This window comes from Myotis yumanensis, unplaced genomic scaffold (genome assembly GCF_028538775.1).
Source record: "Myotis yumanensis isolate MYYU_CA2020_CCGP unplaced genomic scaffold, mMyoYum1.0.hap1 SCAF_2, whole genome shotgun sequence".
Taxonomy (NCBI): domain Eukaryota; kingdom Metazoa; phylum Chordata; class Mammalia; order Chiroptera; family Vespertilionidae; genus Myotis; species Myotis yumanensis.
The window spans coordinates 101,715,622-101,859,800 of record NW_027223753.1 but is presented as its reverse complement, the minus strand read 5'-3'; the positions used below and the strand labels follow the sequence as shown (position 1 = coordinate 101,859,800).

Sequence of the window (144,179 nt, the reverse complement as noted above, 5' to 3'; positions counted from 1 at the left end):
TCCTTTCTTTCTTTCTTTCTTTCTTTCTTTCTTTCTTTCTTTCTTTTTTCTTTCTTTCTTTCTTTCTGAAATTTGTCACAACTTTATTGAGGTATAATTGATGTACCATAAATTGCATGATTTAAAGTGTACAATTTTATGAGTTTTAACGTGTGTTTGTGAAACCACCACAGTCAAGATAATGAACATTTCCATCACAGACAGCTTTCCCATTTCAGACTCAAAGAGGGTGAGTGCTCCCAGTTCAAAACTATATGGTTGTACTGGCCCCTGCAGGCCCATCTTTATTCCAATCTCTATTCTCCATTTGACCTCTACATGGCTTTTCCTCCTTTTCAGTTACAGCATTCCTCTTTCTGTTTAAGGCCAACTCCTTTCCTGGTGCTCTGGTTTTCACTCCCTACCCCCTTACCAGGTACTTCCACTATGGAGCACGCATCCCCTTTCCCTGCTGAACCATCCACTTCTTATCTACAGTCTCTCTCTCTCTCTCTCTCTCTCTCTCTCTTTTTCTTTCTCTCATGAGGATATTTTTCCCATTGAATTTTTAAAAATTTTTTTCTTTATTAAGGTATTACATATGTGTCCTTATCGCTGCATTACCTCCTCCCCATCCCCCCACCCCCACCCACTCATGTCATCACCCCCCTGTTGTCTGTGTCCATTGGTTAGGCTTATATGCATGCATACCAGTCCTTTGGTTGATCTCTCCCCCTTACCCCCACCCTCCCTAACACAATTAATAACACAGTCAAGCAACAAGTCTATCACCCACAGAGATTTTAAAGTACTGCTGAACATAAGCGATATTTTGAGATATCTGAAATGTGATGTGAACACAGCTAATGCTACTGTGGTTTGTTGCCTGCATACATAATGAAAGGAAACACTACATTTCCATTAGGGGTTAGTGACAAACAAAAGGTGTCATTTTTGCACCACTGTATTCACAAATCTGATTTCTTTCCAGGTCCTAGGACTTCCCTAGCTGAGCCTAGCACACCACTCCCCTGTCTGTGCCTGTAGGGCTGCCTATAGTTCTGCAAGCTAGGGTCAAGTGGCCCTGACTACATCCGGTGGCCCAGAGGAGCCTCCACAAAACCATACTTCACTTTGACTCTGGGCCAGTTCCATGAGGCTCTAGGGAAGTAGCAGAGTCCTCTGGCCCACCACCTGCAACTCAGTTCTGCACAAGCACCTCCACTCTGCACCTCACAACTTCTGCTGCTCCTCCAACACCTCACAACCGGATGCCTTTGTGCTTGCTGGTTCCTCTGCCTGGAATGCCCTCCCTGCTTCTCTGCCTGGACCTTTAAAGCACTAGAGACAACACCTCCGCCAGGAAGCCTTCCCTAATGCCAGTGTAAGAGCCCTTCAAGTGTCCACAGCCCCCTGAAGTTTCCTCATAATTGTAGTGACAGTTCAAATGGTCATACATGTTTCTGTATCCAATACTCAGCAGGCTGTTAGCTTCTGAAGGCTGTGTAAGGCAATGCAATAAGCCATTTTTTAAAAATATATATTTTATTGATTTTTTACAGAGAGGAAGGGAGAGGGAGAGGGATAGAGAGTTAGAAACATCCATAAGAGAGAAACATCGATCAGCTGCCTCCTGCACACTCCCTACTGGGGATGTGCCCGCAACCAAGGAACATGCCCTTGACTGGAATCAAACCTGGGACCCTTCAGTCCGGAGGCCAACACTCTATCCACTGAGCCAAACCAGTTAGGGCAATAAGCCCTCTTTTAAAAGACTATTTTTCAGAGTAGTATTAGGTTCCCAGCAATATTGCATGGAAAGGGTAGACTTCCCCTATACACCTACCATCACATGCAGTCCCCCCACCATCACATGCAGTCCCCCAGCATCACATGCAGTCCCCCCACCATCACATGCAGTCCCCCCACCATCACATGCAGTCCCCCAGCATCACATGCAGTCCCCCCACCATCACATGCAGTCCCCCCACCATCACATGCAGTCCCCCCACCATCACACATGCAGTCTCCCCACCATCACATGCAGTCTCCCCACCATCACACATGCAGTCCCCCCACCATCACACATGCAGTCCCCCCACCATCACATGCAGTCCCCCCACCATCACACATGCAGTCTCCCTATCATCACATGCAGTCCCCCCACCATCACACATGCAGTCTCCCCACCATCACATGCAGTCCCCCCACCATCACACATGCAGTCTCCCCACCATCACACATGCAGTCCCCCCACCATCACATGCAGTCTCCCCACCATCACACATGCAGTCCCCCCACCATCACACATGCAGTCTCCCCACCATCACACATGCAGTTCCCCCACCATCACATGCAGTCTCCCCACCATCACACATGCAGTCCCCCACCATCACATGCAGTCTCCCCACCATCACACATGCAGTCCCCCACCATCACACATGCAGTCCCCCCACCATCACATGCAGTCTCCCCACCATCACACATGCAGTGCCCCCACCATCACATGCAGTCCCCCCACCATCACATGCAGTCCCCCCACCATCACACATGCAGTCTCCCCACCATCACACATGCAGTCCCCCCACCATCACATGCAGTCTCCCCACCATCACACATGCAGTCCCCCCACCATCACATGCAGTCTCCCCACCATCACACATGCAGTCCCCCCACCATCACATGCAGTCCCCCCACCATCACACATGCAGTCTCCCCACCATCACATGCAGTCCCCCCACCATCACATGCAGTCTCCCCACCATCACACATGCAGTCCCCCACCATCACATGCAGTCCCCCCACCATCACACATGCAGTCCCCCACCATCACACATGCAGTCCCCCCACCATCACATGCAGTCTCCCCACCATCACACATGCAGTCTCCCCACCATCACACATGCAGTCCCCCCACCATCACATGCAGTCTCCCCACCATCACACATGCAGTCCCCCACCATCACATGCAGTCCCCCCACCATCACATGCAGTCTCCCCACCATCACACATGCAGTCCCCCACCATCACATGCAGTCTCCCCACCATCACACATGCAGTCTCCCCACCATCACATGCAGTCCCCCAACCATCACATGCAGTCCCCCCACCATCACACATGCAGTCCCCCCACCATCACATGCAGTCTCCCCAACATCACACATGCAGTCCCCCACCATCACACATGCAGTCCCCCCACCATCACATGCAGTCTCCCCACCATCACACATGCAGTCCCCCACCATCACATGCAGTCCCCCCACCATCACATGCAATCCCCCCACCATCACATGCAGTCTCCCCACCATCACACATGCAGTCTCCCCACCATCACACATGCAGTCCCCCCACCATCACACATGCAGTCCCCCCACCATCACATGCAGTCTCCACACCATCACACATGCAGTCTCCCTATCATCACATGCAGTCTCCCCACCATCACACATGCAGTCCCCCCACCATCACACATGCAGTCTCCCCACCATCACACATGCAGTCTCCCTATCATCACATGCAGTCTCCCCACCATCACACATGCAGTCTCCCCACCATCACACATGCAGTCCTCCCCACCATCACACATGCAGTCCCCCCACCATCACACATGCAGTCCCCCACCATCACATGCAGTCCCCCACCATCACATGCAGTCCCCCCACCATCACATGCAGTCCCCCACCATCACATGCAGTCCCCCCACCATCACATGCAGTCCCCCACCATCACATGCAGTCCCCCCACCATCACATGCAGTCCCCCCACCATCACACATGCAGTCCCCCCACCATCACACATGCAGTCCCCCCACCATCACATGCAGTCTCCACACCATCACACATGCAGTCTCCCTATCATCACATGCAGTCTCCCCACCATCACACATGCAGTCCCCCCACCATCACACATGCAGTCTCCCCACCATCACACATGCAGTCTCCCTATCATCACATGCAGTCTCCCCACCATCACACATGCAGTCCCCCCACCATCACACATGCAGTCTCCCCACCATCACACATGCAGTCCCCCCACCATCACACATGCAGTCCCCCACCATCACATGCAGTCCCCCACCATCACATGCAGTCCCCCCACCATCACATGCAGTCCCCCACCATCACATGCAGTCCCCCCACCATCACATGCAGTCCCCCACCATCACATGCAGTCCCCCCACCATCACATGCAGTCCCCCCACCATCACACATGCAGTCTCCCCACCATCACATGCAGTCCCCCCACCATCACATGCAGTCTCCCCACCATCACATGCAGTCCCCCCACCATCACACATGCAGTCCCCCACCATCACATGCAGTCCCCCCACCATCACATGCAGTCCCCCCACCATCACACATGCAGTCTCCCCACCATCACACATGCAGTCCCCCCACCATCACATGCAGTCTCCCACCATCACACATGCAGTCCCCCCACCATCACACATGCAGTCTCCCCACCATCACACATGCAGTCCCCCCACCATCACATGCAGTCTCCCCACCATCACACATGCAGTCCCCCACCATCACATGCAGTCTCCCCACCATCACACATGCAGTCCCCCACCATCACACATGCAGTCCCCCCACCATCACATGCAGTCTCCCCACCATCACACATGCAGTCCCCCCACCATCACATGCAGTCCCCCCACCATCACATGCAGTCCCCCCACCATCACACATGCAGTCTCCCCACCATCACACATGCAGTCCCCCCACCATCACATGCAGTCTCCCCACCATCACACATGCAGTCCCCCCACCATCACATGCAGTCTCCCCACCATCACATGCAGTCCCCCCACCATCACATGCAGTCTCCCCACCATCACATGCAGTCCCCCCACCATCACATGCAGTCTCCCCACCATCACACATGCAGTCCCCCACCATCACATGCAGTCTCCCCACCATCACACATGCAGTCCCCCACCATCACACATGCAGTCCCCCCACCATCACATGCAGTCTCCCCACCATCACACATGCAGTCTCCCCACCATCACACATGCAGTCCCCCCACCATCACATGCAGTCTCCCCACCATCACACATGCAGTCCCCCACCATCACATGCAGTCCCCCCACCATCACATGCAGTCTCCCCACCATCACACATGCAGTCTCCCCACCATCACATGCAGTCCCCCCACCATCACATGCAGTCCCCCCACCATCACATGCAGTCTCCCCACCATCACACATGCAGTCTCCCCACCATCACACATGCAGTCCCCCACCATCACATGCAGTCCCCCACCATCACATGCAGTCTCCCCACCATCACACATGCAGTCTCCCCACCATCACACATGCAGTCCCCCCACCATCACATGCAGTCTCCCCAACATCACACATGCAGTCCCCCACCATCACACATGCAGTCCCCCCACCATCACATGCAGTCTCCCCACCATCACACATGCAGTCCCCCACCATCACATGCAGTCCCCCCACCATCACATGCAGTCTCCCCACCATCACACATGCAGTCTCCCCACCATCACACATGCAGTCCCCCCACCATCACACATGCAGTCCCCCCACCATCACATGCAGTCTCCACACCATCACACATGCAGTCTCCCTATCATCACATGCAGTCTCCCCACCATCACACATGCAGTCTCCCCACCATCACACATGCAGTCCCCCCACCATCACACATGCAGTCTCCCCATCATCACACATGCAGTCTCCCTACCATCACACATGCAGTCTCCCCACCATCACACATGCAGTCTCCCCACCATCACACATGCAGTCCCCCCACCATCACACATGCAGTCCCCCACCATCACATGCAGTCCCCCCACCATCACATGCAGTCCCCCACCATCACATGCAGTCCCCCCACCATCACATGCAGTCCCCCACCATCACATGCAGTCCCCCCACCATCACATGCAGTCCCCCCACCATCACACATGCAGTCCCCCCACCATCAGACATGCAGTCCCCCCACCATCACATGCAGTCTCCACACCATCACACATGCAGTCTCCCTACCATCACGCATGCAGTCCCCCCACCATCACACATGCAGTCTCCCCACCATCACACATGCAGTCTCCCTATCATCACATGCAGTCTCCCCACCATCACACATGCAGTCTCCTCACCATCACACATGCAGTCCCCCCACCATCACACATGCAGTCCTCCACCATCACATGCAGTCCCCCACCATCACATGCAGTCCCCCCACCATCACATGCAGTCCCCCACCATCACATGCAGTCCCCCCACCATCACATGCAGTCCCCCACCATCACATGCAGTCCTCCCACCATCACATGCAGTCCCCCCACCATCACACATGCAGTCTCCCCACCATCACATGCAGTCCCCCCACCATCACATGCAGTCTCCCCACCATCACATGCAGTCCCCCCACCATCACATGCAGTCTCCCCACCATCACATGCAGTCCCCCCACCATCACATGCAGTCCCCCCACCATCGAGAGTCTACATTAACCTACCATTATCATCCAAAGTCCTTAGTTCACACTGGGCTCACTCTTGGTGTTATACATTCTGTGGGTTTTGAAAATGCATAAAGACATGTCTGTCATTATAGTATGCAGAGCAGTTTCACTCCCCCAAAAACCCTCCGTACTCTGCCTGTTCATCCCGCCCTCTTCCCTAACTCCTGGCAACCACTGATCTTTTTACTGTCTCCATAGTTTTGCTTTTTCCAGTAAGTCTGTAGTTGGGATCAGACAGTATGTAGCCTTTTCAGAGTGGCTCCTTTGACTTAATAATGTGAATTTAAGGTTCTTCCATGTTTTTTCATGACTTAGTAGCTCATTCCTTTTTAGCACTGAATAATGTTCCATTGTCTGAATGAACCAGTTTATTTATCCATCACTGCTGAAGGACATCCTGATTGCTCCCAAGTTTTGGCAATTATGAAGAAAGTTGCTATAAATATCTGTGTGCAGGTTTTTGTGTGGATGTAAGGTTTCCACTCATATAGATAAATACCAAAGAGTGCAATTGCTGGATTGTGAGAGTATGTTTAGTTTTGTAAGAACCTGGAAAACTGTTGCCCATAGTGGCTGTGCCGTCTAGCATTCCCACCAGCAAGAAAGGAGAGGACCTGTTACTCCACATCCTCACCAGCATTTGTTGTCAGTGTTTGAGAGTTTGGCCATTTTAGTAGGCGGTTAGTGATATCTCCTTGTTTTAATTTGCATTTTCCTGCTGACATATGATAAGGAGCATGTTCTCATATGCTTGTCATCTATAAATCTTCTTTAGTGATATGTATCTTAAGGTCATTTGCCCTTTTTAAAAATATATTTTTTATTGATTTTAGAAAGAGAGGAAGGGAGAGGGAGAGGAGAGAGAGAGAGAGAGAGAGAGAGAGAGAGAGAGAGAGACATCAATGTGAGAGAGAAATGCCAATTGGCTGCCTCCTGCATGCACCCCGACCAGGGGTGGAACGGCAATCTGGGTATGTGCCCTGACCAGGAATTGAACTGGGAACCTTTCAGTGCAGGGAACAATACTCAACCAACTGAGCCACAATGGCCAGGGCTCGTTTGCCCATTTTAAAATCAGGTTATTTGTTTTCTTATTGTTGACTTTTCAGAGTTCTCTGTAATTTCTGGATAACTGTCCTTTATCAACTATGTCTTTCACAAATACTTTCTACCAGTTTGTGGCTTATCTTCGCATTCTCTTGAGCAATGAACTTTTGCAGTCAAGCACACCTGGGTTCAAATATCCTTGTAACTTAGGCAAGTCACCTGCTTTCTCTGAGCCTCAGTTTTCACCTCTGTCCCAAATTAGTGACACAGAGCCCCACTCACAGAGGCTGCTGAGCAGAGGTTTGTGGAAGGGTCATCTCAGTTCTCTGGGCGGTGCCCTTTGCCCACAGTTCCATTAAAGCACTTGGCCATTAATGGTGGTCCCATCCATGGCAGGGGAGGTCAGTAAGTTCGTTTGTCAGGAAGATCTTGTGGGTGGGAATTCTTGATCCCACAGGAGCTGACCCTAAAGAGAATACTGCCTTGGGGCAAGGGACACACTTGCTCAAGGGAGAGTTGGCCACTCTGCCAAAGTCAGGACACCACCTAGGCCAGTGGTCAGCAAACCGCGGTTCGCGAGCCACTTGCAGCTCTTTGGCCCCTTGAGTGTGGCTCTTCCACAAAATACCACATGCGGACGTGCACATACAGTGCGATTGGAACTTCATGGCCCATGTGCAGAAGTCGGTTTTCGGCCTGGGCGAGTCTATTTTGAAGAAGTGGCGTTAGAAGAAGTCCGCAACGGGGGGAGACGCGGCGCAGGCGGGCCTCAGGACACGCAGCGCGGGGGAGGCGCTCGCGATTCATGCACGAGTTGAGGATGGGAGAGTTGGGAGGGGTTGACCTCAGCGAATGTACCTCAATCAGATTGAGGACGTTTTTAGCAAAGGCCAGCTTAGGAGTACCCTAATTAAGTTAATAACAATGTACCTACCTATATAGTTTAAGTTTAAAAAATTGGGCTCTCAAAAGAAATTTCAATCGTTGTACTGTTGATATTTGGCTCTGTTGACTAATGAGTTTGCCGACCACTGACCTAGGCCATATCCCCTCAAGAACCAGTCCTCACTCATCATCCACTGCCCTCCCCATCTGGCCTCCCTCAGATCTCCACAGCCTCTGCTTCCGATGCCCCCTTCACTCCACTCATGGGCAGGGCCTCTAGTGTGCACCATGAGATACCGTGACTCTCCTGGCCACCAGAAATACCTTTCCCCCATGCCCAGGGGTCCAAATCCACCCCTTTCCATTGGTAGTGAGCAGAGCCGCTGGGTTGGAGCTGCAGCCACAAGGGGGCACCATTGCCCCACAGATGTTGGAAGGTGCCACCTCCATCCTATGGCTTGCAGAGAAGCAGGAGGGGGAAATGCCTGTCTCACAAAATCAGGAAATCTGAATAAGATGAACTCCAAGGGCCCCATCCTATGTCCAGACTCACCAGGCACAGCTAGTACAGTGACAGGCGCTCCACTTCCAGCCAGGCTGCCTGGCCTGTGGCAGGTCAGCTCTCCCTGTAAGAAAAGGGCTTTGCGATAATCTGAGCCTATTCTGCAGAAGCCATGAGGTTTTAAGAGGCCATGGAGACTATCAAACCCATATATTTTGAGAGAACAGCTTTACTCTGGAAAACCATGAGAAGGAGGAAGTCTGGGATTTCTAGCTCAAAACTTAAATGTTGATGTGAAATTACTCAATGTTTACATGTTGGCTCAAAAAAAAATTCTAAATATTGTGCCAGTCAAGCAATAGAGCATGTGGGTCCTCAGCTCGCCAGAGGGGAGTCTGGTTTGTGGTTGGTGTGGCTCAATGACTTGGATGAAGCAAGCCTCATAGGGGTGCCCGTGTGTGGTGACCAGACACCTACCTGTACTAGGCAGGCAGCACTGTACGCTATCAGCTTGGCCCGTGTCAGGAAGTGAGCTATCAATGGGGACATGGGCTGCAGGAGGTGGACTGGTGCCACCTTTCTGCAGTGCAGACACCTGCTGACCAGCACTTTACTCCTAGTTCTGTGTCCACAGAAGTCCTGAGACAGGCCCCAAGGGAAAGGATGTTCACTGTGGCACAGTCTGAGGGTCGGTATCCGGGGCAGCCTGGATGTCATCACTGGGGCCAGCTGTGGGTCCTGCAGAAGGCTCTGCAGCACAGACCAGATGCACACAGCAATAATAAAAATTTTAAATGGACCCCAACTGGCTTGGCTCAGTGGGTAGAAGCTGGCCTGCAGACTAAAGGGTCCCGGGTTTGATTCCGGTCACGGGCACATGCCCAGGTTGCGGGCTCCGTCCCCAGTGTGGGGCGTGCAGGAGGCAGCCGATCAATGATTTTTCTCTCATCATTGATGTTTCTATCTCTCTATCCCTCTCCCTTCCTCTCTAAAATCAATAAAAATATTTTTAAAAGTTTAAAATGGTGCTGAATGAAGAGCAATTAGGTAACTGAATGATGCCTATACCCCAAGACCATTAAAGAATTAAAATATGTGCATAAAAGGATGTAGGAAAGAAAAAGCCACTTTACATCCAAGAAACCCGTCCAACATGACCTCAGCCAGTTGATCAAGGTCAATATCATAGTGACATGTCCTATGAACTTCATGTTCCCTTGACATGGTGTGGTCTTTCCCCTAAACCCACTATCTCAGTCTAGCCCAGTGATGGCGAACCTATGACACACGTGTTCGAGGTGATGCGCGAACTCATTTTTTGGTTGATTTTTCTTTGTTAAATGGCATTTAAATATATAAAATAAATATAAAAAATATAAATATTTGTTTTACTATGGTTTCAAATATCAAAAAATTTCTATATGTGACACGGCACCAGAGTTAAGTTAGGGTTTTTCAAAATGCTGACATGCCGAGCTCAAAAGGTTCGCCATCACTGCTCTAGCCCCTAGGAAAGCATCAGCCACACCCAGGAGAGGGCGCCTGACAGTCCTCCTAACCAGCCACCTTACCACCAAGGGCTGAGAGCTCGTCTAGCCAGGACAGAAAAGGACATAGGAAATCTGAATAAACTACGGGCTCTAGTTCATAATTATCAATATTGGTTCATTCATTGTGACAAGTGTGTATGATAATGTAATATGCTAATAATTAAATTGGGTGGGTGGCAGTGTGCTGTCTTTGCACTTTTTCTATTAATCTAAATCTCTTCTAAAATAAAAAGGTAATTTAAAAGTTACCTGTACACCAAGCCACAGCACTAATTTTCTAAAGCTCCTTTTAACACAGAGACACAACCAAGATGTTAGAGTGGAGGCCTGAGGAGCAGAATGGGGTATCGATACAGTCCCCAGAGGCAGTTATGTGGGTCTGGAAAACAACACAGCAGAAAGGCCAGCAGCCCCAGGTGCTCCCCACATGGCCCTCTGTGAGGGACACATTGGCCATCCCTCCTGCCATGCTGGTGAGCATCGGCATACTCTCCCCCTGCAGGTGTGCCTGTCTCTAGCTGGTTCCAGGCTGGCTCTGTCCAGAGAGCAAGCAGACTGACAGACTGGGTCCTGGAGGCAGCAGGAGGCCTCAGCAGAGGGGGCCAGCAGGCAGGGTGGGGCCCACTTGAAAGATCCAGGACTGTGTGTGTGTGTGTGTGTGTGTGTGTGTGTGTGTGGTGGGGGGTAGGGGGTGAGGTGCTGTGCTCCACCTGACTCAAGACAATGCACTGTTGCCCCTCCCTGGGGCCTGGAGAACAGAGAGCATGCAGAAAGCATGAACATGAGTACGAATATTGCAGTTCTGATTCAGATGGGTCTAGTCTGATGAGCAAGTCCTTGGCTTGTCCCTGAGATAAGATAGGGGCCTGGACATGAGATAGGGTTGAAGTGATAAGACCAGCATCCAAGGGCCCTAATATCCCCAGAGGGATCAACCTCTTCAGGAACCTGCCCAGTCCCATACTCCATTCTCCAGAGGGCAGCCAGGGGGACATCTGTAAAGTGCAAAACTGACCACCCAACAATGCTTCAGCTCGCTGTCACCCTGAGGATTAGATCAGTGTCCTATCCAAGGTCTAGCACATCCCCTCTGGCCTCGCCCAGATCCCATTCCACCCTCTAATCATGCCAATCGCCTTTCATGAAGCCTGAGGCACACCAGCCTCCCACTTCTCAGAAGCTTTGCACATGATGTGGCCTTGCTTGCCATGCCTCCCTACTTGACACTGTATTATGTTGAACATACCTGCTGCATTTGACAGAACACTCAGTGAAATTAGCTTACACAGAAAAGAAGGTAATGACAGAAAAGTCAAAGGTTTGTGGCCTGGCAGGGCTTGGGGCTCAGGCTCAGGCGCTGCTAGCAGCCAGGACTGTTTATCCAGCTCTCTACTTTGCTTTTAGCAGTGCTGGTTTCTGTTTTACCCTTTACCTGCAGCAATGTGGAGGCAGCAGTTCCAGGCCTGATGGTCCTTAGATTCAAGGTCAAGGGACAAGAATATCACCTCCATCCCAGTATTCCCAGCAAGGGTCTCAGCACCTCATTGCCTCAATGGCATTAGGGCACATTATGCAACCAGTCATAGTAGTCAGGGACACGGCAGCTAGTCCGCTTAGGCCCAACACATACGGATGCCACTGTGCAGGGGGAGAGGGGAGTAGCTCCCCAACAAAGAGTGAGGCACTGAACTCAAAGAAGGGGATTTGATGCTGTGCTGGCAGGTGTTCTCAACCGCCCAGCCGTGGGCCTCCAACACCAGGGGCCCTTCCTCCCACAGTGATCTCTTTCCCACATTCACTCCCTTCAAACCACACCCCCCACCCCAGGTCATCAGCACCCTACTGTCTGTGTCCATGGGTTATGCATATATGCATACAAGGTCTTTGGTTGATTACTTCCCACCTACTCACTGCCCCCCACCCCCTTTCCCTCTGAGATTCCGCACTCTGTTCCATGCTTCCATGAGTCTGGATCCACTCTGTTCATCAGTTTATTTTGTTACTTAGATTCCACATATGAGTGAGATCATGTGATACTTGTCTTTATCTGACTGACTTGCCTCTCTTAGCATGATACTCTCCAGGTCTCTCCATGATGTCTCAAAGGGTAAGAGATCCTTCTTTTTTACTGCTGCATAGCATTCCATGGTATAAATGTACCACAGCTTTTTTATCCACTCATCTACTGATGGGCACTTGGTTTGTTTCCAGATCTTAGCTATTGTAAATTGTGCTGATATGAACATAGGGGTGCATACATTCTTTCTGATTAGTGCTTCTGGTTTCTTAGGATATATTCCTAGAAGTAGGATCACTAGGTCAAATGGCAGTTCCATATTTAATTTTTTGAGGAAACTCCACATTGTTTTCCATAATGGTTGCACCAGTCTGCATTCCCACCAGCAGTGTACTAGGGTTCCCTATTCTCCACATCCTTGCCAGCACTTATGATTTGTTGATGGTAGCCATTCTGACAGATGTGAGGTGTTACCTCATTGTCATTTTAATTTGCACCTCTCTGATGATCAGCGACATTGAGCATTTTTTCATATTCTCTTGGCCTTCTGTATGTTCTCTTTGGAAAAGTGTCTATTTAGGTCCTTTGCCCATTTTTTTAATTGGATTGATTGTCTTCCTTTCCTTTTGTTAAGTTGTATGAGATCCTTATATACTAGTATTTTGGATATTAACCCTTTATCAGATGTATCATTGCCAAATATGTTCTTCCATACAGTGGGCTCCCTTTCCATTTTATTGATGGTTTCTTTTGCTGTGCAGAAGCTTTTTATTTTGATGTAGTCCCATTTTTTTTTATTTTCTCCTTAGTTTCCATTGTCCTAGGAGATGTATCCATAAACATTTTGCTAGGAGAGATGTCTGAGATTTTGCTGCCTATGGCTTCTTCTAGGACTTTTATGGTTTCGTGACTTACATTTAAGTCTTTTATCCATTTGAGTTTATTCTTATGTATGGTGTAAATTGGTGGTCTAGTTTCATTTTTTTTTTTGCATGTATCTGTCCAATTTTCTCAACACCACTTATTAAAGAGACTGTCTTAACTCCATTGTATGTTCTTGCCTCCTTTGCCAAATATTAATTGAGTGTAATGTCTTGGATCGATTTCTGGGATCTCTGTTCTGATCCATTGTTCTATATGCCTGTTCTTGTGCCAGTAAGTACTATGCTGTTTTGATTATGTTGGCTTTGTAGTATAACATGGTATCTGGTATTGTGATTCCTCCAACTTTGTTTTTCTTTCTCAAGATTGCTAAAGCTATTCAGGGTCTTTTTTGATTCCATATAAATTTTTGGAGTATTTGTTCTAGCTCTGTGAGTATGCTATTGGTATTTTAATAAGGATTGCATTGAATCTGTAGATTGGGTTGTGTAGTAAGAAATTTTTATTGATGTTGATTCTACCAATCCATGAACATGGTATATTCTTCCTCTTGTTTATATCTTCTTCTATGTCTTATTTCAATGTCCTGTAGTTTCCCAAGAACAGGTCTTTTGCCTCCTTGGTTAAGTTTATTCCTAAGTATCTTAATTTTTTTGTTGCAATGGTAAATGAGATTTTTTTTTTAGTTTCTCTTTCTGAGAATTCATTATTGGTATATAAAAAAGCCATTGATTTTGGGGTGTTGATTTTGTATCCTGCTACATGCTAAATTCATTTATTAAATCTAGTAATTTTTTGGTGGAGTCTTTAGGGTTTTCTATGTACAAAATCATGTCATCTGCAGCTAATGAGAGTTTTACTTCCTCCTTTCCAATTTGGGTGCCTTTTCTTCTTCTTGTCTGATGACTGTGGCTAGGACTTCCAGTACTGTGTTGAATAAGAGTGGTGAAAGCAGGCATCTCTCTCTTGCTGATGTTCTTAGGGGAAATGGTTTTAGTTTTTGCCCATTGAGTATAATGTTGGCTGTAGTTTTGTCATATATGGCCTTTATCATGTTGAGATATGCTCCTTCTATTCCCACTTTGCTGAGGGTTTTTATTTAAAAAAATGGGTGCTGGATTTTGTAGAATGCTTTTTCTGCATCTATTGATATGATCATGTGATTTTTGTCTTTCAATTTATGTGATGTATCACGTTTATTGGTTTGTGAATATTGTACCAGCCTTGCATCCCTGGAATAAATCCCACTTGGTCATGATGTATGATCTTTTTAATATATTGTTGGATGTGATTAGCTAATATTGTGTTGCAGATTTTAGCATCTATGTTCATCAGAAATATTGGCCTATAATTCTCTTTCATTATAGTGTCTTTATCTGGTTTTGGAATTAAGATAATGCTGCTTTCATAAAAAGAGCTTGGAAGTGTTCCTTCTTTGGGAATTTTTTGTAATAGTTTGAGGAGTATAGGTGTTAGTTCTTCTTTGAATGTTTGGTAAAACTCCTCTGTGAAGCCATTCGGACTGGGGCTTTTGTTTGCTGGGAGTTTTTTTATTACTGCCTCTATTTCATCAGTTGATATTGGCCTATTCAGATTTTCTGCTTCTAACTGATTCAGTTTGGGGAGATTGTGTTTTTCTAGGAATTTGTCCATTTCATCCTCATTGTCCAGCTTGTTGGCATATAGTTGTTCATAGTATTTTCTTATAATCTTTTGTATTTCTTTGGTGTTAGTAGTTACTTCTCCACTTTCGTTTCTGATTTTATTTATTTGGGTCCTCTCTCTTTGTTTCTTTATGAGTCTGGCTAATGGTTCATCAATCTTGTTTATCCTTTCAAAGAATCAGCTCTTGGTTTCATTGATTTTTTTATAGAGTGGGGCCTTGACTTATGAGTTTAATTCGTTCCGTGACGGAGCTCGTAACTCAAATTACTCGTATGTCAAATCAATTTTCACCATTACAATGACATGTGATGCTGGGCTGATGTTGTGGTGTTCACTGTGACGTTCGCTGCGCCAACTAGCGGTGGGGTATCTGAAGCTGGCTCGTAACCCGAATTTTAGCTCGCAACTGAAAGCAAAAAATCGGCCAAGAGACGGCTCGGCTCATATCTCGAAAAACTCGTTAGTCGGGACACTCGTAAGTCAAGGCCCCACTGTATTGTCTTTTTTTTTCTCTATGTCATTTATTTCTGCTCTAATCTTTATTATTTCCTTCCTTTTACTTACTCTGGGCTTTTCTTGTTTTTCTCTTTCTAGTTCAAGTTGTAGGGTTAAATAGTTTATTGTTGATTTTTCTTGTGTTTTGTTGTTGTTTTGTGTTTGAATGTGTGTGTTTTGGTTTTTTGTTGTTTTGTGGGTGGGGGTTTGTTTGTTTGTTTGTTTTGAGGTAGGCATGTAGTGCTATGAACTTCCCTCTCAGGACTGCTTTTGCTGTGTCCCAGAGATCTTGGGTTGTTGTGTGTTCATTTTAATTTGTTTCCAGGAAGTTTTTTATTTCTTTCTTGATCTTGTTGGTAACCCATTCATTGTTTAATAACAGGCTATTTAGCCTCCATGTTTTTGAATGTTTCTGGGTGTTTTTACTGTAGTTGATTTATAATTTCATTCCCCTGTGATCTGAGAAGATGCTTGATATGATTTCAATCTTCTAGAACTTGTAGAGACTTGTTTTGTGTCCTAATATGTGGTCTATCTTTGTGAATGATCCATGTGCACTTGAGAAGAATGTATATTTTGTAGCTTTGGGGTGAAATGTTCTATAAATGTCAATTAAATCCATTTGATCCAGTGTGTCCTTTAGAGTCACAGTTTCTTTGTTAATTTTTTGTCTGGAAAATCTATCCAGTGAAGTCAGCAGGGTGTTAAAGTCCCCTACTTACTGTTTTTTAATCTCTACTCTAAAGTCCTCTAGAAGTTTTTTAATATATTTAGGTGCTCTTATGTTGGGTGCATATATGTTTACCAGGGTTATATCCGCTTGTTGGATTGACCCCTTTAGTATTATGTAGTGACCTTCGTTGTCTCTTGTGATGGCCTTCATTTCAAAGTCTATTTTGTCAGATATGAGTATTGCTACTCCAGTTTTTTTATTTTCCACTTGCATGGAAAAATTTTTTCCAACCCTTCACTGTCATCCTGTGTGTGTCTTTTGTTCTGTGGTGGGTCTTTTGTAGACAGCATATAGTTGTGTCATGTTTTTGTGTCCATTCAGCATCCCTTTGTCTTTTGATTGGAGCATTTAATCCATTTACATTTAAGGTTATTATTGATAGGTATTTGTTTATTAACATTTTAATTCTATATGTCTAGGTTTTTCTCTTGATTTCTTATTCTTATCACAGCAGTCCCTTTAGCATTTCTTGGTGGTGATGTATTCATTTAGCCTTTTTTTTTTTTTTTTTTTGTCCAGGAAACTCTTTGACTGTCTATTTTAATTATAGCCTTGCTGGATATTGTAATCTTGGTTTCAGGTCCTTGCTTTCCATTACCTTGAGTACTTCATGCCATTCCCTCTGGCCTGTAGTGTTTCTGATGAGAAATCAGGTGTTAGCCTTATGGAAACTCCTTTGTAGGTAACAGTGTGCTTTTCTCTTGCTGTTTTTAAGATTCTTTTTCTTTAATTTTTGGCATTTTAATTACGATGTTTCTGGGCATGGGCCTGTTTGGGTTCTTCTTGCTTGGGGTTCTCTGTGCCTCCTGAACTTGTGTGACTTTTTCCTCACCAGCTTAGGGAAGTTTTCTGCCATTATTTCTTCAAACACATTCTCTATCCCTTTTTCCCTTTCTGCCTCTTCTGGAACACCTGTTTGTTGGGAGCCATTATAAATCACATATACATCTCCAGCTTACAACAAGAGGTTTCTGGCTCCTCCAAGCCAACTCCCGGTTTGGCCTGGAGTTAAAAGTTAACCTTGCGATTTAGCCTGGAGTTAAATAACATACCCTCACCCTAAGCACAAAGCAAGCTACATCTCCGCTGATAAGCTGCGACATTCCAAAGCCTGTTTCATCCTTAACGACTTCCTTTGCCCGCCCCATCCTCTAGAAACAATATAAATACCAGCCGCTGTAAAAATAAAACTGAGGCTTGATCAGAACTTTGTCTTGCCTCCATTTCTTCGCGTCTCCTATCCTCTCATTCCTTTGCAGGATTTGGTGCGGTGTATCCACGAAGCGTGCCCTGCAGGTTGGGGCATAACTGGCGCCCAAACGTGATCTCCGCTCTCCAATCCTCCTCAGGAACGTTCACTTTTTATGTCCGGCCGGACATCCCTTTGGCGCCACTGGGATCGCCCTGTGAGTCAGCCTGCTTTTTTCCTGGTCGCCGCTCTGCTTACCCGCTTTGCGAGTCAGACCTGTTGCTTTGGTAAGTGAACGCATTCATTTTGGATAGGCATTCTCTTCCCTCATTGCCTCCCCCCTTGTCTCCTGCCTCTGGTCCACTTTGAGCACTCTCTTGTTGTTTCGGGGAAGAGTGAAAGGTACCCGATTTCGGCAGAGAGAACTCCGAATCATTTAGGCTTGTCCCTTGGTTTCGTTCCACGTGGTTAACTCCTTCCAAAAACCCTGCGTTCACCTTGTCTTAGTGGTCTTTCTGAGAAAATGGGGACTCCAGTTGAGACTCTGAAGTAAGTTTTTTTGCCTACTTTAAAGCTTAAACCGTCCACCCAAAATTAGAAGTAAACCAGTAAGAAGTTGTGTCACTGTTACTCCGGGAAAACTCCTTGCCTACTTACAAACGCAAGCCGTCCACCTTGTGAGCACTCATGGGGTGCCTGACTCCCGACTGGTGAATGCCTGAGGGTCCTAGCAGGTTACCTGCCTCACAAGGGTCCGAGTTGGCGGGTTATACCAACCGGCTGTTTACATAGGAGGAGTGAGCTGCAAAAGCAGCTCCGAGGAAGGCACTTGACAACAGGTTTTGATCTGGGGAGCTCTGATCTAGGGGTCCGAGTTGGCGGATTATACCAACCGGTTGCTTACGTAGGAAAACACACCTGTGGCATAAACAGGACTGAAGTAGTCTCAGCAGAGAATTTCAACATCCAGACCTATGACACATGAACAGGGGCCTCTCCTTTGAGGTAGCGGTTGGCATCTTCCTCGCTGGTTCGTCTCCTTGTCGACTCCTGGGCTGACCTGGTACGGGGTTTATACATCCCGGAGGCTTATGTGGAAGAGGCTAAGACATGGGTCAGGCTTTGAGTTCTCATGACCTGTTTCTTAAAGGACTCAGGGAGTCCCTCAAGGCGCGAAGATTTAGGGTTAAAAAGAAAGATTTAAAAGGCTTCTTACAGGACTCAGGGAGTCCCTCAAGGTGTGAGGATTTAGGGTTAAAAAGATTCAAAAGGCTTCTTAAAGGACTCAGGGAGTCCCTCAGAGCACGAAGATTTAGGGTTAAAAAGAAAGATTTAAAAGGCTTCTTTACTTTAGAACATCTTATGACAACCAAACTTTGGCTAAGATAACCTTGGGTGCTAGCCATGACTTTAGAAAGCGAAATAGGAAAAAATTTAAAAAGTCTTTTTCTATTAAGCATAACTTTGGGAAAAATACACCATCTGAGTCATTTGCTAAAACTTCCCCTAAAACAGGATATGTAGGGGAAAGGAAAAAGGAACACATGGCGATCCTATATGGACGCCTCCTCCCCAGTATTCAAATTTAAAATCTCCTTCTCGTAATTAAAAAAGTTTTACAAAATTTATAAAATGCGTCTGGGATTTCTGTTCACGTGTAAAGAGAAAAACTGGCTTGGAACTAAAAGCGCGCATCATCCGATTTTGGACATTTAGATAGAGTTTTGAGCTAAAAATCTCTTTACAAATGTACAGAATAAAACCCAAGACTGATTATTTCCTAAGAAGAATGGCGAATTTGAGCCAGGGAAGAAATGCAGGTTGGTTCCAGCAATAAGATTGGTATATTTCCATAATAAAGAGTGATTTTTGAAATGTTAATAAAGCCTGTTCCAAAGTTAATCTTAAAAGCCTCAAAGAAATTTAGTAAAATTGTCTGTTATAGAAAAGTTACCAAAATAACTGCCTTAAAATAATAATTTAGATTTGAATCTCAAGAATTATTGATCTATATTAATTATAAAAATCTAAGTAGCCCGGTAAAAAACCAGCCCTTTGTTAATTGAAAAGGCTGGCCAAAACATTTCTAATGAGAAAAGGGGCTAGTTGCTTCCCACATGTAACAAATTCTTAAAGAATGTGGTCAATTTACTCTTCCAGGGAAAACAGCCCCCCGCTTCCTCCCCCAGGCCAATATTGAAACTTCCCACCGACTAGCAAGGGGCAGGAAGCAATGTATCTACAACCTTGTTTGTTGGCCTTCCCCAGAGGAAAAATTATGGTCGTTTTAAAATCAAAGGCTGGGGCCAGGCCTGCCTCGCCAGCCTCAAGTGTGGTTTTCCAAATCTGCTGTGAAATTTAAGACCTTGGAGTTTATACCTAGGTATCTTGAAGTGACATAATACTGAATTAAATAAGATCTAAGTGTACTTCGTACAAAATCTAAAGAACAGAATTAAATCTGTTGGTTGATTATGTCCTGCATCTTTTGAAGTTTATTCCTAAAAATGTTACTGATTGAGAAATGCTAAATATTTGACTTGCCAGCTAAAAAGTTCTAGTTAAATCAAATTGGGAAAAATTATAATTGTGGTAACTAAATGCCTAACGTAGAGAAATTTATTTTTAAGAAAATCTTGTGCTTTCTCTGAAATAATTAGAATTCAAAATATGTTACTCATTGATCTGATTAAAAAAGAGGATAAATTCTGTGATCCCAACAGAAATTTTATATACAAAGATCAGTTTTAATTTAATTGATATCTCTTAATAATTATAAAAGGTATATAATCTTTAAATCATATATATACGTATATATTTGATGGTCTTTCAAGTTGGATTTCAAAACTATAACCAAGGAATGACTTTGGGACATTTCATGGGCCCTGAAATGCTTTCAAAAGTTTATTCTCTCTTCTTAAAGGTTTTTTAATAAAGCCAATTTAATATACTTGAAATCACATAGAAAGCTTTATCAAATATAAATTAATAAATATATTTTAAGTTTTTGCCTCTGAGAAAGGGCAAAACAAGAAATTTTGTTTAATATTTCTTAAAATACAGCAGTGGAATTTTAAGATGTAATTTGAAATAACAAAAGCTCCTCGCCGCTGCATTTTAAATTAGGCTGGAGGTGGGGCAGCATTTGTCCCTTGTGAATCAAAAGTTTACTAAATACTAAATTTACTTGCTTCGCTTTGCCTTTTTAAAATAATCACTTGAAATATATAGCTTTGCGACAGTATTTGTTAAAATCTCAAAAGGCAACCATGTTTCTTACATTTGTTGCTTGTGTGGGAAAGAAAGCTGTCTGGAAGGAAGTAAAAAGGTTTCCTTCAGATGCCTAACTAAAATTAAAAATCAATATATTGGGCCTCAAAAGCTAAATTAAATAATTTGTGTTTTGTCTCCTTAAACAAAGTTTATGTAAATTTACCCAAAAACTAATACCAGAAATTTAATTAAGGTCATTTACTGTCCATAACTTAGGACAAGTAAAATTAAAAGAATAAATGCTATTTCAAACTGACTTAAAATTGGCAAATTGGGTTAAATGGATATTCAGGGGAACTTAGTTGTCACCTATTAAAAGATAAACTTTTACAATTTTTATATAAGACCTCCATCATTATACCAAAAAATACTACGCAGGAACCAATTCCTGGAGCTTTAACTGTTTTTACTGATGGGTCATCAAATAAGAAAGCTGCCTATCATACTATAAATTCTGACAGAGTCAGGGAAGCCCTAGTTCAGAACCAAATTGAAGAATTCATTAGAAACATGTATCCTCCCCTCCACTATCACCCTTTAGCCTTACCTAAATCACGAGGAGTAGATCTAGACACCCAAACCTCTGATATCTTAGAAGCCACACTCCGTGCTTTAAATGCCTCCAATCCATCCCTTGCAGAAAACTGTTGGCTATGCATGACCCTAGGTACACCTATGCCCCTTGTCATTCCAGATGACATCAGTAACATCACTTCTAATAATAATTGTACCCTCAGTTTGCCCTTTAGAACTCAACCTGTTGCATTCAACTTTTCCTCATGTCTACAAAAACTCCCCCAGAATAATAGTTATGATCTAGATGTAGGCTTCGTTAGCTTTGTTAACTGCTCTCCCGTTCACAATCACAGTTCCTCCCTTTGCCCCGCTCCTGGACGAGTGTTTGTATGTGGAGGTAATATGGCCTATACAGCTCTACCTTTAAACTGGACAGGATTATGTGTTCAGGCTAGTATTCTCCCTGACATTGATATTATTCCAGGGGGAGAACCTGTCCCCCTACCCAGCCTTGATTACATTGCTGGACGCAGTAAGCGGACTGTCCAATTTATTCCTTTACTTATAGGACTGGGAGTCTCTGGAGCTGTGGCCACTGGCACAGCTGGATTAGGAACCGCATTACATACCTATAATAAATTATCTAATCAGTTAATTGATGTTCAGGCTCTTTCAGGTACTATCAATGATCTCCAAGACCAAATTGACTCCCTAGCAGAAGTAGTTTTACAAAATAGAAGAGGATTAGATTTACTTATAGCAGAGCAGGGAGGAATATGTTTAGCCCTACAGGAACGCTGCTGTTTTTATGCCAACAAATCTGGAATCATCTGAGACAAGATAAGAAAACTCCAGGAAGACCTGGTGAAAAGGCGAAGAGAGCTGTTCGAAAACCCCCTTTGGAGCGGACTCAATGGCCTACTCCCCTACCTGCTTCCTGCACTTGGCCCCCTTGTCAGCTTACTGTTAATTTTAACCTTTGGTCCACGGGCTTTTAAGAAACTGACAAGTTTTGTCAAACAGCAAATTGATAGCATCCTGGCCAAACCCATTCAGGTTCACTACCACCGTTTAGCTACTATAGACCGAGAACGTGATTGTGATTGCCAGAGCTCCCTCCCCACGGGGACAGCATAAAGCCAGAGGAATGCTTACCTACACTCTATATAGAGGTATGGTATGGGCACCGTCTGGGTGCAGGGCAAAGCACTGCAAGGGAAGGTCAAAACAGAAAATCAAAATTTTCTCGACCGCCTCTGGATTTCTCTGTGAGCACACCTGGTTTGCATAGAGGTTGGTATCCATACATATATAATTGCTGGCTCTGCCTCTCCTCCCCAAAAGATACCAAGAGCCACCAGAGGTGAGATCTGCTGATCTCATGGGAGGAACCAGGTCACTACTCCCCCAGTTGGTTAATGCCCACCCTTAACTAAATGGTAAGGGAGGAATTGTTGGGAGCCATTATAAATCACATATACATCTCCAGCTTACAACAAGAGGTTTCTGGCTCCTCCAAGCCAACTCCCGGTTTGGCCTGGAGTTAAAAGTTAACCTTGCGATTTAGCCTGGAGTTAAAAGATAACATACCCTCACCCTAAGCACAAAGCAAGCTACATCTCCGCTGATAAGCTGCGACATTCCAAAGCCTGTTTCATCCTTAACGACTTCCTTTGCCCGCCCCATCCTCTAGAAACAATATAAATACCAGCCGCTGTAAAAATAAAACTGAGGCTTGATCAGAACTTTGTCTTGCCTCCATTTCTTTGCGTCTCCTATCCTCTCATTCCTTTGCAGGATTTGGTGCGGTGTACCCACGAAGCGTGCCCTGCAGGTCGGGGCACCTGTTATTCTAATATTGTTATGTTTCACATTGTCCCACAGCTCCCTTAAGCTGTCCCGTTTTTTAATTTTTTTTTTCTTTTTGGTTCTCTGATTTTTTTCAATCCTGTCTTCTAATTCACTGATCTGATCCTCAGATTCCCCTAATCTGCTGTGTATTCATTCCAATGTATTTTTTATTTATGCTATATCAATCTTTATTTACAACTGTTTTTCATAATTACTATATCATTTCTCATGTTGTTTAACATCTTTACTATGATTATTCTGAAGTCTGTTTTATATAAGTTTCTTATCTCCATTCATTTATATCTTCTTCTCAATAATTCTCTGGTTCTTTCATTTGTGGGTAGTTTCTTTGTTGCCTCATTTTGGCTGCCTGTTTGGGTTTGTGACTATGTATTAGGTAGATCTGCTATGCCTCCCAATCTCTAGTGCAGGACAGTGTGAAACACTGTTTCTGAACAATTAGCTCAGGCAAGGACTCAAAGGCTCCAGAGACCACCTCTGGCTGAAGACTGATAGGATTCCTCTTGATCAGTGGTTCTCAACCTTGGCTGCACATTAGAATCACCTGGGAATCTTTTTAAAGTCCTGATTTCTAGGCCTCATCCTCCAGAAGTTCTGTTTCTTTGTTATGGGGTGAGGCCACAACATTAGTAACAAAGAAACAGAATTTTGGAGGATGAAGCCCAGAAATCAGGATTTTAAAAAGATTCCCAGGTGATTCTAATGTGCAGCCAAGGTTGAAAACCACTGCTCTTGATCTTCCCTCAGGCAATCATCCACAGATGTGGCAAGAGTTTTTTTCAATAGGGTGGGTTAATTGTTTCTGGAGGCTAATTGTTATTCTCAGTCTCCTAAGGGGCAAAGTATTTTCCAATAGGGTGTGTCAGCTCCCCCCCCCCCCCCCCCCGCCTCCCCCCCCCCCCCCCCCCCGCCTGCATAGTAATTGTCTGCATTAGAAAGATTACCTCTTCAGCCTGAAAAAATGGCTCAGCACAGGAAACTGGGGTGTCTGCCTTCTGAGCTCTAACCCCAGAGCCCTCGATCCTGGCTTCTGCTCACCCAGCTCCAGTCCACTCTGCTGTTCCTCTGTCAAAGCACAAGATGGGTGGCTCCACAGGGAATTTTATGCATTGGCCCTTTAAGAGGGTGCATGAATTTCCAGCCATCTCTCCCTGGCAGACAGCTACCCCACTGCTTTTCACAGCCAGATATTATGTGGGTACCCTTCTCAGTTCTGTTGCTCTCTGCTGGGGGGCCCAGCTTGGGAATTAGACCCCAGAGTTCTCATTGGCAACCCCCAGATATCTCTCTGGGACTTCAGTTGCTGTCTGTGGGGGCCCAGCCAGCCCTTTTGCACCTCTGCCCCTCCTACCAGCCTCTGTGCGGTCTCCACTTTTGGTCCTTGGTTATCAGGGTTCTCTCTAGTGAGTGTTCCATTGATTATTCAGTAAGTTTTCTCACCACAGTGAACTCTTAACAATACACACCTGTGAGAAGCACACAGAGCACAGTGTCTTCCGAGTTGAGGATCTCTGGTGAATGTGAAATGTGGAGGTGGCTCCTGATGGTAAGCCTCCCACCACAAGAAGAGAGAAGAGCCACAATAAACCCCTCATATTTTCATCCTTGGATGCTGTCAGATTGACAGGTTTCAAACTTAGCTTATCTTTTTTCTTACAGGATTGAAAGGACAGCAGAATGAGGTGGCAACGCAATCCACCCTCCTTAGATTTTTCTCCCAAGACACAATAGGCAGACTGACTGCTCTTTGTCACCAGACAAAAAGTTCCTGCCCCACTGTTATAGCTCAGTGATTGAGTTATGACCTATGAACAAGGAGGTAACTGTTAGATTCCCAGTCAGGGCACATGCCTGGGTTGTGGGCTTGATCCCCAGGAGGGGACATGTAGGAGGCAGCCAATCAATGATTTTCATCATTGATGTTTCTATCTCTCCCTCACCCTTCCTCTCTGAAATTAATAAAAATACATTTTAAAAAAGTTATCATTTCTAGGGGAGCTTTCACTTCTGACCACGGTTTGGCCAATCCACAGTTAGGGACTGCCATTCCGAACACCCCACTCCTGGGATCGATCTGCATATGGGCTGTTCAGTGAGAAAAAGCAGCCTCGGTTGGTTTACACAGAAGGCAGGTCATAGACTCCTGGAATCCAACCCCCAAAGGAAAACTAGTCTCTCTCCTGGTCACTGGAACCTTTTTATTTAGATTAGTTTATAACAGAGATGAGGACACAGAGTAAATATCTCTTTAGCATCATTCGCGCGCCTGCGCATGCACACGCGAATTCAGCTCTTTCAAAAAACAGATGCCCAGAGGGGTCTGGGTAAGTATGAGAACAGTCTGATCTGAGGGGAGGGAAGGAACCCTGGGAGGCCATGGCCCTGCCTGCCATCGTCTAAGGAAGGTTCAGCAGCAGTGCCCACAGCCCTCAACCCAGTTAGCCACAGAGGAGTCCGAGTCTGCAGGAAGGACCTGCCTGTGTTTCTGGTTGGCTTGGTCCCTAGCTGGGAACTTCCCATGGAAGCAGGAGCTCACACATGGCAGAGGCTTTCCAAGCTTGGCAGGTGGGACCCATGGTCAGTTACACTCGCGTAGTCGGAGGTCTGCCAGGTGCATTCTTAGGGCATCCTATTTCTCCATGCAGGGTTGGTTGGACCCATCTATATGAGAGAAAAAACTCAGAAAAGAAAGTGAGTGGAGTGAGCCACAGCTCCTGTCACTGCACTGGACCAGAGGCAACCACTGGTACTCATCCTCTCCCTCCCCCACTATCAAAAGTGCCCTTGCCCTTAGTTATCACCTTATCAAGTATTGGGGACTCACCTGACAGTTTAACACAAATCTTCATTCTGAGGGATCTTTGGTAGCTTGATGTTTGACACCTTGACCATGGTGCTGGTCTGGGGCTGTGCACAGATCTGTTTACAGGTACAATGAGGCAAGAACACTTGAGATCATTTCAGTTCTCCTTGTACTCCTCTCTGCTCCCATTGTGTCCAGGCATCCCTGTCCCTCCTGCTGCCCAAGGGCAATTACTCCATCAGTATGGGGATCCATTCCTTACCTACTAGTCCAGAGAATCAGAAGATCTAAGAGCAGCAGCCATTTGTATCAGTTGGACTTTGCCATTTCCCCTAGGAAGATTGTGCCCCTTTAATGATTAGGACCTTCAACCCTGAAGAGTCCAGAATTGCAGAGATAGGAAGAACAAAATCACTCAGTGGCCAGTGGGGTCATGACAAATGGGGCTACTCCTTTCATTCCTTGGATCCTAGTCAGCTTATCCTTCCTTTAGAACATATATGGGGTCTCAGATTTAATGGGGTGCATTGTTTTATAATGATTCCCTCAAGCCCATGTTTCACTCACCTTTAGAAAGCTGTTCACACGTTTTATGAGGCTGGTTGCCTCTGCGTCATGTAGTTTGTGCATGAACAGTAGGTCCCATGGTCATGGGCTAGTCTTTCAGCAGCTTCACTGTGGATCGGACCCAGATTGTACAGGATGCCAGAGGGTCAGACACTCTGTAAACCCTCAGAGAGTGCTTATATCCCAAGATGGAAGGGGGCCAACACAGTAGTTCCCTTGCTGCCAGTGGCCAGTGATGTACTTGGCTCAGTGTTCCTCCACTGCTGAGGCAGCAGCAGCCAGATCTGCTTTGGTAAGTTGGCATCCATGCACTTGGGCCCATGTGTCACCCAAGCACTTGTTTTATGAGATCCCAATGCACTGTGATTCCAAAAGCTTTTTGGTAAAGTCCTAATGGAGCTACAGTTGGGTTGGGAGAATACAGAAATGCAATGGCTGATGGGATTAAGGTGAACATTTAGATGAGCAGTGGGATGTGTGAGCAGACGCCGTGGCTGTCTCCTTGACCAGAGTGCATCCTGAGATAGACATTGTGTCTGACTAGGGACGCTTACCTAGCCAGCTATAAAACAAGCGATTGATGTCTACCTCCAGGCAATAGTGATGGGGACTGGTGGACAAAACATGTTAGAAGACCAGCAACTGGTCAGTTTACTTGGGTTTTGGAGGACACATATCCCACATCTGGGAACACTGCTAGCTCCTATACATAAAACTGATCCAACAAAGCCTTGGAGTCCTCCCGCAGACTCAGGCTTATGGCACAGCCTGCACATGCCACCCAGCAATACAGCTGCTGAAACTTGGGTTCAAAAATTTTCCATTGAGACAACTGGACATAGCCTCGACTGAGACCGCTCTTATGACTAAAAACCATAAACTAGTTTGAAACCTGAAATCCCCATCCTGTTGTGGGTGGTTTCGAGGAGGGCCAGTGAGTGTCAAGAAGAGCTCCGTGATAAAATGGACATGGTTTGTGCAGTAAGATACTACTAGGACAGTGCTGGAAGGTACTCAGCATAATCACAAGCAAAGAGATGTGCCCCCTTCGACTGAGTCTGGAATCACCTGGGTCTGGAATCACCTCCTGCATGCCCCCTACTGGGGATTGAGCCCCAAATCCGGGCACTTGCCCTGACTGGGAATGGAGCTGTGACCTCCTGGTTCATAGGTCAACACTCAACCATTGAGCCACACCATCTGGGCTGAAAGCTCTTGATTAACCAAAAGAGAGCTGCTTGGTTTATGGATGGCAGTTTCAAGGTGTATGGACAACATCCTGTTGGGAGGCTGCCCCTCTGAGGGAAGAAGTAAAACAAGTCAGCAGAATAGGCTGGCTGCATGCCATTTGCCCAGTTTTTTTTTCATTGACTCATGGATAGTGCCAATGGCATGATCAGAAGAGCAATGAAAATGGGTCTATTAAAAGGGTGCCCATGTAGACCAGGTTCTATGGAAATCATTATGGGAATTTAAGGTACATTAAAGTAGGACATGCAGATGCCCATCAGAAGAACTCCCTCCCAGAACCAGAAATAGACTGGAATTGGCAAGCAGGTGTACTAGTGTACACTGAGGTAGCCATCTGAGTTCACAAAACAAGGGAACCTATGGGGCTTCAGCAATGCAGGAACTAGTTAGATACAGACACACTCCTCTTGTCCCTCTAAGGCACAAAAAGTCAACAAGAATTGTCCTGTCAACTAGAGAGACAGAAATTGTAGATAGCTGTGGGGAAGATCCCCTGGGGAAAGTCCAGAGCACTGCTGGAGAATGGATAATTCTGTAAGCCCCCGGACCCTGCAGAGGGATCTTGGCAGGAAGAGGTCTCTGGGCTAGGCCTCACATGGCAGCCATTGGTAGAAGGAAATGCTTGATACACAGTAAGTTACTGGAACAACAGAGGTGCCAGTTTGGACCACCCATTCCCATTTCATCAGCCCAAGGAACATTCGTGACAGCTCAGTGTCCAACAACGAGCAGAAAGATCTTCCTTGGAGTAATGGCTAGATAGAGGACTAAAACCAGTTTTCTAAAACAAGGTGATGGAGATGCAGGCATGAAGGGCTGGCTTACATGCTGTCAGCAGTGTGCTCACACTCACCATGGGGGAGCCAAGGGCGGGTCCCCCTGAATAGACTCCTCTGCTTTTCTAGGTGATCTGGGGGGCCTGTTATGATGACACAATTCTTCCACAGAGGAAGGATGCTGGCATGACTATACTTTTCCCCTGGAACATCATCTCAACTTGATTTGTTCCTATCTGATGCTGTTGTCCCAGGAGCAAGGCTGCAACTATGGGTGCCAGAAGGAGGGAGAATTCCTAAGCAAGAAACGGTGACTAAACTTCTAATCATTGATGTCACAAATCCTAAGGGCCTGACAGGGTGGATACTGCTTTTACACCTACCTGGCAGGATCTAGACCAGCCATGGGCAAACTACGGCCCACGGGCCGGATCCGGCCCATTTGAAATGAATAAAACTAAAAAAAAAAAAAAAAAGACCGTACCCGGCCCTCCGGTCCAGTTTAAGAACCCATTGTGGCCCTCAAGTCAAAAAGTTTGCCCACCCCGATCTAGACGGACAGTGAATGCGGCAGTGTGCCTGCTGGTGGAGCTGGCCCAGAAGGTCTGTATGACCACACCCTACCAGGACAGGAGTGGAGGAGGGAGGCATTTGCTATTGCTGCCTGTAATCGAGACCAACACAGGGGCCAAACCGAAGGCACCGTCCAAGGGTGGAAGAACTGGAGTGCGGGTGGACAGAGCCGAGGGAAAAGGGGCAAATGGGTTATAAATGAGGGAAACCCAGCAGAACATTGGGCCAGTATTATATTATCTCAAGAGATTTGGAGAAAAAGGACACAGCCTCATCTCGATCACACCAGATGCCTGAAAGGCAAAGCCAAGTCCACTCCTGCTTTTGAAACCTGACAAGGTCTAATGGAAGCGGCAAACCTGCGTGGCTCAGGTGGGAGACCTTTTGATGGACTGGCTGAATGGCTGGTGACTGATTGGGCCCAGTCTCACTTTCCAGGTCACTTACCTGCTGCAGTGTGGAACAGCACTGGCATGGCTGGTGAGGTTGTGCTTATCCCACTGGCCACATGCTGGAGCACTGAGTTATGGCTTCCTCAGGATGGGAGATGTCTGGCCTGAGGAAACATTCACTCATTTCTATGCTAAATGGTTCTGCACATATTTATCATAAGGCACATTTAGCAGATCAAGAGAGGTAACAAGTAATACTAGATGTAGATGCCTAAATACCATCGTCCTATAAGAAAACCTACATCAGAGGCTGGAGGGGCTGGCCCTCTCTTCCCTGAAGTCTGGCCTTGGCCCTTGGCTCCTGGGAGGTGAGGTCTAGGCCCTTGGAAAGTCCTGACTGGAGTGTGTTTATCTGGGGTGTTGGGCCCTGGATAGTCTAATGCTGTGGCTTATGATAGGGGCTTTGGGACATGCCATATTAGTCTCACCTCCAGGAGGGACTGGATACTGAAGGCCAGCCACGCTGACAGTATGTGACCAAGCTCCAATGAAAATGCTGGCACCAAAGGCCCCTGGGCTGGCAACACTAGGTGCACTGTCACCCATCCTGTAGTATAGTGACACATCCCGAGGCGAAAGCCTGATATTTGAAAGTGAGGGTGGTATGAGAACCCTCCAGCTTCTGTTTGGCATCTGAAGTGAGGATACCCTTGTAGAGACTTGTTCTCCCAACTGTAGCTTGCCCAGCTCCTCGCAGCCTGGAATCCTGGAATCACCGAACCTTGGAAACTCTCACATCAGGAGAGCCTCAGATGAGCTGGTGCCAAGCTAGACTGTGTGTGCTGATTCCATGGGCACAACATCCCGGAGAGAAAAGTGCGGACTACCTGCTGAGGTAGACAAAACCCTGGGAAGTGATGTCAGTTACCGAGGGCCCATGGGGAGCACTTGTGAGCTGGGAGAAGGCCCGGGACAGTGTGGGAGTCTGTTGCAGGCCTGTGGGGGCCTCTGCCAGGTAGCCAGTTGCTGCCCATCCCTTGCTAGTGTCCCCAGTCTGCCTTTTGAGTGGAAGTCTGTTCCTTCCTGGTGAGTGAGTGTGTCTGACAGATTTGCCAGCTCTGGTCTCTAGAAGCAGAAGGAACGGAGGCGGTCAGCCAGTGAGAACGCGACCCTGGCTTCTGTGCAATGCCTCAGCAAGAGCCAGTGAAGAGCAGGGAGGGTCCAAGGGCACAAGGCGGTGGGCCTTCCATGGCAGGCTCACACCTGCGGTTACAAAGTTTTAATTAATCACATCTTAAAATTGGGAGATTTTACATCAAAATGTACTTAGGGAACTTGCCCTGAAGAATGGGAACATTTGGCTTTCTGGGTCCAGATCTCCAGAAGGCGGCAGTTTCTGAATCTGCAAAGTGCCACCCTCCACATAGGGCATGAGCTCCCAGTTTGCCACAATCCCAATAGGCCACACACAGTAAGAAATAGTTTTACATCACAAGCCCAAGGCGGTGGCATTGGGGGTGTGACACACGCAGACACACGCATTGCCGTTTCCTGACCACGCCTTCTTCACCAGGGAAAGAGTACTGACAGTGTCCCATTCCATTTCTTCAACACCAGCTGCTGTCCACTATGTCCACTACACATAGGCCCACGGAGCCACACACTGCTCACAGCTGGAATCCCTACTTTAGAGAAAGGGCCAAGAGCAGTGGCAAGTGTGCACTTGGGGGCCTCCCAACATGAGGCATCCTCCTTACAGCAGCTCAAAGCCCCAGGTGCACAGTGGAGAAGAAAAAAGAATTCTCTCATCTCTCAGGATCCTGCCCAAGGCCTCTGCCTGAGCTGATGTGTACAGGCCTTAGCGAGAGGGACCAGTACTGGAGTTTCTGGGCAATATCCAATGTGACATACTACCTGAGGGCCACACTTGGGGAAGGAGGAGAAGAAGAGGGGAAAGGAGGGAGGAGAAGCATTGGTGAAAGAAGACAGGACCAGAATGCCAGCATGTTTACACCACAAACTTGTCATCTCAATGGGACTCCTAGTTTGGAGTTATTCCTTTCATCAGACATCAAGGAGGTTCTTAATCAACAGACTGACTCAACACCCAGGCTGGGACCCAGGGCCCTCAGACACACCATCAGATTCAAACACTTGACAGAAGTAAGGGTTTTTCTTTTGTCACTTTTTACTTTATAACCTTTTTGTACTATTTGAAATTTTTTGCAGTGTATGTGCACTACTTTTATAATTAAACAAAAACACGATGGTTTTTTAAAGTGGAGAAGTAATCACAGTGAAACATGAAATAGAATATCAACACTGGGGACAGGCCATCCAGTTGAGTCCAAAGCCCCACGTGGTCTGTTTCCCGCCTTTATTCGTCATGTGGCCTTTAGTCCTCTCACTCCACCCACAGGCACCTGAAGTGCCTTGAGTTGCTTTCGACCTCCTGCTGCCAAGATCCCTCCCAGGAATCTGAGAGGAATCCATTCAGCAAAATTAGGCTATTTTCCAGTTGTAGCAAAAACCACCCTGATAACCAGGCCCCACTCACGCGGTGCTGAGCACCCACAGAAAGAGGTGCACTGGAGGGTGGTGTGGAGGGTGCCACAGGGACCATCAGGGGCACCCCAAGTGCTATGGCCCTGCACAGGCGCTCAGGCAGGCACCTCACAGGGCAAAGGTGGTAAAGAAGACGTGCATCTTGGCCAGGAAGGTGGTGACAGAGCCCTGCCGCCAGAGCTTCATCTCCACGTCCAGGGCGAAGTCCCGGGGCTCACGCACTGACCGCTGCAGGTAGACAACACCGGTGTAGGCATTGAGCCGGCGTGTGCCGAAGTAGCCCTCCTCGTTGCCTCTGGTGATGGTGAGGGCAATGGTGTCCCCTGCAAAGGCGGGCATCGGGCTGATGCGAAAGATGTGAGCCGGCACCAGGAGGCCAGTCTGGAAGTTGAGCTGATAGTACGTGATGTGAGCTGGCGAGCTCTGGCACTCCAAAAAGTCATGGCACGTGGTGCGCTCACATTTCCTGCAGGATGCACGGGGCTTGGTCAGAGGGCCAGGGTTCACGAACAATCATCCCGGGCTCTCCCACCCCTGCTGTCCACCATCCTGGACATGGTGGAGGCAGGCTCAAGGGCCAGCTGGCCCCAGCTCTGCTCTAAGTAGCCTTATAGCATCTGCTAAGTCTCCTTACTATGCGGGTCTCAGCTTCCTCATCTGTAAGATATTTCCTTGGGAGGGTGGAGTGAGTTTATACACATGCAGCACCCACCACAGTGCCTGGCGCAGCTCTCGAGCAGCTCTGGTGCACCCTGTGCTTCCTCCTCCCTGCCTTTTCTTTACTGGCACACTGTCCACTGGAATAGATTCCCAGGCCAGAGTGTTTTTATTATTGCAATCATTTTTCAAATTCCTTTTCTTCTATTAATTGACTGCTTCTGGGCCACTTCCTCCTCTGAGTTGGGATGCCCTGCCATTTTTCAGGTAGAAGCCTCAAGACCAGCACTGCTGGATGAGGGTGGTGAGAAAACCAAACCCTAGGGGGCCAAGGCCTCAATTTTTAAGCATAGCAACAATCTGACCTCATCTTGGCCCTCTGAGCCACTGGCACCTCCATTGTTAAATCAATATAAAAGCTCACTACTTCCAAAATGGGATGCTATTTAGGCACCAGAGCTCAGCAACTCTAGAGATCTGAGCAGAATTCTCCAATTGGCCGCAGCACAAGGCCGGCACAGGAGCAACAGTCAGCAGCACAGACGCGGCATTTACGCCAGGCCATCCACTGTGTGAAACTCGCATCTTCAGTCACCTGATGCTCACACCAGCCCACAGTGCTGCTGTCACTCCCATGCTGCAGATGCGGCAGCCAGGACCCAGAGAAGGGAGGTCACTTGCCCAGAGTCGCCTAGGCATACTCCCTAAATGTCCCAACACACATGCACATGGACATTCCCCATCTATAATAATAAAAGCATAATATGCTAATTAGACCAGACGTCCTTCCAGATGACCTTCCGGACGAAGTGGGGCTTCGAGGGAAGTCCGGGTCCCGGGTGCCTGCCAGTGGCCAGAGGGAAGCCCAGGTCCCAGAGGGAAGCCGGTGCTGGCAGCTGGGGAAAGAAAGGCCTATTCTTGAACGAATTTCGTGCATTGGGCTTCTAGTGTATAATAGTGGAAAATGTGAAACTGCCAGCAGGACAGTGGTAAATGAATTATGAACACGTGCATGCAGGAAACACCATTTGGGGCAGGCTACATGCAGACACAAGAGCTGCAAGGCAGAGAAAGCAAGATGAGAACGGCTGAATGCACCAGGGACAGGGCAGCTGTGTGCACTTTATGTTCAGACCAAAGAGAAGATGGACACACTCCAACCAGTCGGCGACTGTATGATTTGTTAGAGGGGCGGGACAAAAACTTTGGTTGGCACACTTTAATTGTTTGAAAAATTTTTTTGGTTAATCCTCACCCAAGGATATTTTTTCCATTGATTTTTTTTTGTTTTTTTTTAGGGAGAGAGGGAGGGGAAAAGAGAAAGAGAAACCAACATGAGAGAGACACATGGATTGGCTGCCTCCCACAGGCACCCCAACTGGGGCTAGGGATTGAACCTGTAACCCAAGTGCATGCCCTTGACTGGGAATCAAACCCAAAACCCTTTGGTCCATGGGCCAATGCTCTAAACACGGAGCCACACTGGCCAGGGTCTATTATTTGAATGTTTTTATAAGCATGTGTCACTTTTGCAAAATGTCCCTCGCTCTCTCCCTGACCTGTGCTGGGGAAGGCATGTCCATGGACAGGCCCACATGGTGTGGAGCTGAGACCTCCTGCCCAGAGCCATGTGATTGGACAGCGGACTCTGCAGCCCATGAGACCCTGAGCCAGAACCATCCAGCTAAGCTGTTCCTGGATTCCTGCCTTTCCAAAACTGTTTAAAGAATAACTGTTTGTCAGGTTAAGGTGCTAAGTGTTGGGATAACCTGTTACACAGCAATAGATGACGAATGTGGCGTGTATGTGAGTGTGTGAGAAAGACAGGGAGGGAGATTTTCTATGCACCTTCTCTTCATTCTCTAGACTCTGAACTTTCTGCAAGGTGCTTTCATTTGTGCCATTTGTGGTCAATTTGACCACAGACTCAGCAGTGGGGGCAGGTGAAGAGCAGGAGGTGGTTAAGGCAGGGCCCACGGCCACTGGCCTTGCCCCTGGGCAGCGTGGTGTCTGCAGGGTGACTGGGCCCAGGGCAGGGGGAGACACTCACGTTTCAGAGACTCGGATGTAGTTGGGAGGACACGTGAAGAGCAGGCAGCGGAAGCCGCCCTCGATGTTGTGGCAGGTCTCGGCCTCAGAACAGTTGTGGGTGCCCAGTGCACACTCGTCCACGTCTGAGGGGAGGAGAGGAGAGTTATGGGAGGAACTCCCCCACAGCTGGGGACCCTTGTCTGAATCACCCAAGCTGGAGGCCTGGGCCTCAGAGCAGCTCTTCCTGACTGCAAGACCACAGCTTACAGTTCCAGCCTGTGCCACTCACATCCCATCCAGTCCCCACCATGCTCAGCAAGCAGCCAGAGGACCTGGCTTTAAAATGAAAAGTGTCTTTTGTCATGATTGCTGAGGGCTTCCCATGCTCCCAGTATAAACACTCTGGCCCGCCTATTGACACCAAGCCCTACGGTACAACCCCTCTCCTTCCACTCGGGCTACAGTTCTGCTAGACCCCTCTGAGATTCCCCAATGCTCTGACCCTTGTCCCACCTCAGGGCCTTTGCACATGCTGTTCCCACTGCTGCAACACTTTCCCCACATCTTCCCGTGGTTGGTTCCTTCTCATCGTTCAGGTCTCAGCTCAGGCTCATACCCTAAGGATGTTCTCCCTGACTATCCTGCAGTGGTCCTCCTCCCCCATCACCCTCCACTTCAAGCCATTTTATTCTCCTTGTACTGCTTGTCCTGCTCTCAAACACATCTAGTTATTTTGTATGTCTTTTCAGTTTCTACCCTCCCTGTCCTCAGTGTGGGCTCCAGGAGGGCAGGGGGAGAGGGTCTTCCTCAGTCCTGTGGTGCCCCCAGACCAGCAGAGGGCCAGGCACAGAGCATGTACTCTCCATGTATTGTTGGATGGAAGTTCAAGACTCATCACTTGTAAACAGACTTCGAATGCACAGACACAGATCCCCCATAAACTGCAGAGATATGCTCATGCTTCCTGTGCACATGGTTGGGCACACACATGTGCTTAAGCACACCCACACAGATACACACACACCCCTGAAACACACACACACGAACACATGGGTAAATCTCTCTGAGGAATGCTCAGAGAAGCAAGCATGAGGTGTAAGAGTGTGTGTGTGTGTGTGTGTGTGTGTGTGTGTGTGTTCCACAGGCGACCCATGGATCAAGTAAATGGGTTCCAGAGACCTTCCTGTAAAGATCAGCCGCTTAGCTCAGAGAGCACAGCTTCAACAGGCCCAAGGCTGTGCCGGGTGGGGGCATTGGGTGCTGCCAGGCACTTCCCTGGAGGACTGCAGATGTGTTCTCCAGTCCTCCACACTGACCCCGTTTAGGGATTTCTCCTCACCCAATCCTCCTACCAGCCCATTGGGATAAGAGTCACTGGCCTCCCAGAGGAGGAATTGGAAATCCGAGAGGGTATGACCTAGCTCAAGGTCACAAACAGCCAGCATGGCAGTGGGGGCTGAAGCCAGGTCCACCAAATGCCAAAATGTGGGCCCCAATCATGATGCTAAGCTGACTCCTCACAATAGCAGCCACAGCATAAAAGCACTGACAGCAATAGCCAACTGGTACCCCAAGTTTACCACCTGATGTCCATTCAATGCTCAAGGCATGCCACCCTTAGTCACTCCTCTATCCTCAGACCCCATGAGGCAGGTGTGGGATCACCTCCCATGCACACACGTGCCCAGGGTCATACAGCTGCGGCAGGGCAGGGCCATGGCTGGACTCCGGCCTGCTTCACTCTAGGCCAGTGATGGCGAACCTATGACACGCGTGTCAGAGGTGACACGCGAACTCATTTTTTTGGTTGATTTTTCTTTGTTAAATGGCATTTAAATATATAAAATAAATATCAAAAATATAAGTCTTTGTTTTACTATGGTTGCAAATATCAAAAAATTTCTATATGTGACATAGCACCAGAGTTAAGTTAGGGTTTTTCAAAATGCTGACACGCCGAGCTCAAAAGGTTCGCCATCACTGCTCTAGGCCCTGCCAACCATGCTTCACAATGCAGACTAGCTCACACTATTCATCTCACAAAGCCCCACTTTCCTCCTCTGCCAACTATGTCACGATCCCAATCTGGGAGAAAACGTGGCAGGCGGCCAGAGCTGGTGGGGCCAGGATGGGTGTGGCTGCTGCCCTGATGGTTCAATAATTGAATGTACACGTAGGGATGGCCTCCTCCTTTCCTCATTCTATGCTGCTGGCCACCACAGAGGGAGCAGGAGGTGCTGACCCTGAAGCCGGGTGGGGTGGAGCAGGAACAGGGTGGGAGCAGCTTCTTACTGTCTGCCCTGGCCCTACTGACAGATGTGTTCAGAAGGGACTTCCCCAGGACCCCAGGGTCCTTGCCCCTTGGTGCTTCCAAGCCCCTGGCATCTGTGGGGCTTTGACCCTGAAGCCTCTCCTGGAGAGCTGAAGCCAAAGGGAGAGCCAACAGGGCTGGACACACAGCGGCGCCACTGTAGCCCCATCTGGGGTGCTGATGCCACAGCAGACATGCAGAAATGGGGGACAGAGTCAGTGGGGAGACTAACAGCATTGCTAAAAGCTAGCCCACATTGAGAGGAATGCTGGTAAGAGCTTCACATGCACTAAGAAAGCAGGATTCACCCGGGGCACCGGCTCAGCCGCGAGACCGCGCCATCTTGAGTGGCTGTTACCAGCATCCAGAGATCGGCTACTAACCCAGAGGCAACGGCTCTCAAGCAGTGCGACTACATGATCTCAGACAAGCCCTGCTTCTCCCCATGGAAAGGTTAGACTTCCCCCAAAGGTGTGGTTTGCAATTCAGGTTGGAGAGAGGAACGCGCGCGCAGGGGCAAATCTGCACCCCACAAAGTCCGTGGCCACTGGGGCCAGCATGACCTGCAAGTGGGGAAGGGCTCCCGCAGGGCTGCTGGCAGAAGGGAACACTATAAATAAGCCCATAGTTGGACTGGATGCAAAGGGGCAGCCTCAGATTTTGCCAGCCTGCCAGCTACTTGGTGCCAGAGGCCAGAGCGTGCGCAGAGACTCCGCGCAGATCTGGAAGGTGGAGCCCTGCAAGTTCGCACAGCTTCCCAGGCTCTTGTTTACACACTTCCTCTTAAATCTGTGTGTTTGATTGTTCAACTCAGTGCATAGGATTACCCAGTTGGGGTCACTCGCAGAGCCTGTAGGGGAAGGTTGTTTTCGGGGAGCCTGGGAAACAGAGCTGGGAGTGGCGACAGGGGAACCAGCTCTGGGCGGAGCTGGTTCAGGTACAGTAGAGAACTCCTGGTCAGAGAGGACTTATAGCCTTGGAGGTCAATCCAGACACACTGCCACCCAGAGGCAGAGCCACGAACTGACTCTTCTGTAAACACAGATAAAGGCAGTCTGGGGAACCAATACAGCCTGCCTTAAAATCAGGACTGTGGCTTACAACACGAAGGAACAGTGTATCAGAGGGAAATTCAACATTCTCCTGAATACTGGCATGCCAAAAAGAAGAGTAGAAGATCTGAAGCACCTTCATTACTGCACATTTTTATTTTTATTTTTAATTATTTTTTCACCTTTTAACTAAGAAACCAAATTTTTTCTTTTTTTTCATCACCTGATTTTACCCTTTTAATTACTACATTTTTATTTTTAACCAGTATTTTTTTATTTTTTTTTTATTTTTCGCTTAAAGTATTACAAAGGGTATTACATAAGTGTCCTTTTTTCCCCCCCGCCCTTGACAAACCCCTACCCTCCCTTACCCCCCAGTGTCTTATGTCCATTAGTTATGCTTATATGCATGCATACAAGTCCTTCGGTTGATCTCTTACTCCCCTCCCTCCTGCCCCCCAACTCTCTCTGGCCTTCCCACTGCAGTTTGACAATCAGTTTGAGGCAGCTCTGCCTCTGTATCTATTATTGTTCAAAAGTTTGTAATGGTCTTTATTATCCATGAATGAGTGAGATCATGTGGTATTTTTCCTTCATTGACTGGCTTGTTTCACTTAGCATAATGCTCTCCAGTTCCATCCATGATGTTGCAAATGGTAGGAGTTCCTTCTTTTTAACAGCAGCATAGTATTCCATCGTATAGATGTACCACAGTTTTCTAATCCATTCATCTACTGATGGGCACTTAGGCTGTTTCCAGATCTTAGCTATGGTGAATTGTGCTGCTATGAACATCTGGGTGCATATATCCTTTCTGATTATTTTTAACCAGTATTATTACTGCTACCATTTTACCATTTTTTAAAGTGTCATTTTATTTTCTCTTTATTTTATTTTGGGACTAATGTTCTCCATTCTATTTTCATCATTCCTTTATCAACATTTTTCTCTACCTCAATTTTGCCTCTGTGCTAGAACCCTCTTCCTCACTTTTTCCCTTTTGTTGTCCTGTTTCTCTTACCCAACTCCAGCTTTAGATTTTCCCTATTCTTTTTACCCCCTGTCAAAATTTCACCCTACTTATATATCCTATTTCCAATCCCCTACTCTAAATCCTTATACATCTCTCACTTATCTTTCTTCACTATCCAAATTTTTTTCCCTTCTTTTCTCTCTCTATTGTTGTTTGCTTGATTGTTGAGTATATTGGGTTTTTTTTTTTTTTTTTTTTTTTTTTTTAGGATTGTTTGTGAGGTTATTCTGCTTATTCTTTTTATTTCTTTTGTCCCCCCCCCCCCCCCCGCCCCCCGCTGGTTATTTTTGTGCTTCTGTTTTCCCTTGCATCGCTTGATACTATTGGTTGTTTGTAGTTTGTATTCATCTCCAGGGATCTGTTGCTGGAATTTGTTGGGATTAGTGGCGGTTCTATTGGAGTTTTCTCCTCATATAAATAGTCTCTTCCCCTCTTCTACTTCATTCTCTTTTCTCTCTTACATTTTTTTTCTTCTTTTTTCCCCTCCCTTTTTCTAATTTCATTTTTGCACTTCTTTTTTTTTTCTCTTTCTTTTTTCTCTTCTATCTTTTTCTCTTCTTTCTTCCTTATCTCCTAACTCTCTTAGCTCAGGTGGCCACCTTTATTTGGGGTTATTAATATCGTAAATACATTCATGTTCAGTGCCTGGTACGTTGTGCCTTGTTGTGTTGTATTTTGTGCCTTTAAATCAACACAGCAGATCCAAGCAACAGCAGCCTCCTGATCACCACACCCTCTGTCTGAGGAAGAGCAGCTGCATGTGAAGCCTCCCTGCATGTGAAGCCAGAAGAGCCACCACAGCTGTGAACAGCACCCACCAGAGGAGCTGCTGCCAACTGAGGAGCAGCTGCTACCACAACCACCCAATGAGCAACCACAGCGCAAGGAGCCACTGCCACCCAGGGAGCAGCCACTGAACGACTCAACATCTAGATATGTCAGTGAGATCAAACATGGGTAGGCAAAGAAATCCCCAAAGGAAAGAAAAGGAGGACTCGCCAGAAAAGCAGCTAAGTGAGACAGAGGCATGCAACATGACAGAAAAAGAATTCAGAATAAGGGTCCTAGCATGCATAAACCAGATGGAGGAAAAAATCAACAACATATGCAAGAAGCAAGAAGAAACAGATGAAAAAATCAACTACTTAAGCAAGAAGCAAGAAGAAACAGATGAAAAAATCAATAACTTACGAAACACCCAAGAAGAAATGAAGAGCGATATAGCTGCAATAAAAAACACCATTGAAAGCATCAACAGTAGACTAGGAGAAGCGGAGGACCGAATTAGTGAATTAGAAGACAAGGAAGCAAAACACACCCAAACTGTACTGCAATTGGAGAAAAAAATTAAAAGACAGGAGGAGAACCTAAGGGAGCTTTGGGACAACATGAAACGAAACAACATATGAATAATAGGGGTGCCAGAACAACAGAAAGAGAAACAAGGATTAGAAAACCTACTCGAAGAAATAATATCAGAAAACTTCCCTGAGGTGGGGAAGAAAAAAGTCACACAAGCACAGAGAGTCCCAAACAAGGTGAACCCGAAAAGACCCACACCAAGACACATCATAATTACCATGGTAAATGTTCAGGACAAAGAGAGAATCTTACAGGCTGCAAGAGAGAGACGGAAAGTTACATACAAGGGATCTCCCATTAGATTATCAAATGATTGCTCAACAGAAACACATCAGGACAGAGAAGAATGGATGAAAATTTACAAAGTGATGCAAAGCAAAGGACTGAATCCAAGAATACTCTATCCAGCAAGGCTATTATTCAAACTTAAAGGGGAAATAAGAAGCTTCACAGACAAAAAAGGGCTAAGGGAGTTTATCACCACCAAGCCAGCCATGCAAGAAATGCTAAAGGGACTGGTGTAAAAAGAAGAAATATCAAGCTCAGAAAGAAAACAGCCACACACACACAAAAAAAGAAATGGCTACAAACAAGTACCTTTCAATAATAACTTTATATGTAAATGGACTAAATGCTCCAACCAAAAGACATCGAGTGGCTGAATGGATAAAAAAAACATGACCCATACATCTGCTGTCTACAAGAGACCCACCTCATTAGAAGGGACTCACACAGACTGAAAGTGAAGGGATGGAAAAATATCTTTCAGGCAAATGGAAAGGAAAAGAAAGCTGGGGTAGCAATACTTATATCGGACAAAATAAACCTCAAAGTGAAGGCCATAACAAGAGATAAGGAAGGCCACTTCATAATACTAAAGGGATCAATACAACAAGAAGATATAACCCTGGTAAACATATATGCACCCAATGCAGGAGCACCCAAATACATTAAAAAAAAACTCCTGGAAGATATCAAGGGAGAGATCGACAATAATACAATCATAGTAGGGGACTTTAATACACCACTGACATCACTGGATAAGTCCTCTAGACAAACAATCAGCAAAGAAACAGAAATCCTAAATGACTCACTAGATCAGATGGACTTAATTGACATCTTCAGAACACTTCACCCCAAAGCCGCAGAATATACATTCTACTCAAGGGCTCATGGGACAGATTAAAAAATAGACCACATATTGGGTCACAAGCAAAGTCTCCCCAAATTCAAGAAGATTGAAATCATAAAAAGCATCTTCTCAGACCACGATGGCATAATATTAGAAATAAACTACAATAAAAACAACCCAAAATACTCAAAGACTTGGAAGCTGAATAGCATGTCATTAAATATTGACTGGGTTACCAATGAGATCAAAGAAGAAATTAAAAACATCCTGGACACTAATGACAATGAAAACACAACAATCCAAAACCTCTGGGACACAATGAAAGCAGTCCTGAGAGGGAAGTTTATAGCTCTACAGACCTATCTCAAAAAACAAGAAAAAATGGTAGTCAATCATCTAACTCGACAACTCAAAGAATTAGAAAGAGAGCAACAAGAAAACCCCAGAGTTAGCAGAAGAAAGGAGATAATAAAGATTAGAGCAGAAATAAATGACATGACATAGAGACCAAAAAAACAATACAGAAAATCAATGAAACCAAGAGCTGGTTCTTTGAAAGGATAAACAAGATTGACAAACCTCTAGCCAGGCTCACCAAGAAGCAAAGAGAGAGGACCCAAATAAACAAAATCAGAAACGATAGAGGCGAAATAACAACAGACCCCACAGAAATACAAATGATTGTTAAAAAATACTATGGACAACTCTGCTCCAACAAAGTAGAGAACCTGGAGGAAATGGACAAATTCCTAGAAAAATACAACATTCCAAAACTCAATCAGGAAGAATCTAAAAATCTCAATAGGCCAATAACTATCGAAGAAATGGAAGCAGTCATCAAAAAGCTTCCAGCAAACAAAAGCCCAGGACCAGACGGCTTCACAGGGGACTTTTACCAAACATTCAAGGAAGAACTAAAACCTATCCTCCTCAGACTACTACAAAAAATTCAAGAGGAAGGAACACTTCCAAGTTCATTCTATGAAGCCAGCATCACCCTAATACCAAAACCAGGTAAAGACAACACAATGAAAGAGAATTACAGGCCAATATCCCTCATGAACATAGATGCCAAAATCCTCAACAAAATCCTAGCAAATCGGATCCAGCAGTACATCAGAAAGATCATACACCATGACCAAGTAGGATTTATCCCAGGGATGCAAGGATGGTACAATATCCGTAAATCAATAAACGTGATACATCACATAAACTAATTGAAAGAAAAAAACCACATGATGATATCAATTGATGCAGAAAAAGCAGTTGACAAAATCCAACACCCATTTTTGATAAAAACTTTCAGCAAGGTGGGAATAGAAGGATCATACCTCAACATAATAAAAGCCATATATGACAGGCCCACAGCCAACATCATACTCAATGGACAAAAACTAACACCATTTCCCCTAAGAATAGGAACAAGACAAGGATGCCCACTCTCACCACTCCTGTTCAACATAGTCCTGGAAGTATTAGCCATTGCAATTGGACAAGAAGAAGAAATGAAAGGCATCCAAATTGGAAAAGAGGAAGTAAAACTGTCCTTATTTGCAGATGACATGATATTATACATACAAAACCCTAGAGACTCCATCAAAAAACTATTAGACTTAATACATGAATTTGGCAAAGTAGCAGGATACAAAATTAATGCCAAGAAATCTGAGGCATTTCTATACACCAATAGTGAATTTTCAGAAAGAGAGATTATAAAAACAATCCCATTTACCATCGCACCAAAAAAATTAAGCTACCTAGGAATAAACTTAACTAAAGAGGTAAAAGACCTCTACTCAGAAAACTACAGGACGTTGAAAAAAGAGATAGAGGAAGACATAAACAGATGGAAGAACATACCGTGTTCATGGATTGGTAGAATCAACATCATTAAAATGTCCATACTACCCAAAGCAATCTATAAATTCAACGCACTTCCCATTAAAATACCAACGGCATACTTCACAGATCTAGAACGAACTCTCCAAAAATTCATCTGGAATAAAAAAGAACCCGAATAGCTGCAGTGATCCTAAGAAAGAACAAAGTAGGTGGGATCTCAATACCAGATATCAAGCTGTATTACAAAGCCACTGTTCTCAAAACTGCCTGGTACTGGCACAAGAACAGACATATAGATCAATGGAATAGAATAGAGAGCCCAGAAATCAGCCCGAACCAATATGCTCAATTAATATTTGACAAAGGAGGCAAAAACATACAATGGAGTCAACATAGTCTCTTCAATAAATGGTGTTGGGAAAATTGGACAGATATATGCAAGAAAATGAAACTAGACCACCAACTTACACCATACACAAGAATAAACTCAAAATGGATAAAGGACTTAAATGTACAACAGGAAACCATAAAAATTCTAGAAGAATCCAAAGGCAACAAAATCTCAGACATATGCCGAAGCAATTTCTTCACTGATACAGCTCCTAGGGCACTTGAAACTAAAGAGAAAATGAACAAATGGGACTACATCAAAATAAAAAGCTTCTGCACAGAAAAAGAAACCATCAAAACAACAAGAAAACCCACTGCGTGGGAAAACATATTTGCCAATGTCATATCTGATAAGGGCCTAATCTCCAAACTTTATAGGGAACTCATATAACTTAACAAAAGGAAGATAAACAATCCAATCAAAAACTGGGCAAAGGATCTAAACACTTGGATTGCGCGAAACGAGTTAAGTCGGCTCGCGTGAATTGCGTGTACTCCGCGGGAGCCGTCTTAACTCGGTTCATATAGATTTGCGGTGGAGTGCGGGAAACGTGTAAACTCGGGCCGATTGTAACTGCGTATTACCAAATATTTGTTTGTTTGCCGTTCACAAAGATACCTACCTGCGTATGCGAACCGTTTCATACCCATTGGGGTAATAGGTATCATAAAAATCCCTTGTAAGTAGAGAACACTTTATGGCGCTGGTCGAGTACAATACCGTTAGGGTACCAATGTATTCTTTTCTCATTTTATAACCGATATCCCTGGATATCTCACCATGCAAAGAGAATAGTTATTGAGAAATACTTCTTGTGTCCGGACGTCTTTAGTTTTGAGTTTTGTGAATATTATTACGTGTTTAAACTAACTCTGATTTTGCGCGGGAAACCTAAATAATTGCTCGCGCCATCTTATATTTTGGCGGGAAATTCACCTGACACCGTAGTGTAAATAGACACATTTCAAAAGAGGACATTCAGAAAGCCAAGAGACATGAAAACATGCTCAAAGTCACTAATCATCCAAGAGATGCAAATCAAAACAACAATGAGGTACCATCTCACACCTGTCAGAACGGCTATCATCAACAAATCAATAAACAACAAGTGCTGGAGAGGATGTGGAGAAAAAGGAACACTCGTGCACTGCTGGTGGGAATGCAGACTGGTGCAGCCACTATGGAAGACAGTATGGAGTTTCCTCAAAAAACAAAAAATGGAACTCCCATTTGACCCTGTGATCCCACTTCTAGGAATATATCCCAAGAAACCAGAAACACCAATCAGAAAGGATATGTGCATCCATATGTTTATAGCAGCACAATTCACCATAGCTAAGATCTGGAAACAGCCTAAGTGCCCATCAGTAGATGAATGGATTAGAAAACAGTGGTACATCTACATGATGGAATACTATGCTGCTGTAAAAAAGAAGGAACTCTTACCATTTGCAACGGCATGGATGGAGCTGGAGAGCATTATGCTAAGTGAAATAAGCCAGTCAATGAAGGAAAAATACCACATGATCTCACTCATTCATAGATAATAAAGACCATTATAAACTTTGAACAATAATAGATACAGAGGCAGAGCTGCCTCAAACTGATTGTCAAACTGCAGCAGGGAGGCCAGGGAGGGTTGGGGGGCAGGAGGGAGGGGGGTAAGAGATCAACCGAAGGACTTGTATGCATGCATATAAGCATAACCAATGGACATAAGACACTGGGGGTTAGGGGGGTCCAGGGAATTGTCAAGGGCGGGGAAGAAAAAAAAAGGACACATATGTAATATCCTTTGTAATACTTTAAGCAATAAAAAAAAAAGAAAGCAGGATTCCAGATTATTTTCCCCATGATTTTAGCTAATATTATATTCTGTGTATACAGGGTGGGGCAAAAAGTAGGTCTACAGTTGTGAGTAAACAAAACAGAGTTTACTCTTGCATTATTATTAATTATTGTATTATTTTCCACAAAATAACTGCAAACCTACTTTTGCTCTACCCTGTATATATGTGTGTGTGTATATATGTGTGTGTGTGTGTGTGTGTGTGTGTGTGTGTATTGGCAGAAAGAGAGACTGGAAGGAAAAACATCCAAATATCGGCAATAGTTGCCTCTCAGCTCAGTCGCATGGTGGAACGTTCAATGAGCACCTATCATGTGCTAGGCACCACTCCACATGCTAGCGAATACGGTCAAGGCCCTTCCCTCAGCACATGTTCCAGGGACGGGCCGAGTCTCATGCCCTAACCTCTTTCTTTCCAGTTTCTTATTCTGGAGAAGGACAGGTGCTGACATGGGACACTGGCCAGCACACACTGCCCCAGGCCTTGCCCCACTGGAGCCCTAAGACTCAGTGCCTGGTCCAAGTCAGAACAGGACCAGGGAGCACAAAGGAGCATCTGCTCAGCTCGGAGGTCAGTGGCTGCAGACAGGGGCATCACATGGACATGACTCGGGAAGCAGACATGACCAGGCAGAACCAGCATTCGAGCTCTGCCTTGTCCACCTGTGACACAGACTCTTCCAACAAAACAGTTTGGACAGAAAATAAAAGTGGCATGTGTGGAGGACCTCCTGATGGTGGCTGACGATGCAGTTTGGACTACAGAGGAGACCTGCACCTCACCAGCTCTTCTGCATCTCAAAGAAGTGGGCCACTGGTTAGGTTGTGAGGGGACAAAAGGGCAAGACCAGCGCTGCGATCAGACACGCCTATGGCCAGCAGAGCCTGGGCCCAGGGAGCCCTCTGGTATAGCACAGGCACCTTGGACATCTGGGCACTCCTCTGACCCTGGCTAGCGTGGGCCAGGGAGGAGGGGCCAGGGAGAGACAGTCTTGAATGTGACCAGGTTTTCAACCTGAAGTGCCATCAAGAGCAAAAGTCACTCGGTTCTGACAGCCTTCTTAGAAGTGACCACACTGTTCTTCCGTCAGGGATAGAGCCTCGATCTCAAGAATGAAGTCATATTCGGGGAACATAAAGTATTTCCCACACAGCTCAGTTTATGGTGGGTAAAATCCCTATCTTTTATGAAGTCTATACCAATTATTTTTTAAAAATTAAAAAGCAGCCGAAACTGGTTTGGCTCAGTGGATAGAGCGTCGGCCTGCGGACTGAAGGGTCCCCGGTTCGATTCCGGTCAAGGGCATGTACCTTAGTTGCAGGCACATCCCCAGTAGGAGATGTGCAGGAGGCAGCTGAGCGATGTTTCTCTCTCATCGATGTTTCTAACTCTCTATCTCTCTCCCTTCCTCTCTGTAAAAAATCAATAAAATATATTAAAAAAAAAAAAAAAAAAAAAAAAGCAAAGTGGTTTGCAGCTAGGGAGACCCAGGTCAGCTTCTGTGAGTGAGCCCAGCAGGCCTCCAAGTCCAAATTTACCTGTTTTCTCTCAGAACCTTTTAATTTATTATTATTAATTTACATCAACCTACAGTAAGGAATCCTTTTGCATTGGAACTAAGGGCACACATGTGAACTGAAACAAGCCTTATGGGCACAATGCACTCTGACCTACATCATGTCTATTTCACCCTACCTGATCCTATATCCTATTCTACATTAAACACACACACACACACATGGTTGGCTGAGACCTATGAATTTGATCTCAGGATTCACTTATAGGCAGCAACAATTGGTCTAGCTCTGTACCCTTCCAAGCCTCAACCCTGACCCTTGGCCCCCCAGAAGCACAAGGAGACCAAAGCTGCAACCCAGGGGCCTTGAGGCTCTCAGCTCCACCGCCTGAAAAGACTTGGTCATGCATGCCAGGAGGCACAGGTGGCCATGCTCTGAGGAGCTGAGTGGTTGGTTTTCCCAGGGGGTTGCTGGTGCTGCTGCTATAACCTGCCCCAGGTGGATTCCAGACCATTCCACCTTTCGCTGGTCACTTGCCAGAATTTTATGGCCTCAGTATATTCCGATGGAACTAAAGATTATAGCTCTCCAACTTAGAAGATTAAATGTCACAGAACCTGGTTCCCACTCCAGGGAAGTAGTCCCTCGATTGCACATTTAACAGGCGACTGCCCAGATCCTCTCTGCATGTCTCCAGTGCCAGGGAGCCCACTTTCTCCTCTGTATCCCTTCCCAGCCCTGCACGCCTCTGACTGGGGAGTCTTTTCAGTATGTGGTTCTGAGATAAGCCTCTCTGTGATCCCTTTGCCGACACTTGGGGGACCCACCTCACCCTCTGGGCCCAAAGACTAGGCTGGCCTGGTCTCTAGATAGCATCTGGAACACTTGGGGACAGAGACTGGGACCCCTAAGGCTGTTCTTCTGCAGACTTCTCACTAGACAGGTCTCTTGTGTCTTTTAGAACCACCCACAGGATCTCTGCCCTGCTCCTAGGGCAAGGCCCAGAGCTGAGTCCAAGTCTGGAAAATTCTAAGCTGGGTCAAGAAGCAGAAAGACTGTCACCTTTCCCATCCCAGCCACAGATCACCAGAGGCACTGGCCATTCTGTACTTAAGCCCTTGGTGTCAGACTTCCAAGTGCACAGAATGCTGTTTGAGGCTTTTCAAGTCTGCTAGGGTCCTGGCTGAGGCTCTGGTGGGCAGGGACCCCTTGCTTACCCTTGCAGGACCTGCCGTTGGCCATCATGGTATAGCCCCACTCTGGGCATGCACACTGGTAGCTCCCTGGCACGTTGATACAGCGGAAGGCACAAAGGATGCCGGCACCCTGAGCACACTCGTCGATGTCTGCCAGAGAGAGGTTCACTCTGTGACACTGCCCAATGGCAGGGCCCAGCCACTCACAGCCATGTGAGCTCGGGGGTCCATTTTACAGAGGACAATAGGGCTCAGAGAGCGGAAGAGACTTGCCCAAGGCCACACAGCAAAAACAGGACTCCCATTCTAGTGCTTGCTCCCTGGGGCTGCTCCACAAATACTACCAGCTAAGGAACAATCAGGTACCAAACACAGGTCTGGATGCATTCAACTGAACCCTTCATCCCACTCAGGTCAGGACCAGGTCTCCACTTTGCAGGGGAGGGGCCTAAGGTTAGACTCAGGAAGCATCTGCCCAAGGTCACACAGCCAGAGGTCACAGCGATGGGACTCCAACTCTGATTTGATGCTAAAGCCTCTGAGTGTCCTCTGTATCCCCGGCCAAGCAAAGACTCTCTGGGAGCCAGGTGTTCAGGGAAAGGGTGCCTCTCAGGAAGGGGCCCTGGGCAGAGCTGAGGTACCTGTACAGGTGTGCCCATCCTCGGCCAACTGGTAACCTTGGCGACAGTAGCATTGGTAGGAGCCATAGATGTTGGCGCACTCCTGGCTGCAGCGCTGGGTCTCACACTCATTCACATCTGCAGGGAGACCAGTGGTGGTCACAGTGGAATCCCCTAACCCAGAAATGAAAACCAGACTCCAGGCTCACCTGGGGTGTCTCTTGTGAGAACATTAGCTCCAGCCTCCCCTCGAGCAAATGAGGAATCAGAGGCCCAGATAACGACAAGTGGCACACCTGGGGCAGGCAGCTGAGGCAGGGGTAGGGCTGGACTTACTATGGAGTCCTGGCCTGGCCTGCTGCCTGAAAGAAGCAGCCACAGGTTGGACTCAGATCTCTGGTCAGGAACTAGATGCTTCCCTACTGAGGGTCCTCAGCACATGGCACACATGGCTCTCTAAGTGCCACCCAGGTGCTAACAAGGAACCCCGCAGGCCTCTAACATCAGCCACTGCATGGGGGAGGGGAGGCACAAGTGCTGGTGTGCAGGACAATGTGAGCGGAACAATGAGTGTGTGACTGAATGAAGGGTCGCCTCCTGGCTTAGATGGAACATGGACTGGACTCTGTGGGTAAGATGGGTCTTTCATTCACCCAGCTAAGAACTGCTGGCACTGGGCATGTCACCGTGAACAAAAGGGTTAAAATCCCACTGATGTGTGTTGCAGAGGAATGGAGGAGAGATGGAGCTAATTAAATGAGTCGGATAACCAGTGTGTCAAAAGGTAGCAAGTGCAATGGAGAAAGAGCAGAGAAGGAGGCAGGCACTGTGTCTGGGAGGGTTGCAATTTCGAAGCCACGTGGGCATCGAGGGAAGCATTCCAGGCAGAAGAAGGTACAAGAGCAAAGACCCTGAGATGGCGCATGGCACTTGGCGCATGCGTGGTGCCCTCAAGGAACAGAGCGGAGGTGGGTGTGGTCAGAACAGAGTGATTAGGAGTGGGAGGAGGGAAATCAGATTGGGCAGGGCCTCCCAGGTCACTGATTCCCATCTAGATCCTCAGGACCTCACAACACACAGAATGAATGAATGAATGATCTCTGCCAGGCTCTGAGCTTCTAGGCCCAGAGGCCACACTGGTTTCATCTCTGTAGAGCCTAACCTGGGAAGACATCAGCCAGTAGAGCAGTAGACAAAGGGCATTAGGTAGGGATGGGGTGTGTGAAGGCTTAAGGGCCAGAAAGTGAATGAATGACCACAGCAATGCCTTGGAGGAAGAGGCCGCATCCCTACAACACTGTGCTGCCAGCCAGGCACAAGGAGGTGCTCACATGGGATTATAATACAAATGAATGAATGAGTGAGAATGAGGTCAGGTTTGGAAGTACATTCAAATGCTGTCTGATGCAGCTGGGCCTGGTCACACTCCTCTGTCCTGGCCAGGTCCTGACCCAGGGCAGGGCCAGCTCCTTTGCCAGGCCCAGTGGTCAGGGAGAGGTGCACAGCTTCCCCAAGGGTCTCAGCAGATCCTCCTTCCCAGGAGGAGAGTGAGGAGGGCTGGGGAAGAGTGCCGAGTTCGGTACCTTTGCAGTGCTTGCCATCAGCAGCCAGCTGGAAGCCGGAGGCGCAGGAACAGCGGTAGGAGCCAAGCGTGTTCTCGCACGTGTGCTGGCACAGGCGGCCAGGGGAGGTCCAGCATTCATTCACATCTGTGGGCAGGCCACGAAGGCGGGTGGGCAACTCCCGGAAGTTGGCTCCCTCCACCCCCAGTATAAGAGGGGGCTGGAAGGGGGATCCAGGGACCCAGAAGAGAGAGGGAGAGAGCCAGACAGAGAGGGGGGAGCAAAAAGACTGAGGACAGGGGAGAAAGGCAGTGAGAGTGTTGGAGGGAGACTGGAGGCAGACAGAGGGACAGATAGACACAGCAAGGGGCAAGAGAAGAGGGCAACAGGGACGAGGCTGAGAAGAGCAGAGGGAGCAGAGCCACGGCTAGACAAGAGGCAGGAGAGCAGTCAAGCACAGAGAGGTCAGAGTGAGGTAGGAGCTTGCAGAAAGGAGACGGCGGCCAGAAGGCTGGCCTGGGGCAGGTGGGCACCGCTCAGGGGAGCTGGATAGGGATCTTGGCAACCAGCCTCCACCTACCTACACAGGCCCGACCAAAGGCATCCTGCTGAAAGCCGGCTTTGCAGTCGCAGCGGTAGGAGCCAGGGAGGTTGTGGCACACCTGGCCCTCCTTGCAGTGGTGCATGCCCGCCTCACACTCATTCACATCTGCCAGGGGAAGGTAAGAAAGACACCCTGAGGCCCAAGCTCGCCCCCTACAGGGAACTCCCACAGGCCAGGAACCCAGGAAGGCCAAGGCTGGCTGGGGGTGTGGGGGCAGAGAGCTGTCTGGCCTTACCCACACATTTGGTCCCATCCTGGCTGGCGTGGTAGCCACGTCTGCAGAGCAGTGGGTTCCTCTGGCATGTGTAGGATCCCACGGTGTTAATGCAGCTGAAGCCAGGGCGGCATGGCTCAGACAGTGATGTACACTCGTTGATGTCTGCAGAGGTGGGTGTGGGTGACAGGGAGCCTGGCACAGGCCCTCCCCAGCCCCAGCATCTGGATCCAGGGCTACACTGGGAGGAGGCTGGTCCTAGGCTCCAGATCAGCCCAGGTTAGGACTATGGGGTCAGATTATTCCATGGCACAAAAGGCTCCAATTTTCAGAACCCCCGCACCTGCCCGTTGCTTTCTAACGGAGCAGCTAAAGCCAGGGAGTGGGGGGAATCAAGGCTGACTTCTAGGACAACTGTGGCAAGTCATACCCATCTCTGGCCTCTCCAAACCTGCCAGCTTGTCAAATTCACCCTCTATTGCTATTGTACACTGTACCCAGCCCACTGGCCTCCTTCTCATCCCACCAGGCCTGGGCACAGCACCACGCAGGGCCTTTGAACAGCCTGTCACCCCTCCTCTGGCACACACTACCCCCTACTATTTTCATGGTTGGCTCCCTTATTTCCTCAGGCCCTGCCCCGATGTCACCTCCTCAGGGATGCCCTGCCTGACCATTGTATCCCTACTTGTTTTATTACTGAGAAAAGCACCCTTGAATAGCTGCCACTTGTATAAATGTGTTTGCTTATTTAATCTCTCCCCTCTAAGATGTCTTGTTCCACCCAGACATCTAGCAGTGGCAAAGGAAATGTCAGAGAGTGAATCACTGAGGAATGCTTGCGGTCGGGCAGACCCTGCCCCACCTTGCCTGGACCCTGGCTGGGTGTCCCAGGGCAGACCACAGCAACCTTCTCATGTCCATAGCTTGTAGTGTCCTGAGGGGTTGCCCGTGTCCTGTGACAATGTTGAGACACAGTTGTTAAGGGGGTGCCTCAGGAAGTGCTCCACATCCCAGACTGGCTAGAGGGATCCCCGAAGAGTCTTAAGGAAGCTTTCCGATAAAATGTCCACTCTGTAAGATGGGGACACTCATCCCACAAGCTGTTGAGGGGGCATGTGACAGAGCTGTACTCTAACAGATCCATTTCTGTCTGCACCAGTGGCTGGCCCACACAGGGCCTGCCTCTCCACCTCCCTCTGTCTTTCATCCCTCCCTAGGTGAGCGTGGCCTTGATGGTGCCGGTCCTCTGGGATACTGGTGCTCTGCCTCCAGGTCTCATGGTCAGCAGCCTTGGGTGGATGGAGCCTCCTGGCTGCAGACCACGGGCTCTTTGGAAGCCGTGGAAGAGAGATGGGAAGAGCATGAGACTTCATCAGATCCACATGGGGACAACGAGGCCAGTATCTGTCAAACTGCAGGTCTCAACCCATGAGTACACATGCAATCAGCCTCCAGGTCCCATTACTGTACCACATGAAGTAATGTTTTGTGAGGTTTGTGTTCCAGTTGTGTGTGTGTGTGTGTGTGTGTGTGTGTGCGCGCGCGCGCGCCATGTCAAGATATAAAATATATCCTTCCTATTAACTGGGTTGAAAGAAACTGGGTACACATTCATCCAGTCCAACCCCACAGATGGGTAAACTGAGGACAAGAGAAGTAACTCAGCCAAGGTTCAACAGCTCAGGAAAAGAGCTTCTGATCTGCAGGTGACACCTGGGGCTGGGCGAGAGTAAGAGCAGCAAGCCAGATCTCCTTGATCTCTAAACCCTCAGAGTCTCTGGCCCACGGCCCTTTCGTAAGACACCCGGGACAGGGCACTCTCCACCCTACTCACCCACACAGTTGCCCTCGGGGTCCTGGAGAAAGCCCTCCATACAGCGCCGCGCCTGGCAGTAGAAGGAACCCTTGGTGTTCTGGCACGTGAAGCCCGCCTGGCAGTTGTGCGTGCCCAGCTCACACTCGTCCACATCTGGCACAGAGGCAGGGAGTCAGGGGCTGGCAGGCTTGTGGGCCCTTGCCCACATATCCAACCATGAACTTAGTTACTAAGGTATTCTGCATCACGGGAATCGGGCAGAGTACTGTCGCTGCCAGCCCACATCCAATAACAATGAAATAATGGCATCGCCATATTTACTGAGCTCTTCCATGGTACCAGGCACTGTCCCCAGCACGCAGATGTATTTATCTACTTAATGCTCACAACAACCCTAGAAAGTAGGGGCTATGGCAAGCCCCTTTTTACACAGGGGGAGCCGACGCACAGACATGGTTCCATAGCTAGGGGGTGCTGGTTGGGCCTGCACCCTTAACCACTGCCCCAAGCTTCCCTGGGTAGGCAAAAATGGGGACCTGAGCTCAGATCCCTAAGGGCAAGTGCCCAGGCTTCTCTGGAAGTGGCGTTGGCAGCAGCAAGGCTAATGGTTTCTGAGGGTGGAGCTGCCAGACCTGGATGGAGTTGCTGCCCCTACCTACTATGGCACTGAGCAGGTGAATAGGGCCCCACCTCTACACAGTGCTCCTTGGCTTACCCGGCACTGGCCCTCTGCTTTCCCGCACTTCCTGCACAGCGGGCAATCAGGCCGCTCTTTACAGACCAGGAAACAGGCAGAGCAGAAAGGTGACACAGAATTAAGGGCAGGCTGAAACTCACTAGGCTTCACTGACAGCCAGACCAAGGCCCATGAGTCTGTATGTCCTCTGTCCATCCATCCCCTCTCTGGTTTCCAAAGCTTCCACCACTTTCCCACAGTAGCCCAGTCTCTGGGGGGCCCTGTACTGGGTTCCAGGCAGCTGGACATGAACGTGCACAGCCCCTTCTGATTACCACCTGGTGCTTGAGAGGCAGCCTCTCCACACTCCAAGGAGCCCAGCACCCTGTGCTGAGAGGGTCAGGGGATACTGGGGCATGTCCAGGGAGGTGGCACCCCTCCCCAGGCGTCTGGCTTCTTCGAGAGGGGCTGGCCCTGGATTTGCGTCTGCCCTTGTGGGTGGTCATGTGTGTGCACTCAGATAGGCAGAGGGGGCTGGGCTCATTTCTCCTCCTAGCTCATCCAACCTCCAACTCCGCAATCAGCTTAGAGCCAGACAGGACTGTACTAGTCTTAATCCACCTCCCTGAGCTCACACCCAACCTCAGGGCTCCTTCTCATCATCCTTGGGGACTTGTAACAAACAAGCGTTTCAGGAGGTCTTCCCTCCCTGGTGATGTTCTTCTGGACATTTTCAGTTAAAAACAAAATGCTTCATATCACATGTTAAACAGACTCCAAGCTCCTTTCCTAACAGGGTCTGCAGACCCTGTGCCCTCCTTCCAAGCTGTCGGTATGCTTGCTCCAACCCTCGAAATTCTCTTTCTGTTCTTTGTGCCAAGATCTCTCTCCTCTCAAAAGACCTCACACTTGCTGTTCCCCTGCCTAGAACACCCTTCCCAGGAGCTTCTCATTATGTAGGTCTCACTCCGACTTCACCTCCACAGGGGCCCCCTCTGAATCCCCACCTAATAGAGCACCCAGCCAAGACTGCTCTGCCATCTTCTTGTTTGCCTGTGTGGCCTCATGTCCCTCATCAGGAGATCAGGAACAAGGACACCATGCCTACCACATGTCCCTGCCACCCAGAACCCTATAGGCACAGGAAGAGGTTCAGTGAAACTTCTCCCTCTTTCTAGGAAGCTAGAATTTTCCAGTTAAAGGGATAGAAGTGATCCATGGAGCTCCACCCCAACATACAAATGGGAACTGAGGCATGGCGAGGGAATATGTGGCACCAGACACCAGCCACGGTAGCAAAGCCAGGAGCACACCCTAGCCTAGCGCATCAGCCTCAGACACCCCCTCTACCTCAAACATCATCATTTGTGGGGTCTTCCCAGAGGCATAAAACCTAACTGCTGGGAGCACGTGACTCTGGGCAGGTCAGGGAGGGTCTGAAGGGGCGGGAGGGTGGAGACAGCAGGTCAGGCGACAGATCTGGGGTAAGGCCTGCAGACCTGTCCTCACCTGCGCACTCGCCTTCCTCAAGAGTGTAGCCCGGCTGGCAGGTGAGAGCCTTGTAGCAGCGGAAGGAGCCTACTGTGTTCACGCAGTGCTCGCCCCGGCTGCACGTGTGCAAGTCCGTCACACACTCGTTGATGTCTGCAGGGAGAGTGATACCATCAGAGGCTGCAAACAGGGTGCTTCCTAGGTGGTGGCTGAGCGCAGCCAGCACTGCCCTCAGGGTGCTCACTACCCAGAGTAGTACAGTGCTGACATCCACCTGTCTAGGCATCCATTCATTGGACAGAGATATACTGAGTACCTGCCATGTGCCAACAAGCACTGTTCTTGGCACCAGGGGTTCATTTCATGGTGAACAAGACAGACGAACTGGCCATCCTGGGGACACTCAAAAAGTGGAGGCCCAATGGCTGAGTAAGCAGACGTGTAATAGGAAGGGCAGTCATGAGCACTGTGGGTGAAGGAGAGGAGGAGTGCTGAGGGCGGGTGGGCACACACCACATTAAGTAGGAGGTCAGGGGAAGGTCCTCAAAGAAGAGGATATTAGAGCAAGCATTTGAAGAAATGACAGAATGAGGCCAGCAAATATTCTAGGTAGAGAGGACAGCCAATGCCAGGGCCCTGAAGAGGCCTGCTAGGCAGGCCCAAGGGCCAGCCAGGAGGGGTGTCCTGCAGGGTAGAGAACAGTGTTAGGGGATGTGGAAGGGAGTAGGAGCTGGCTGGATGTGAATACTCCAAGGACGAAAATGGAAGCTGTTAGGAGATGCTGGACTGCCATCCATGGAGGCAAGGAAAAGCAGTCGGTTCTGAAAAATATAGTGAAGATGGGACCGACAAGATCCACCAGTACCTGAGATAAGGTGAGAGAAAAAGAGGAGCCAAGAGGTCTGAAAAGCTTCCTGGTCAAGCAGGTGACAGGTGAACAGTAGCAGCTGGGACAGGGTGGCAGGAGAAGCAGGCTCACGGGGGAAGGTGGGGAGCCCTGTGGCCACAGTGAATTTGAGTCAAGAGGCAGCTGGAGACACACCTCTGAGTTCACTGAAGGGGTCTACATAAAGGCACTAATCAGAGCAGGCAGCTGCTGGGCTCATCTGGGGGACAGGGCACAGAAGGAAGAGGCCAAGGACTGACTCCCAGATGAGCAGTGGGGAAGGGAGAGAGAAGCAGCAGCAACGAGGGCGAGGGCGAGGGCGAGGGCCTGTGGAGAGTTCCCAACTCTGGCATCACTGCAGGTCTGGTGTGAGGACACACGGACACATGGCAGTGCCGGGCTGCAAGCTGTGCCTGGTGGGGGCAGTCACTCACTGATTGTCATTCCTGGACACACATTCACTAGGGCCTGTTCTGCAATGCTAGGTCCAGGTGGTCAAGTGGGAGTGTCACCACAGCCCCTGCCTTCAAGGAACTGTCAGCCTGGCAGGGCAGACAGGAAAGGCAGGGTGGTGACTCGGGAGGAAAGCTGTCTCCAGACCCAGGACAGAGCACCATCTACTCGGGGCCAAACTGTAAGTCTCTGCTCAGGAGGAGCAACATCTGAGCTGAGTCCACAAGGATGATGGGACCAGGTGGAGAGGAGGAGGCAGGGCTGTGGGCAAAGAGACTCTCCCAAACTCACAGGTGAAACAAATGGTTAAGGCCAGGCCAACCCTGGTTTGGATGGGGGATGGGGTAGGAAAAGAGAGAGTTCTGGGTCAGTGGCTTCCAAGGAAGGCTTGGTTGGCAAAATAAGAGCTTCTGATTTGCAGGCTGGATTAACAAAGGGAGACATATTCCCAGGACCCTAGAGACACCGGAGCCCAGGAGCCAAGATCCTGGGAGGAATCATGGTGTGAACAGCAGCAGACACCACTGACTGAGGCTTGCCGGCATCAGGCAGTGCACAGGAGCTGCCATTCTGCCACAGGTCTCCCAGAGGGGGTGTGGCTGGACCAAAGCCACACAGCCTGCACGGGCAGCGGGCAGTGGGCAGCGGCAAGAACAGATCCCTGAGGGCCCAGCCCAGAACTGTGCCCTTTCTCCTGCTGTGGGCTAGGCCCCAGAGCTGGCGACTGCTCCCCTCCCATCTTCTCAAAGCCCAGCCCACCTTGGACACTTTCCCCAGGAGTCCAGACCGTTCTTAAAGGGCAAGGCACAAAAGGCAAACAGCAAGGCACAGGGGAGTGCTCACAGAGGTCACATGTCCATTAGAGGGCCTCTGGACTTGGCACCACCCAACACTGTCCTACTTTACCTCTGGTGATGGAAAACTCACTACCTGAGCAGGCTGCCTCAGTATAACACAGGTGCTGAATCACAATAATGACATCAAACACTTGTAAATTCTATACATTTAATCTCCCAGTGACCCTTTGAGGTGGGTGCTATTACTATCTCATTTCATGGGTGAGAAAACTGAGGCTCAGAGAGGTTAAATGACATGTCTAAGGTCTTATAACTGGAAAGTGGCAGAGCCAGGGTTTGAACCCAGGCAGTCTGGCTGCAGCAGACACACTTCATCTGGGCACCAGTTTCCCATCTCCCAGCTTGGGCTAACAAACATGCCTGGAGCTAACAAGTGAACTGCAGAAGGTACAAGTACACATTTGTGGATGAAGAATGATGGAAAGAATGATTGTAACAGATAAGATGAGCATGTGAGTGGATGAGGAGGACAAAGAAGAGACCCTGAAAAGTCTGTGCAGGATGAGTAAGGAGAGAAGAGATGAGTGAAAATGTGCACTCATAAACTTGATAAATGAAATGAACCTTTGCTCCTTTAATCCCAGAGCCTGCTTTCTGGCTGCCCAGGAACTCTTTCAGCACATGGTCTCTTCTCCAGGCCACCAGTGGAGCTGTACCCCTTGCCATGGCAAGCAGGCAGGCATCCTGGGAGGGGTGCTGGCAGGCTTGGGACCCGCCTTCCCAGACACACACACACACACACACACACACACACACACACAGCCCAGACAGGAAGAACTGCCCCACCGCTGGCAAGCACATGGAGGGCACATGTTGTGCCAATGGCTGGAGGCCAGGGCAAACATGTCTGCAGTGGCTGCACAGCCCAGCACCACGGCCTATCAGTCCAGCAGCAGAGGTGCGAGGGAACAGACATGTTCAGCCTGGACATGGTCCCAAAACACACAGACGACGGACTGGGCTCTGGACATGTGCCCTGATCACACCTGCACTGTTCCTACCACCACACCTTTGTGTGAGTTGTTCCTTCCACCAGCAAGTCCTAGCCATCCTTGGAGGCAGGTACAAACAGGAGGCATGTGCAGACCCACAGCTAGGATGGCCTCTCCCTTGGCCTGTCTCTTCCATAGCACATCCCAGTCTGTCCCGGTCCCTGTGACTTCGGGTCTACGACGTTTCCTCCAGATACAGGTCAGCATCAAGTCCACCCACCTCACTGGCCACAGAGTACACTGGGAGCCCCAGCGCTCAGCTACACAGGCACTGCGAGGCAGGTAGGACAGGCTGTTACCAAGCACCATGTGCAGACCAGGAATGGGGCACCAGCCCTGCCCAGTCCTCCAAGCTCTGAGGTTAGAGGGAAGGAAACAGTCTCCGAGGAGAGCCCCACAGCTCATGGTAACACAGCAAAGGAACACTAAGCTGGGGTGCAAAGCTGGTCTTTCAGATCCAGCTTCATCCATTCACCTCTGGAGGGGAGTCTGGATACATCTAAGGGCAATCTCAGCAGCTGCCATCATGTGGTCACTATGCCCAGCCTCCGCTGCACCACACACACAGGTAATATAACCTCTGAGGAGGATCGGGGCCCTCAGTGCCTTCTTTTTAGAGATGAACCAAGTGAGGCTTGGAAAATGGAAGTCATTTATCCAAGGCCAGAGGGATACCAGAGGGTCCTGCTTCACACCCAGGCCTCTGCCTCCAGGCTTCACACACTCTCTCCTGCTGCCCACAGGTCTGACCTCCTTGTTCCAGTGATCCAGCCAAGTCATACATCAATTAGAGTTTTCTGACTCTCAGGCAGGTCCTTAAGGAAAGCACCCTCCCAGGGGCATCGGTGGAGAAACAGGACAGGACACCAGGACACGCAGGACATGACATGGGGAGCCAGCTGTGCTGAGAGCTCAAGTGCAGAGGGCAGGCCCTGGAGCGTGTGATGGGCTTGGTGGCGCAGAGCGGCAGCAGGGGCTCTCGCTTACCCACGCACTTCCTGTGCACGTTGAGGATAAAGCCCTGGGCACAGAGCACTGTGTGGTTGACACAGTAGAAGGATCCCAGGGTGTTCACACAGAACTGTCGCCGGCTACAATCGTGAGCACCCAGCAGGCACTCGTCTCGGTCTAGTGACAGCCGCAGAAGGAAAAACAGAAGGGCCATTAGAGGGCATAGCCTGTCACGGAGCATCTAGTCACAGACGGGGAAACTGAGGCCTAGAGAGGGGCGGCACAGCTGGGGACCTCCCAGCCCATCAGTGGTACCTCTGGGCCAGTGGTCGGCAAACTCATTAGTCAACAGAGCCAAATATCAACAGTACAACGATTGAAATTTCTTTTGAGAGCCAAATTTTTTAAACTTAAACTATATAGGTAGGTACATTGCTCTTAACTTAATTAGGGTACTCCTAAGGCTTAGGAAGAGCCACACTCAAGGGGCCAAAGAGCTGCATGTGGCTCGCAAGCCGCAGTTTGCCGACCACGGCTCTGGGCTTTGGGCCCAAGTCTGAGTTTGTACAGTCAAAGCTGGAATCCCAGTAAGGACAGGTGGCAAGGTCAGGGTCAGAGAGGGTAAGCAGCCTGCCTGCGAACTGTCGAAGTGGGCAGATGCAGTTTGTCTGCCCCCACATCCTGGAGGTGCTCACCTCCACAGGCAGCCTGGGGGCCACACAAGCAGGGGCTGCAAACTCAAGTGCTCGGAGGTCAGGCTGGCAACATAATGGGAGGAGGAGCCAGAGGAGGCTCTGCAGGCACTGCAGGGACTGTGCTCTTTTCAGAGGGACCGAGCTGTGGGCCCCTAGTAGGTAGTTTTTACAAAGTTTCAAGAGAAAACAGAAATCTGGACATTTTAAAAAATTCTTGAGGTTTTCATGGTTGGGAACTCATTTGATTATTTTAAATAGGATAGAGCCCAGCAGGACTCCCCTGCTGGCTAAAGCTGCACCCTCAGAATGCCTGTCTGCAACCTCTGGCCTGGAACCCACAGCCTTTATTGCCAGGGACTCTGCAGAGGAGGGAGATCTGGAGAGACGCAGACACTGGCCTGCAGCCTGGCCAGACCCAAGGGAATCCTAGCCCAGGAGAGATACATCCTGGCTTCAAGACCCCAAGAGATGGGGAACAAAGCCCAGAGGGCACCTGAGATCTGACCCTACCACCTGAGATCAAGGCTTGCCAGTCATCACCATGCTGTGTGCCCTGGGCATGTCTCCTGTCCTCTCTGAGCACTGGATGGTTTTCATACACATCAGAAAACTGTCTCAGCCGAGGGCCTAGATATGGGTTTCCACTTCTGGCAGGGATGTGGGCATTTTCCTGGACAGACTTAATCCTGGTACCCCCCGAAACCCACCCCGACACCTCTCCTGAACTTGAACCTGAACTGAAGTGTATGTTAGACCATGTGCCTGCTCCATGTCTGTCCTGACTCCAGACATGAAGAGGTGCAGTCTTGAGGCCTCTCAGGTTGTTCCCAAGGCACCATTCATGGTGGAAACCACCCAGCAGGTGTTGGGCCCAATGCCCCATCTCACAGGAGGAGGGCCGGCCGACAGAGGCCCCACTGAGACAAGATCCAGACCAGCATGGTCAAAGGCATGAAACAGACATGCTTTTGGAACCTCTTCAACCCCTTTGTTCATGGCAGAGGTAGCTAACTGTCACCAACATCCACTGTCCCTCCTTGCTTTCAGTAACAGAACTGAGTACGCGCCATCCATTTGGGACTCTTACTCCCTAGTCTTGCCCCCTATCAGAGGCAAATGGGAGGGGTGAATACCACTTCCAGGTCCTGTCCTACAGTAATTGGATGTGCACTCGCTCTCTCCACCCATGGCTGAAACAGGGGCAATGTGGTCAGAATAGACTTTGGTCATGCAGACAGGCAACCTTCAAGGATAGGGCAGTTGGAGTGTGGTCCAGGGACCTGGTGATAAATACAAATTCTCAGGCCCCACTCCAGACCTACTGGGTGAAGCTCTTGGGGATTCTACAGAACTCTCGGGATCCATCTGTCGCCAGGCTTCCAGCTGGCTCAAGGGTGGGAAGCACTGCTCTAGAGAGCAGCAGACATGACAAAAGAGGTGTGGGGTCCTGGCCAATCTGTGTGTCCACCCCAGCCTGCACGAACACCTGTGCGTGGCGACATGAGAGGAATCTCTGGGTAAGCTATTTGGGGCTCTTCATCAACGCAGCCAAACCTGTTCCCTCACTAACCTTCCAAGTTTTAGATCCGGACCACCTCCCTCATTCTGTTTGTCCGATCTCCACCCTGGGGCCCTGACCACAGGAAACTCAGGTTGCATGGTACTCACCTTCACAGGACACACCATCTGCCATGATGGCATAGCCGGGAAAGCAGGAGCACATGGCTGTGTCTCCAATAATGCTGCATACCTGCTTGCAAGGCCCATTGTCTGAGAGAAAATGCACAGAAATCAGAGCAGGCTCATCACTTCTGACTCTAACCTACAGGTGTAGGGACTGGGAGCCAAGGAGCCTCACTCCTGCCCCCTTTTCCAAGTTCACTGTTAAATTGGCTCATACCTCAGCTTGTGTCTGAGATAATGGACTAGATGTCCTGCCACCACCACCATCACTCAGACACCAAAGCTTCCCTCAATAAACAGGGATGGGATTGAGGAGGAGACAGAAAGAGAATACAGAGCAGATGCAGAGAGCAGGACCAAGAAAGAGAGGAGCAGAAAAAAGAGCTTTTACACATTATTATCTGTACAACAGGTCCACAAGCAAGAACATATCCTCTCAATTTCACAGCAACTAAGACCAAAAAAGTAGCTAAATGACTTGCTTGGGGTCACTTATAATCGCCCAGGCTGTCCTCTATTTCCATATCCTCTCACTCCGGCTGACCCTCCCCACAACTCTCACCTTCTCAACTACACTGAGTTCTGATAGGCAAGACCAACCAACCCCCCAAGCAGAAGCACCCCATCTTGCACATGGCCAGACCCACCCCCAGACACAATTTACCTTTGCAGGTGTTGGGTTGTGGCCGTGGTAGCAGGATGGTGTTGGGGGCCGCTTGAGAGGGTTCTGACCTCAGTGCAGACTCCTCTGCAGCTGCTGGCTGTGAGGGGCCATTGTCTGTCCCAGGCAGAGCAGATAGGAGGGAAGGTCTGTCTCACATCTTCAGCCTGGACACAGGCTCTAACAGGCCCCATGCCAGCACTTGACAGGAATTGCCTCATTTAAATCCTCCCCCACCCATTTCACAGGAGAGAAAACTGAGGCTCAAGGAGCAATGTACATTAGGTAGCAATCTCACTTTAGGTATGATATTTAGGACAGAGGAGGCAAGGAAGAAGAGGAGTGCATTTCTAGACTGACAAATCTATCCCTGGAAGCTGGCAGAGAGAAAGTCCTCCCAGACCGGGGCGGTGGCAACCTCCTGGGCTGCCTATTGGGGCTTAACCACCATGGGCCCCACAATGGGGACACAGATTAGGTTGATGGGAGTCTCTGTGGCTTGGGTCCTAGCTCTGCACCCGAACCCAGAGCAGGGCACTGGGGTGTACCCTGCAGACAGTTCTGCAGAGGAGCCTATCTGCCTGGCCTCACAAATCCCACTGCCAGAGGCCCCCAGATCCTGCAGGTTCCAATGTGTGGGGTGGCGGGAGAAGTACCCCGTGGTCCCCACTGCTGGAATGCCACAATGCCTGGCAAGACCAGCCCTGGCCCTGGCCCCGGACTATCCAGGTACTTACCTGGGCGGCAGGTACGGCCGTCATCCTGCAGTGAAAAGCCGGGAAAGCAGGCACAGTGGTAAGAGCCCACAGTGTTGATGCAGAGGTGCTGGCAAAGCTCCCCCGGGAGGAGAAGGCACTCATCCTGGTCATCACCGGGCAGGCTATTGGGCAGCTCAGTCTCCATGCCCAGTGACAGGGCCTCCCGGCTCCCCAACTGCACCTCTGAAACTGGGCAGGAGTCAGTGCTCATGATGGGAGCTGGGTTGGCCCCAGCAGGAAGCTGAGACTTCAGGCCCCCCGAAAATCAGCGCAGGTCCTCATCAGAACTCTGCGTGCCCAGTTGAGGCAACGTGCATGGATGAAAGATGGGTGGATGGATGGATGAAGGATGGGTGGGTGGACAAACCTCAGCAATAAGAGTGAACCCATCAGAGCCAGGTCCACAAAAGCCCTCAGGAAGCTTTGGCTAAAGTGATAAACGGGATTCAGACCTCTGACCTCAGGGACATCAGGGAGGACAACACCTAGCAACAGAAAAGGCCCCAAACCTGGATTCCATCAGATTAAGATCTGAACCATCACTCGGGCTTTCCCAGCTGTGTCACGTTGAATAGCACTAGGTCTCTCCATGCCTTCCATGCTGCGTTGGGGAGCCGGTGAGAGTGGGAGGGAAGGTTTCTAGAGCTGCCTTAGAAAGCTCTTGATATACAGTCATGGAAAAGGGAGAGGCCAGAAACCCCTCCATGCTCCATGTCAGCCTGGGGCCCCAACTCTGTCTGCCAGCACCAGGCCACCAAGCCCCTCAAGGGAGCAACTGCATATGCTCACATCTGAAGAACATGTTTCATATTGAAGGCATTTACATTAAGCTCCAGCCCAATCAGGCCAGGCCTGGCACCTACAGGCGGGTCGTGATGGCTGATTTTCCAGCCCTATGACCCTGTGCCCAGCTCTGCTGGGCAAGCTGTTGGCCATGCTTCAGGGTTCATGCTCAGCCTGCTTCCTCAGCACATTTCTCACAATAATCCTCCCAGCAGCGGTGATGCTGAAGCTTGGAGGTGCATACTGATTTCCACAAGGTCACCTGAGCAGGACTGGCAACCAGGTTGATCTGACCTGCCAGTTGTGTCCTCTGAGGCCCAGGTTACCCACCAGTTAGTCACTGAAGGAGAGAAACACGAACCTCTGGCTCTGGACCCTTCTTGGCCCCGTGTCTACCCTCTGACCCCTGAAGCTGGACTTCCTCCCAAATTTTACCTTGAATCAGACTTATGGTTGCTACCCTGGCCTTTACACCCATGCTCAAGCAGCCCCTAGATCTAACCTCATCATGTGGCACTTCCTTGGACTGGCCAGCCTTTGTGCCCATGCTGGCTGGTGAGGCTGGCCAGTCCTTCTGTCCTGTCAGCTTCGCCTGGCCTGGTCCATCCTCTATATGCTTGCCACTGCCCCGCCCTGCTGGGAGACCCAGGTTTCTGTTGGGCCCACCATCACATCCAGCAAACTTTGTACCCACAGGATACAAGGTCTTCTCCCAGGAACCCCTGACTTTGGACAGCAGGCATCTAATTCCCCATGCCCAGATTTCCACTGTCTTGCATTATCAAGACAGAGACCCAGGGATGACTGGGTCTGGTCAAATCCAGTACACCAGAGTCCAGGTCAAAAACAGGAGTCTACTGATAGTCCCAACTATGCCAAGGACCTGATTTGCACAAGGGCGAAGTGAGGCTTCCTCATCTGGACTATGAAAACATGGTGACAGTAACAGGGTAAGGAACCACAAGCCCTTGATGAGCATCCTGCCATCCCTCCCCACAGGGAGTGAGGTGGAGAGCAGAATCTGTGTCTGACAAAGTTTCCAAGAAGGCCCATGACTTGCTGAGGAGAACAGTGGAGCTGGGATTCCAACCAGTCTTCTGGACTCCAAGGGCCACACGTTAACCTTGATGCTAGGGCCACCTCTGGGATTTTCATTCCCAATCCTTGAAGTGCCCAGGACGGACCCACAGGTGCCCCAGATGGTCCACACAGCTGCAGAAAAGGCTAGGCCAGTGCTTCTGGAACTTTCCTGGGCACCTGGTCCCTGGCTGGTCAAGGCAGAATGTATGAACATCTGCAGAAGTGGCCACCCAGGGCTGCAGGCCCAGCTCCACAAAGAACACTTGCTGATTCACTGGCACACCTTGATTGGGCTCCTGCTGTCCCAGAGGCACAAAGAAGGCTAATGGCCCTGAGTCTAGGAGATAATCTTAGATAGGGTGACAGAGGCTGAACCTGGCAGCTGAAACAATGATCACAGCACATGGAGGGCACATGAGGGAGGAGACCCCAAGGACGCTGAGGACTGGAAGCTCTATGACCTGGGTCTTGACTCTCAGGCAGGAGCAAACGCAGGCTCCAGGGCCCACATTGATACCTAGAGCTCCCTCCTCCCCCCCACACACACACTGGTCCCCCTATGGCTTCTGGGGACCAGTGCCAGGTAAGGATAGAGAGGGTAAGGGCACAGGTCTGATCAGCCCTCAGAGAACTCATGGTCTGGTGGTGAAGGGGGGGCTGCCAAAAAAACCCATCATTCATTTAGTCATTTGCTAGTGACTCTTCTGGGACAAGCACAGGGCCAGGCACTGAGAATATAGACATAAAAGATAGTGCTAGCCTGAAGGGGCTGACCAGGCAGGTGGGGCAACATTTATAAATGCATTCTCCATACCAATTATACCCTGTTCCCTGAGGACACAAGAATGGCATAGGTGAGAGGAATGGAGGATGGATGAACAAAGGTAAGTGAATGATGGATACGTGAAAGATTTGGGGGTGGTGAATACATGAGCAGATGGACGGACAGACAGACAATAAGACAGATGGAAAGACCCATGGACAGACAGACGGATGGGTGGATGGACAGACAGATGGGTAGGTGAACAGGTGGATAAGTAAATGAATTGTGAGTGCATGGGTAGACAAACAGGTAAGCAGATGGGTGGGGGAGATGAATGGATGGATGAGTGGATGTGAGAATGGATAGATGAGGGATGGTAGAGGAATGGTATAGTGGGTGGAGATATGGATGGTGAAATAGACCAGAGAATGGGTGGGAGATAGGTGAGATGATGGATGGATAAAAGCGTGGATGAGAATGGAAGGTGATAGGTAGTAGGTAGTTGGTAGTTCAGTGGGTGAAGTGATTGGTACTTGGAAAACTGAATGAAATCACCATCTTGGAAATGACAGGCCTCAGTCCATTCTTAGCAGCCACTGAGGAACTATGTGGTGCAGAACTTGTGCCCCACGCTACAATGGCCGTGGACCCAGAGTCTCCATAGAAGGCCAGGGTCACCCAGCCTTGGCTAGAAGCCCCAAAAGCTCTCTCCCCCTCACCCAACCATCCTATAGACCCTGGCTCAGGGTGAGGCAATACCCACCTCTCTGTGGTGCAGACTCAGGCTCCGGAGCCTGGCGGACCTCAGGCACGATAAGGGGGTCTTCACCCTCACAGCAGGAAAGCATGACGTGGTTGCAGGGGTAGCCCAGGTTGGGGTTGGACTCACATGACTGGCCCTCAGCCCGCACACGGAGCCCCAGGCCACAGCAGTCACAGCATTGCTGGAGGGAGACATGCAGTTACTGCTACAGCCTGGACCCCAGAGCCCACCTGCCTTCCCCTGGGTCTCTGAGCCCCTATGAGGCTCACTGAGAGCCCCATGGAAGCATCCTGGGTCAGGCTCAGCAGAGGAGCTAATAAATGAGAGTGAACTAAGCTTGTCTTGTTTCTTCGGTCCACTATGTGCTCTCCATTCCCCATGTCTGGCTCAGAGTAGGGCTAATGCAAGTCTTGAAATAATCAATCAATGGCCTCTATGAAAAGAACTGCAAATTAGCCCGTCACATCCACTCCTCACACCCTGTTTTTGCTAGCAACTGATTCTAGGAGACCACTGGGTAGCGCTTTCAGGAAAGCTTGAACTGGGGCTGACTCAACTTGAAAGCCCATCCTTTTCACATGCCCCTTCCTCCTTTTTGGAACAAATATGGTGGCTGGAGTTCTAACAACCATCTTGGGACATGAAGTGACTGTCGAGATGGAAGGGAAAGCTAAAGATGACTGAGTAGAAAAACAGAATCCAGAGTTCCTGAAGACACTGTGTAGCTACACCCCTGTCCGGGACTGCTCACCTCTCAAAAAATCTTCAATTGTTTAAACTACTGTGGTTGACTGATAGTCCCAATCATGTCCTCTTCCCTGTGTCCATTGTCTTGCAATGATAGTGCAGTTCCTCCGATCAAAAGGGAGACTATTTTCTAACCTCTTGGTTGCACCTCACGACTTGCTTTGGCCAATACGATGAGATAGAAGTGACAATATACCAGTTTTGAGCTTCTGCCTCAAAAGGCCTTGCACACTTCTATTCCCTGTGTTGGAACCCTGGCCGCCACTAACTGAACAAGCCAAGGCTAGTCTGCTACAAGTTGTGAGACCACATAGAGTAGGGAAAAGTCATCCCAGCTGCAGCCATCCTAAATCATAAAGTGCCAGTAGAGCCATCAGCTGGCAGCAGACACATAAGTGAGCTCAGCTAAGATCAGCTGACCATGGCCCAGGTCAGCAAAACTACCTCATGAGATGAGCCAATCATGAATCACTTGGTTCAGGATTGTTTGTTACACAGCAATAGCTTGTACTCCAGACCTGCATCACCCAATAGTGGCCACTTCCACTTAGTCAAGACCCACCATGTACTTAATAAATACTCAGTATGTCTTACCTCTGATGCTCACAACCACCCCATAAGACATACATTATTATCCCCATTTTGTAGATGGACAAGCTGAGGCTCAAAAAAGGCTGGTTCAGGGTCAAACATACAGACAAAAATGGGATTCAAAACTTTCCTGTCACCAAAGTCCTTTCCCTAATATCAATTGTTTTTAGGAAAAATCAACCCACCATCATAAAAATTAAAGTCCAAATCAATTCCCAAATGTCACCCTCCTCCAAATGTCCCTATTATTCATCCAAGCATGTGACCCCTCTTCAACTCCTTACACTCTCTCCTAAACATCCCTTTTGGTGACGCTCCTGACACTGTCCACTGCCCTAGTCTGCCCCGTCCTCTGCTGCACAACCAGCCAGGTGTTGGCCCCCAGTGTCTGCTTTCCCTTTTTCCCAATTTTCAGTGGAGCATGCGACCTCTCCAGAATAAAGACTACATTTCTTAGCCACCCTTCAGCTAGGTGTGACCACTGGCCTAAGTTCTAGCTAATGTGCTGTTAGTGGAAGTACTGTCTGTCCTCAAAGGAGGGGCTCTTCTCACACCTGTGTCCACAGCAGCATTGGTCACACAGCCAAGAGGTAGAAACAACCCAATGTCCATCAAAAGATGAATGGATGAACAAAATGTGCTCTATACATGTAATGGAATAGTATTCAACTCCAAAAGAAAAGACATCCTGACACCTGCAACACCATAAGTGAACCTGGAGGACACTGTGCTCAGTGAAATAAGCCAATCACACAGGACAAAGACTGTGATTCCATACATATGAGGTCCCTAGAGTAGTCAGTCATAGAGACAGAAAGTAGAAGCGTGGTTGCAGGGGCTGGAGGGAAAGGGTACGGGGGTGAGTGTTACACAGGACAGGGTTTCAGTTTGGGAATATGAAAGAATTCTGGAGATGGATGGTGGTGATGGTTGTACAACACTGTGAGTGTATTTAATGCCACTGAACTATACACCAAAAAGTAATTAAGATGGTCAATTTTACATTCTGTATATTTGGCACAATGAAAAATAATTTAAAGAGGGGCTCTTTCCCCATCCTTCCAGCCTGCTGCCTGGAGCTCAAGCAGCCATTCTGGACCAGGAGGCAGCATATTCCAGTTGGCTGGACAACAAGACCGAACAAACCTGTGTCCCTGAAGACCACAGAGCCACTCATTCTGTTAGTTTTGGCCTGGCTGCCTGCAACCACCAGCATATGACAGAATAAGCAATGTTTAGGGAGGTTTCCATTACTTGCAGCCAAACTGATGTCTCGTCCCTAAACCTGCCACCTGAGGCCAACGTGAGCCCTAGCACACTAATTGGTCTTCTGTAAATCCCTCTCAGGGCCCTGCATACCTTCAGCCTGGAGCCCAAAATATCTCACAACAGTAGTTACTGTCCTTCATGTAAGAGTCAGAGGACTCCTGGTAGCCCCCGCCCCCCCGCCCCGCTCCTGTACCTCTTTGCCACAGGCTCTTGCCTCTGCACCTTGGCTTACACTGTTCCCTCTTCTAGAAGTGCCCTCCTCTTCTCTCTGCTCCATGACTGCCTGGAGAGGTTTGATTCCATCCTGATCACACTGTCCATGGAGAAGAACCCCCTCAGTCCCCACAACTGCAGAAGGGACCCAGATAATGTCCTTCGAAACTCTCCGTGTCTCCCACCTCACTGAGAGCAAACCACCATCCTTATAATGCTGGACAGGGTCTGCCCCATCACTTCTCTGGCCTCAGCTCCTACTACTCCCTCCTCACTCACTGCACTCCAGCCACACAGGCCTCTTTGCTGCTCCTCACACATGCCAAGCATATACTTGCCTCAGGACTTTTGCACTTGCAGTTCCTTCTGCCTAGAATAGGAGTGGGGAACCTTTTTTTTCTGCCAAGGGACATCAGATATTTATAACATCATTTGAAAGCCATACAAAATTATCAACTTAAAAATTAGCCTGCTATATTTGGTCAAAACATTTAATTAACTCATCCCTAATGCCTTGGCAGGGCCAGACCAAAAGATTTTTGTGGGCCTTATACGGTCCCCGGGCCAGATGTTCTGCACCCCAGGCCTAGAAGATACTTCCCATATAGAAGTCCACACAGCTCACCCCTCTCCTCCTGCAGGGTTTTGCTCAAACATCCCCTTCTCAGTGCGGCCATCTCCAGAACCAATGAAACTCCAGAACCTCCCAATCTCTGACATAGCTTGTCCCTATCCTCTCTTCAGTTTTTCCTCCCTGGCACCATCACCTTCTAATATACTGAACATTAACATACTCACCTTGATCTCCATCTGTCTCCCTGACTAGAAGGAAAACCCAGAGAGAGCAAGGATCTTTGTGTTACTCGTTTCTGCATCCCTCATGCCTAAAATAGGGCCTGGCATACACTGGTGTTCAGTAAATATTTTGTGAATTAGTAGGTCAATATAATAACTGCTGATGTTCTCTATGCAGATGAAGAGACCCTTGACCCATGTGAGAGGGTCACCCTCACTGTGGAGTCCCACAGGGGAACCCAAACCCCAGTCCTCAAAGACTCTCAGGCCACGAAGGCTGCAGTCGGACTTGCCTTATACAAGGAGATGCCACAGGTGTCACTGTCCTCAAGCCCACAGGCCTCGCCCTCCTTGGCCCCCACAACACCGGCCATGCAGCTCTTCTCCTTCAGGTAGGATGCACAGCAGTGCTTCTGAGCTGTCCTGCAATAGAAGTGCCCTCAGCCCGACCTGAGCACCCACCCCATCCTCCCAGGGAAAGAAATTGAGGCTCAGAGAAGGGAAGCTCATATGAGCAGGGCAGTGCTGATGGCAGATGCATTGGCAAGGCCAGCACATCCCCCTCAGAGTCACATGGGTTTGTTTCTCCTTAACCAAGAAGACTTTAGCCTGGGCCCCACCGGTGTCCTGACCAATGAGAAAGGGGAATTAGCACTCCAAACTCCACATGGGGCCGAGAAAGACAGGAAGACCCAATCCTGGTTGGCATGGAGGAGCGTAGCCTACAGGGTTCCTGGTCAAGCCTCCCAATCTCAGTAGGGCTGCCCTGGGACAGAGGCAGCTGATGAGCCAGCAGCATGAGGGCAGAGCCAGGACACAGAGGCAGGGGTTGTGGGAAAGCAGGGTTCAGCTCCGCTTGAGGAAGAGCATGTCCCAGGGAGGGCTATCCAGTGATAACCAGCTGGCCATGAAGCAGTGAGTTTCCCATCACAATAGGAATGTAAGCATGCACTATTTATAAGGGCCACTCAGCTCAAAACTCCAGGACTGTGACTGGCGCATGCTCTAACTCCTAAATAGCCCCAAATTGGTGGGACAACAGAGGAAAAGGAAAGGGACATGGTTAGCATTTAAATGTTTCTAAAGGAGGTATGGTGAGCTGGACATTAGGAAACAGGAGGTCTACTCCTGGCCCTGCTCCCAATGAGTTGTATGGCTTTGGGTGAATCACATTACTTCTCTAAACCTTGTCTTCCTTTGTCTGGAAAAATGAGTAGGTTGGAAAAGATGGTGTCTCTAGAAAAAAGAAATAGTGAGTGGCTGATCAACACGTCTTCCAGGCCTGGCACAAGGCTGGCCTGGGTGTAAATGATGCCTTTGCTGAGATACCAGAGACAGAAGAAACAATCAGCACAGGCAGTAGAAGAGGATGGTGAAAGGCCACCCTTTTAGAGACTCCAGGGTAGCAAAGCGGGGAGAGAAAGAGGACTGAGCTCCCCAGCTCAAAGCTGAGCGAGTATAACCTGTGTGGGTGGAGCCCTGCCCAGCAGTTAGAGAAGCACACAATTACTCCTGGGTGCCAATGGTCCTTTAATACTTGTTCCAAACGGTACACTCCTGATTATGTGCATCAGGCCCACTGTGAATTTATGTGGCTAGTTTACTTTGGGGTCCAGTCTTGGGCTCTCTGCACCTGCAGAAAGCCTCACCAACTGGGCCACAGCTGCCGTATCCAATCACCCGTGAGCACCTGGAAGGAGGTGAATCATGTGCTCACCTTGCACTGTCAGGGCCCACAGTCCAAGGCAAGCAGGGATCTGGAGAAGGTGAATGGGCAACTCTGCCTGCCCCAGGTTACCCGCCCTACCTGCAGACATCACCCTCAGCGCCACTCTCAGGGACTTCCAGGCACTCGTCATTGTCGATGGCCCACTGCTGTCCAGCTGCGCAGCAAGTCTCGATCAGGTCCTTTGTGGAGACTGTGGGTGGCAACACGGGCAGAGTCACCACCCTACTGGAGGCATATAATTCCAAAGTATCTAGGGTCAACCAATATAGCAGATGCTGCCGGTACCTGTCCACACCCCCTTTACTGGGTAGGTAACTCACCCTCTGCATGTTGGCTGTCAGCACACAACTGCAAGCTCCTCTGGAGAAATGCCTGGGAGGTTAAGTTGGCCCCACAGAAGTGGGGACTGGGAGGAGACCAGCCAGTCAGTGAGTATCATGGGAGCACAAAGGCAACAGCCCTGTGGGGCCACTCACACTTGAGCTCCCTGTGGGATCAGGAGCACTGTCCAGCTCCTTCCCTGAACCTCCCCGAACCAGCACGTGCACAAGGACCCCAACTCAGGCTCTGCTTCTAAGGAGCCTGACCTAAGTCACCAATCCAGGACAAGGCATAAGAAAGCAACAGCAGCAGCAAGGAAAGTTTACAACTCAGCTAAGAAGTTAACAGAGAGAATCCCAGTGACTGGGGGGGATGGGAGGAGTCGAGGGCAGGGAGAATGTCTTAACTCAAAAGCACAGACCATACACTAATGGATGAATCTGACCACCTCAAAACTAAAATTCTCCATATAACAAACCTCCATGAACAAATATAATAGATTGCTGACAACTTAGGAGACATTTTTGGAATGTCTACAACTGACAAAGAACTGCTACTGAAAAAATATAATAACATTGTGAAAATTAACAAGAAAAAACAACCCCAACATAAAATATCTTTTAAACTGAAAAAAATCAGAACAAGTAGTCAATGTGCACTGAGGTGGCAGTGGGCACTGGCAGCCAGTCTGGATGGAGACCTGGACGACTCTCACAATGAAATGTGCACATCACCTAGGGCCTGGTGGCTCCACCCTGGGTGTGCACTCCAGGGGGTCCTCGCCAGGCCCAGCATGCAGCCAGCACAAGGCTGTGCACTGCAGTGTCTCTGTGGACGGGACTTGGAAGAAGTCTGAAGTTCGCACTGGAGGAGTGGGGGAAGAGAACTAGAGACATCTCCGTGTAGGACTCTACCTATCAGATACAACAGATTAGATGCCCACGTGACAATGTGCAGGTAAATGCATGCACGCACAGCAATATGGAGCAGTAGGGAACAGAACACTGAGGGGAACAGGAAATACCAAGTGAGATTCATTACACAGATTTAAAATATTGCACAAAAATAACAATACATGTTTCACAGGAACACATAAAAGAAAAAAAACTCACAAATTAAACAGAAGAGAACTGATGGGGCGGAAGGATGGCAATAGGAAAAGGGAATAAAATCTAATCTAATAAAAGAGAAACATGGTAATTAGCGTACGACCACTACCCTTCCCATTGGCTAATCAGGGCAATATGCAAATTAACTGCCAGCCAAGATGGCGGCCGGCAGCCAGGCAGCTGGAAACGAACATGAGGCTTGCTTGCTTCAGTGACAGAGGACTCCAACGTTGCCTGCCTGCCTTGCTGGCCTCTGAGCTTGCAGTTTGAAACATTGTAACAAATATAGAAGCTAAACAAAACCCCAGAAACCAGCTTTCAGCTGGCCGGGATCTCAGAGCTAGAGTTATACATTGTTTCGACTATAGAATGCAAACAAACCAGATACCTGCTTTCAGCAGCGGAAGCCTCAGAGCTAGAGCCAGAGCTAAAGCTGGCCCAGAATAAAAAAAAAAAAAGAAAAAAAGGAGCGGTTGGGAGCTTCAGTCAACCACCAGCCTGAAAGCAGCCCTCAGCCCCTCACCCAGACTGGCCAGGCACCCCAGTGGGGACCCCCACCCTGAAGGGTGTGTGACCAGCTGCAAACAGCCATCATCCCCTCATCCAGGCTGGCCAGGCACCCCAATGGGGACCCCCACCCTGATCCAGGACACCCTTCAGGGCAAACCAGCCAGCCCCCAGGCCTCTATCCTATATAGTAAAAGGGTAATATGCTTCCCAGCACTGGGATCAGCGGAGCCACGAGGCCTCCTGGCACCGGATCAGCATGACAGGGGGCAGCGCCCAAACCCCCTGATCGCCCTGCGGCTCTGTGTGTGACAGGGGGCGGGGCCACAACCTCCCTATCCGCCCTGCTCTGTTCGTGACAGGGGAAGGCGCCCCAACCCCCTGATCAGCCCTGCTCTGTGTGTGACAGGGTGTGGCGCCCCAACCCCCCCCCCCCCCCACACACACACAGGCCCTGCTCTGTGTGTGACAAGGTAGAGCCATAACCTCCCCATCGGCCCTGCCCTGAGTCTGAGAGTGGCGGCGCCCCAACCCCCTGATTGGCCCTACTCTGTGCGTGATAGGGGGTAGCGCCGCAACCTCCCCATCGACCCTGCCTTGAGTGTGACAGGGGGCAGTGCCCCAACCCCCCAATTGGCCCTACCCTGAGCGTGACTGAGGGTGGCATCCCAACCTCCCGATCCGCCCTGCTCTGTGCATGACAGGGGGCGGCGCCCAACTCCCCAATTGGCCCTGCTCTGAGCCCGACCAGGGGCTGCACCTAGGGATTGGGTGTGCCCTCTGCCACCTGGGAGCAGGCCTAAGCCAGCAGGTCGTTATCTCCCGAGGGGTCCCAGACTGCGAGAGGGCACAGGCCGGGCTGAGGGACCGCCCCCCCCCCCCCCCGAGTGCATAAATTTTTGTGCACCGGGCCTCTAGTACATAATAAAGCAAGAAAGAATCTTACAAAGGTGATAAGGTATAAGGTGCTAGAAAATGAGGAATACAACTGACCCAACTATTTCCCTCTGAGATCTGAAAATAAATGACATTCAAAAATGAAGCTCATCTAGAATAGCTACATATATCTGCAGGGACAGCAGAGTATAATGGAATAACTTTGAGCCTGGATCCGCATCTTAGTGCTACCGTGTATAGCTGTTCCTCCTCCCTAAAGACTCAGTGTCCTTCTCTTAGCGAGGACCTGATGGCTGAACAGCTGCTGAAACCTACAAGGCCCTCTAAATATCCTGGAGCAACTCCAGAACCTGGCAAGGCAAAGGAACAAATGCACCCAGGGTTGCTAGCAGTCTACACAGTTCTAGGAGCAGAGTGAGAGCTCACTAGAATCATCAGCTCTATCTGCTAAATGGGCATTTCAAGTCCTTGAACTTTTCTGAGTTTCCATTATCTCTGTAACACAGAAAATAAACTTCAGCAACACCTTGAGAGCACCAGAAGGAATGAGAAGAATTTGGATCACTGGTATCTACCAGAAACAAGTCATAAGCATCACAGTCAGCACACACTGAAGTAAAAAATGTGACAAAAATGCCTACTGACACTGCTACTATTTACCAGTTTCCTAGAAATGCTAGCAAATGCAATAAAACAAGACTTTAATAAAGAGGCAGTAAAAATATTAGAAAGAGATGACAATCATTAGATGTAGATGCTATGAGTTCACCTTCCTAGAAAATCCAAGTGAATCAAAATTAACACAATATGAAAATGAATACTAATTTTTCATCATTATTATTACTATTATGTGACCAAAAATAAAATCAACATATTCAAATGAGTAGCTTTCCTACACACCAGCAGCAATTAAATAGAAAAGATAGTAGAGGAGACTTGACTTGGGGTGGTGAATACACAATATAATATGCATATGATGTATTATAGAATTGTACACCTGAAACCTATATTATATAATTTTAATAAACAATGTCACCCCAATAAACTCAATTTTAAAAAGTGAATATGAAATAATCCCATTCAAAACAGAAACAATGCTAGAAATAAATCTATAGCAAACATGCTACATCTACATGAAGAAAAAAGTTGTCTAATAGGTATAACAGTATATATTATTAAAAACATATATTGCCGTAGCCAGTTTCGCTCAGTGGATGGAGCGCCGGCCTGCGGACTGGGGGGTCCCAGGTTCGATTCCGGTCAAGGGCATGTACCTTGGTTGCGGGCACATCCCCAGTAGGAGGTGTGCAGGAGGCAGCTGATCGATGTTTCTCTCTCATCACTGTTTCTAACTCTCTATCTCTCTCCCTTCCTCTCTGTAGAAAACCAGTAAAATATATTTAAATATATATATATATATTATGTTCTGGATGAGAGGATTCAATACCTTAAAATTCTCCTCCATTTATATTTTCAATGCAATCCAAAGTCCCAACATTATTTTGTCATAAAATTTGTCAAGCTGATCCTAAAATTCATCCAAAAAAGAAAAATTCTCAACTGGTTTGCCCAAGACCCCCTGAGAGCTAAGCCTCGCCCCCCAGCGCAGCCCTGTCTCCTCTCCACAAGGAGATGAAAGAAACTATCCTGAATCAGGAGAAGCTCGCCAAACCACAGGCACAAGTGCGCGATGATGGTAAAGGAACACTCCTAGGAAGAAGGCAGTTCACAGAACAGCTACAGCAGACATAAAAGCTTCAGTTCTCCTTAAAGAAGTTAGGGGTAAACAATATCTCTGGTATTGAAGAGGTTAATATGTTCAAAAACCGGAACAATGTTCCCTTTAACAGCCCTAAAGTTCAGGCATCTCAGCCACAACCACTTTCACTGTTACTGGCTGTGTGGAGACAAGGCAGCTGACAGGTGCTAGGACCCAGCATCTCAGACCAGCATGGGACAAGTCTAACTAGTTTAAGGAGACTGGTGAAGCTCTGCCCAAATAATCTGTGGGTGGAAAAGCACCACTTGCTACCGGAGAGGATGGTGATGATGACGATGAAGTTCAAGATCTTGAGGAGATTTTTGATGAGGCTGCTAAGAATAAAGCAAACTGAATACAGTCAACTTCTGAAGAAGATTACCTTGAAGAAGTTACTGGGAGCTGCTATTTTATATTGACTGCTTGTTCACATTTTGCATATGGATCTGATAAAATCTAGATCTCTAATATTTTTAAGCCCCTTAGATACTGCAGCTCTTTTCAGTTTTGCTTATACACAAATCACTCTGTAGCTAATTAAGCTGAAGAAGCCTGGGAATAGAGATTGAAACAAAGGTTAAAAAAAAACACCCAAAAAAGTTTCTGAACAGAAGGATATACTTTAAAATTCTAATAATTAAAACAAAAAGTGCTCAAAAGTAACTAATCATCAGAGAGACGCAAATTAAAACAACGAGTTATCATCTCACACTTGTCAGAATGGCTACCATCAATAAATCAACATACAAGTGCTGGCAAGAATGTGGAGAAAAGGAAACCCTAGTACACTGCTGGTGGGAATGCAGATTGGTGCAGCCATTATGAAAAACAGTATGGAGTTTCCTCAAAAAAATTAAAAATGGAACTGACATTGGACCCAGTGACTTCACTTCTAGGAATATATCCTAAGAAACCTGAAATACCAATCAGAAAGAATGTATGCACCCTTATGCTCATAGCAGCACAATTTACAATAGCTAAGATCAGTAGATGAGTGGATCATGTAGGGACCTGGAGAGTACTATGCTAAGCGAAACAAGCTAGTCAGAAAAAGACAAGTATCACATGATCTCACTCATATGTGGAATCTAAAGAAATAAGCTGATAAGCAAAATAGATCCAGAGACATAGAAACATGGAACACAATGATGAATCAAAGAGGGAAGGTGAGGGTGGGTGGTGGGTGAGAAGAGATTAACCAAAAAACATGTGTGCATGTATGCATAACCCATGGACACAGACAATAGTGCAGTGAAGGCCTGAGGGGGGGGGGGGGCGTGGAGTTGGGCTAGAGGGGGGTCAATGGGGAAAAAAGGGTACCTCTGTATTACTTTCAATAATAAAGATAAATTTTAAAAATAAAAACAAATAGAGACAAGAGGAACAGAATAGAGTTGGAAATAGAACTGTGCATAAGGGAATTTAGTGTGCAATAAAGGTGGCATTCAAACCTTGTGGTAAAAGGATTCAACAGGTGATGCTGGGACCTACCTCACACTATACAAGAAAATAAATTCCAATTCTATAAAGGCAGTATTAGAAGAAAACCTAAAAAAATAATTTTAGGATAAAGAGAGTCTTCTTCCAAAATAAGTCCCCAGAAGAATGAAATTGGACCATTATCTCACATCATATACAAAAATTAACTCACAACAAATTAAATATATAAGTATAAGGCCTAAAACCATACAATTTGTAGAAGAAAACATAGGGGGAAAGCTCCTTGACAATGATTGGTCTTAGTAACAATTTTTTGGTAATGACACCAAAAGCACAAACAACTAAGAAAGAAAAACAATAAGGGGGACTACATCAAACTACAAACATCTTTCTGCACAGCAAAGGGAACCATCAACAAAATGAAAAGGCAACCTAGAGGATGGGAGATAAGATTTAGAAATCATATATCTGGTAAGGGGTTAATATCCAAAATATGTAAGAACTCAATAGCAAAAAAGCAAAACAAAAAACAAGTACATGTATTTAAAAATGGGTAAAAGACCTAATAGACATTTTTATATAGAAGACATACAGATGGCCAACAAATACATGAAAAGGTCCTCAACAATACTGATCATCAAGGAAATGCAGAGGAGAAACTAAGATGGCGGCATAGGTAAACACCGGAGTTTGCTGCCTCAAACAACCACTTTAAAAATACAACTAAAAGACTGAACGGACATCACCCAGAACCACAGGAAGGCTGGCTGAGGAGAGACTCTTCAACTAGAAGGAAAAACAACAGCATTACGAGGCCCAGAGGAGGCGCAGTGTGGAAAATTTAAAGGTACGGTGGTGCGGCGGTGCGCGCGCAAAGCGGGCTGGTGGCTGAGGGCGAGGTTGTCGTTTTCAATCAGGAGTGAGTCTCAGACTCTGGGCTACAGATCCGGGCGAGTCTCTAGGGACCCAGACTCAAACAGGAGAACCGGGACTGTCTGGCTACGGTCCCTCCGAAGTTTGCAGCGGTTGCGGGGACAGAGAGGCAGAGCCCCTGGAGACGGACTGAGAGCAGCCATAGCTGCTCCCTCCCCCCACCCTGTTGAGCCCGCCCCGGCCAGGCCCTGCGCAGAGCCATTTGCCGATCGCCTCAGGCAAAGGCTGGACTAGCGCCTCCCCAGAGGACTGAAGTTTTCCACGCAGCTGATTCCAACAGCCAGTCGGCCTGGTGGTCAAATCCCTCTAGTGTTAACTACAACAATTAAGGCTTGGCTAGAACAAGACTGCGCACAAAGACCACAAGGGGGTGCACCAAGAAAGCATAAAAGATGCGGAGACAAAAAAACATGACAGAAATGGAGGATATGGAGCTAAGAATCGCAATTTTGAGGGCTTGCTATAAACTTGTGCAGAGCCTCACGAAAACTAATGAGACCCTCGATGCTACGATAAAGAAATTAGAAAGTAAGCATACACGGACTGAAATAAAGAATATTATACCCAATAGCAGACCAGAGGAGCACAAGAATCAAACCAAAGATTTGACAAAAAACACCCAACTGGAAAAGCAAAATGAAAAAAGAATCCGAAAGTGTGAAGATAGTGTAAGGAGCCTCTGGGACAGTTTCAAGCGTACCAACATCAGAATAATAGGGGTGCCAGAAGATGAAAGACAGCAAGATATTGAAAACCTATTTCAAGAAATAATGGCAGAAAACTTCCCCCACCTGGTGAAAGAAATGGACTTACAGGTCCAAGAAGTGCAGAGAACCCCAAACAAAAGGAGTCCAAAGAGGACCACACCAAGACACATCATCATTAAAATGCCAAGAGCAAAAGACAAAGAGAGAATCTTAAAAGCAGCAAGAGAAAGAGACTCAATTACCTACAAGGGAATACCCATACGACTGTCAGCTGATTTCTCAACAGAAACTTTGCAGGCCAGAAGGGAATGGCAAGAAATATTCAAAGTGCTGAATACCAAGAACCTACAACCAAGATTACTTTATCCAGCAAAGCTATCATTCAGAACTGAAGGTCAGATAAAGAGCTTCACAGACAAGGAAAAGCTAAAGGAGTTCATCACCACTAAACCAGTATTATACGAAATACTGAAAGGTATCCTTTAAGAAGAGGAAGAAGAAAAAGGTAAAGATACAAATTGTGAACAACAAACATGCATCTATCAACAAGTGAATCTAAGAATCAAGTGAATAAATAATCTGATGTACAGAATGAACTGGTGATTATAATGAATCAGGGACATAGAAAGGGAATGGACTGACTATTCTTGGGGGGGTAAGGGGAATGGGAGATTCGGGAAGAGACTGGACAAAAATCGTGCACCTATGGATGAGGACAGTGGGTGGGGAGTGAGGGCGGAGGGTGGGGCGGGAACTGGAAGGAGGGGAGTTATCGGGGGGGGGGGGGGAAGAGGAACAAATGTAATCTGAACAATAAAAATTTAATAAAAAAAATAAAATAAAATAAAAAATTAAAAAAAAAAAGGAAATGCAAATCAAAACCACAATGAGATATCAACTCAAACCTGTTAGGATGGTTATCATAAAAAAAAGACAAGATATAATAAGTGGTAGTAAAGATGTGGAGAAGAGGGAATCCTTGTGCACAGCTGGTGGGAACGTAAACTGGTACAGCCACTATGGAAAATAGTATGGAAGTTCCTCAAAAAATTAAAAATAGAACTATCGCCAATTCCAATTCTGAGTATGCATCCAAAGGCAATAAAAACACTATCATGAAAATACATCTGCACCTCCCACGCTCATTGCATTAGTATTTACAACAGCCAAGACATGGAAACCATCAAGAGTCCATCAATAGATGAGTGAATGAAGATAATGTGGCACATATATACAAAAGAAGGAAAACCTGTCACTTGCAACAAAATGGATAGACCTAGAGGGCATTATGCTAAGTGAAATAAGCCAGACAGAGAAAGACAAATACTACTAAGTGAAATCTAAAATTGCTGGACTGTTGGAAGCAGTGAGTAGACTGGTGATTACCAGGAGATGGCAGGGGATGAGGTGGGGAGGGGGGTTTGAAAGGGTATTGGTCAAAGAGAACAAACTTCCAGTTATAAGATAAACAAGTTCCTGGGATTTATAGTTAACAATACTATGTTATATACTGGAAAGTTGATAAGAGAATAGATCTTAAGTGTTCTCACCACAAGGAAAAAAATGGTAACTATGTGAGGTGATGAAGGTGCTAACTAGCCTTATTAATTACACACACACACACACACACACACACACTCTAGAGGCCCAGTGCACGAAATTTGTGCACGGGGGGGGGGGGGTCCCTCAGTCCAGCCTACAACGACGCCAGCATTCCTCACCCCGGCCTCTGGCCAGAGGCCCCTCTCCTCCCTCCGCGCAGCTGAGGAGCCGACGCTGGACTCGCGTTGTCAGGGCGACGCCGCCAGCGTCCCGCCCTGGCGGCTATGGGTGCCACCATCTTTGAGGCGGAGTGATGGTTAATTTGCATATTACTCTTTTATTAGATAGGATACACACACGCGCACACACACACACACACACACAGGAGGCCTGATGCATGAAATTCGTGCATGAGTAGGCCTTCCTTCCCCCAGCTGCCAACACCAGCTTCCTTCTGGCACCCGGGACCCGGGCTTCCCTCCAGCCACCAGCAGGCACCCAGGACCCAGGCTTCCCTCTGGCCACTGGCAGGCACCCGGGACCAGACTTCCCTCACAGCCCTGGCTTTGTCCGGCAAGTCATCCAGAAGAACGTCTGAAAGGACGTCCGGTCTAATTAGCATATTATGCTTCTATTGTTATAGATATGCATATATATATATATATATCCTATATAATAAAAAGGCCAAAGGCATCACAACCAAAACGACCAGAGACCAGACCACCACGGCTCCTAGTGGGCTGGCCCTGCCCTCAAGCAAGCGGTTAGGGGCAATCAGGCTGTCAGGCAGAGTGGTTAGGGGAGATCAGGTAGGCAGACCAGCAGTTAGGAGCGATCAGGCAGGCAGAGTGGTTAGGGGCAAACAGGCAGGCAGGTGAGTAGTTAGGGGTGATCAGGCATGCAGGCGAGCAGTTAGGGGCATCAGGCAGGCAGGCAGAGTGGTTAGGGTTGATCAGGTAGGCAGGCAAGTGGTTAGGGGTGATCAGGCAGGCAGGCAGAGGGGTTAGAGGCGATCAGGCAGGCAGGCAGGCAGGCCAGCGGTTAGGAGCCAGCGGTCCTGGATTGCGAGAGGGATGTCCGACTGCCCCGGAGGGATCCCAGATTGTGAGAGGGTGCAGGCTGGGCTAAGGGACACCCCCCACTGCACAAATTTTGTGCACTGGGCCTCTAGTAGCTCAATAAAGCTGGAGAAATAACGAAATAAAATCCACACAGGAGCCCTGGCTGTTGTTACTCAGGGGTTAGAAGATCAGAAGACACACTGATGGATTGAGGGTTTGATTCCGTCAAGGGCACGTACCTGGATTGCGGGTTCAATCCCTGGCCCAAGTCGGTCAGGCACGTGCAGAAGGTAACCGATTGATGTGTCTCTCTCACATTGATATTTCTCTCTCTCTCTCTCTCTCTCTCTCTCTCTCTCTCTCCCCCCCCCCTCCCTCCCTCTCTCCCTTCCACCCTGTCTAAAAGGCAATGTAAAAAGTATCCTACAAACAACAACAAAACCCACACATGAAAAATGAAAACCTTAATACAACTGACTACATTAAAGTGTAAAATACCCAGACAACAAAAGACAGCTTGTCCAGCCAGCCCTGTTACTCTCTGTCACACCTCTGACTTTTAAACTCCCTCTGCATTTGTCACTATGTGATAAACAAGCGCTCTCTTTCCATTGTCAGTTTCCTCTGCAGTCTCTGCTCCAAATCTCAGGTGGTATTTGGGTCATATTTCTCTCACAGGCACCTGGTAGAGTGCAGATTCAACAAATGCATCAGTAACACACTGGGCAACTGAGAACCTGTTTCAGATGGCAGGACTGGGGCTCACCCTGGGAAGTTAACAGCACAGACACCTGGCCCAGGACTGCTGCCAGAGTCAGGACTTGAGTTTCTGTGGCCACTGAGAGTGACATCACCATTCCATGCCTAATCCTGTCTAGTCACACTCTGGGCACATGGAGTCTCACCTTTGTTTAAATACTTCTGGGGAGGAAGGGCTCACTCCACACAGGCAGCTTGTCTCTTTTCTGCATAGCTCAGACTCACGCCTTTCTTTTACTGGACTAAACTCTCCCTCAGCCTTCTCCAAGATTGCCTTACAAAGAGATTAGGAGATTGCAATAGATCCCTGGGTCCTAGCCAGGCAACATGGGGTGCCCTATCTGGATGACAGTACCAGCTGAAATGAACTGAGCCAGGCACAGGCCCAAGCACTCTGATTCTCACTTAGCATGAGTGAGTGCTGTTATTATGCCTACTTGGCAGATCGGTAGGGGGTGAGTAGCCCCCAGCCTCAGCTGCCCCACCTCTGTGGTGCGGTGGGTTGACATAGTTGATCCCGAAGGTCCCCTCTGTGAAACTGACCATCGCCAGCCTGAAAGGTGGTTCTGCTTCCTGTGGATTAAATGGTATGTGTTCCTGCCCCTCCTTGATCAGACGCCAAGTTTCCTCCTGTGCTTGGCAGACTGCCCACCATTCTCTCCTGGCCTTTCCCATCCTGGCTCCCCTCCTTTTCAAAGGAACTCGGGGGCTGAGGCCCCTTATGTTGGGAGGACCACCCACTTGGAGCAGGAGAGAATTAGTTATAGGGGCCAAGACGGCACTGCCTGGTACCATCCAGCATATAGGAAGCAGGGCCAGGCAAAGCCCAACACGATGTGTACCCATCATGTCCTCATCCAGAAGACCCACCCCTTCCCAGCCCAATGCTTCAAGGCTCAGCCAGAGGTCCTCTCCTCCAGGTCTCCTTCTCTGGCCATCCTTCTGAGGATCCCCAGCACGCATTCATATTCTCTCTCCTCTCTCCTCTCTCTCTCTCTCTCTCTCTCTCTCTCTCTCTCTCTCTCTCTCGTCTCTCTCTCTCCTCTCTCTCTCTCTCCTTTTTAAGTTTCTGGGCATCAGCCTTTCAGAATTTCAGTCCTGGGCTTCCTTTGTTCTCCATCTACACCCTGGCCCTAGTTGACCCCATCCAGTCTCTGAGCTTCAGTGCCTTCCCTTCACCCTCCTGCACATCCAGCACAGCTGGTTAAGGAACTACCACATCTCCCTGGTGTTTCCATGGCCAGAATCTGTTCAGCAACTGATTTTTGCCAAACCAACTCTCTGAGTTTCCATTTCCTTGCGTGTAAAGTGGGTAAATGACCTCTCTTCACAAGGTGAGGAGGTGAGGAGATTCAGTGTCTGGCAAACAGCAGTTGCTCAGCAAACAGTATACTCTGCCCGAAAGCACACAGAAGGGGTTTGGTGACTACTCTCCAGTTAGCGAACTAAAAACAAAGGAAGAGACTAATAAATGCACAGATAAGACAGTCATCCCTTTAAGTAGAAGAAGCTGGTAGAACTTTCAGCACTCCCTATCTTTTCTGCTTTCCTCTGGGTTTTTGTGGACTCCATTTCTGTCTACTTTCCACCTTGTCTGAGCTCAGGCCGATGGGGAGCATGCCCCCCCTCACCTGTCAGTTATTCACAGCACTGTACTCTTGGGTAGAAGCCCTCTCTTGCTCTGACCGCTGCAGTCCTGGCCCGCCAGGCTCACTCTGGCCTCCTAGGATTAACAGTGACATGGCTGGCATCCTCCCGGCTTCAGGATGAGCAGCCACATCTGCCTCATAGAATCAGAGCTTCAGGCCCTGCCAGCATGAGCATGACGACCTTGACTCTGGCAGGAGCCCTGCCTCTGACATCCTTGCACAGCAGAGGGAGAATGGATCCCCTTCAGAAAACAATTTACCATCATCAGGTAATGCAGAAGATACACAAAGCCAATAACGCAGCAATTGTATTCCCAGGTACACGTCCAGGAGAATCAGGTGCCCGTGGTCTCCACTGGAGACCCACAAACAGTAGCCCAAACTAGAAATAGCTCAGTACCCATCAACCAGAGAAAGGGTGACAAACCGTGGCATGAACACATAGTGTGAAGGAATGCACTCCAACCACATGACCCAGTGCAGGTGAAGTACACAGACATGACTCTGGGGGAGGAAGCAAATCACAGAAGAGGAATGCATCCTGCCTTGTAGATGAAGTTCAAAAACAGGAAAAAAGCGAACTACTATTTAAGTGGTAAACTCTAAAGAAAAGGAAGGAACTCCTGCTCACGGAAGTCAGGACAGTAGTAACTGTGGAGTGGGGAAGGGTTCAGGGCAGGCCAATCGCGGCTTCTGTCCCCACTGACTTGTGCCTTCCTGAGTGCCCACTTTTCTCTCCCATTTTCTCAGTCTTTATTTAATAAACCCTGTTTCAATTTCACTTTTGAAGAAGTTTTTGTTTTGTTAATCCTCATCTCAGGCTATTCCTCCATTGATTGATTTCTTTCTTTCTTTCTTTTTTTTTTTTTTTTTGAGAGAGAGAGAGAGCGTGGAAGGGAGGAGAGAGACAAAGAAACATCAATGTGAGAGAGACACATGGATTGGTTGCCTCCCACACACACCCCAATTGGGGCTGGGGATCTAGCCTGCAACCAAGGTATGTGCACTGGACCAGAATCAAACCTGCGACCCTTCAGTCTGCGGTCCAACGCTCTATCCACTGAGCCAAACCAACAAGGGCCCTGGTGCCCACTTTAAATGCTTCTTTAACTGTTCGCATAAGTTCACACACTCTTCTATTCACAAATACTTCACAACAAAAAGATTATTTAAAAAGGTAGTATGATTAGAAAATTCTAAGACTAAAGAATAAGTCTTTAAAATGTGTTCCAAAAAGTGTCATAAGCCAGATACAAAAGGACAAATATTATATATTCTACCTAAAAAAGGCAAATTCATAACCATAGAAAGTAGAATAGAGGTTTCCCAGGGGCTGGGGGTGGGAATAGGAATGGGGTGTTAGTATTTAATGGGTACAGAATGTCAGTTTGAGAAGATGAAGTTCTATGGATGGATAGTGGTGATGGCTGCACAACAGTTACATTTTAGCCCTAGCCAGTGTGGCTCAGTTGGTTGGGTGTCATCCTGTGCACCAAAAGGTTGATGGTTTGATTCCCAGTCAGGGCACATGGCTGGGTTGTGGCTCAATTCCCAGTAGGGGCTGTGCAGGAGAGAAGGCAGCCAATCGATGTTGTATTCTCACATCTATGTTCCTCTCTCTCTCTCTCTCTCTCTCTCTCTCCTCTCTCTCTCCTCTCTCTCTCTCTCCTTCCCTCCCTCCCTCTCTAAAAATCAATAAAAATATTTTTAGATGGCTACATTTTAACACAATAAAAATAAAATAATGCATTGCAGTGTTTAAAAAAGTGACTCAGCATTTCCCCTTCTAGACATCTAATCTGCTTTCAGACACCCACTAGACACAACCAGGCTCAGGGATGTTTACCGGAGCTGAATTTGTGAGAGCAAAGGTCCATAAACAACCAAAATCCGATCAGTAGGGCAGTAATTAAACAACTGAAATTATATCCATCCAACTGTATGCAGGTATTAAAAAGAATGTTAGATCTTCATACACTTACATAGAACAATTTCTGAATACTATGAAGAATTAAGAAGGAAAGGCTCAATGCTGAATAGCATGTATAATAAGCCACCATTTATCTTTTTAAAGGGATGCATGGATATACATGGAGTGTTTCTGGAAGAAGACCAAAGAAACTGGTCAAAGTAGTTGTCACTGGGGAGGGAGGAAGCAAACTGGCATTTCACTGTTTTCCCCTTTTGTATTTTTGTGTGTTGCTTATCCTATGCAGCTACTGTCCATTCAAGAAGCCTTGGCTATAAAAAGATTCCGAGACTCAGAAGGTGCTAGCTTCCTTTGCTCACAGGTCAATAGGTGTCCTAAACAATCCAGCCCAAAGGTTGCAACCCCTCCAGACAGTCCCCTCTCCTGGACATCAGGATATTAAAGCCCTTAAGAACTGTGAGATTAAAAAATACAAATTGCAGGTATAAAATGGCCATGAGGATGTAAAGTCAATATTGACTATAGGAAATATAATCAATAATATTGTAATACCTGTGTATGGTGCCAGGTGCATACTAGAATTATTGGGGTGATCACTTCGTAAGGTAAATAAATGTCTAATTACTGTTATATAACTAAAATTAATATAATAGTGTACATCCTATCTAATAAAGAGGTAATATGCAAATTGACCATCACTCCAACACAAAGATGGCCGCCCCCATGTGGTCAAAGATGGCCAGCAGGGGAGGGCATTTAGGGGCGACTGGGCCTACATGGGAGGGAGGGCAATTTGGGGGTGACCAGGCCTGCATGGGATGGAGGGCAATTGGGGGTAACCAGGCCTGCAGGGGAGGGAGGGCAGCTGGGGGTGACCAGGCCTGCAGGGGAGGGCAGCTGGGGATGACCAGGCCTGCAGGGGAGGGCAGTTGGGAAGGAACAGGACTGCAGGGGAGGGCAGTTGGGAAGGAACAGGCCTGCAGGGGAGGGCAGTTGGAGGCGACTAGGCCTGCAGGGGAGGGCAGTTGGGGGCGATTGGGCCAGCAGGGGAGCAATTAGCGTTGATCAGGCTGGCAGGGGAGTGGTTAGGGGGTGATCAGGCTGGCAGGCAGGCGAGTGGTTGGAAGCCAGCAGTCCTGGATTGTGAGAGGGATGTCCCAGATTGGAGAGGGTTCAGGCTGGGCTGAGGGACACCCCCCCGCTTCCAGTGCACAAATTTCGTGCACTGGGCCTCTACTCAATTATAATTGAATAATAAATTTTTAAAAAGAGAGAACTGTGGATTTTAAAATGCTTCAGAAAAATGTCTGTCCCTGGCAGGAGGGTGATGAGCAGGCTGTTTCTACCAAGCACCCCTTGGGACAATGTCTGTGGACCTGAGCAAACAGCCTAGAGGTGCTGCATCCCCGATGTCCCCAGCAGCCTGGGTTTCTGGGAGAGGGGGGGGGGGGGGTGAGCACCTGGAGTCCTTTACAAAGAGAGCAGAGCGAACAAACAAGGATTACTGAGCCTTGTCCTCCTGCCCCAAGATCACAGACACAGATGGCCGGCTGAGAAACAGCAGGAGTTGCTGGACGAGCCTACCCACCAGGGCCCACCCAATTCACTCCAGCCAATTCAGCCCCTTAGAGATGCTTTCCTCAACTGGCTCCTCCTCCCCCATAGGGCAGCCCCAGCCTCCACTAACTTTGCAGCACCTGCTCATCACCTTGTTTCCTAGTATCTGCCTACCACTACCCAAGTCAGCACCTGGCCCACCTGCTCACCACCCCAGCCTAAGGAGATACTCTGCCACTCTTGCTGACTGGCTGGATCTCTGCCCTGGCTGGGCTGCCCGCCAGGCCCCAGCTTGCACCCACTGCATCTTCCCTTCAGCTCCAGAGCATCCTCTCCCCACCCACATTTTACAGATGAGTAGGCAGCAGCCCAGAGAGGAGGCACAACTTGCTCCAGACCACACACCCGAGTCAGGGACAGCGCAGGGTCTACACCAGGCTATGTGCTCCACAGTGCCTGCTCCTGAGCAGAGCTGCGAAGGAAGCAAAGAAAGAGATAGAGGGAGAAGGGGGAAGAAAGGGGAAGCTCAAGTCTCTCACTCTGCACCAGTCAAGGATAACTGGCCCACCACTCCTCAGAATCCTTCCCAAGCCCACGTCCATAGCAGGTTCAGCAGTGCCCACTGCCCCTCCACCACGCACAGGGCTGGGAGTCAGGGGGTGGAGGGAGGACACGACAGGCTCTGGTGTCACTCTGCCTCCCCTACACCTGGAATCAAGCCTGACCTTAAGCTCTGTAGCCCAAGCAACAGTGGTTTCCTGCAGGAAACCAGTCAGAGGGCTGGGCCTCCCCTTCCACTGGAGCCTGCAGAGCTCCTTAACAAGGCTCCCATGGGGACTTTCCAAACCTCGAAAGTTAGGGGTCGATATCTTCCTCTTAAAGGTTGAGGGAAGGGACAGAACCAAGATTGAAACTCATCTCTGCTTGTCCCAAAGCACAGGCTGTTACTTTCTGAAACCATCTTGAAAATATTTCCATGTGCTCTTTATCATGTGGGCATTCAAGGTTACTTTAGCCCATACCTGGCTAGTTAACATGTGAAGGACTTTAATGAGAAATCAACACCCGGGGGCGGCTGGCGAACTTAGTATAAATTCTGCCATCCCACTGTGAAGACTGCAAAAATAGCCACCATTCTTTGCAGAGGTGGCACTACTCCATTCCCTGAATATGGGCTGCCTCATGACTGCATTGCATATAACAAAAGTGAAACCTGAAGAGGCCTTGCAGCTCTGTTCTCTTTTTGGGGACCCTGCCATGAACACATTAAGGCTAACCCACTAGAGGATGAGACCACATGGGGCTGAGACAAGACTAAGCCTGGCTCAGGTCGGCAGAGCCAAGCCCAACTGTTGGCCCACAGTGGTTACAAAACTAACATTAGCCACAAGTAATTAGCTAGGAATAGATCTAATTAAAGACATGGCTGACTTATAGTCTCAAAATCATAAAAACACTGCTGAAAGAAATAAGAATCTGAATAAATGGAGGGATATACCATGCTCATGGATTAGAAACTTAATATTAAGATGACAATTCTCCCAAAATTGATACACAGAGTCAACATAATATCAATCAAAAATCCTAGCAGGCTTCTTAAATGTAGAAATTGGAAATGCAAATGCCTAGAATAGCCAAAATGATCTTTTAAAAGAACAAAACTGAAAAATTCCCACTACCAGATATCAAAAATTATTATAAAGCCCAGCCGGTGTGGCTCAGTGGTTGAGTGTCCATCCAGAAACCAAGAGGTCATGGCTGTATTCCTAGTCAGGGCACATGCCCAGGTTGCAGGCTCGATCCCCAGTAGGGGGGCGTGCAGGAGGCAGCAGATAGATGTGTCTTTCTCATCAATGTTTCTAGCTCTCTATCTCTCTCCCTTCCTCACTCTTTAAAAAAAATCAAGTAAAATTTTTAAATTTACTATAGAGCTACAGTAAATCAAGACAGTATGCAAAGATAGTCAGCTTGACAGAGTAGAACAGAAGAGGCCAGAAATAGACTTCTTCCTATATTCCTGACAAAGGTGACAATGCAGGGAGGAAAGACATCCTTTCAATAGCTGGTGCTGAGTCAACTGAACATGCGTTTGAAACAAGAATGAATTTTGACTCCTATTCACACCACTCAAAGAAATAAATATAAATATGATCTAATGTGAAAAGTGAAACAAGTTAAAATGTTTGGAACATAGGAAAACATCTTCATGACTCTTGGGTAGACAAAGGTTTCTTTAAAGAAGATAAAATGTACTAACATAGAAGATCAATAAATTGTGTTTCATTAAAATTAGAAATTTGTGTTTCTCAGGAGACTGTGTTTGCATATACCAGTGGTCGGCAAACTCATTAGTCAACAGAGCCAAATATCAACAGTACAATGATTGAAATTTCTTTTGAGAGCCAAATTTTTTAAACTTAAACTATATAGGTAGGTACATTGTTATTAACTTAATTAGGGTACTCCTAAGGCTTAGGAAGAGCCACACTCAAGGGGCCAAAGAGCCGCATGTGGCTCATGAGCCGCAGTTTGCCAACCACTGGCATATACTATCAGAAAATATCACTAAGAGAGTGGAAAGAAAAGTCACAGAATGAGATAAAATACTTGTGATCCAAAAAAAGACACATAATCAGAATACATAAAGAACTCCTATGAATCAGCAAGACAAAGAAACCCAATTTTAAAATGGCAAATAACAACAAAGTTGCCAATGGTAATATGAAAATGTGCTCAGCATCATAAATTATGAGGGGATGCAAATTAAAAAACCATAATGAGACATTACACATCCACCAGATTGGCTAAAATGAAAAAATAATGACAACATCCTGTGTTGGCAAAGATGTGGAGCATCTGGCACTCTCACTAACCGCTAGTGGAGATATAAAATGGTAACAGACTGGAAAACTGGTGGTATCTGCTAAAGCTAACCACATCCTTTGATGCAGCAATTCCACTTGTAGGTGTATATCCAGCAAAAGCCTTCCAGAGACTCCCACTTCTGAGTGTTCACAGTAACAGTATTCATCGTGGCCAAACACGGAAAACAGCCCAAATGCTCATCCACACTAGAATAGACTATAATTTACTCCTACAATAGAATAAAGAGCAATTTAAAAAAACGAACTACTGCTACATGCAACAAGAATGAATCTCGAACATATTATCCTGTATTATTTTGCAAAATACAAACAAAATCATACTGTATGGTTCCCAACTCACAAAATAAATTCATAAATAGGTAAGAATAACTGATGGTGAAGGTCAGCACTGTGGTTCCCAAGGGATAGGGAGGCTAGAACTGACTGAGAAGGGGTACTAGGAAAACTCTGAGCACCTGAAATGTTTTATATTGTGACTGGGATGGAGATGCCCAATTATACCTACACTAGAGGCCGGTGCATGAAATTCGTACACTGCGGGGGGGGGGGGGGGGGGGGAGGGTGTCCCTCAGCCCAGCCTGCACCCTCTCCAATCTGGGACCCCTCGGGGATGTCTGACTACTGGTTGTGGGATCGGGCCTAAACCGGGAGTCAGACATCCCTCTCACAATCCGGGACTGCTGGCTCCCAACTGCTCGCCTGCCTGCCTGCCTGATCGCCCCTAACTGCACCCCTGCCAGCCTGGTCCCCCCCAACTGCCCTCCTCTTCCAGCCATCTTGTGGCAGCCATCTTGTGACCACATGGGGGCGGCCATCTTGTGCGAGGGTGTGATGGTCAATTTGCATATTAGCTCTTTATTATATAGGATGAAAATCCACTGAGCTGCTCTAGGAAGACATGTGCGTTTTACTATCTATATGTTACACTTTATAAAAAAAAACAGAATAAAAATGTAAAAACAAAAAGGTTTATGGGGAATGCTGTTATATTAATCTAGATCAAACAATACTCAAGAATATCTATACTATACTTCCATACAAACTTTTAGAAAGAAAAAAACTCAGGAGATATAACAAGCAAACATTGATTAGATATGACTTTACAAAACGAGCAATATTTAATACACTTTGGGGACAAGTAGAAGAAAACAAACCTGACCTGAGCACTAGATGGCAGCAGAGACTGGGTATGTGGAAATGTAGGAGAGTTTATTTTTAGACTCGCAAAATAAATGTCAAGATTGAAATGTTTCCATCACACATGCACATGTACACACACACACTACACCTCAAACAAGAGAGAAAGAAGGGCCTGAGCCGTCTTCTCTGAGCCCCTCACCCAGAGCGGCCTCACTGAGGGCCTGGTGTGTGGGGAGGTTCCAGCTGGAACCCCCAGATGCTGGTGGCTGTGGCTGGGGAGCCACGGCTCCGCGGTGGGTTGTGTGGGCTTTGGCCACGTGTGGAGGCTCAGAGGCCTGCCATGCTGGGCTCAGACCGGGCCTCGGGGAGTTTGGGGAGGTGGTGGCTGCGTGGCCGACGGCCCAGAGACAGGCTCCCACGGCCCCCGGTGGGGGTGGTGAAGAACATCTGCCATCAGTGTGGCTACTTCTGTTCAGACTTTTGCAACTGATGAGAAGCTGATTCTGTGCAAAAAGAGAACAGCAGCTTGCATAAAATGGCAGCCCTCGACAAGCTTAGCTCTGTTCAAAAGGAATGTGTGGACCTGGCATCACCGTAGAGGGTGCCACCGGCATGTAACCTGGCCCGTCTTTCAGGCACACTCTGAAAAGCTAGACGGAATTCCTAGACTCCTGGCACCTGCTACACACGGCCTAGGCCAGTGATGGCGAACCTTTTGAGCTCGGCGTGTCAGCATTTTGAAAAACCCTAACTTAACTCTGGTGCAACCATAGTAAAACAAAGATTTATATTTTTGATATTTATTTTATATATTTAAATGCCATTTAACAAAGAAAAGTCAACCAAAAAAATGACTTCGCGTGTCATAGGTTCACCATCACTGGCCTATACACATGCCATGAATGAGTGAGTGGGCAGGTGAGAGGGTGGGGACTGGAAGTGAGAGACACTTCATTCACATACTGGAATCTGTCACCCTCTCCCCCGCCTCCCAGGCTCTGGGAGCTCTCGGTGCCCAGCACAGAGTCAGTACTTGGCCAACATCTGTTTCATTGCCCTCAGTGACCTTGGGCAATTCACTTAACCTCCCAGTGCTTGTTACCGTGTCTCAAAAATGGGTATAATGACAAGTCTTCCTCTCACAGGGGTGTCATAAGGCTTAATGCACCAATACATGCCCAGTGCTAAGCACAGAGCCCGCCACATAATGAAGGCTCCCCATGGAGGGCACTCCTACGAGGGTGGGCCATGGAGAGCACTCTCCTCCAGTTTTGGGGGTTTCAGCCTCACAGCCAGGCAGTGCTGCTGAGGAAAGAGCTCAGGACTAGAGCATCTGCTGACTCAGTTGGCTGAAGCAAAAGCCAGGAGGAACACTGTGCTACACAACTGGAGGCAGCTGGAGTGACGCATACGGGGAGCAGGGAGTGCACCAATGAACATCCCCACCCAACCCCCCAAGGCCTGGCTCCTTTGCTTTCTCACCAGAGGGAACAACTCCTGGCCGCCAGAAAAGACACACATCTGTTCACTTAAATAAAAACACAAATCCATCCCCCCACCTTCCAGAGTGCAGTGGCCCAATGGCAGGGCACAACGGAGCGCACAGTGTGCAGAGGACCTCTGTCCTGACTGCCATGCTCTCACCTACTCTTCTCAGTAATCCTGGGGGTGGGAGGGGAGAGGTTACTCTTCCATTTCTGAGCAGAAACTCAGGCTCAGAGAAGGTGAGTCGATTGTCTGAGGTCCCACCACCAGCAGAGGCAGTATTCACACCCAAGGATACACTCTCTGAGGGCCAACTGGGCTCATTCCCCAGTGTGACTCAGCCTCTAGCCCGCTTTCCCAGTGTGGAGACCCTGCAGTAGACAAGGAGGTCCCAGCAAATCCTCAACCCACAAAATGCTGACCTCAGCCAGCCGTCTTTAAGCTCCCCTTAAAGCCTCAGACACTACAGGACAAAGGAGCCCATGGCCACATAATCGTGGCCCAGCTTGAAGGATGTGCCAGCAGGCACATAGGCTGCCACTGCCCCAGGAGAGCCCGAAGCAGACCTCTGAGCTCCAGTTCACCGAAGCACCCAGGATTCTGGACGGCTCAAGGTGCAGTGATTCTGGACGACTTGGTCACCCTTGGTTCACAGGCCACACCTGCTGCCTCAGGCTTGGCATGTGAACAGGAAACAGCCCAAGCTCAGAAGCCACTGCTCTCCCAGCAGAGCCCCCACGGCTGAAATCATAGCACCCAGGACACCAGCTATGAATAGAGAACGGCTGTACCAGCACCTGGTGCCCAACGCCAGCTTTCTCCCAAATGAGAACACAGCTCTGGGAGAGAGCTCTCAGTAAGCCCATCCTACAGTGAGAAACCTGAGGCCCGGGGCAGGGGCACAGTATGCCTAAGTCTCACAACTAGTGAAGGACAGAGCCAGACTCAAACCTGGGGAGCCTTGTGCCCGGCCTTCCTAAGCAGGAAATCCAGGGATACCTTTAGCATAGGCAGACCTGGGTTCAGGGCTGGGCCCACCACTTATCTGCTGCTGGGCCCTGGGCCAGGTACATGTTTCCCCAGCCCACCCCCATAGGAAAGGACTAGTAAGGTCATTTGGGGACTAAGTGAGATGAGATACATGGAGCACCCAGCCCAGAGCCTAGGGTACATTCACTGCACTGACTGCCCCAATTCTCCTCCCTTCTTTTATCCACACCCTTGACAATGCAACTTCACAGTGGTTCCCATTAACAAGAGCCCCGGAACCAGGGCTGGCCCCCAACTGGCTGGCAATAGGGTGTGGTAAAATCAACAGTTCTGCTAGTTCCCAACCCAGGCTCATGAACCCTGTGTACTCCTAACGTTTCACCTGGGGCCTGCTTCCTGGAGGAGGGCAAGCAGGGCTAAGCCACTGAAATACGAGAGCACCAGGAGTAGAGAGGAGCCCTACCAGTGAGGCCATCCCAGCCAGCCCACCCCAGGAGCTTCCCACTGACCAAAGACACGCACCAATGGGAGCCCAGCTGACATCAGCCATGCCAGGCCTCTTGACTTGGAACCAACACTAAATGTCTATTGTGTGTGCTACAGAGGTTCTGGGGTGGTCTGCCACTCGCATTCTTGAGACAATAAATAGATGGGTCATATCGTGACCAAGGTGTGTCCCCAGCAGAAAGGACCGGCACCAGTTTGGTGAGAGTAGCAAAAAGACCCCCACAGCCTCACACAGTATTCGTGGGAGTGAAGCCAGGCTTGCTGAAGAGCCCTTGATTAAGGCAGGGGGAGAGACTGCACACGTGCAAACTAAAATCACTGCAGGACACCAATTCTACCTCCCAGATCACCATGTGGGGAAGTTTTATGGCACCCTGCTTACTTCTCTCCTCAGTTTACATAGCCAGTTGATTGACTCTGCATCCCCGACACAGAGTGGAAGCTGCATGAGGGGTAGGAAGTTCATCTGCTTTCATCACTGCTGTACTCCAGCACCTGTATGGTAGGCACTCAATACATATTTGCTGAATAAAGAAATTGGGGAAACAAGCATTCTCCTACATTGTAACTATAAATGAAAATGGAACACCATCAGAGAGGACAAGTCAACAACATCTATCAGATTTAAACTTGCATTCTGTGTCTTCTATACTGAGCACGTGCCAGCCAACACCTCCCAAAAGAAATGCATGTGGCTGCCCGGCCCAAGTGGCCCATGGTTGAACATTATCCTGTGCACCAAAAGGGCATCAGTTCAATTCCCATGCCTACCTGGGTTGCGTGCAGAAGGCAACACATTGATGTTTCTCTTTCTCTCTCCTCTCTCTCTCTCTCTCTCCCCTCCCTTCCCCCGCCACCCCCTTGGGTGATGATTAAAAAAAATGTGTGTGACTGACCATCTGAGCAAATATACAAGGCAACACTCTCCCTCATGACACCAGGCTGGAATCAACCCAGGGCCCCTTGACAGGAGAATGAGCAGCCAACCTGGGCCATACGATGGAGCACTTCTCAGCAATAAAAAGGACCAACTAGCCCTAACTGGTTTGGCTCAGTGGATAGAGCATCGGCCTATGAACTGAAAGGTCCCGGTTCGAATTTGGTCAAGGGCATGTACCTTGGTTGCGGGCACATCCCCAGTGGGGAGGGAGGGGGGGTGCAGGAGGCAGCTGATCGATGTTTCTCATCGATGTTTCTAACTCTCTATCCCTCTCACCTCCTCTCTGTAAAAAAATCAATAAAATATATATTTTTTTAAAAAGGACCAACAAGGAGATGGGCAATCGATGAACCTTAGAAATGCTGTGTGAGTGAAAGTCAGACACCAAAGAGAACCGCCTGTGTGGCTCCCTTTATAACAATCTGACAGCTACACTGCTAAGAAGTAGGACAGCAGTCCCATGGGAGGGCACTGAGAGGCAACCTGGGCTGTCTCATGATGGTTCATGACCTAAGTGATGGCTACATAGGTGTGGTCATTTGTAAAAATGTATGATTGGGTATTATAAAATAAAAATAAAGAAATACACACACTGACTCTGTGATTCCACAGTGTGGTGTGGCATAGAGATGTTCAGGAAGCTCGCTATTTTTTTCCTATTAAATCTTTATTGAAGTATTACATATGTCCCCCTTTCCCCTCCAATAACCCCTTCTAGCCCACCCCCACCCCTGCCCCAGGCCTTCATCATTCTATTGTCTGTACCCATATGTATGCATATGTATATATGCATACAAGTTCTTTGGTTGATCTCGTCCCACCCACTCACCCTCTCCCACCTTCCCTCAGAGATTCCAAAGTCTGTTTTATCTTCTATGTCTCTGGATCTATTTTGTTCATCAGTTTATTTTGTTCTTTAGACTCCACATGAGTGAGATCATGTGATACTTGTCTTTCTCTGACTGGCTTATTTCATTTAACATAATACTCTTCAGGCCCCTCCATATTTTCTCAAAGGGTAAGAGTTCCTTCTTTTTCACTGCTGCATAGTATTGTATTCCATAGTATAAATGTACCACAGCTTTTTTACCTACTCGTCTACTTGATGGGCACTTGGGCTGTTTCCAGATCTTAGCTATTATAAATTGTGCTACTATGAACACATTCTTTCTGATTGGTGTTTCAGGGTTCTTAGGATAGATTACAAGTGGGATCACTAGGTCAAATGGCAGTTCCATATTTAATTTTTTGAGGAAACTCCATAATGTTTTCCATAATGGCTGCACCAGTCTGCATTTCCACCAGCAGTGTACTAGGGTTCCCTTTTCTCCACATCTTCACCAGCACTTGTCATTTGTTGATTTGTTGATGGTACTCATTCTGACTACCTCATTGCCGTCTAAATTTGCATCTCTCTCATGATCAGTGACTTTGAGCATTTTTTCATATGTCTCTTGGCCATCTGTATACCCTCTTTGGAGAAGTGTTTATTTAGGTTCTCTGCCCATTTTTTAATTGGATTGTTTGTCTTCCTTTTGTTGAAGCTGTATGAGTACTTTATATGTTTTGGATATTAAACTTTATCAGATATATCATTGCCAAATATGTTCTCCCATACAGTGGGCTCCCTTTTTGTTTTGTTGACGGTTTCTTTTGCTGTGCTGAAGCTTTTTATTTTGATACTAGAGGCCCAGTGCACGAATTCGTGCATGGGTGGGGTATGGTCGACCCACCCCAATGGGGGCCCATCAGGCCAGGCCGGTGGGGGGTGGAGGTGGGGGAGGGGCCATGGGCGGTTGGCCAGCCAGCCCCGCCCCCGATGAGGGTGTTGGGGGTGGATTGGGGACCAGGTCGGTTGGGGAGTGCTGATCGGGGCCCGGATCAGGCTGGTTGACTGGCATAGTGCGTATCATAGCCACTGGTTGTTCTGGTCATTCTGCCGTTCCGATCGCTGGGCTTTTATATATATAGACTAGAGGCCCGGTGCACAAAAATTTGTGCACTCAGGGGGGAAGGGGGGTCCCCCAGCCCGGCCTGTGCCCTCTCGCAGTCTGGGACCCCTCCGGAGATAACGACCTGCTGGCTTAGGCCTGCTCCCAGGTGGCAGAGGGCACGCCCAATCCCTAGGTGCAGCCCCTGGTCAGGCTCAGAGCAGGGCCAATTGGGGAGTTGGGGCGCCGCCCCCTGTCATGCACAGAGCAGGGCGGATCGGGAGGTTGCGATGCCACCCTCAGTCACGCTCAGTGTAGGGCCAATTGGGGGGTTGGGGCACCGCCCCCTGTCACGCTCAAGGCAGGGTCAATGGGGAGGTTGCGGCGCCACCCACTGTCATGCACAGAGCAGGGCCAATCAGGGGGTTGGGGCGCTGCCCCCGTCACTCACAGAGCAGGGCCGATCAGGGGGTTGGGGCTCCTTACCCTGTCACTCACAGAGCAGGGCCCATCAGGGGGGTTGGGGCTCCGTACCCTGTCACACACAGAGCAGGGTCGATCAGGGGGTTGGGGAGCTCCCCCCTGTCACGCACAGGGCAGGGCCGATCAGGTGGTTGAGGAGCTCCCCCCTGTCACTCACAGAGCAGGGCCGATAGGGGAGTTGGGGCACTGCCCCCTGTCACACACAGAGCAGGGCGGATCAGGGGGTTGGGGCGCTGCACCCTGTCACACTCAGGGCAGGGCCAATGGGGAGGTTATGGCTCTACCCCGTTACACACAGAGCAAGGCCCGTGGAGGAGGGTTGGGGCGCCACCCTCTATCACCCACAGAGCAGGGCCGATCAGGGGTTTGGGCGCCACCACTGTCACACTCAGGGCAGGGCCGATGGAGAGGTTATGGCTCTACCCTGTCACACACAGAGCAGGGCCCATGGGGAGAGGGGGTTGGGGCGCCGCATCCTGTCACACACAGAGCCGCAGGGCAATCAGGGGATTGGGGAGCTCCCCCTATCAGGCACAGAGCAGGGCTGATCAGGGGGTTGGGGCGCCTTCCCCTGTCACGAACTGAGCAGGGCGGATAGGGAGGTTGTGGCCCCGCCCCCTGTCACTCACAGAGCTGCAGAGCGATCAGGGGGTTTGGGCGCTGCCCCGTCACGCTGATCCCGGTGCCGGGAGCCTCGCTGCTCCGCTGATCCCAGTACCAGGAGGCGTATTACCCTTTTACTATATAGAATAGAGGCCTGGTGCATGGGTGGGGGCCAGCTAGTTTGCCCTGAAGGGTGTCCTGGATCAGGGTGGGGGTCCCCACTGGGGTGCCTGGCCAGTCTGGCTGAGGGGCTGAGGGCCGTTTTCAGGCTGGCGGGTGACTGAAGCTCCCAAGTGCTCCTTTGTTTCTTTTTTCTTTTTCTATTTTGGGCCAGCTTTAGCTCTGAGGCCTCGCTGCTGAAAGCAGGTTTCTGGCCTTTACCTTCTGTATTTGATACAATGTTGCGGTCCGGCTGGCTGAAGCCCGGCTGACTGAAAGCCAGTTTCTGTGGTTTTGTTTAGCTTCTATATTTGCAACATAGTTGCTTAGAGTTGCAGCTGAGAGGCCGGCAAGTCAGGTGGGGAACGTAGGAGTCCACAGTCACTGGAGCAAGCAAGCCTCCCTGTTCGCTTCAGCGCATGGCTGCCGGCCGCCATCTTGGCTGACAGTTAATTTACATAAGGATATGCTGATTAGCCAATGGGAAGGGTAGCGGTCGTATGCTAATTACCATGTTTCTCTTTTATTAGTGTAGACTAGAGGTCTGGTGCATGAAATTCGTGCACTTGGCAGGGTGTCCCTCAGCCCAGCCTATGCACTCTCGCAGTCTGGGAGCCCTCGGGGGATATCCGACTGCTGTGGAGGCAGGAGAGGCTCCCGCCACCACCGCTACACTCGCCAGCCATGAGCCCAGCTTCTGGCTGAGTAGTGCTCCCCCTGTAGGAGCGCACTGACCACCAGAGGGCAGCTCCTGCACTGAGCATCTGCCCCCTGGTGGTCAGTGCACATCATAGTGACCGGTCATTCCGCCATTCGGTCAATTTGCATATTACCCTTTTATTATATAGGATAGTCCCATTTATTTTCTTCTTAGTTTCCTTTGCCCTGGGAGATGTATCTGTAAACATATTGCTACTAGAGATGTCTGAGATTTTGCTGCCTATAGTTTCTTCTAGGATTTTTATGGTTACACAACTTACATTTAAGTCTTTTATCCATTTTGAGTTTATTCTTATGTATGGTGTAAGTTGGTGGTCTAGTTTCATTTTTTTGTCCAATTTTCCCAACACCATTTATTGAAGAAACTGTTTTGATTCCACTGTATATTCTTGCTTCTTTGTCAAATATTAATTGAGCATAATGGCTTGAGTAAATTTCTGGTGTCTCTGTTCTATTCCATTGATCTATATGCCTATTTGTGTGCCAGTATCAGGCTGTTTTGAGTTTGCAATATAACTTGATATCCAGTATTGTGATCCCTCCAACTTTGTGCTTCTTTCTCAAGATTGCTGTGGTTATTTGGGGTCTTTTCTGGTTCCATATAAATTTTTTGAGTATTTGTTCTAGATCTGTGAAATATGCTGTTGGTATTTTAATAGGTATTGCATTGAATCCTTAGATTGCTTTAGGCAATATGAACCATTTTGTTTGGAATATGAACATAATGATGTTGATTCTACCAATCCATGAACACAGTATATCCTTCCACTTATTTATATCTTCCTCTATATCTTTTTTCAACATTCTGTAGTTTTCTGAGTACAAGTCTTTTACTTCCTCGGTTAAGTTTATTACTAAGTATCTTAATTTTTGTTGCAATGGTCAATGGGATTGTTTGATTAGTTTCTCTTTCTGAGAATTCATTATTGGTGTATAAAAATGCCATAGATTTCTGGGTGTTAATTTTGTATCCTGCTACATTGCCAAATTTATTTATTAAATCTAGTAGTTTTTTTGGTGGAGTCATTAGGGTTTTCTATGTACAATATCATGTCATCTGTGAATAATGAGAGTTTTACTTCCTCCTTTCCAATTTGGATGCCTTTTCTTTCGTCTTCTTGACTGATCACTGTGGCTAGGACTTCCAGTATTATCTATACACATAAAAGGCTAATATGAAAATTGTCACCATGGGAGTTCGACCAGGAGACTGGAGTTCAATCGCTCACTATGACATGCACTGACCAGGGGACAGCACGGAACAAAGGAAAGCCCTGGCTGGCAGCTGGCAGCTGGGGAAGGGAGGCCCTGGCCAGCAGCCGGCAGCTGGGGAAGGGAGGCCCCGAGCGGGTCCAGCAGCCAGGGAAGGGAGGCCCTGGGTGGCAGCTGGCAGCCAGCAGCCAGGGAAGGGAGGGCCCCAGGCAGTGGCTGGCAGCTGTGGAAGGGAGTCTCTGGCCGGCAGCTGGCAGCTGGGGAATAGCAGCCAGCAGCCAGGGAAGGGAGGTCCTGGCCAGCAGCAGGAAGGCCCTGATCGGCCCTGATCACCATCCAGGCCTAGGGACCCTACCTGTGCACGAATTTCATGCACCAGGCCTCTAGTGTTGAATAAGAGTGGTGAAAGCGGACATTCCTGTCTTCTTCCTGTCCTTAGGGGAAATGGTTTTAGTTTTTGCCCTCTGAGTGTGATGCTCGCTGTAGGTCTGTCATGTATGGCGTTTATTATGCTGAGATATGATCCCTCTATTCCCACTTTGCTGAGAGATTTTATCAAAAAAAGGTGTTATATTTTGTTGAATGCTTCTTCTGCATCTATTGATATGATCATGTGATTTTTGTCTTTCAATTTGTTTATGTGATGTATCACGTTTATTGATTAGCGAATTTTGTATTCCAGTAGGCCCTGGAATAAATCCTACTTGGTCATGGTGTATGATCTTTTTAATATATTGGTAGATCCAATTTGCTAATATTTTGTTGAGGATTTTAGCATCTATATTCATTGCTTTTTAATGATAAAAGACTGGAAACAGCCTGAGGGCCCATCACTAGAGACTGGTAAACAAAAGATAAAGGGAGCCCACAGTGGAGCACCAGCTGGTAAGGGAACTCTCTACATACTGCACCAAGATATGTATCTGTGAAAAATAGGTGCACACCCTACACTACTGTAGTCATACTGACCAGTGGTTACCTGGAGGATCCCTGAGGCCTTTTTATGGAGCCATGAGCTCAACATGACTTTCACAACAACACTATTTAGTTGCCTTCTTCATGCTGTTACTCTCAGGAATATACAGAAGAGTTCCCCAGAAACTACTTGACAATGTGATAATGTCATCACTTTGATGGCTAATGGAATGTGTGCTTATATATTTTGTGTTTTCTAGAATTTTCTAAAGCGAGCTCATGAAAAGATAATCAACATCAATAGTCATCAGGGAAATGCAAATCAAATCCACAGTGAGACACTACCTCACACCCACTAGAATGGCTACACTAAAAAAAGACAGACAATAACAAGTGTTGACAAGGATGTAGATAACTTGGACCCTCATGCATTATTAGTGGGAAAGCAGAATGGTGCAGCTGCTGCAGAAAAACAGTTTGGCAGATTATCTGGTAGTTAAACAGAGTTACCATACGATCCAGCAATTCTACTCATAGGTATACTCTCAAGGAAAATGAAAACACACATCTATGAAAAAATATGGACATATTCACAATAGCTAAAAGGTAGAAACACAATATCCATCAATGGATGAGTGGATAAACAGAATGTAGTCTATCCATAAATGGAATGTTATTCATCCAGAAAAAGGGGTAAGTACTAACAGCTGCTACTACATGGATGGACCATGAAAGCACTCTGCTAAGTGACAGAAGACAGTCACAAAAGACCACATATTATATAATTCATGTCCAGGAATGTCCAGAATATGCAAACCCACAGAGACAGACAGTAGATTGATGGTTGCTGGGGGCTCAGAGAAGGAAGAAATGGGAAGTGGTAGTACAGGGTGCAGGGTTTCTTTTTTGGGATAAAAATGTTCTAAAATTAGAATTCTGGTGATATTTGCACAACTGTGCTAAAAACTACTGAGCTGTACACTTAAATAGGAGGATGTTATGGTACAAGAATAATATCTCAATAAAGCTGTTTTGAAAGAAATAAAGAAAACATAGTTTTAGGAGTTAAAATGAAGAAACCTACCTGTTAGGTCTGATCAAACAATCACATTTATATCTCCTCCCCTGGAAAACTGACCTTTAGATCATTTTGCAACTGACCACATTCCCTTTTGCCTTAGACCACATTCCATTTGCTAAGACCAGTAACTTTCCCCTCCGGATTTGCCCAGGATCGGACCTGTCCAAAGAATTCCCCACAAAAAAGCTCTCCTAGTGTCCTTTAAGATCTCTGACTCCCTGGGTGCTGGTGCCATTTGGGGGCTCAGTCCATCTGGTTCCAGATGATCTAATAAATTTATAATTCTTTACCACTTTTGGCCTCGTATGTTCCTCCTTCTGCGACCCTAACACTACTGAAGGCCTAGCCTTGGCCCCAGACATTCACAGCTGTGCAGTGAGCCTGTTTGCCCAGGTGCCTGGCACAAGTCATGCTCTGGGAGGCAAATGCAGGGAGAGGTTGGCTATAGGCAACATGGACCCACTGCTGCTCCCACACCTCCCATGGAGGCCATGAACCCACCCCCTCTACTGGGACACTGGGGCCCCCTGCCTAGCCATACTGTGACCTCCAGAAAAGCCCATTCCCCTCTTGGAATGCCAATTTCTCTTCCATAAAATAGAAGGACCACACAGATTCTCTCAAGGCTGCCACAGGGTGAAACTCTAAGCTCTGGCAGGTGTCCCAGCAGAGGACCCAACCCAGCTGCCAACCAGGGCTGGGCAGGCAATAAAGTTGATGCAGGCTGGCCCAGCAAAGTGCAAAGCACCCGCCCAGTCTAAATGGAGCCTCTTCTCAGCTTCCCTGATGGCCAGCCTATGGCTATGGGCCTAGTGTGCCCACAATTACCAATTTTCAACAAAAGCCACAAAGCTGAAATGTATGTGAAGTTTTCCAATTTGTAAATATTGTAACACAATTCTAATACTTACAAACACTCTTTGCAGAAAGAAACTAACGGGGACAGATGAGAGGTATTTGCACCCTTTTAGGAGGGCAGGCAGGCCAAGATGGGGCGAACGCTGGCTTCTCCCCTCCCATCCATTTTACCAATAAGGAAACGAGGATTCAGAGGGATGATGTCCCAGACCCCAGGTCACACGATGACTGGGGACTCACTGTGGACCTGCAGGGGCTGGTGGGAAGCCCAGGTTTCTTGTCTGTCCGCCCTGGTTCAGGTTGCTCCCAGAAGACCCCAACAGAGTCAGACTCCCATTTCAAGACCCACGGGCTGGGGGTGATGAGGGGCAGGACCGGCTGGGCCCAACTGTAAGCTCTCCTCCCAGTATTCTGCTGCTGATCAGAGCAGTGCTCCCCACAGGGTGGCCCTGCCCCAGCCTGCCTCAGGAACCTTGAGTTCTTGCAGAAGGTAGTTCTGTTGTGTCGGACTCAAGTTCAGGTGTCTGGAATCACACCCTGGCTCCTGCAAGTCCCCAGGCTGTGCTCATGGGCTCCTCAGATCTCACACAGGCCAATACTAGAGGGGAGAGGGCAGGGTCTACAGGATCCTCTGGGAAACAGAGTCTAGGTGAACCCCCCTCTCCTACTCCCAGGGAGCCTAGGAGAACCACAGACCTTGGGAAGGCCCAGGGCTAGCTCCTGGGGCTGCACGGTGAGGGAGGGAAAACCCTGCTCCTGTAGCCTCCTCCCTGCACCCAGAAGGGTGCTGCGCAGCACAGATAAGATAATACCATCTCCGGTCTGGCACCTAGTGGTCCCCGACACAACTAAGTCTTCATCCCAACAGCCTTACCCCTGCCCCTCCCAGCCGCTTCCAGCACCAGCCACACAGCCTCCTTTTAATCCAATGAATTCCCTCAGGTGCAGGGCCTTTACACATGCTGTGTCCTCTGCCTGGAACACTCTCTTCTCTCTGCTTCCATCCCATCACCCATTAACAACTCCTCCTGCTCAAACATAATTTTCCCTACGGAGCCTTCCCTGATCTCCAGGAGGAATCTGGCTCCCCCCTCCCTTCCCCCCAACCTCCACCCCCCGACCCCCACCCACCACACACACACACACAAGCTCACAGGGCACAGAAACTCCACACCCAGTGACTAGTGGGTTCTTTACTTCCCCCATAAGCCATAAGCTTCCAGAGGGCAAAGACAATGTAGATTTTGTTCAACATTATGCTTTCTTCATCTGTCACAGCCTGTGGACACCCTGGCACTCAGGAATGACTGTCAGGGATAAAGACATGAAGGCATGCAAAGGAACCTAGACCCACCACTTCCTACACATGTGTCCATGGGCAAGTGGCCTGCATCCTCTCTATAAACTAAGGGAGTGAATATGAGGATTAAAGAGTTAATAATCACACAGAGCTTACAAAAGTGCCTGGCACAGGCCTAAGCACTATATGGTGTCTGTGATTAGCATAAAGTTATTTGAGTTTAAATAGCTTCTCTGCTAACCAGACCGTCAAAGCACTCAGAGATCCCTGCCCTGCAGAATCTGATTAACTGAGGCCCTGAGGAAGGGGCCTCTTTCCTGCTGCGGCCCTGGGACCCTGCAGAGGTGGTGCTGGAGTCTTTTTCAGGAGGGGGGCTGCCTCCGGATGCTCTGAGAGTCTCCACTTCCTGAGGGTCACCCTGTCCCAGGGTTCCCACCCTGTGGCCCAGGAGGGCAGCAGATGTTAGGGTGGTGTGCTTGCCAACCCCCTTCATCATGCCAACCCCCTTCATCATGCCAGCCCAGCAATAGAAGCCCCCCTCACAAAGCCCCCTGAATGACAACAGCCGTCACACCCCTCTGCCGGGCCCACAGAGCAGGCATGTGGCTTCCATTAGGCCACATCTGGACATGCTCAGAGGCAGCCTGGATCCCTGGCAGGGTTCCGGCTCAAAGACAGGAACACCCCCCCCACCCCGCCCCAACCCCTGTTTTCCCCTACCTCTGCCCCAGCCAGGCCTCGGGCAATGGCTGGAAACCTCCTTCTCTGGGACCCAGGGCTACCATGGCAACAGGGCTGGGGGTCATTTCCGACCCCATGTCCTACCTCTCAGCAGGCCCCCAGGCAAACAGGACAAAGCCACCTCCCCAGCTTCTCCTCACAGAGGGCCCTTCCATCACTGGGGACCCCCCAAGTCCTCCCCCACAACAACAGTCAGAGGCCTCTAAGGCCCCCCACTTCTCCCAAGATGCTCAACTGGACACCTGACCCAGCCCCTATCAGGCCTCCTACCAACTCCCCCTGCACATGGTTGTGACCATGGATGAATCTGTGTGCCTATCAGTTCAACGCCTCCTCCCCAGCGAGACCTCAGTGGGGAGGCTGCGCCTGCCTTTCTCACTACACAGCCCTTGGCACAGACAGAGTGCTCCCTAAACATCTGCTGAAGAGATGCGCGAACTGAAGAAGGATAGTGAGTAATAATGGCTAATGTTGTAACTACTCTGCAAGTACTAAGTTCCCTGCCAAGCACTGGACATGAAAAGGACACGTACATGGGCGTGTGTAGGAGGCAACTAATCAATGTGTCTCTCTCACATCTCTCTTTGTCTCTCTCTCTCACCTCTCTCTCTCTCCTCCTCCTCCTCCTCCCTCCCTCCCTCCCTTCCACTCTCTCTAAAAAAAAAAAAAAATGGAAAAAAATATCCTCAGATGAGGATTAAAAAAACAACAGCCCCATGAAGCAGGGACTTCTCTGCTGCTTAAAGATGAGGAAACTGAGGCAAGAAAAGATAAGCCATTTACCTAAGTTACACAGGTGACAGGTGGATACTGGGTAGGTAGGAGGACAAAATATATTTGGGGGTGGTGGATGGTAGGCCAGTCTTTGTGTATCTGACCAGGGCCAACCTACTAGGTCCCATTTAAAGCCACCCCCTTCCCCCACCCCCATATCAGCCTCCCATTCCTTCCTTCCCCACGCACCAAAAGCTGCAGCAGCCTGTCCATCCTCATGCTCTGATCATTCTCTGTGCATGTGTGGGGCCTCTGCCAGGACAGCCTTCATAGGCAGTAAGGGACACTCAGTCAGAGACCCCTATCCACAAGCAGCCTCATCAAAGGCCAGACTCCAAAATCCACTGAGAAAGCCCAGGGCAGAAAGGAAAAGGAAAAACCAGGGATCCTGAGAACAAAGCAATTCTCCAGGATTCCAAAGCCCAGAAGCACAGAGGCCTCTGGAGGCAAGAGGTAGGTAGAGGGCAGGGCTGAGTCTATTTTGGAAACCCTAGGGCAGCGGTTCTCAACCTGTGGGTTGCGACCCCTCTGGGGGTCGAACGACCCTTTCACAGGGTCGCCTAAGACCATCGGAAAACACATATATAATTACATATTGTTTTTGTGATCAATCACTATGCTTTAATTATGTTCAATTTGTAACAATGAAATTGGGGGTCACCACAACATGAACTGTATTAAAGGGTCGTGGCATTAGTAAGGTTGAGAACCACTGCCCTAGGGGCTGCATGCTCTGGAACCAGGCCCCCAAGCCCTCTCATTACAGCCCCACCTCAGCCCACACATACTCCTCACTCCCCACAGGCTCTGGGTGTGGTGGGAAGGAGGCCCCTGAAGCACAAGGATCAGGTCCCAGTCCACCACTCCCATTCTGTGACCTGGAGCCACTAGAAACACCTCTCTGACCTTGAAATGAGAAGAAACGTACCTCCCTGGCTTGGGGGGAACATCAAGTCACAGAAACAGGGCCTGGAGTACCAATAGGTGCTCTGTGAGGATGAACTGCGTGCCTACCCACTGTAAGCAGGCTGGGTGCAGAGCCCTCTGGGCTTTTGGACCACCTGGCCTACAGGTCAGAGAAACCTGCATGTGCACAGGCTTTGCACACAGCTGCTGCCCAGCAAGGCCTATAGCACTTGACAGATGGGAAAAGGGGCCCAGGCCAGTTAAGAGACTTGCCCAAGGCCACACAGCTGTGGGCATCAGGATGGGTCAATGGGAATACTGCAGAAATCCCAGAGTCCCCTCATGCCCCATCCTCCAAGAAGCCTTCCCAGATACCTCCCAGGCATCTCCCCGTCACAGCCCCCCACCATAGTGGTTCATTCCTGCCTCCCCAGGGCCCACCAAGACCTGCTCATTATTTATACCTAATAAAGGTTTGTAGAGTTATTGATATGAGACTGAACAAGACACAGACCCCTAGCTGTGGAGAGAGATCACTAGACAATGAGGTAAGTCCCCAGAACACCCTCAGTGGGGAGAAAGAAAATGAAGCTGAGGGGAGGGTCAACAAGACCCAAAGATTCAAGGAAGGCTCTCCTAAAGGAGGTGCACCTGTGCTCGTTGAAAACAGTGAACACGTGTGTGGAACAGAGGGGGAGACAATGCTGCAGGGTTCATGGGACGGCAGGGGAATTAGGGAGAAGAGGGATGACTGCTAGAGGGGTGGCCACAGAGCTTGCATTGATTCACTCATTCATTCACCCAGGCCCTGCTGGAGGCTCCTGTACACAGCAGAAAGATGACAGATGTGGTCCCTCTGCCCATGGCACTAACATTCTACTAGGAAAAATTACAGCAAGGTAAGAGGAAGGTATGGTGTTCTTGTAGTTTGGTGCCCAAGGAAAGCCTCTCTGGGGAGGGGACTTGAACAGAGAGCAAAATGGAGTACAGGAGTGAACCAAATGGACACCTGGAAGAGCATTTCAGGAAGAGCAAGTGGCAAGTGCAAAGGCCCTGGAGCTGCTATGGTATCTAGACCAGGGGTCCTCAAACTTTTTAAACAGGGGGCCAGTTCACTGTCCCTCAGACCGTTGGAGGGCCGGACTATAGTTTAAAAAAAAAAACTATGAACAAATTCCTATGCACACAGCGGCAGCAAAAACACCCGGCAGGCCAGATAAAAGCTTTCGGTGGGCCGCATGTGGCCTGCGGGCCATAGTTTGAGGACCCCTGATCTAGACAGATCAGTGGGGCTGAGCACAGTGGGTAAGAGGAAGGGTTGCTAGGAACTGAATATTTATCCCCCCACCCCCATACCTGTGTTAAAACCCTAATCCTCAATGGGACAGTATTGGAGATGAAGCTTTTAGGACGTGATTAGATGATGAAGGTGGGGTCCTCATGATGGAATCAGTGTCCTTCTAAAAAGAAACAAGCAAGAGTTTGCTCCTCCTGTAATGTTATCTCAGATGAGATGTATCCTCGCCTGCTCTGCCATGTGAGGACACAATGAGAGCCTGGCCATCTGCAAACCAGGAAGTAGGCCCTCAACCCAGCCTTCACCTTGGATTCCCAGCCCACAGAACTATGAGAAATAAGTGTTTGTCATTTCAGTCACCCAATCTGTGGTATTTTTTGTTACAGCAGACCAGACACACTAAGACAAGGGTGATGGAGATGAGATGCAAGAGGTCGCAGGCAGGCTGTGCAGGGCCTGTGGCCCGAGAGGGCTGTGGATTCTACACTGAGTAGGTGGAAGCCACGGCAGGTGCAGAGCAGAGGAATGAGAACAACTTGTGTGTTAACAGAACCAACTGGAAGATGTGCCGGACATAGCCCTTGACTCTCAGAAAGAGCTCTCATATGAGACTGCATGCCCTAGGCTGTCTCCTCAGAGACCAAGGTCACAGCCATGCCTGGAAGGATGTGAAACTCATCACCTCCTGCTGGGGTTCTGTGGACACTCCAGGCCCCACCTGCACTTAAGCAGGACCCTCCTCAGGACCCCCAACCCTGTGAGGGTGCCTATTGGGCCTTTGACCACAGCCATACCACGCATGTAGCCCAGCACTGACTTCAACAGGGATCTCACCTGCACCCACCCACTCCATTCCCAGGAGCTAAGCCAGGGAGAAAGTGGTATCTAAGCTCATGCCCTAAAGTGTGGGGCACTCAGACCCAGCTTCCCCTGCCCCAGGCAGCTGTACAGAGACCTAGGCAGTTACAGAGCCCAGGGCTGCCTTCCCTGGACTGAGTGCTAGGGAGAAACTTGAAAGACGCTTACCTTCAGGGTCACCTCTGGGGACAGAATGGACAGAGTTGGGGTCAGTGTCCTCCTCTGGCCGAAGATGGGGCAGAGCTGGTGGCTGCTTGGGCACTTCCTGGATAGGTGGGACCTGGGTGGCCTCATGGGGAGGTGTGGTCAGGATGGTGTGGCTGCTGGGCTTTGTTGGGTTTCCGGGAGAACTCGATGTGGCCTGAGACTGGAGGACACTGGCCGTGCTTGACCCCAGCATGGGGCTGGCTCCCTCCTGTCCAGTACTTTGTGGGGTGGCCTGGGCATCTGGGATAAGGTTATCTTCGGGCCTTGCCCTGGCATCTGCCTTCTCCTCTTGCAAAGGGAGACTGGGCTCGGCTGGGCCTGCACCGGGAGGCCCATCGAGCCCCCTAAGGCCACCTGCTGCCAGTGGCTCCCTGACAGCGATGTCCTCCCTCTCCTCCTCCCCTGCCCCCTGGCTGTCCTCCATCACTCTCCTGGCTTTGGCTTGAACAGGAGCTGGCGGACCCAGGGCAGCAGCCGCTGTTGGCCTGAGGAGAACGGCCAGCCAGGGGGTGGCCTGGATGGCAGACAGTGGCTGACTTCCACCTCCCAGGGTGGCTGGGGCCCCTGTGCTTGTTTGAAGCTCGCCTGCCAAAGCCGCTGCGGCTTCTGCTTCAGCCACCTCCTGGTCATAACTGTAGGGGTCTTCATAGTGTCGCTCAGGTTCATTCTCCTCAGCATCTGAGAAGTTCCCACTGGTGGCAGTGGGCATGGCCTTGGCATCTCCATGGCAACTGGGGACCTGGTAGCAGATGAGCTCACCACCAGTGTCAGGACAGTGGCAGGCCTGGCACGGTGGCAGGTGGACTGTGTGACCAGCAGCATACTTGCGGCCAGCATGCACGCAGCCCACCTGGCCGCACTGCGGGCAGCTGTCAGCTGCCACCACAGTCTCGATGCAATTGGGTGGGAGCTCGGGGCACAGCATGAACTGGCAGCTGATCTTGCCGCCACCTGGTGGGCAGGAACACTCAGTGCTGCCAAAGTCCACAAAGTAGGACTGGCCTGCGGGTACACGGCCACGCACGAAGCCACCCTGCAGACAGTCATAGTACTGGTAGCCCTCGCAGGCACAGCCCTGCTGCACGCACGTGGCACAGCAGGCACCCGGCTCCAGCGCCTCCTCGATGCAGTTCTCCAGCGGTGGGCACTCGACACCCGTGCAGTCCTGCCGTGGGGCTGCTGCACCTATGCTGGCACCCAGGGCCAGGGCCAGGGCCAACCAGGCTCCTACAGGCTCCCAGAACATCACCATGGTCCCACCGCCAGCCCAGGTGCAGCCCAGGTGCCACCTCGAGCCAAAAGGTCCCCTCTCCTGCGAGGCCCTAAGGGAATCAGAAAGGACACCTGTCAGCACCATATGGGGCCTACACATGAAAACACATGCACCGCCCAGGCACACACACACCTGCACATGGCTGGATGAAGCCTCAGGCTCTTTCACTCACACACATGCCCTTATCCCAATGTCCCCATGTCCCCAAGCATAGTGTCTGGTGGGGCAATGACAGAACAATGGCCACTTAGTGTCCGGCACAGCCAGGAAAGGAGATCTGCCTCTGCTAGCCACTCAGCCAGCACCAACCGAGCAGATCCTCTGTGCACGAATCCTTCTAGAACTTGGGGTTTATTCGCAAACTAGAGGCCTGGTGCATGAAATTTGTGCACTTGGGAGGGGGATCCCTCAGCCCAGCCTGCACCCTCTCGCAGTCTGGAAGCCCTCAGGGGAGCGGGCCTAAGCCAGCAGTTGGACATCCTTAGCACTGCCACAGAGGTAGGAGAGGCTCCCGCCACCGATGCTGTGCTTGCCAGCCGGGAGCCTGGCTTCTGGCTGAGTGGCGCTCCCCCTGCGGGAGCGCACTGACCACCAGTGGGCAGTTCCTGCATTGAGCGTCTGCCTCCTGGTGGTCAGTGCACATCATAGTGGCCGGTTGTTCTGCTGTTCAGTTGATTTGCATATTAACCTTTGATTATATAGGATAAGACAGGCTTCATGGCCATTCTGCTAGCACTGACTCTCTGATGTAGGGAGGGAGATCATAAACCCACAGCAATTCAGTGGGTTTCTGAATGTGATAAGTACAATGAAGAAATAAATGAATAAGAGCAGGGAAACGGAACAGGGAGTGCCGGAAGCTGGTTCACCCTTGCGGCTTGACACAGTTGCTGCAGGGAAGAAACATCTGCACAGCTTATCTTTCAAGGGACCTGGCGTATATGGCATATGTTTGCTCCCCCTCTTAATGCTATGTGTTTTAAACAGGACCACCTCCCCTAGAAAGGTTGTTTCCCCAGGTGAGGATTTTTCCCTGAAGTTAGAGAGGGAATAAAACCCCTTAACTAAGTGCCAGGTGGGTAGTTAATCACTTTAACTACAAACAATCACGCTTAAGCTACATAATCTTTACTCCCTGGAATGGAGATAAGAAATGCCCTAACCTTTGGAATAGAAATTGATAGGATTAAAATCAACTGGTATAAAGACAGATATAACAAGACAATAAAACACAGAACCTGGCTGGAGATCCGGGCTAGATCCTGGCTGGAGAACCTCGCTATGCTGATGAACTGAACCCTGTCTTCGTGTCCTTCCTTCTTCGCCAACTCCGTCCGCAACTTTGGGAACCCCTGGACCTGCTGGGGTTAGACCCCAACAAGGGAGTAACCAGGATGGTGTAGCTGCTGGCTTTGGGTGTGAAAGAGCTGATTTTAGCCAGGGTGGTCAAGCAAGGCTTCTCTAAGGAAGTGGCATTTGAGCTGAGATCTGAGTGAATCAATGGAGACAACCACCTGAATGTCTGTAGGCAAAGTATGTCAGGCGACAAGAATAGTAGGTACAAAGGACCTGGGGCAGGACCAGAAGGAGGGAGATGAGAAATGGTAGAACACCATCACTGCTGAGCAAATTGAGCAAGGGTGAATGTGATGGCAGCCAGATCATGCGAGATTCTGATTACTGTGCGGGCTGCTGGAAGCTGTGGCCTGGAATGACTTGATGGGCTCTGTTAGGGCTGCTTTGTTGAAAACATGGGAGCCGGGCCAGAGCCGAGAAGCCAGTCATAGGAGGCGGGAGAGGACAGTGGACAGGGGAATTTTGAAGTAGAGTTGACAGGATTTGCTGCTAGACTGCATGGGTGTAACAGGAGAGGAGTCCATGATGAGCCCAGGTTTTGGCCGAAGCACCTAGAAGGATGGAGCTGCCGCTTCCTGAGGCAGGAAAGGCTGTGGAAGGAGGGCCATGGACCCACAGGGGAGACATGCAGTTCAGTTTGGCAGTACTGAGTTTGAGAAGCCCAGGGATCATCCAAGTGAAGATGGTAAGAATGCTACCAGGGACAGGAGTCTATGCCCAGGCCAGGGGGCCAGGGAGGTTGCTGGACTCCAAGAGGTAACATGCACATCCCCCAAGCTGAGAAGCCACTCCAGGAAGGGGGAGGGCTCCATACACCCAGGTTGATTCGGAATCCGTCTCAGGGAGAACCAGGCCTGATGTCCCCATAACAAAGTCAGCGACTCTCCATGGAAGTAGAGTGGACAGCACAAAGGCCTTGAGTCAATGCTCAAGTGTCATTTAAGAAAAGAAACATTTGCAGACCTAAATCCTCCTCCCACCCTCCATCTGCCTTTCCATTCATCACACACTCACATGAACAACACATCCTAAGAGGGAAATATTCCCACCAGAGGTTGGCAGGCTCCTCCCAGAGGACCTTTGTTGCTACCCAGGCCCGCTATACCCCACCCACCCCACCGTACATTCTCCTACAAGTCAGTCCATTAGTTCTGCTCACCCTCTTGGCCCCCACAGTGACCTGGCCCTAGGACCCTATCCCCCAGCATCATGCTCTGCCCGCACTCAAGTGATTCTATATCTTGGATTCACCCCTGCCCCAGGCCCAGAGTGATGATGAGGAACATTAGAGCCTGACTTGTGTTTTCCTCATTCACTGTGCAAATCTAAGCAAGGCCCTTGCCCTCTCTGAATCTCGGCTCTGCATCTGTGTACAGTGAAGAGGTTCTACTACACCTTTGGTTCTGGCCAGGAGGCCACAGGTACTATCTAGCCCAGTGATGGTGAACCTTTTGAGCTCGGCGTATCAGCATTTTGAAAAACCCTAACTTAACTCTGGTGTCGTGTCACATATAGAAATTTTTTGATATTTGCAACCATAGTAAAACAAAGATTTATATTTTTGACATTTATTTTATATATTTAAATGCCATTTAACAAAGAAAAATCAACCAAAAGAATGAGTTCGCGTGTCACCTCTGGCACGCGTGTCATAGGTTCACCATCACTGATCTAGCCCATGACTGCACTTGTTTATCCCACATGGTGGGTTTTTAGTTTTAAATTAGTTACCAATTGGAAATGTTCACATGAAAATTCAACTCCTCTTGAAAACCACTGAACCCTGGTCACCCTAAGATGTCACCCAGGACATGGGGCTCTCAGTCCCACAAAGGCCACATGACCTCTCCACTCATGGTGGCAGGGTCTGTTTGAGATCAGAGTTTCCCCAGGCTCACCTCTGAACTGGGAACCCATGGTCATTCCCACTGTGGCCTCCAGCTGGGAGAGCGGAGGTCTGGGCCCTGCATGCTGCTCAGAGTCCCTGGTACTATCTAAAGATTGCGTGCCCATCCATGAGGGGGATGGGGCCAGCTGAGATGTATCTGGAGGAGGTGGACCAGTAAGGAAGGGGGGAGTTAGCCTCAAGAGGCCCTGGTACATCTCTACAACTGCTCTGAATGTTTCATGGGCCCATGGGTGTGTATGTGGTTGGTGGGGGGTAGGGGACAGGCACACTCCCAAGATGGGAGCTCACCAGGCCCAGGAAGAGGCAAAGCAAAACCCACACAGTCTCTGCCCTATTCCTGCCAACTAAAAAGCTGGATAATGCATGCACATTAATAATAATATGATTACTCAATTACCAGCCAAGGGCATGTACCTAGGTTGCAGGTTCAATTCCTGGCTCCGGTTGAGGCATGTGCAAGAGGCAACTAATCAAGGTGTCTCTGTCACATCAATGTTTCTCTCTCTCTCTCTCTCTCTCTCTCTTCCTCCCTCCCCTCCACTCTGTAAAAATCAATGGAAAAAAATATCCTCCAGTGAGGATTAACAATAATAATAATACTATTTAAGACTAGAGGCCCGGTGCATGAAAATTCATGCACTGGAGGGGGGGGTCCCTCAGCCCGGCCTGGCCCCTCTCACAGTCCAGGAGCCCTCAGGGGCGGGAGGCAACCCGGCAATCAGGGGAAGGTGACGCCCCATCACACCTCTGCTGCTGCCACTGCCGGCAGCACAAGCCTCGGCCAGGCCTGGTTACCTGAGCCTTGGGCAGCCCTGGGTGGCTGGGCAGCCTCCATCAGAGGCTTGCCTGCACCTCAGGCCAGCCCTGGGCGGCTGGGCAGCCAACATCTGAGGCTTGCCTGCGCCTCAGGCCGGCCCTGGGTGGCTCAGAGGCTGAGGGAACTGGGCACCATCTTGTGGCTGTGGGCGCCACCATCTTTGAGGGCGTGGCAGTCAATTAGCATACTCCCTCCTTAATGGCTGTGGGCACCACCATATTTGTGATGGCATGAGGGTCAATTAGCATATTCCCTCTTTATTAGATAGGACTAGAGCAGTGATGGTGAACCTATGACATGCGTGTCAGAGGTGACATGTAAACTAATTTTTTTGGTTGATTTTTCTTTGTTAAATGGCATTTAAATATATAAAATAAATATCAAAAATATAAATCTTTGTTTTACTATGGTTGCAAATATCAAAAAATTTCTATATGTGACACGGCACCAGAGTTAAGTTAGGGTTTTTCAAAATGCTGACACACCAAGCTCAAAAGGTTCGCCATCACTGGACTAGAGGCCTGGTGCACAAAATGTGTGCACTGGGGGGAGGGTGTCACTCAGTCCAGCCTGCACCCTCTCCAATCTGGGACCCCTCGGGGTATGTCTGACTGCCAGTTTAGGCCCGATCCCACAGGACATCCCTCTCACAATCCAGGACTGCTGGCTCCCAACTGCTTGCCTGCTTGCCTGCCTGCCTGATTACCCCTAACCGCTTCTGCCTGCCAGCCCGATCGCCCCCAACTGCCCTCCCCTGCCGGCCTGGTCACCCCCAACTGCCCTCCCCTGCTGGCCTGATCGCCCACAACTGCCCTCCCCTGCAAGCCATCTTGTGGCTGTGGGCGCTGCCATCTTTAAGGGCGGGGCAGTCAATTAGCATATTCCCTCCTTATTGGCTGTGGGCACTGCCATCTTTGAGGGTGGGGCAGTCAATTAGTATATTCCCTCTTTATTAGATAGGGTGATGATGATTATAATGCCAGCTGACCTAAGTGACCACTGGGCAGACACTCTGAACAGCAACATATATGCAATTAAGCCTATCTGAGCAGTGTATGACGCTGAGTTCTCGTGCCCAGTGAGGTACCTAAAGACATCGCTCCAGGTCCACACATCCATGGTGGTCCTTGGGAATTTGTCTGGTGGTAGGAGGAAACAAGGCAGAGGTAGGCCACCATGCCAGTACCTGTCCCAGATCCACCCTGCTCTCCACTGAGGATGCTAACCTGGTCAGAATGTGTCCCCAGGTTCCAGCATCCTCCAATGGCAGCCTCCAACAGAACATCACAGGATGGGAGAGAAAGGTTGGGCTGTTCATTTACCACCCCTTTCTCCTTCCCTCCCAGGCAAGGGGTTGGTGGTGGCTGTCCCTGCTCCCCCAAGGCCATAGCTCCTGGAGGGTGACCCTGCTGGGTTCTAAAACCTGCCTCTCCCCCTCCCATGCAGGCCCAGGGTGCTAAGGACACCCACCCATCCACCCACCATTGCTACTCCAAGAGCTGGTTCATCCCCTGTAAGTTCCCCCAACCCTGCTCCCACCTGTTCTAAGTCTCTTCATTAACTACTCTTCCCATAAACCCGGTATGGACCCTGAGAAAGAAGATATCTACCAAGAAGGGTTCCTGGTAGTTTGACTGACCTCGAATTTTAAAACAGAGCCAAGCAGCCATTTCTGCACAAGGGCCTCTCACACAAAATGCACTTCAGGGAGAGGCCTGCACTGAACTACCTGCCTGCACTGTGTTCCTGCCAGCTAACCAGGCTCCTTATCAAGGAGTTCCTAGAATTGTATTTCAACCAATTGGATTGAGGCTTTCCCAGTCCAGTCCCAGCTATGCACCTATATCCCCCATCAGCATTTTTACCAGCCAATACCATTCAAACTGCAAGGACTCGGAGTCTTCATTTGCATGAAGATGAACCAATCGGAAACCAGGCAGGGACTTCTGTCTATATAAGCCAGTAGCCCTCTGGCTCTGAGAGAGCCCTTTCCCTTTCCATCAAAGACTGAAGACTGCATTCCAGGCTGAAATGTCAAATGCCTTGCTCCAGCTTAGCTGAACAGGGGCCTTGCCCCTGGGCCACCTCACCCAGGGCTTCTTCACAGCATATTCCACAGCCATGCAGTCTCCTAATTGAGCTGTAACACTATTGAGCTGGTTTCACAGCCCTGCTATATCACAATTGAGCTGTTTGCACTGAATAAAGTTTCCTTCTTCACTGAACCCCAAATTGGGAATTTCTGTTGGTGCTGAAATGGCACCAAAGACCATCAGCTGACACCCATGCTGGGACCCTGACAGTCACACGCCTGTGAGGACCCCACAGAACTAGAAGCCAACGATTCAGTGTGCACAATGCAACAAGGATGGACCTTAAAAATAGAGCACTAAGCGGAAAAGGTAAGAAATAGAACGAGATAGAGAGCCAAACACTACTCATGTCACATAAAGGTAAAAAAATAAATAAATACCACTTGCAAAACATGGGCACATAAACAGATTCACACAGAACAGAACTGGAGGTCTGCCTATAGTGAGGAAGGGAATGGATTAGGAGCAGAGATTGTAGATAAACGAACCAATAAAATACAAGCAGTACCTTGCAGAGAGCAAGATAATAGTGTGTTATTAGTTAAGGAGTGTATTAACTCAATTCTTAGCTGGGGTCTAGCTGAGAAAACCAAAAAGATTCCATACTGGGCCCCTGTCTAAGCCAGAACCCCAGCTTGGCAGGCAGGGGGCTGCATTCAGCTGAGGTGGCCAAGAAGGTGTGACCACTTCCAGCCAATACATAGACCTCATCTGTCACTTAGCTGGGATTGGCTGAGGGATGGGTCCGGAACCACGCCTAACCAATGAGACTCAGAGCTATGACTACTCCTACCAAACCCCTCCAGGAGGCCTGCAGCCTTTACCTGTATGTCTAAAAGCACTGAACCACCTGGGAAGATGTGGGGCCACCCTACTGGAGAGACCTGATCACTGCACTGGGCTTGAGCAGGAGCCCATTTGGGAGACCTTCTCTGCGAGGAGGCAGGTATACCACCATTGTCCCCAGCTAATGCCACATCAAGCTAATAAAGGAGCCTGGCCTTGCCCTAAGCAAATTACATGACTATTGCTACTTTCAGCCTCCAAGGGTAGCTGGTTATGCAGCAATGTCTCACCTGAACCACTGGTATCTAAATCAACAATTATAAGCAGACTAGAGGCCCTGTGCACGAAATTCATGCATGGGAGGGGGGGTCCCTCAGCCCGGCCTGCAGGATCCCTGTAGGATAGGGCCTAAACCGGCAGTCAGACATCCCTCTCACAATCCAGGACCACTGGCTCCTAACCACTCACCTGCTTGCCTGCCTGATCACCCCTAACCACTCTGCCTGCCTGCCTGATCGCCCCTAACCGCCTCTGCCTCGCCCCTGCCACCATGGCTTTGTCTGGAAGGATGTCCAGAAGATGTCCAATTTATCCAGTCTAATTAGCATATTACACTTTTATTAGTATAGATAACCCAGCAGGGAGGCATTTCTATAGGACAAACACCCACCTCCTCAGCACACAGGAAAAACAGGGAGAAGCTGCTCTGGACTAAAACAGGCCTGGGATATAACCACCAGAGCATGTGGGATTCCTAATGGGACTCAGCATGAAGAAGCCTATTGAAAGACATGGGGACTAAGTGAGGGACCCCAAGGACAGACTGAGGACCAAATGACAGCAAGGAGCAGCAATCATTCTGTGAGGTGTGATGTCTGGCAAATGCTGGCATTTAAAAAAAAAGTTAACATTTTTAAATATAATCATCATGTCTATGACATACTATAACATATTTCATCATGAAAAATAGCCAAAGGCAATATTATGCCAAAAAAGTTAACAACTCTTGGGGGGAAAGGGGGGGACATCTGTAATAGTGTCAGCAATTTAAAAAATGCTAACAATTGTGAAATCCAGATGATGGATATCTGGGTGTCCTTTCTTGGCTTCTCTATTTTTTTGTTTTGTTTTGGGTGTGTGTTTTTGCCACTCTCCACAATAAAGGTGAGGTTCAGGTGGGAAAGAAAGACAGGGAGCCATCACCATGCAGAGTCTAGGAGTGTGTCCAGCCCTGTACAGGTCTGTGACTCCCAAGCTGAAGATCCAAAGTGAATTCAAGGCAGAAGCAGAGGGCAGGTTGAGGTCATAGTCTGGGCTGTTGCAGCTTTGGTCTTCATTGATCAGATCCCTGCTGTGGGTGGGGGCAAAGCTGGAAGGGAGGTCTGTGGCATATCAGTGTCAGAGGTGCCTCAGGGTGCTGCTCAAACATCAGCTACCTTCACTCACCCTGGCTACAAGTTCCTCTCCCTGCTGTTCCCCCTCCAAACACACACACACACACACACACACACACACACACACACACACCTACAGTATGGTAACACCACCTCCTTTGACAAATTAACCTCGCACCCATCCATAGCAGGCCCAGATGAAAACTCTCTGGGCTGGCAAGGCCACCTTGGTGCCTCCTAGAGGACCCCAGGGGACATAAATCCATCACCAGAACCACCATTACTAAGAGTAGGGTCTGGCCTCACATAACTTCAAATCACAAGGTAAGGAAATTCTGCCTTTTTCCACTTATCAGATCCTTAGGATACTGACAAGAATATGCTTGCCAGAGCTAGCAAATAAAAATACAAAGCATACAGCTATACTGGAATTTCAGATAAATACTGTGTAATTGTGTAGTATAAATTGTCCCATGCAACACTTGGGACCTACTTATTCATCGTTTATCTGAAATTTCAATCCAGCTGGGAACCTACATTTTCACCAGGCAACCCTGGATAAAAGCAGCATCAGGGTGGTGCTGGCAACGCTTGAAAATGCCTTGAATACTTGCAGGGGGTCTCTCTTTTAAATAAGACACTGGGACTTCCACACAGTCAGGGGTGACAGAAGGGAAATCAACATACAGGATACCTGTTGACAAACCAATTACAAACACAGGCGTATCAGGAGCACCTGGCCTCCCACAGTCTCCTCTAAAGGCAGCACTTCAGCTCCTACACAGCAGCCCTTTCCCAAGTCCAACCAGGAGAGCAATCACCAACCAGCTGCCAGGCCATCCATCCACAGACCATGTTCAGGGCCCACATGGTACTTTTGAAATTAGTTGCAAACATTATAATATTGCAATGTTATTGATTTAGGTTTTAATATTTAAAATCAGAACATCTTGCCCAGGCCAGGTAGCACAGTTGACTAAAGCATCCTCCCAATACTCTAAGGTTGCGGTTCGATCTCTGGCTAAGGCACGTATAAGAATTAACCAAGGAGTCCTGGCCAGGTGGCCCAGTTGATCAGAGCGTTGTCCAAGAGGTTGCAGGGTTGATGCCCAATTGGGGTGCATTTGGGAAGCAATCGATCCATGTTTCTCTCTCATATCAATGTTTCTCTCTCTTTCTCTCTCTAAAAATTAATAAAAAACATATTTTTGGGTGAGGATTTTTTTTAAAAGGAATTCATCAATGAATGCATAAATAAGTGGAACAACAAATCAATGTTTCTCTTGCTTTCTCTCTGAAAATCAATCAATAAATAGATGATTTTTTTAATAAATAAACCCTGGCCAGTGTGGCTCAATTGGTTGGGTGTCATCCCATGTCCATGCACCACAAGGTAGCCAGTTCGATTCCCAGTCAGGGCACATGCCCTGGTTGTGGGCTTCTTATCTGGTAGGGGGCATGCAGGAGTCAGCTGATCAATGTTTTACTCTCATCTCTCTCTTCTCTCTTCTCTCTTCTCTCTTCTCTCTTCTCTCTTCTCTCTTCTCTCTTATCTCTTCTCTTCTCTTCTCTTCTCTCTCTCTCTCTCTCTCTCTCTCTCCCTCCCTCTCCCCCTTCCATCCTTCCTTCTTCTCTAAAAATCAATTTTAAATATCTTTAATAAATAAATAAGTAAATAAAATCAGAACATTTTACAATGAAGCTGAATTTCTAACTTCTCTAGGAAATCAGAAGGTGGGGCCTGACAGCAGAAAATCACTGGTCCACGTGATCCACACCAATTCTCCACTGCCATCACTAGGCTCAGTGCCGTCTCTCTGTCCTCCTGGAACCTCCTGGGCTCTGGGCTCCTCTTGTCCACACCCAAAGGAAAGAGGCCCAGAGGAGGTGGGAGTTCCAGTTCCCTCTAGCCCAAGGTCACCTGAATGTCCAGGTTTCCTGGGTTAAGACTGCCTCTTCTCTAAGTGATGGACAGTGGACATTTTGTCCCTAAGGAGCCTACTCCTACATAGATGGCCAAGTAGACCTTGATATGTCAGTCACAGAGGAATCCGGTGGCATTCTCCCAGCCATACAACACACACAACTGTAGGAGGGAATACAGGACTCACAGTCTTAGCCCGGGACCTCTAGAAGCAAAGCTGAGATGGATTCTTGTGTTTGTGGTTTACTGGGGGGGCGGGGGAGGGAGGGTGTGACAGATGCTCACAAGAAGGAGAAAAGGGGAAGCAGGATAAAGGAAAGGATGAAGCTGGGCAAAGATGTGGCCTCAGCTGGAGCCTGGCACCAGCCTGGTCGCATGGGAGCCCTGCAGTGTGACTGGCACTCCAGGGCTCATCCTACTCACAGAGGCATTACTCAGTCACTGTCATGGACCCAGGTAAGGAGAAAAAGGGAAAGTTATCTCCCAGGCATGTGGGGGAGGCAACTCCTGTGGACCCAGGGAAAGCATTCCAAACCTGTGGCCATTAGCAGCCCAAACCTGGGGCAGCTGGGAAAAGAGTACACCTTCAAGAGATGGGGAGCCACACAGGACACCAGCAGTGGCCAGAGCGTGTACCACACGGACACATACACACACCCGGGCAGATGCTGGTAGGACAGTTTGGTCCTAGAAACTGTCCAAAAAAAAATACCTTTAGTTTATAATTCAGCCTGTCCTCACCTCAGCCTCAGAGAGGTAAGAAAGTAATGTACTAAAATAGTGTTTGCACACCCTAGTCATAGCAGCATTATTCACAATAGCCAAGTGGTGGGAGTAACCCAGTGCCCATCAACAAGTAAACAGATAAGACAAAATGTGGAATATTTTTCAGCCCTAAGAAGGAAGGATATCCTGACACCTGCTACACCATAAGTGAACTCAGAGGACATTGTGCTCAGTGAAATAAGCCAGTCAGTCACACAGGACAAAGACTGATTCCATGCATATGAGGTCCCCAGAGACAGCAGGGGCTGGGGGAGGAGTAATGGGGAGTTAATGTTTAATGGGTACAGAGTTACAGTTTTGCAAGAAGAAAAAGTTTTAGAAATGGATGGTGGTGATGGATCCACAAAATGTGAATGTACTTAATGCCAATGAAGTGGACACTTAAACATGGTTAGCCTTGGCCAGGTGGTTCAGTTGGTTGGAACATCATTCCGTACAACCAAAAGGTTGTATGGGTTCAATCCCCGGTCAGGGCGAGTATGGGAGGCAGCTGATCAATGTTTCCCTCTCACATTGATGTCTCTCGCTCTCTCTAAAAATCAATATAACATGTCCTCAAGTGAATATTAAAAAAAAAAACAATTTTTAAATGGTTAAATTGTTCACTTTTGTGTTATATATATTTTACCATAATAATAAAAAAAAAAAACAGTAACACATGTGTACTATGGAGCTAAAAGCAAGTAATCAAAGAGCAGAGACAGAAAAGGGAAAAAACCACACTGAAGACCCAACAGGAAACAAAAGGCTGTTCCTGAGACCGCCCCGTAGTAGTAAGCTTCCTGGCAGCCAGGACCAAAAGGAAATTAGAAGATAACCCCACACTCCTTGTCTGATAAGAGGAAGTCATCTAGTTCACTGGGGAAAATAAACTTGTTTTGGCACAAAATGTTAGGAGGAATTATAACTGGTGATAGGTTCATATTTATAACCATCACTTCCTCAGTGCTGACACAATGCCAAACACTGGACTGAGAGTTTCCAGGAATGTTTAATTGCTTAGCCATGCTCTACAGATAAGGAAACTCAGGCCCAGACAGGGTAAATGATCTGTCCAAGTAAACGGTGCTTCGCTCTCCCTCACTTAGATCCCAGGTCTGTCTGGCAAGGCAATATGTATGGCCAGCGTCCTTCAGTATGTAGATATTAATCAGGCACCTGCTACCTGCCAGCCCCTATTACAGGTACTGGGATGTGGTAGTAAACAAGACCAACAAAATTCCTACCCTCATATGCCCAACATTCTGGTAGAAGGAAGAAACAAGGAACAAATAAATAACAAGATGATGTCAGGGTTGTGAAGAAGAGGGACCAGAGTATTCCTTTGGCAAGAGTGGTCAGAGCAGGCCTCACCTAGGAGGCAACAGTTCAGCTGAAACTTGCCTGTCAAAAATGTGGTGCCATGCAAAGATCTAGGGCCGTGGTTGGCAAACCGCGGCTCGTGAGACACATGCGTCTCTTTGGCCCCTTGAGTGTGGCTCTTCCACAAAATACCACATGCGGGTGCACACATACAGTGGGATTGAAACTCTGTGGCCCATGTGCAGAAGTTGGTATTTTGTGGAAGAGCCGGTATTTTGTGGAAGAGCCACACTCAAGAGGCCAAAGAGCCGCATGTGACTCACGAGCCGCATTTGCTGACCACTGATCTAGGGGAATGGAATCCTAGGCAGAGGTAACAGCATGTGCAAAGGCCCTGAGGTAAGAACCAGCTGGACACATTGTAGTTGGCATGCACAGAACAAAGGAGAGAGTGGGAGTGCGACAGGACAGAAAGAAGTTAGGGAAAGCTCCCAAGGAGTGGACAGACGTCACAGGCAGAGAAGCCACTGGGTGCTCTCACCAGAGCCCCTACCTGTGCACTTGATCACAGGGAAGCAGTTAGTGGCAGGAACTCCTGCCGTGGTGGCAGAAGCCAACAACAGCAGAAACTCCTAAAACCAGGTCAGTGCAAGATGGAGGGAAACTTAACCAGAGAGGGCCCCAAGCTCATTATGGTGAAAACTGATACCACAAGTACAAGGGAAAAAAACCAAACTTGGAACAAGGCCCTTCCCAACCAGGAGGCCGGCCGAGACAGAATTTAGTGCCACAAAATTCAAAAACTGGAAACATATAAAGTCCCAAGAACTAACTGACAAGCACACAACGTGGACATGCACTTTGGCCCCTTTCACAGCCACACCGTTGCCCGGCCCTCCCTTATCTCTACCTGGAGGAAACTTGTTTCGCTCTCCCTCACTTGGACTGGCACTCAGACTCGCTCTTGAAATCTTTCCTGCAATGAGTCAAGAACCTAAAGGTCCTGGACCTGCCGGGGGCAGGGCTAGACACCAGCACAGAACCAGCTGGGTGACAGGAGGAAATGAGGTAAGCAGCAGAGGAGAAAAAGTGAGTGAGTGGACGTGAAAATCAAGAAAGGAGAGCCCTGGCCGGCGTGGCTCAGTGGTTGGAGCGTGGGCCCCACGCATCTAAGGGTCTCGGGTTCAATTCCCAGTCTAGGACATGTACCTGGATTGCAAGTTAGATCCCCAGCCCTGGTCGGGATGTGTGCAGGAGGCAACCAATTGAGGTGTCTCTCTCTCCTTCTATATCTGTCTCTCCCCCTTCCTCCTTCCTTTCCACTCTCTCTAAAAATCAATGGAAAAAATATCCTGGAGTGAGGATTTTAAAAAAAGAAGAAAGAAGAAAGAAGGAAGAAGGAACAAGGAAGAAGGAACAAGGAAGAAGGAACAAGGAAGAAGGAAGAAGAAAGAAGAAAGAAGAAAGAAGAAAAAGAAGAAGAAAGGAGAGAAGCTCAAAAGAGAAAAAAGGTCAGTCACCCACATCTAGCACTCCAGGAACTCCACAAAGCATCCAGTACATTTAGTGGAAGTTGTTCCGATGGAGTGGTAGGGGCCATCACATTAGGTCACAGCACACTGGAAACTCAATAAGGAACTGAAGACACCCGTTTCAAGAAGTCTGAGGAAGACTCCAGTCATATAAAATACAAATTAAACCTAAACATCATTTAAGGCACACAAATGTACAAGGCAGCCCCAGAAAGCCAGCCAAGCCAAGCAGTCTCCATAAAAGTTTGGTGGTGGGTAGCTAGGTGGAGAGAGGCAGATCCAGGAGGTTCTCAGAAGCTTGTGGGGGTGGGTGGTGTCCTTCTGGTGATTACTCCAGGGTTTGTTCAACTGCTTTTATGTGCCTTTTGTATGTGCGCTTTTTTACAATAAAAGAGACTTTTTAAAGAAAAAAAAAAGAGCCAATAATAGTAGTCTATAAAAAGCTAACAAAGGCCAGACAGGGTTTTAACACAAGATATGGAGAAGAGGGGAGGGAGGTGAAAAATAGTCACAAATTATCAAAAGAAAAGTGATCAAATTTGGCTTCTGTCTTTAAAGTCATATTTCCCTTCATTTCCTTGTGGGCGAAAGTCTGACTAATTGATGGCTTTGTTTGCAAAAAGACAAGTCAGGCTGTGAAAGGTAGGGTACAGGGCAGGGGCCTGGGAAAGGCCTGGGTCCTTGCAGGTGGGAGAGCTGGAGCAGGCCAGGCCAGGAGACCACCAAGGAGGAGGCAGGAGTATGTCTGGGGTGCAGGGGGACACTGGGTTCTGAGGAAACACTAGGTGTAAAGTGCTGAAGAGAAGAGGGACCCCAGGTGGCAGGCAGAGAAGGTGTCAGGAGCTCCGAGTCCTCCCACGCCCACTGGTCCCTGTGGACCTCCAACGGGTGAGCTCATGAAATCACCAGGGAAATTCACCCTTCAAGAGGAATAGCCAGGTTTTTTCTCCCGAATAAAAAGCTTCTTATACCCTGTGTGAGAGCTGGCCCTGCATATGCAATAACTACCTCATTACCAACATAAGCAAGTAAGAAATTACAAGATGAATGTCCAGGATTTACAATCAACCTTTGAGAAGAGAAACTATGTTGCTCTCACAGCGCAGGGAGCTGAAGCCTCCTCCCCGTGAGGCAGGATGCTGGGAAGAAGAAACGCCCAGGCGGGTGAGGAAAAACAGCCCCAGTGGCAGCCAAGGCTGAGCTCACTGCTCTCCCCACCTGGCATGCCCACACCCTCCACGCAGCCCCAGATGGACAGGCGACTTCGCACCCTGACCTCCCCCTCTCCTGGTGGTCCTGTCACTGGGGACTTCTCATCTGTTCTCCCACCTTTACTCAAAATCCTGAATGGGCCCTGGCCAGGTGGCTCAGTTGGTTAGAGTATCGTCCCGATACACCAGGGTTGTGGGTTCAATCCCAGGTCAGGGCACATACAAGAATTAACCAATGAATGCATAAATCAGTGGAACAACAAATAGATGCTTCTTTCTCTCTCCCTCTCTCTCTAAAATACATAAATAAATAAAATTGTAAATTATATCTTTTTAAAAATGCAAGGGTAGTTCAATATTAAAACATCAATGCAACCCACTAAAAGAAAAATTCTATATGATCATCTCACTAGATCCTGGAAATAAGTACAGTATTCAATAAAATTCAACATTTTGTGATTAAAAACTCTGATAAAAGTAAATTTCTCGTGATAAAGAGGACCATTCTATGGGAATGACCCCTCCCTAGCAAGCACTAAGAATGAGTTCACCCGTCTCCCCTCCCAGAGAATAAACTGGCCTTTAAGGGTTAAATGCCTCCCTTCGGGAGCACAAAGGTGGGATTTTAGGGGCTTTGCCAGGCCAGTGGGAGATAAACTTTGGGGTCCACCCCTCCTCAGTAGCCTCTCAAACCTTGACTCAGCCCCTTTCACACTTTCCAGTCCCTAAGTTGAGTTCAGGAGTCTAATACAAGCCCGCCTGTGCTGAGAAACCCAGCAAAGGCTGAACTGCTGCGAGGAGGTGAGCAGTTCCCCAGGAAGGGCCTGAACCAGGTTGTACCCTGACTCTGGGCTCAAGCAGATACTCTCCTGCTTTCTTTTCCCCTTCTCTTTTTGATACAAGAGACTTTTTGCAAGGGAAGCCAAAAGACAGAGTCTTTTCTAGAAGAGATGAGGATACTTGTGAGTGAGTGTGTGTGTGTGTGTGTGTGTGTTTGTACGCGCATGTGTGTGTAGGAGTTTCAGTGTGTGCATGTATCTGTGTGCATGTGAAACATAATTGTATATGAATGGGTATGGAGTGGGTGTGTGTATAAGGTGTGAGTGTGGGTGTAACTATGTGTGTGACTGAGAAATGTATATGTGAAGTATAAGTGTGCGTATATGAGTGGGTGTGTGAATGTGAAGTGTGTTTAAGCATGTGCAAGCATGTGTGAGTCTATATAGGTGTATGACGGCAACTGTGAGCATGCATGTGCATGCTCACACACGTGCTGAGCCTGGCGGGTCCCTGCCCCATGTCCATTCTCAGCCAGTGGGTCACTGCTCCCCAGGGGTCCGACCACTCCCCTCTCCCTGCCTGGACACTGCCTCCTCAGGCCTTGCATGACTGGCTTCCTACTCTCGGGACACATCCCTGCCCCTGCCTCATTCAGTCCATCAGAGTCCATCCAAACTGTGGACCACCACTTCCACTCCGGACCTAGGTGCACAGAGCCCTGCCAGCACCATTCCACGGGGCTCCAGAGTGCCCTGAACACACACATTGTGGGCTGCATTCCAGAGGGCCCGCCTCCTCCCTCCAGCCACAGGGTGGTTATCTGGAGCTGGGACTGGCAGGCTCCGTCCTTGTTCCTCGGAGCTGAGAGCTTATGCTGCCCTGTCCACCTGCTCGTCTCCCTGACTAGACTGTGGCTCTAAAGCAGGGACCCACTCTCCTGCTCAGCCCGGACTGAGGGGCTGGCCCTGTGGACACTGGAGAATGCTTTTGGTGGGTGGATGGAGATGGGTGGATTATTTAATCTGTGCGGCCCCAGCACAGGGCTAACAAAACATGGAATGAGTTACAAATGTGAGTGTCCCTGGTTGGTGTGGCTCAGTTGGTTGGAGCGTTGTCCCATGCACCAGGAGGTCAAGGGTTCAATTCCCAGTCAGGGCACATACCTAGGTTGCAGATTCTATTCCCATTGGTGTGTGTGTGTATGTGTGTGTGTCTCCTCTCTCCCGCCCTTCCTCTCTCCACTCCTCCCTCTCTAAAAATCAATTTAAAAAAAAAAGATGCAATGAAACTAGACCACCAAATTATGCCATACACAAGAATAAACTCAACATGGATAAAATGTAAGTCATAAAACCATAAGTATGAATAAACCATAAGTTAGAAGAAAACAGTAAAATCTCAAACATCTCACATAGCAGTATTTTCACCAATACATTGCATAGGACAAGAGAAACAAAGGAAAAAATTAACAAATGGGATTACATCAAACTAAAAAGCTTCTGCACAGCAAAAGAAACCATCAACAAAATGAAAAGGTAATAGTATAGGAAACCATATTCACCAATGATACATCTGATAAGGGTTTAATTTCTAAAATATACAAAGAACTCATACAGCTCAACAAAAGGAAGGCAAACAATCCAATCAATGGCAAAGGACCTGAATAGACACTTCTCCAGAGAGAACAAACAGATGGCCAATAGACACATGAAAAAAACGCTCAAAGTCATCAGAGAGATGCAAATTAAAATGACAAATGAGTTAGCACTTCACATCTGCCAGAATGGCTACCATCAACAAATCAATGAACAACAAGTGCTGGAGAGGATGTGGAGGAAAGGGAACCCTTGTGCACTGCTGGTGGAATGCAGACTGGTTCAGGCACTGTGGAAAACAGTATGGAGTTTCCTCAAAAAACTAAAAATGGATTTGCCAGTTGACCCAGCGATCCCGCTTCTGGGAATATATCCTAAGAATCCCAAAACACCAATCAGAAAGAATAAATGCACCCCTATGTTCATAGCAGCATTATTTATAATAACTAAGATCTAGAAACTGCCCAAGTGCCCATCAGTAGATGAGTGGATAAAAAAGCTGTGGTACATTTATACCATGGGATACTATGCAGCTGCAAAAAAGAAGGATATCTTAACCTTTGAGACAGCATGGAGGGACCTGGAGTGTACAAGGTGTACCAGTTAATAATTCGGATTTTGTGATCAAAGAAAACACGATAATTTCAAGAGAAACATCAAAAGTGCTTTATTCAAAGTGATGTCCATCGCTAGCTACATATTTCCCCCATCTTTCAGGTAATTTGTGGATACCGTCCCAATAGAACTTTTCTTGTTTTGAGGCAAACCATTCAGAGACCCAATTTTCCACTTCTTTGTACATTTTGAAGTGCTACTCAGAAAGTACATGTGCCATCTATTGGAACAAGTGGTAATCTGAAGGAGCAAGGTCTGGTGAATACAACGGGTGGGTTAATACTTCCCAGGCAAGATCTTTGAATGTGTCTTTAACTGGTTTTGAAGTGTGTGATGGTGCGTCATCATGAAGCAAAATTACTTTGCCATGTCTTCTGGCCCATTTTGGTCATTTTACGATTAAAGCATGGTTCAAATTGATTATTTGTTGTTGGTAGCTATCAGTATTAACAGTTTCACCTGGTTTTAGAAGCTCATAATACACCACACCTTCCTGATCCCACCAAACGCAGAGCATTGTCTTCTTTCCGAAGTGATTTGGCCTTGCAATCAATGTTGATAGTTGACCTGGATCAACCCATGATTTTGTGAGTTTGGGATCCTCAAAATAAATCCACTTTTCATTGCCAGTCACAATTCGATGCAAAAAAGACTTTCTTTCGTGCCGTTGAAGCAACATTTTACTGATGACTTTTCAGTTTTCCATTTGTCTTTCGTTCAGTTGATGTGGCCACCCATTTTCCTTCCTTTAAAATCTTTCCCATTGCTTGAAAATGATCAGAAATTGTTTTCTGAGCAACGTTTAATCTTTCTGCAAGTTGTTTTTGAGTTTGACATGCATCTTCATCCAATAATGCTTGTAATTGTTGGTCTTCAAACTTTTTCGGTTGACCTGGACGTTCTTTGTCTTTCACATCGAAATCATCACTTTTAAAGTGTTTAAACCAGCATTCACAAGTATCTTGAGATGAAGCATGTTCACCATAAGCTTCTCGCAGTATACAATAACTTTCAGCAGCACTTTTCTTCAAAATAAAGTAATGAATTAAAACTTCCCGCAAATGCTCTTTTTTTTGGCATGAAATTCGACATTTTTAAGCATAATATCTATGATGTGAACACCTTCAGAAAATTTGACATATGAAGTTTTGAAGCTTGCAGTCAATACAACAAAATAGCATACATATCAAATCACATATATATCAATGTATGTGTAACTCCATCTATTGAAAAAAATCCACATTATTAAGTGGTACACCTGGTATTATGCTAAACAAAGTAAGTCAGAGAAAGACAAATATCATATGATCTCACTTATAAGTGGAATCTAAAGAACAAAATAAACTAAATGAATAAAATAGGGCCAGAGGTATGGATGCATGGAACAGAAAAACAGACTGCAACCAGAGGGTGGGGTGAGGATAGGAGAGATTAATCAAAGAACATATCTACACTAATAAAAGAGAAACATGGTAATTAGCGTACGACCGCTACCCTTTTCATTGGCTAATCAGTGAGTATATGCAAATTAACTGTCAGCCAAGATGGCGGCCGGCAGCCATGCACTGAAGCGAGCAGGGAGGCTCGCTTGCTCCAGTGACTGTGGACTCCAACGTTCCCCACCTAACTTGCCGGCCTCTCAGCTGCAACTCTAAGCAACTATGTACTATGTTGCAAATAAGAAGCTAAACCAAACCCCAGAAACCCACTTTCATTCAGCCGGGATTCATCCAGCCAGACCGCAACATTGTATCGATGTTTTCAGCAGCGAGGCCTCAGAGCTAAAGCTGGCCCAGAATTAAAAAAAAAAAAAGAAAAGAAAACAAGGAGCGGTTGGGAGCTTCAGTCACTCGCTTCAGGAAAACAGCCCTCAGCCCCTCATCCAGGCTGGCCAGGCACCCCAGTGGGGACCCCCACCCTGATCCAGGACACCCTTCAGGGCAAACCAGCCAGCCCCTACCCATGCACCAGGCCTCTATTCTATATAGTAAAAGGGTAATATGCCTCCCAGCACCGGGATCAGCGTGACAGGGGGCAGGTCCCAAACCCCCTAATTGCCCCGCGGCTCTGTGAGTGACAGGGGGCGGGGCCACAACCTCCCTATCCGCCCTGCTCTGTTCATGACAGGGGAAGGCACCCCAACCCCCTGATCAGCCCTGCTCTGTGCCTGATAGGGGGGAGCTCCCCAATCCCAATTGCCCTGTGGCTCTGTGTTTGACAGGGTGCAGCACACCAACCCCCTGATCAGCCCTGCTCTGTGTGTGACAGGGTGCGGCGCCCCAACCCGCCCCCCCCCCACAGGCCCTGCTCTGTGTGTGACAGGGTAGAGCCATAACCTCTCCATCGGCCCTGCCCCGAGTGTGACAGTGGCGGCACCCCAACCCCCTGATCGGCCCTGCTCTGTGGGTGATAGAGGGTGGCCCCCCAAGCCCCCTTCACGGGCCGTGCTCTGTGTGTGACAGGGTAGAGCCAAAACCTCCCCATTGGCCCTGCCCTGAGTGTGACAGGGTGCAGTGCCCCAACCCCCTGATCCACCCCGCTCTGTGTGTGACAGGTGGCGGTGCCCTAACTCCCCTATCAGCCCTACTCTGTGAGTGACAGGGGGGAGCTCCTCAACCCCGATTGGCCCTGCTCTGTGTGTGACAGGGTACGGAGCCCCAACCCCCCTGATCGGCCCTGCTCTGTGAGTGACGGGGGGCAGTGCCCCAACCCCCCAATATGCCCTACCCTGAGCGTGACTGAGGGTGGCATCGCAACCTCCCGATCCGCCCTGCTCTGTGCATGACAGGGCGGTGCCCCAACTCCCCAATCGGCCCTGCTCTGAGCCCGACCAGGGGTTGCACTTAGGGACTGGGCCTGCCCTCTGCCACCCAGGAGCAGGCCTAAGCCAGCAGGTTGTTATCTCCCGAGGGGTCCCTGACTGCGAGAGGGCACAGGCCAGGCTGGGGGACCCCCCTCCCCCCCCAGTGCACAAATTTTTGTGCACCGGGCCTCTAGTATGTATATATCCATAACCCATAGACAAAGACAATAGCATGGGGAAGATCCCCTGATGGGGTGGAGGGGGGCAAAAAGGGAGAAAATGGGAGACATCTGTAATACTGTCAACACTAAAATAAAATAAATTTGTTTAAAAGACCCGCCCTGGCCAGTGTCCTCAGTGGTTATAGTGTCAGCCCACACACTGAAGGGTCACAGGTCTGATCCCCAGCCCTGGTTGGGGTGTGCAGGAGGCAACCAAACGATGTATCTCTCACATGTGGTTTCTCCTTCTCCTTCTCCCTCTCTCCCTTCCCTCTCCCTCCTCTCTCCCTCCTTTCCACGCTCTAAAAAAAAAAAAAAAAAAAAAATCAGTGGAAAAACCATCCTAGGTGAGAATTAACAAAAAGAAAAAAGAAAGAAGAAAGAAGACCCATAAAGGTGAGTGCCACCAACAGGGCCTCCATAAATGGAGAAACTTGCTTGACGTCATCTGCAAGTCAGTGGCTAAGCTAAGCTGGGAGCCTCAGGTGGTCACAACCCCAGTGCGCATCTACCCTTACGTCTCATCTCACACATCCTTCTTTCAGCATCACAGGCCTGGGTAAGGTGAAACAGGGACAGGCAGAAATACCGAGAGAAGCAGACCAAAAGCCAAGCAGACACACAGGGACAGAGAGAAAGCAGAAAGGGTGGAGGCAGGCAGGGCTACCCAGCAGACCCCAGTCCCTCAGCTCTGAGGCATATGGAAAGAGGCACTATCCAGGGAAACTCTGCACGTTCTGCAGGCCTGTCCCATGCCAATGCCCCAATTTATCTGCATGGCCCTGAAATTAAGTAATTTCTAGGGCTGCCTGCAGGGCCACTGGTGTGCAGCAAATGGCAGTGTCTGGCCTAGGCTGTAACCGCCAGGCCCCCTAAGGCCATCAGCAGCCACTGCCAGAGCAACCTCTAGACTCCCTGAAGTCCAAGGTTCAATTTTTAACCCAGCTCTCCCCTTAGGCTGCTGGGTGGCTCAGAGCATGTGACCCCGAGCAGCCATGCTTTTGTCTGCACATGAGCCCCATCACAGTAGCCACTTGGCAACACTGGAAGGACTCAAGGAGATGATGATCACAAATGTCAAACAACAGCTGAACATACATGTTCAATGTAAAAAACAATTACTGGCCCCAGCTACTCTAAATCTCTCACAGTGCACCCAGCCAGTGGTTGAGTATCGACCTATGAACCAGGAGTTCACAGTTCCATTCCCAGTCAGGGCACATGCTCGGGTTGAGAGCTCAGTCCCCCGTAGGGGGTGTACAGAGGCAGTGATCACTGAGTCTCATCCTTGGTGTTTCTATTTCTCCCTCTCCCTTCCTCTCTAAAATCAATAAAAATATTTTTTAAATAAATAAATCTCTCACAGCTCCTCAAGTCTGCACATTCCTTTGTTCCCTCTGCCAGGCACACTCCTGCCTCTTAGCAAACTCCTGTTCATCCCTACAGACCCAGCTCAATATCCCCTCTTCCAGGAAACCTTTCATCAGAGTTCTCTGCTTCCTCTTTTGACCTCTCTACACTCTACACAGAGTTCCTGAACCTTCAGAAGTCACAGAAAAGAAAAAAAAAAAGAGTTTTAGAGCAAACCCTCAGAGAATAACTGATTCTGCCCACATCCTCGCCACTCCGGGTGAGTGTGGTTTGGTTGGAAATCAGGACCCCATCCATAGCCCTTACCATCTCTCTTCAACTCCCTATTCTAACATAAGCCACCCAGATGGTAAAGAGCTTCTATGACTCATAGCAGAACAGTCTCACATTCTCTGCAGGATGGGTCCCCCGTGTGAGATAGGGGCAGGGAAAAATACACGGCCATTTACCTGGAACAGGCCAGAGATGCTGTGGGGATCTCCACCCACTTCTCCTGGTATGAGAACCCCAGTTTTCCTCTGGGAGCCACCCTCTCTCACCCTCAGGCCATGTGGACTGTTGGATGGCCAAGAGAGTGACTGGTAAGGAACAGTCATACCAGCCAGCCATACCAGCCATGCTGAAGCTCCTGAGCTCAAAGGAGTGAGCCTGGACCTGCTGGGCCACCTGACCATCCCATGACAGAGCTTACCTTACAATTGCACAACATAGAGAATGCAGACACAGCCCTGATGGCATCTTCAGAGCTCCTGGGAACAGCCAAGCCTGAAGCTAGTCCCCTGTATATTTTTTGCTTAAGTTGTACTTTCTATCACCTGCAACCAAAATAATCCTTAAAACTATGACAAGAAAACAAGAACGGCAACTGTGTTATGTCTGTTGCTGACTAGACTCTAAGAATGCTTGAGTTTCTGAAGTTATTAAACTTTGTCTGTATGGTGGACACCTCTTAGGCTGCAGCCTGCTTCACTGAATGCCTATTCTCAGAGAATGGATGGAGACAGCCCCTAAAGCCACATCAATATCGTGACTTGGTGACCTGGCCCCTGGCTGCTGATTAGTCCAGGATGCCTGTTAAGCTGGGCCAATCAGAGTGATTCCCCAGGACTTTGATCTGGGAAATAAAAGAAAACACAGACCATTTCCAGCAGAAAAAAACTTTGAGCCAGGATGCCTCCCAGCTGAAGGTGGGCACATTTAAATCATTTTGAGAAAATCAACTAGAGAAAGTGCAGACAAAGAAAGAAGGGTATGAGGAGTCCCTAGCCACTGCACTCCCTGGAGCCAGCGTCCTTTCCTGATGATGCAGGGAAATCATAGTGAGGGTTGGGGCCAGGTCATGGATGCATGTGCTACTGTGCCACATGCTAAGGAAGGGCCACTCCTCCCACCCTTCGCATGAGAAGCCGCAGCCATTCCAAGGGGTATTCCTGGGTCAGGCACATCTGGCTTGGGGTCTTGGTGGGGCATTTCAGGGATAGGTAGCTATAATGTCACCACAAGCTTTCCATTCCCAGTAGTCCATTAAATGAGTTTCTTGCTCTCATAAAAGCATAAGATTGGGTACTCAGTTCAAGAAAACAAATGGGGAAGGAGGAGGTATGGTAAGAGGACTAGAGCAAAGTTCCCTCACACCAGGTCCTGTAGCTAATTAAGAACCTGTAGCCAATCGGCTATCACTGTGGGTGTTATTGTATTACCCAGGAAAAGTAATGTTAGTGAGCTCTGCTCACCCAAGCTCAGCAATTTACAGTGCACAAGGCACTTGCAAATTGGCCAGGCTTAGATGCCCACTTCACTCAAGCACTAGACCCAGCCCAGAGATCCCCACAAGCAGCCCCCATTGTCCTCTCCTTCAGAGCTGGAGCCCAAACCTTAAGCCCCAGCCAGCCTGTTGCCCCGTGGCACAGACCCCAGGCTGCAGGACACCCCAGGCTAAGCTGCTTTCCCCTCCAGAGCTCTGCACAGCCAGCACACAGGGTGCAGAGTGGGGGATTATGAGCGGTGGCCCAGGTCCCCTTTTTCCCCATGAGAACAAGCACCAGCCACGACCAAGAATCAGGGCTTAGTTTTGGAGAAGACATCCTCACAGCCCCACCCAGCAGGAAACGTGCCAAGGAGGGCCCAGAAAGCAGGAGGTTCTGAGAAGTGGTGTGTGATGACCCCAGAGGGGCCTTTCCAAGTGAGGCTGGATAGCCATGTTAGGTGAAGCCAGAACTCAGGGCAAGGCCTATGGTGAGTAAGCACCCTGTTCATCTTCTCTTTCAACTAGTCACAATCACAGAACGATCTCAGGGCTGTGAATATGTCCCTGCCACTTGCCAATGTTCTTTTTCAACAAAGAGAGGGCAGGACTCACTGGCTCAAGGCTGGGGCGGGGAACAAAAAGTGGCGAAAATTTGGTCCTACTTTGCAGCTATTTTCATGGGTATTGCTAATTCCAGGCAAGTGAGCCTCATTTCTATCTACAGTTATGATAGAAGGTCTCCTTTTAAAATAAATATAAATAAAACAGGGGAGGGATTTTTTTAAAAATATACTCGGTATAATGTAAAGGCATGGAAGTAGGACAATAGATCGAATTATGCTAATCATCACTTTATCAAAAGAGGAAGCCAACACCCATTGGATTCTTTTTCTTTAATATATTTTTATTTATTTCAGAGAGGAAGGGAGAGAGAAAGAGAATCACTGATTGCTCCTGCACACCCCCACTGGGAATCAAGTCCACAACCTGGGTATGTGCCCTGACCGGGAATCGAACTGTGACCTCCTGGTTCATAAGTCAATGCTCAACCACTGAGCCACACTGGCTGGGCACCCATTGGATTCTTTCCCAGGGGGCCTGCCTATATCAGCCCTGTAATCAGACAACAGCAGATGGGGATCCTGGGATGTGCATGGTCAAACAAGGTGGAAGAATTAATCTGCTATGAAGATACACAGGGGAACAGTTACGAAACACTGATATGCTATGTCAGTACCAACTACCATGAGGACCAAGAAAGTTGAGAGTGTTGGGGAGGCGGGGGTAAAGGAGGATATACGTAGTTTGGTGTGCTTTTGAGGGGTTGGCTATGTGTCAAGACCCCCTGTTTCCTGAGCTGGCCCTGATCCTCCCCATCCTGCCTCCACAAGGTCCCCACTCTGCCTTTCCAGTGCATTCCCCAGCAGGCTACACTCTCCTGCTCAAAACCCTCCCCTGCCTATCACTCCAACAACAGGCCACAGGCCCCTGTTGTGTTCTCAGGGGTCCCAAGAGTTCTCTACCAGAATATTTTTTTAATGTTGTGTTTTCATTGTGAGGAGAATCTAAGAATAGAATTTTCTGGATCACCAAAAGCTCACTTAGTGACCAAATACATAGCTGGAAATTTAGGGCCCTGATGGAGAACCCAGGCTGAGGAAGAAAGAATGCTGGTAGACTTATCAAGAACTGGTGGGTCCCATTCACTGTAGCACTATTTATAATAGCCAAGCTATGGAAGCAACCTAAGTGTCCATTAATAGTCGAATGGATAAAGAAGTGTTATATATATATCTAAGCCATAAAAAAGAATGAAATCTTGCCATCTACAACAACAAGGATGGACCTAGAAGGGTGAGTGAAATGTCAAAGAAAGACAAATGCCATATGATTTCACTTATATGTGGAATTTACAAAAGAAAATAAACAAACAAGCACAACAGAAACAAACTCATAGATACAGAGAACATCTTGACAGTTGTCAGATAGGGGTGACTAGGGATGAAAAAGGTGAAGAGATTAAGAAGTACAGATTAGCTCAGTTGGTTAGAGCACTATCCCGATATGCCAAGATTGCAGGTTTGATCCCTGATCAGGGTGTTACTGGACAGGGGACCTGGCCCCGAACAGGTCTGCCTAGGACGGGCCAATAGTGTATGGGTTCTTCACTTTGTGAAGGAAAAATTTTATAACACAAGTCCAGGTAATTATGAGGGTATGTTTGTTAAACAGTAAAAACAAGGAAGGGCTAAGGATAGAAGAAGCAACAGGAGAGCCAGGCTGGCTGCTTTGGCTCACTGGGAAGCCAGAGGAAAAGGGCCTTGGAAACAGGTTCAGGGAGTTAGCCCAGATGAGCTGCTGCCACCTTTGCTCCCCTGATTGCAAGTCTCATCGGGACCCTTATAGTTTACAGTGGTTGTCAACCTTGGCTGCACATTAGAATCACCTGGGAATCTTTTTAAAATCCTGATTTCTGGGCCTCATCCTCCAGAAATTCTGTTTCTTTGTTACTAATGTGGCCCCACCCCATAACAAAGAAACAGAATTTCTGGAGGATGAGGCCCAGAAATTAGGATTTTAAAAAGATTCCCAGGTGATTCTAATGTGCAGCCAAGGTTGACAACCACTGGTTTAGGAGATGAGTACCTGTGGGGGAAAAGCGGGGGAAGGGAAAGGTGAGGGCACTGGGTCCTTTGTTTGAGGGCTTTTATCTCTCTCTTGCAGGGGAAAATCTTAGGAAAGGTTCAGGGGAAGGTTTCAGCAGAATAGCTAAAACAGTAAAAACTGTTGCCGACCTGGTCACCCCACGCAGCCTGCTTGTTCAGTCGTTTGGTCGTCCCTCACTAACCCCCTGCCGGCCTGGTCATAGGCAGCCATCTTGTGAGGGTGTGAGGGTTAATTTGCATATTACCTCTTCATTATATAGGATCTAATCACTGTATTGTACACCTGAAACTAATAAATATAATGTTGTACATCAACTGTAATTTAAAAAATCAAAAACAATATTTTTAAAAATAAAAGAACTGGTGTGTCCCGACAGTGGCCAGGGCTGGCCCCAGTGCACACAATGCACCTCAGTGATCAGAACAGAGAAGAGCAAGAGGACAGGACAGCCCACCTCCCCTCCCACCCACGTCTCCAAAAGAAGCCAAGTTTTCTTCTGTCATTATGCCCCCCTCACACTACTTTCACATTACAGTGCCAGTAATACCTCTTCCAGGAAGCCCTCCCCCCCCCCACCCCCACCATCCAGGACCTCTGTGCTCTCCTCCAGGACAGCCCAGGCAAAAGCATTTCAGAACCTACGTAACATGTTCATTAAGCACTGTATACTTGCCAAGCCACGCCTGGGGCTTTTCATACATCCTTCAGACTTCATGCCAACCCTATTAGGTGGGCACTACCACCATGTCCCTTTAACAGATTGAGAATCTGACACTTGGAGAGGAAATCCGCACTCTCCAGGGTCATGAGACTCAGGCCAGGCAGGCACACTAGTGCCCCCTGTGCTTCCCACATATCTGGCCGGGCCTTCACCCACTGCCCTCTTCCCACATTTCAGGCCATTCCTGGGGACTAAATGATAGCAGAGCCAGTAGGGCTGTTTCCAATTCACAGACGAGAAAAATGAGAACTTACAAGGTAAGGTGGCCTAAAGTGCAGGGTCTATCTGAAGGCAAAGGCCACCTATGCCTAAAAGCAGCCATCACACTCCCTAGGCACATGGCTTCCCACCCGCTTTGTCAGGCAGAGACTCCCAGAGTCCCCTGGCCCCAGCCGGGGGCAGGCATGCAGCCCCACTTCCTCACCAGCACTGTGACTCGGGCGGGCGAGGTCACTCTGGCCTACAATACAGCCCCTGCACAAAAAGCCAGGCTCCCCACCTTCAAGGAAGGAAATAACCTTTCCTCAATTAGTACTTTCATTGCAGCAATCTCCATATGAGAAGACAGAGGCATTTTTGCAATGTTTCCAAATCACAATAACTGTGAGGACAATGGTGTATAATGATGCATGGCTTGACCTGACAGGGGTGCTGGGAGGGGACCAGACTGGAGAAGTTGAGTCAGTGGTGTGTACGTGCCAGTGGTACCCTGTAATCAAGGGGTGGCCTGCCTGGGGCAGGACCTAGAGATGGACAGACCTGGCTCCCACTCCAGTTCTTCTTCTTCCCACTTTCCCTCCCGCCCACGTCTCCAAAAGAAGCCAGGTTTTCTCCTGTCACTGTGTCTCCCTCACACTACTTTCACATTACAGTGCCAGTAATACCTCTTCCAGGAAGCCCCCCTTCTCCCCCGCCCTTCCCCGCCCCCCGCTGACCACTCCCAGTTCAGCTGAATGCTCCCCCCTCGCCCCCCCCTCATCCAGGACCTCTGTGCTCTCCCAGGACAGCCCTGACAGAGCATTTCAGAGCCACATGTGTGAGTCCCTGCAGCCTTCAGGATGGCCATGGAAAGGACCATGGGCTGGCCCACACTAGAGGCTACTGCTAGAGCTGTGTGTGAGAAAGAGAACCCAAGACCTTGGTCACATATCTCTGGCATGCATGCCACTAACCAGAAACCCCAATTCCACAGCCTTCCCTGGCTGCTCCCAACAAGGCATGGTCATGGTTACTAACCCTCTGGGAGGAAGGCCACAACTCCACGACTCCCCACTACCCCATAAGGACCAGTTGTAGGCCCCACCCTCTCCCCCTACCCAGAAGGGGCTGGAGGGAAGCTTTAAAATCCCATTCATACCTCACCTCTCTGGGAATTGAATCCTCATCACACCCAGAATACAGTCAAAACCCCAGATCAGGTCCATCTCAACTACCCTTCCTGTTCACAGGGATCTTGTCAACCAGCCGCTCTGGGTCACTTGCACCTGCTATGCCCTGGGCCTGATTGTCCCCACTGCACCCCAGGCCTGCTCTGCTGACCTCCTCTGACATGCTCCCTAAACAGCCTGCCCCCCACCCCAGCACCAGGCCAGCTTGTGTGCTCTACCTCAAAGGCATGGAGGCACAGAAAGCACCCACTGGGCTTCCAACTGTGTCGCCCACCAGAAAGCAGGCTCTTTGGATGCAGAAGACATTGCCTTGGTCACTGTTTTATCCCCAACACTCAACACAGTGACCAGCACCCAGTAGGTTCTCAATAAATATCTGCTGAATAAAGGAATGAGTGGTCTCATTTTCTCTTTCCAAAAACCCTGAGAGATATAAGTATGGCAACCATTTTACAGATAAGAGAATTGAGGCTCAGGGGGTGAGTCACTGGCCCAAGGGAACACAGTCTGTGAGTGGCAGAGCTGGATCTGAATCTCGCAAGGTGCCAAAGCAGGGACCTCCCTGTACCCACTGCCCCTGCTCTGGCCCCATAGGGTCTGGATCTGTCCCAAGTTTCCTGGTCAGCAGAATTTAGAAACAAGCTCCCGACAGAATGGTAAGCGCTGCAGTGCCCACCCCAGGAAGAGCCAGTGGTCTAATCACCAAAGGAAACACACCCACAGGAAAAGGGGGAGAGAGAAAGAGTGGGTTTTTTGTTGGTGGTGGTTGTTTTGTTTTGTTTTTTGACCATTTGCCAAACCCTGCAAAAGTGACTTTGTTACCATCTCATTTTAATCAAGTGGAAACTTTTGTATACCAAGGCAGGAAGAAGTCAGTGTGCTCCACCACAAGATCATAAAGCAGGGGATTTAAAAACCATCCTTAAACACTTAGTTCAGTTGGTTAGAATCTCTTCTCCATACAACAAGGTTGCAGGTTTGATCCCTGGTCAAGGCACATATGGGAATTAACCAATGAATGCATAAATAAATGAAACAACAAATCCATGTTTCTCTCTCAAGTCTATTTTTTTTTAACTCACAAATGAACAGTCACCCACCAACTGCCCAGTTGCTTTTGAATTTGATGTAATGTTTTGAACAGGCAATGCAATCACATAGTTCAAAAACCAGAAAATATAAAAGACACAGTGGGAAATGTCATCTCACCTTTGTCCCCCACCTGCCCCCACATCCCCAGGTAACCGTAGATAACCACAACATGCTCCTGCTGTCTCCTCCAACTTTGTTTTGTACATCCAAGCAAATCTGTACTTATATATCTTATTTTACACAAGAAGTACCATGCTTTACACACCATTCAGTACCTTGTTGACATGTGAGACATGCGTGTAAGAGTCACGTGTGTAGCAGACATGAGTGCGTTAGAGAGGCACTCGCATTTAACAGAAACACAGCTGATTGATAAAGAGGCAGGTATGTCTGAGAGAAGCCCGTGTGTAAGGCACGCATGTATGAAACATGTGTGCACAAAAGGGCAGGGTGTGAGAGATGAGTGTGAGGAGCCCAAACATATGTGAGGGCGACTTGGGGCGGGGGTGGGTCCTGAGCATTGGACTAAGAGCCCAGTAGAATGGTGTGACAGAGATGGCGATGGGTTCCCCCCATGCAGGGAGGGGGCTTCCACTGGCCACTAGTGTGAGTGCGCCTGGCGGTAAGTGTGACTGGAAGGGGGAGGGGGAATTGAGGATGTGTGAAGGCGGGGTGTGCCTGACCTCGGGTTCCAGTCTTCCCCTCGGGACGGCAAGGTGGGGGTGGGGAGCGGGCCTCGCGACCTGGGGGACAGTGGGGGAGCAGTGGGGGTGGGGAGGGGGGGTATAACCGGCGGGACGCTGCACGGGGAGGGCGGCGGGACCTGGCGGCGCGGGGGGGGGGGGGGGGGGGGGGAGACACTGCCCTGGAGCCCTAGCCCACTACAAAGTGCCCGCATCCCTCCAAAGGGCCCCGCGCGCTGCGTGGGGCGCCGTCTCCCCGCTGGGACCCGGACGCAGAGAGCGCGGCTGTGGGGCCGCCGAGCCGTCGGGGCGCCCGAGCGCTCAGAGCATCGACCGGCGGCTGGCGAGGGCGCCGAGACGCCAAGGCCGAGGGAGGCCCGGGCGGGGTCCGTGTGCACTCACCGCGGGGCTCTACGCACGTCTGTCGGTCGGTGTGTCTGTCCGCCGGGCCGTCGGCGCGTCCAGAGCTCGGGCGCGAGGCGGGGCGGAGGCTCGGAGGGGCGGGCCGAGCCGGCTCTCGGAGCCGGGGGGGGGGGGGGGGGGGGGGGGGGGGGGGGGGGGGAGGCTGCTCCGCCTCCGGGGCGGGGTCTCCACCGGGCTGGGGTGGTGGGTGGGCAGCCTAGTGCTGCTCCCTCCAGGCCGAGGTGTGCAAACCGAGGCCCAGAGATGGCTGGGCTGTGCGTTCGCCAAGCACCTCGACCCCTTACCTGCACCCCCTTCCCCCACCTAGTCTAAACTCTGAGTTCCAGATTTCGCACTGTTGCCTTCACCTGGGGGACTTTGTTCCAGCCACCTCAGCGAGCGTGACCCCCAGTGTCCCCACATGGAAGAAGGGCTCAGAAACTCTGGGCGGCTGGGAGGACCTGAAGGGCCTCGGTACAACACTGCAAAGAGGCAGGCCAGCTCGGCCCCAGGCTCCACTGGCCTGCTGGCACTTAAAACCGCGACTACAGGTCCTTAGCCACATGGTTTCCAGCCCCCAGCTTTGAGACTAAGTTTGTCAATTTTCTCAGCCCACACAGCTGCCTGTGACCTCAACCACTGCCTAGACCTCTCTGAACCCAGACTCCTCATCTCTTGAAAGGGTTAACCCCTGGCTGTTGATGGGGAGACATAGAGAGCCCTTTGTCATGCCCTCAGCAAGGGCCCACCCAACAGCTGGTGAACAGCCTGCAAGTTGTAGCTCAAAACATGAATTACTGTGACTCAACTCCTACCCAGGGTTGGCATCCCATGGTCTGGTACCCACTCACCCTGTTTGGCAGACTAGGTGCCTGTACCTGCTAAGAGGCCCTGTGGGGAGCGGGCAGTTGGCAAGGGACTACCTCCCAGGCCCTTTCCCCTAACCAGGGGCTCAAAACCCCACCCCAAAACCTACACAAGCAAAATCCAGTACTGCCAGAGCAAACACTGTCCCCAGAGCAGCCCAGTGGACCCTGCAGGCCTGCACAGAGCCCCCTCCTCTCAATCAACTTAAGAGTCCCAGAGTCAGGCCCCAAAAGAGTCAGGACCCTGGAATTCTGTTCTTCCATCCATCTGTCACTCTCTGTTTGCCATCTTCTGTCTTTGTCTATTTATTGTAGTAAAATTCACATAGGGTTAGCAGGCAGCCTGGGGTGATAGAAGACACCTGTGTCACTCACCTGGGCAACTCACTATCCTGATATGGTTCCCTTCCCTGAAACAGGTTCCTGAAGCCTGGAGGAGAGATAATAGATGGAGATTTGGCCTCACAGCAGCCTGCTGAGCCCAAAGCCAAGACAGCTTTCCAGGAGATAAAGTGGAGACATGTTGCCAGTCTTCTGTTATCTGAGCCGGAGACGCAGGCAAGGCAGCCATGCCCCGGGAGCCCTGCCAGGGCTGTTATCACAGACACGATGCACATCACCCAC

General features: G+C 48.8%; 1 protein-coding gene and 1 pseudogene across 4 annotated transcripts; one reads left to right on the top strand and one right to left on the bottom strand.

The window, feature by feature from the left end:
- Positions 1 to 31,641: 31,641 nt before the first annotated feature.
- Positions 31,642 to 142,749, bottom strand: FBLN2 (fibulin 2). Of its 4 annotated transcripts, none has more exons than XM_070405890.1 (18): positions 142,690 to 142,749; positions 110,183 to 111,543; positions 72,137 to 72,248; positions 70,623 to 70,752; positions 66,715 to 66,895; positions 63,305 to 63,514; positions 62,571 to 62,684; positions 61,892 to 61,993; positions 59,565 to 59,705; positions 55,408 to 55,542; positions 53,241 to 53,375; positions 51,425 to 51,568; positions 51,166 to 51,294; positions 50,607 to 50,732; positions 49,045 to 49,161; positions 48,425 to 48,553; positions 34,737 to 34,860; positions 31,642 to 32,495 (listed from the first exon to the last, which is right to left on the bottom strand). In XM_070405890.1, exons 2-18 carry the CDS (start codon positions 111,471 to 111,473, stop codon positions 32,138 to 32,140), a joined length of 3,678 nt encoding a protein of 1,225 aa, XP_070261991.1. In that variant the 5' UTR covers positions 111,474 to 111,543; positions 142,690 to 142,749; the 3' UTR covers positions 31,642 to 32,137. The 4 variants fall into 4 exon arrangements, with proteins under 4 accessions (XP_070261991.1, XP_070261992.1, XP_070261993.1 ...); XM_070405891.1 differs by having other exon boundaries at positions 63,305 to 63,508; XM_070405894.1 differs by lacking the exon at positions 31,642 to 32,495 and adding an exon at positions 32,512 to 33,582.
- Positions 76,525 to 77,006, top strand: LOC139002008 (transcription factor BTF3 pseudogene; annotated as a pseudogene).
- Positions 142,750 to 144,179: the final 1,430 nt, after the last annotated feature.

Coding starts and splice junctions, on each gene's coding strand:
- FBLN2 (XM_070405890.1), bottom strand. CDS start 111,473: ATGGTGATGTTCTGGGAGCCTGTAGGAGCCTGGTTGGCCCTGGCCCTG. Junction 63,515..66,714: donor TGAGTCTGCACCACAGAGAG/GTGGGTATTGCC, acceptor ACTCCTGCCCAG/TTTCAGAGGTGCAGTTGGGG. Junction 59,706..61,891: donor AGATGGTGTGTCCTGTGAAG/GTGAGTACCATG, acceptor GGCTGTCACTAG/ACCGAGACGAGTGCCTGCTG.